At 42.3% G+C, this 130,258-nt stretch overlaps 2 protein-coding genes and 1 pseudogene across 4 annotated transcripts; all 3 read right to left on the bottom strand.

Moving 5' to 3' along the window:
• Nucleotides 1–3,874: 3,874 nt before the first annotated feature.
• On the bottom strand, nt 3,875–21,675 carry LOC106581773 (glutamate decarboxylase 1). Of its 3 annotated transcripts, XM_014164060.2 has the most exons (17): nt 21,229–21,674; nt 19,989–20,069; nt 18,169–18,231; nt 15,216–15,356; nt 14,249–14,491; nt 13,988–14,078; nt 11,353–11,465; nt 11,089–11,204; nt 10,710–10,789; nt 10,571–10,625; nt 9,986–10,102; nt 9,753–9,817; nt 9,586–9,664; nt 7,398–7,547; nt 7,122–7,229; nt 5,825–5,914; nt 3,875–5,719 (listed from the first exon to the last, which is right to left on the bottom strand). In XM_014164060.2, exons 2-17 carry the CDS (start codon nt 20,062–20,064, stop codon nt 5,546–5,548), a joined length of 1,761 nt encoding a protein of 586 aa, XP_014019535.2. In that variant the 5' UTR covers nt 20,065–20,069; nt 21,229–21,674; the 3' UTR covers nt 3,875–5,545. The 3 variants fall into 3 exon arrangements, 2 of the variants coding, with proteins under 2 accessions (XP_014019535.2, XP_014019536.1); XM_014164061.2 differs by lacking the exon at nt 18,169–18,231 and having other exon boundaries at nt 21,229–21,675; XR_006761174.1 differs by lacking the exons at nt 3,875–5,719; nt 5,825–5,914; nt 7,122–7,229; ... (9 more) ...; nt 14,249–14,491; nt 15,216–15,356 and adding an exon at nt 16,778–17,206 and having other exon boundaries at nt 21,229–21,669.
• Nucleotides 21,676–38,129: 16,454 nt separating this feature from the next.
• On the bottom strand, nt 38,130–40,386 carry LOC106581774 (transcription factor Sp5). Its single transcript, XM_014164063.2, has 2 exons — nt 40,065–40,386; nt 38,130–39,668 (listed from the first exon to the last, which is right to left on the bottom strand). Exons 1-2 carry the CDS (start codon nt 40,113–40,115, stop codon nt 38,604–38,606), a joined length of 1,116 nt encoding a protein of 371 aa, XP_014019538.2. The 5' UTR covers nt 40,116–40,386; the 3' UTR covers nt 38,130–38,603.
• A 10,630-nt stretch (nt 40,387–51,016) lies between these two features.
• Nucleotides 51,017–128,894, bottom strand: LOC106581706 (myosin-IIIb-like; annotated as a pseudogene).
• Nucleotides 128,895–130,258: the final 1,364 nt, after the last annotated feature.

Below are 130,258 nucleotides of genomic sequence, written 5' to 3'. Positions count from 1 at the left end.
AGGAAATATAGTATTCTTAGTGTACCTGAAAATCTATTCTTACAGTACAGTAAAATATACTCTGCAACCTCTGGGGAGTTTTCAGGACACAGACCTGGATGTTTTGTAAGAGTCAACATTTTAGTGGTGTATGTTACTGAAGAAAGACCCAAAAAGTTTGGGAATGTCAATACTAGCAAATGCTAAACACAGAAGCCCGTAAAATAAATGAGTATATTTTACTTATGAACTGGCAACAATCTGGGCATGAAAATGTGTGTGTAGATCAGATGACCAATATGTTACGTTACGGTAAGGGTTACAATGCTCTTTAACGCAGAGCAAAAACATTACCTCTCTGGGTTAAATGTGGCAGTCCACATGTTTGATCCTTCAGCGCGCACCACACGGCAAAGAGCTGTCTCTTCTCTGGGCTGCCCACACCAACCGCCGGGCCTGGCCTGTCATGATGGTGAATGGGATCCTCCAGAGCTGTGGTCGCCAGCCATGATCTCCTTCCTGTCTGGCTTTGGCTCTCTGCTTGTGGTCCAGTAGCGAAGCTAATGAGAGCCTTCCAAACGCATTCTGACAGAGCTTAGTGATTGCAGGCATAATCAGACCCAGTGTAAAAAAAAAGAAAAAAAGACTGGAATTGTGCGCTGCAGCGGGTTTGTATTTTAATGTCATAAACTTAATGAATCCTCTGTACCCCGGGGAAGAGAAGACTGTCAAAAATAAAGGGGAGACTGTGGTTCGAGGAGCTGTATCTCACAGACATACTGTGCTGGGATGCAGAGATAAAGTATTTCTCAGAGAGGGGGAGAAAAGCCTGTGTTTAGCTGACGGGTCAGAACAGGTATATACGCTGGTGAAATGTTTATCACACAGTTATCACTGTTTATTGTTTTCACTTCGACCACTGACGCCGTGTTCCCTGCCAGGCCAGTTCATGGCTCATAGTAAGTACCCCGGCAGTGTCAGCCCTCCTCATGTTAGAAACACTGAGCCGTGTTCGAGTGAGGCTGAGCACTGCATCACAGTCCTCTTGTTCCTCTAAAGTACACGCTGGTAATCAGCATACAGGCTGCGGTGTAATTGCTCTCGGCAAGTGTTAATTGCCTTTAGAAACTGTCTAAGAGAGACATTTACTAGCGGCCTTTCAACTTTAACAAGAGCCCCATTAGGGGTTCAGGCACGATAGCCAGAGAAATGAACACGTTGCTGTTGATGCACTATTCATCTTGCACTTATACATTTGCTTTCTGCCAAGACAAATCAAGCCTTGCGCTGGGAGTGAACCGCGAGGTCAATAAGACGCACAAGTCCCATAGGGCGGCGCACAATTGGCCCAGCATTCTCCGGGTTATTAGGGGAGGGTTTGGCCAGGGTTTGGCCAGGGTAGGCCGTCATTGTAAAATACTTTTTTTTTTTTCTTAACTGACTTGCCTAGTTAAATAAAGGTTAAATACTTTTGTTTTTTAGTTGATCAAAACAAACATGTTTAGCAACATTTAAGAAGATATGGTCTATTATTAAAAGGCTATTTATGGAGTGTGTGTGTGTGTGTGTGTGTGTGTGTGTGTGCGTGCGTGCGTGCGTGCGTGCGTGCGTGCGTGAAAGAGGGAGAGTGCAAAAAGGGAGCGGCGTGGCAACGAGCCCCCGTGAATATCATCATCACCATTTCATTACACCAGCCGCGCACAATGGGAATGTCAGTATCTATCAGGGGCATAATGAAGCAGTGATTCCCCAGGGTGGGAGATGGATCTGGCACGTCAGGAACCCAATGACTAGACTGATGGATAGATATGAGAGGAGAGCTCGCCATCTGAGAGGGGATAGGGGAAGAACCCCATGGTGTGCAGACCGCCTGGGACCTCAGTGACCACATGAGGACGCTGGAGATGCAGAGATACCGCTGAGAGAGAGAACTCCCAGTGCTGTGGTTAGGAGGAAGAGGCTGCATCTAAGACCTCTCTAAAGCACAAATCATCATAAATATCAATATCCCACAAAATCGATGGAAAGATTGTACAACAAGCAGATGAAACCAATACCATATCTGGACACATTCTGACAAACTACCACTAAATGATTTATAGCATAATTAAAAACCAGAGGTTCAGCTAGATGAATTCCGAGTGAACCTTGGATTTGTTTCATTTTCAACTTGGCAAGAAAACTAAAGCCTCTTTAGGACAACCATCTCCTCATAGGCTGTGTGTTGGGGACGGAGAAGTTGTAATTGTGGTGTGAAATGGAGGGTGGTCATCCTAGTGACCAGTCAGACAGCAGGCATTTCACAGTCTGGTGTTCATAGACAGTCTACCCCGAGAGACTGAGAAAATAGAGAGGAAATCAGCCATGCTTGTTATTTTCAAAGGCCTGCTTTGGACATGATCAAAGTTTAATAATGCTTGTAATTGGAATTGATGGCCTTACAGATTGTTGGTTAAGGTGATGGAGCAACATGAGAAACAATTCAATATGACTTTTATGCTCCATATCAGAGAGCTGTTCCAAAGCGTTTGTGATTGGTTAACTTTATTCCCCTTACATGTTTCTGTCAAAATTGACATTTTGTTCAAACAATCTTGGTGATGCTAATACAGCTCTGGAGATGATACATTTTGCATTGTGTGGAAGTCCAAGGACTAATATTTATATTCCAGTGTAGGTTGAGAATGTAACTTCCTGTGGGAAGCCATTCGTCTCTGCTGAGTCGCTGGATTGTGACGACTAAAGGAACCAATTATTGGGTGATACAAATGCTGGTTCAGTTAATACAGCTCCTTTGTTTTCATTAACCTTCATTTATTTCAAGAGCCTCAGACACCTGCTTCCAAATTAGCTCTGTAATTATGCATCAGTTCAATTAAGCCCAGACAATATTATCACCATTACTGATGCAAAACAACCTAACTACTTTAGTTATCCCACTTTGATTCAAAGAAAAGAACGGTTTATGATTTCAATTACCCACTTATGAATGTGATTTTCTTTCCCCCAATGCTGTATTTTGTGTTGCTGTTACGAAACATTCAATGGCATCGCGTCCATAATGATCACGGCAGTGACCGGTGAAACCGAGAGGAGTGTCTCGCAGGGGAGCGGGGGGGTTGTAGCTCACCTTGCACCACTGAAACACTCGGTTCCCGTATGACTGGATTGAAATAAAATGCACCCAGGCAGAGCCTTGAAATGGGCTTCTCTGAGAGATAAAAAAAATATGTAAAGGGAGCACAGTGTGATGCTTTTCATGATAAATATCTTCAAAGTGTGATTAATGAGAGGAGCGGAATACACGGCAGGGCCTCGTGAAAGCTCAGCTGTGAGATGATCCGCCAATAAAACTCCCCCTCCAGGGTGATTCATTTGAGGAACGGAGAATGGCAATCACATAGACTCTTTGGAGAATTTGGACAAGGCACTGGAAATACACACACATTTGCTCATAACAGATCTTTGGACTGGGGGAGTGGGGAGAGCTGATCATTTCACTGGCCGCGGTTGAAAAAAAAAAAATCGATACATGAATTGTTCATTTTTACTGCCCATACTGGACTTTGGTACTGTGGAATCGCAACTTCCATTTTTTGGGGGCAATCAGAAATATTCATACTTTGTAAATGTGGAGTATTTGAACATGCATCTGCACCACCGAGATAACCGCAATTCAGTTGGCCTCCGATGACGGATGGATGGTGGGTGGCAAAGGCCGAGTGTCTTCTGAGGTCAATCAGCTCCAAGTTGCTCTCACACCATTGCTGTTCCCCATGGCTGACCATAAAGGCTGGTCTGTCACCTAAAGGCTTTCAGCCACCAAATAACAGGACCCCAGAGGGAACTATAGGACGACCACAGGAGGGGAAGAAAAAACAGCAAGCCATTTCAATCAAGTCGAGCAGACTCACAGCCACAGATTTATTTCAACAGTGCGGATGCGTAGCAGATGATCATTGGACCTCGTTAACAAAGAACAGCCAAAAACATGCCCCCCCCCCCCACGTTCTTTTTTTAAAAGCTGAGATTTTTTTGTTTCTGCTGTAAATAGGACAGCAATGCACTGCACATGGTATGAGGTTAAAGTGCCTGCCTCGACAGGGGACATCCACCCCACTGAGGAATGTATTCAATGTATCTTATCACAGAAACAACAGAATCATCATCACAACTGTGCATTTGGTTTGTTTAAATCAACATCTCAACGACAGACAATTGGTCTTTCACAACACGTCGGTTCTCACAGGATTAAACTGTGCACATGTGGATCATGTAAAGACCCCAACAAATCCATGACATAGTTTATAGATTTGAAAGGTGATTCATTTGAGGAATGGCCCCCCTTCATGAAATGAAATACTTCAAAACAAAGTAAACGCTCTACAATGTGCAACTGTTAAAATAGAAACAATCCTTCGTCCCTAGGGTCAAATATTTCCCCAGATAGCTTAGCATTGTGCTTCTCACAAAATAAAGCACCAGCAAATCTACTGACGGAGCTCAGCTTCCCTCCCACAGCGAGTCGCGTGACTTTATAACATTCGGTCAGTGTGATTCACAAAGACATATTACATTTACACAACATAGAATGCACTAAGGTTAAGGGTGGTGACTGAGTTACATATTACTATATAAATATCTTAATCCATCTATTAGTTATATTAAGGGCTGTATTTACATATATATTTGTAAGCATACCCTTCTTTGGTTCACAAGTACACTAAAATACCTTTAATATCATTATTCAAAACATTTGGGTAATATACAGTACTGTTTCAAAATATAAGTAAGGACACATTACAAATGGAATAGATAACTATTTCACACATATACTTTCTTGATATAAATAAAGTGATTTGTCTATTAATTTTTATAGTCATTGGAACATGTGTTACTGAAAAACTAGGATATATATATTTGCCACAAAAGCAATGTAACAATACTATACACAATCTTCACAAAATTCATTATCTCTAAAAACGCAGCAACAGAATACAGTACCTGTTACAATGACTGTGTAATATTCCCTCTACTTAATATGAAAGGGGAAGAACAGCCAGGATATAATGCAGTGTTTCATATGGTGCATCTGGCCTAATAATTACATGGACAACACACAGCACCAATAGTCAGTACATTATAATATACTGTTTATATCTCGGTATACAGTATATATACAGTATATTACAATACTGTATACATCTATGCCATGAGGTCCTTTGCATTGTGCTCTGTCGCCTACTGAAAAAGATCTCTCAAGGTCACTCAGGATGTGAATATGTATTCTCTTATGTAGGCTACAATACTGTACAATAGTTACAGTTAAATCTAACAATGGCATAGTCACTGCTAAAAGACAGAACAGACAGGAAACACATGAGACGGACCACAGCTTACCTAAAAAAAAGTCCTACAAGCAGCTGAAGTTTCAAAGTCCTACATGATTGGTCAAGAGACAACAGGAATATGAAGCTTGCTGTAGTTCAGGGTCTTTTTCGAGCTAGACATGACAAAGCTGAGACGGAAAGGTCAAAGGGCAACATCCTCCTACTGAGCGTGGCCCTCACAAGTCATGCCCCAGTCTCTCAATCTCATCGGTCAAGAAGTCGATATCTGACCTGGTGGCGGCAGGATTGGAGATGACCATGCGGAAGAAGTTGACCTTGTCTCCCTGAGGCTGGTAGCCCACCATGGTAGTTCCAGACTCCATCATCAACGCTTTGATCTTGGGGGCCACCTGGTTTAGAGACAAGGACAATTCAGAGAAATATACAGTAGGTCAGTGCTGTCTCATGGGAATACAAAATATCGTCTTTATAGACCAAAGCTGACGAGTCCTTACCTTATGCAACCTGTCCCGCCTCTCTTGACCATCGGGCATGTCACGAATGCCTGGCGGAAGGTACCAGAAGCAGACATTTGTGTGCTGGGGCTGTGGAAAGAAAACGGAGACGACATTGTTTGTCAGTGTCTTAACTCAATGGATGGTCTGAAGAAGAAGTACCAACCTCAGTAAGAGGCCAAATAAAGAGCTGAGGCTATGTAAGGTACAGATGTTGTATCTTCATTTGATTAGTCTGTTGTCGCTGATATTCAAATTAGCCTCGTAATTTACATAAATTCACTGAAAACCCACAGTTCTCTTTAAAGTACCAGACAGAATAAATGTCCTACTACTCCAACATCAACAACAGCCATTTTATATATCTTAATAACACAAGATCGGGGGCCTCCCGAGTGGCACAGCGGTCTAAGGCACTGCATCGCAGTGCTTGAGGCTTCACTATAGACCCAGGTTTGATCCCAGGTTGTTTCGCAGCCAGCCATGACTGGGAGACCCATGAGGCAGCGCACAATTGGCCCAGCGTCGTCCGGGTTAGGGGAGAGTTTGGCCGTCCATGTCCCGTCCATGTCTAGCGACTCCTTGTGGCGGGCCGGGTGCATGCACGCTGACTTCGGTAGCCAGTTGTACGGTGTTTCCTCCGACACATTAGTGCGGCTGGCTTCCGGGTTAAGCGAGCAGTGTGTCAAGAAGCAGTGTGGCTTGGCAGGGAGGTGTTTCGGAAGATGCATGGCTCTCGACCTTCGCCTCTCTCTCTCTCGAGTCTGAACGGGAGTTTCAGCGATGGGACAAGACTGTAACTACCAATTGGATATCATGAAATTGTGGAGGAAAAGGGGTAAAAAGTACCCAAGAAATTATAATAAAATTACACAACATCAATATTGGTCTCCATAACGACATACAAGTGTATCCAAAATGGAGCCATAGGCTACACCTAAATTATAGCCTACTGTAGCGAATCAAAACTAATTTCCTGTAACAAATTATCACTTTTCTGAGAATAACCTGCTGCAGGATTATTTTACTCCTCCGACAAAGCCGGTCAAATTTAAGATCCCACATCTGTAAATTCCTAAATCCACAAGGAGTTCAACTGAGGATTCTAAAGCATAGCGCCACCTCAGGCAGGCCTGCCTCACTACATTGTGTTGCTCAGAACCCTTTTGGGCACCTCAGTTAATGACTTCTGACTCATCGGATATCAGATATTTCCAATATCTCTGATGCTCCATTGGAAGATATTACTATCTTTGGAAACAGAACAGAGTAGAAAACGCAGTGCGATCAATCTCACCTCTCCCTCGAACACCATCTGATAGCCCTCACGGTCCCTGATTTTAGTGTAGAGATAATGCGAGAGGTCCAAGCACTTGTCGATGTGGTGTTCAAACCCTACCGTTCCCTGTTGGAGCGGAAATATACATAGATAGAGAAGGAATATCAAACATTACTCTTTTTTTTTGTTAACTGGTCCAAGATCAGCATCCAAGATCAATCCCTATCACATGCTTAACATAATATAGACAGATTTAGTATTAGAACAAAAGCTTGGGGAGATACGTGCACATACCTTTGCTTTCCACATGAGCCAGAATTTGAAGATATCTACGTGTCGTCCACACTGGATGGCCTTATCCCCCGTGTCGTACGATACATCATACTGTTTGTCAGGTTGGAAGAGGTAGCCAGCACACATTGAGTTGCAGCCTGATAAAACTCCCTGTAAAGATCAATGGTGTGGTTAAAGGCGAGAGGCAGATACTTAGAGTGCAATGGTGCCTTCAAACTGGGCTGTATTCATAGGTATAGTATGCCAGATCTCTGACTTGTGACCTAACTTGAGTGTTTCCCGGCATACGCTAGTAGGGCGCATGCCCCGCCCACCTAAGGATCTGCCTATTTCAGACATCTATTTCCTGTGTTCGAGGGGTGCAAAATCCACTTGTCACTTAAATCTGGCTAGATTGATTGTTTTTTTTTACTCCTGCGACTCTTTCATACTCTTGCTTGTGCCTGTCGTTTTTTCCCGTTAACGTTACGGCCGCCAAAATGTTTGTTATGACCTGTCAAACACACGCTGGTAATGGCTGAAATGGGCTCAATGGAATACAGTGCCTTCAGAAAGTATTCAGACCACTTGACTTTTTCCCCCATTTTGTTACTTTACAGCCTTATTCTAAAATGGATTAAATTTAAAAAAATCCTCAGCAATCTACACACAATACCCCATAATGACAAAGCGAAAACAGGTTTTTAGAAGTGTTTGTACATTATTTCCATAAGTATTCAGACCCTTTGCTATGAGACTCGAAGTTGAGCTCAGGTGCATCCTGTTTCCAAAAGCTGAACGTAGCAAAGTACAGAGAGATCCTTGATGAAAACCTGCTCCAGAGCGCTCAGGACCTCAGACTGGGGTGAACGTTCACCTTCCAACAGGACAACGACCCTAAGCACACAACCAAGACAACGCAGGAGTCGCTTTGGGACAAGTCTCTGAATGTCCTTGAGTGGCCCTGCCAGAGCCCTGACTTGAACCCGACGAACATCTCTGGAGAGACCTGAAAATAGCTGTGCAGCAACGCTCCCCATCCAACCTGACAGAGCTTGAGAAGATCTGCAGAGAAGAATGGGAGAAACTCCCCAAATACAGATGTGCCAAGCTTGTAGCATCATACCCAAGAAGACTAGGATTTAATTGCTGCCAAAGGTGCTTCAACAACGTACTAAGTAATGTGATATTTTTATTTTTGTATTTTTATAAATTAGCAAAAATGTCTACAAACCTGTTATTGCTTGGTTATTATGGGGTATTATGTGTAGATTGATGAGGGGAAAAAACTATTGAATCAATTTTAGAATAAGTCTGTAACCTAACAAAATGTGGAAAAAGTCAAGGGGTCTGAATACTTTCCGAAGGCACTGTACATTGGCTTTCCTTTGAATCTATAGCAACGCTGAAGCTTCGTCGGGGATTTAACACACCATCTTGACACTTACATCACTAGAAAGAGAAGCTAGCTAACTTTATTTTGATGGGTGTTCATTTTTTGTGAAATTGAAAACAGTAATCTTTTAATACAGTTTAATAGAAATGAGATGCGCTGAAATGAAAGCAACTTCCATACATGAAAACTCGGATTATATGTCTGATCTCGCAAACAAATGTGAAGTATGTATAGATAGGTGTAATCTAGAGCCAAGCCTGTAGATTTTTTCATCAGAGGGTATCCTGCTATTATAACACTGAATTGTGCAAGAGAACGTGACAATAACAGTAATTAATGAGGCAGTCTAGACAGTGTAGGTGAGTGGCAGTATAGGGTAGACAGAGCAAGTGTTTGGTGGTTCCAGCCCTGTTCCACCCCTTTATGTTAATATATTCATATATGCAAACACACCTGGTGTATTTATGCAAATGAGGCACATAACATTTTCTTTATTTTAACACGAAATAAAAAATAACTGATGCAATAAGAAAATGTATGTATGCGTGCATTCTAAGAAGAAAAAAATGAAATTTCACAATAAATTGAATAGCTTGAATTCCCACCAAAATCCCTGAACTCCATCCATTATTTGTCTGTGCTAGTAAAATGTTTTATGTGCTATAATTCTGCCAATATCTGATGGATTATAGAAATTCAAAAAGTTTGAAGTATCTTTATCCATGGTCCAATTGCTGCATTTATTACAATTTCGATGACCATTGCTAATCATACACCATACGTGAAAACTCATCAGTCAGTAATTGCGCGTACCCTCTCTCTGACCAGAATGGCAGAGCACTGCAGTGGCACACCCATCATCTTGTGAGGGTTCCAGGTGACTGAGTTGGCCCTGTAAACATGGAACACAGGCTGTAAGACAGGCTACAGTCACCAATGTGTGTGTGAGACCATTGTAGGTTGTCAGGGCTGTAGCCTACCTCTCCACGCCACGCAGCTTGTGCCTGTGCTTCCTGGACATCAGTAGGCCTCCTCCCCATGCACCCTGAACAAAAACAACGGTTTGTTTTGAATCCTCAAAAGGATTAGACCTGAAAATGGCTGATATGTTTAAACTAAAGATTAGCCCGCCATGAAAATGTATTGCAATCATCCCTGAAATGATCAATATCACAATAACCTTCCTGTACTTATAGTAGGAAGATGCACTTACATCAACATGTAGCCACATGTTGTATTTCTCGCAGATGTCTGCAATCTCATGGATGGGGTCGAACGCTCCATACACTGTGGAACCAGCTGTAGCATTCACAAACATTGGGACACAACCCTGCAAGCGTAACCCATCAGAATGAATATGGGTTCTTATATTATTGCAGTGAATTGAAATGCTTGCATCCTTCAGTTTCTGTTATCTTTGACTGAAAATAAATTGGTTAGAGCAGAATTCACAGACATTTGACTATTTCTCTTGTCAAGTCTTTGTCACAGCAGAACTGCACACCCATTGCAGAGAGCCTGCTATCACCTCCCTCCTCTCACGGAATTAGCTTCAGGAGACTGTACTTCGGAACTAATAGCAGTCGGTAAGATAATATTTGAGGAGGCATAAGCACTAACTCTAAAATGAAAGGAGACGTATTTTAGTTTTGTAAACAAGTAATGGCCTGACTATTCCGTTAACGACTGGATTCATAAGAATTCCGTTTCAGTGCAGAAACAAACAGAAGTGAATGAATGTCTTCAGGGAGAACGAATCCACAATTTGAAGTTGATTGTCTGACAGTTTGAAACTCACCCGCGCCTTGGCATCGATGACCTTGGCTTCCAAATCAGCAGGAATGACTCTCCCTCTAGAGAAGCAAACAGACAGTCAAAGGGAGGTTTTCATTGGGTTATTTCATACAGTGCAGTGTATTGGACATGCATCCACAAACCTCTCATCTGTGCTCAGCAGGATCAGGTTTTCTGTTCCAAAGCCCAGAGCAGCACAGGCTTTCTTTATAGAGTAGTGGCTCTGTCAAAACACATGACCATGGCATTAGACTACTAGCCTATCAGCTGAGGGCAGAGATACAGTCAGCTGTAGCGTCCAATTGTTTTCATCTGTTTCAATGAGGGCCATTTTGTAGCTTTGAATCAGGCATGCCATGAACTCTTTACACACAATAGACAGGGTCAATCGAGGAGTGACACAATAAGAAACAGTAAGACTTTGTTTTGGTGACATAATACTGTTTCTGACACTGGAGATATATTGTGACGTGAAAATGCATGTTATAATCAGATGTTATGAGGATACTGTATGAGGCTTACATGCTCGGAGGTGAAGAGCACCAGTCTGGGGGCAGCGGTCATGCCTTTGGTCTTGACTTCAGGGAAGAACTTGTAGCGGGCGGTCATCACACTGTACATGTTGGATATCGCTCCACCTGCACAGACGTTGCATACAATCCTTCACTAAACTGCATCCTATTATCTGAAGTTTTGGAAATATTCATCTGTAACAGTGGGTTTATTCTCATCTACGATTCCCAAGGCATGGATGAATTGACAACTGTTGATCCACATTGGCTTCACCTGGTGAGAATATCCCATCGCCCTCTCCATCAGGCCAGCCAATGATCTCCCTCATCTTCTTCAGCGTCAGCTGCTCCATGAGCACAAAGACTGGAGCGATCTCATAGGTGAACCTGAAATAGAGCACCTGTCTCCAGTTACCCACTACCAATTAGAAATCCATTCTATCACTGGCCTTGAACTCTCATATTGCCATTTGCTTCTCATATCTACATTGTCTATATTGACATAAGCAGAATCAATGAAGGCAGGTGGAAAAATCCCAGGCTAATGAATCACCATAGTGATAACAGCCAATAATTGTAGCTCTTTTTTTTTTTTTACATAATTGGTTTTTAGTTTGTTGTGTTCTTGAATTGTCATTACATAAGTTTCTCATAGTGTTATTTGAGCACTGGCACTTTGAAGCCAGAGAAAGCATGGAACGTGCATACTACTTTCAACGCAGCCACGGTTCAATGATAGCTCTGTCACATTGTGTTAGGGATACCATTCGTTGCAGTGGAATGAGAACGAACATGAATGTCACGTCGGTGGAAGTCTATTAAGAGCATGCCACTAAGAGGGAGCTCTTGTCTCGGAGTTAGGAAGAGGCTAGAAATGGGATGTAGCACAATGAGAATGCCGTTATCTTCGTGTCTGAGGGTTGTCTGGAGGCCAGCTTCCACTGAGCTTGTTATGAATGCGTTTTTAATACATACAGTATATTACACTCGAGGCCCGTCTCTCTGAGAGCAATGATGGAAGAATGGTCGTTTCACCTTTACAATAGAAATGATAGGATTACAGTCATGTTTATACAACGCAATCACGATTGCAAAATAAAGGATTGTTTCCATATCATTAGAAGATGTTACAGAATTCCCTCCAGGGTAATGCGATATCAATGTGGAATTAAATGGATGCCCGACCACAGTAGCTCATCTATCTTCACTATGTACTGACCAATGCTCTCCTAATTACACTGCCTGTCTATTCATGCAATGAAAGTCAATGCATTAGAGGGACAATACAGTGTATCGCACCGTGCCATACACACAGCACATATGTTTTACTTCTCTTGCTGGCATATCCAGTAACAACGTTAAAAAAAGAAGGAAAAAAAAGTTATGAGTTATGTCCCAAATTAATTTTCGCTCGCTCACTCATGTAGACTAATCCCGATGATAGCCCTGTGACATGATTGTCAACCAATTAGTGTCAATCAATAAGTGTAATTAATGATGATGTAGTAATTAGCTAATGCAAATAACAAATATGTATGCAGTCAGAGCCCTCTGATTCAATTTGTCTACAGTAGCGTTGCCATGCAGCACACGGGCTAACACTCTCACCAGAACACTCTTCAGCACCACATCAATGAGCTTGACAAACTAAAGACTCTTCAAAACAGTGGGGGAAATCCTTTGGAGATTACAATAAATACAAAGTTAAATCAGGAGAGGGTTCAAACCTTTTATTATGCCAGGGGCCAGGCAAAAAAACGAATGAATCCTTGACATGAAGAGCCTCAGCCTTGGTGGTAAGCTTGTATTTATGTGCTGTTTTTAAATAGGAATAAAAACACCATGACCACACATAAGACTGGTTCTTACCACGCATAAATGCTATGTCTCATCAGTGCTTAGGCGACAACATTTTTCATATAGTGTTTTTGTTTGTTTTGTTATGATGGTTTTACAAATGCCCTGACGGGTTTTAGGCTGACATCATAGACAAATCAACATGTTACAGTAGGTGATACACTCTGGCCAGTGTCTTAAATGACTCGGCAGCCTCAGCTGATAATCTGTGTGTACCGGTCAACAATAGCCAATGTTCAATGAAGCATCAACGTTTTTATCTTGGACAAGTCCCTGGACACCTGGTGTATCATAATGCTGTCTCTTCCAGATTGCCTTTCCCACGGCAAAAAAGCAATATCACTATGTCTGTTGTTCACATTTCTGCAGCAGATCTCAAGGGAGAATCTCATTCTGTTGTGGTACCGTTATCTCTGATCCAAAGAGTGTTACATAAAACAACCGCCCTATGTAAGATTCAATTGCTAATCGATATGCAATTAAATGTTCCTGCGGGGCTGTATTATCTGACTACAGCCACAGTGTTTGTCAACAACAATAATACAGCAACCAACAGATGACTAATTGCCATCTCTCCTCTTCATGCTTGCCATGTCACATTTGACTCGCTTAAGTGGCGGCTTGGAGAGCATCCTCAGGCGCATCGTCCTTCATTTAGAAGCTCATCAAAGGGCCCCAATTATGTCACTTCTACTGATCTTCATCTTCGACCAGAATCTTCCAAGGCCATTTGAAAAATGGTAGGAAATGTCATGTTTCTTCAGTGCCAGACTTACATTCACCCAAAGGAAATCCACTCACTGCGAAATTCGATATATCAACCCCTTATCACAATCCCAGCCTAAACTGAGAGCTATGTTGGGTCACTCTAACTAAGATCATTGGTTTAGGCAAATTGTTCACCTGACATTTTGCACAAAATCAAGAGGACTTTAATAACTGATATACTGTACAGATATTTACAATATTTCAGGATCCTGTGACTTTTGATAATAAACATATTTAAATGTATCATAAATGTGTAATAACTAAGGTAAATAAAGACCACTCACATGTTTGTGTTTGCGGTGGAGGTGAGCCATTCTCCTGCTAACCCAATGATGTCTAAACCAGTGGAGAGCTGATTGAAAAACCTGGGGTGACCTAGGAGGAAGACAACACCATTTGTCGTTAATACATTTCTCATGAAAGTTTCATCATTTAACTATGGGATTATCTGTAATCATTAAACCACATTGTAGACAAATGGGGAGATGTTGATTACGCTGAGGGTTAGCTCTGCTTCCTGCCTCCTCTGTCTTCTCTGTCCTCACCTGTTCTCACGCCATACTTCAGGGTATCCCTGCAGTCCACCAGGATCTGCTCCAGAGACTCAGGCTGGTCGGACAGCTCCAGGTTGAAGCCCTCCATGCCCTCCAGCAGCTGGTGGGGGTGGTGGAAGTCCAGGACCTTGGTGGATCTGTCGAAGGTCTTCCGGACGTAGTTTGTGAGAATATCCACCACCTCCAACAAGAACTGCATGGTTGGCTCCTCTCCATTTTTGGCTGGTAATAAATCTAGCGTGAGAAATTGAAGCATGTCGATATTTTCAGTTTCTCGTTTTCGAGAAACTTAGGTGTGTTTGAAGAGGTCACTTTCATAATATTCTGTAGAATTTGTCATGACTTCATTCTACTTCCCAACTCATAGATAATGTATTTTAGTTTCTTCTCTAAAGCTGGTATAAATTGTATCAATTAGAAAGTCATTTTTTAGCAACAAATGAATTACTATTTTTGCTATTTCTCCAGTGAGTGTCCCTGAGTAACCTAGACTATTTTTTCAGCCACTTACAAATTGACCTAGAAGGTGATTATGGTCAAACAAATGGTGAATATTAATTTTAAATAGACATAGCAATCAATTCAGTTTCAATGACCAACAGCCTAATCATTTCAGTTTTTTGTATTCTTTTTCTCAATATGCGTTTTAAAAATTTCCCCTGAACTGTGATATGTGTATGTTATCTATTGTCCTTAATGTCATGAAATATCACTAAATCGAAAGAAATCACTGAGATTTAGACAGATGATAAAGATTTGGTAAATCAGTATTTTCAAATCAGATCAAATCAGGCTAATCTTCGCATCAGTAAGATAATTAACGTTTTCAAGTTGACTCATTTTCCATTTATTGTAAAACAACTGCACAAAACGAACATTAACAAGATCCCTACACAATTTGGATCATTCTGATTGATAGGCCTATATTTCCCATAATGGAAATAACTCGGCCAATTACCTCTAGCAAACAGATTGGAAAAGTCCGTCTCCGTGCGTCTGAAACGGGAATCCCTGTCGCTGTTATCAAGCAGGTCCTTAGACGATCTTTCCTTGAAGGAACTAATCTTCTCCTCGAGGTTATTGTTCTTCTGCAAAAATCCTAAATTGTTGCAAGGGGCAGAGGATTCAAATGAGGGATTACTATCATCACCCCCAATCCCAAACATTTTGATGACACCCTTTTTTTACACAAAACACATGCCTAAACTACTCTCACTGGTGGAACTGACAATGCTGTGACGGAGGCTAGTTTTGAGGTAGCCTAATTCCCATCCTGTCCATGGAAGCCTATTTGTGGGAGGAACAGTCAGTGGGAGGTTGAGCCCGGTGACATCAGCACGAAAATCCAGCCAAGCAAAAACAAATATCCGTAATTTAGTGTATGTACATTCGTATGAAGTCCCTCGGAGAGATTCCACTTCAGTAAGCAGGGAAGAGCACACAATGAACCGATGTCATTAAAGCCCGAAGGCAGATCTAATAGTTGGACTGGGCTGTGATGATATATTGGGACATTTTATAGCCTATCTGCTCATAGGCCCGTGGAGAACACCACATTAACTCAAATCTTATTTAGCCCTACCAATTTCTCCCAAACCTAATCTGATTTCTAGATTGGCCCTTCTAAAAATAACACATTTTCCAAATCTCCTGCTTAGATTATTAATCATAAAAAAAATCCTTCAATGTGATCTTATTTTACTATAAATAAGGCAATATTTCAGATAATATATCTAGCCCTATAAGATGTGAAACCCATTTCTATGCCATAGCCCACACCCTTTGGAGTAATAAATAAAAGTACATAAAAGTATATCAAAAGATGAAAGTTGGTTTTATTTCATTGTAACTCATTTCATTTCGTTTATATCATGTAATAATATAATGTATTTTATTATTTCACTTTCAAAAAAATGAGATGTTAGACTATAGTCTGAACAAGCTTGCATCTGTCTCACGTGAAGTCATATAAAACCAACATTTCCCTTGGTCAAGCAAAACGGAAAGTTCGTGATGTTTTTAGACCAATATCACTGCACTTTAAAAACAGAGATGAAAAATGGCAATAGGCCTTTAACCGGATAGTGAATCAGATAAAACCAAAACGTAACAATTGCGTCAACATCCGCATTAAAACATCAAACATGATTTGTATTTGCATTCGGCCCATACTCTTGGGCATTGATTGGCCCTGATGGAACAATAACTGACTCAACGCTTGGCCATATCAGATAGGGCTAAGGCATTCTGCTTCCACTTAATCGGTTCGTATTGTGGAGCAGAAGACTGACTTGACAGCGCTATCTCTGTTAAACAGAACCTTGACGAATTACGATTTCAGGCGCGTCTCGTTCATCTTTTCTCTTCAGATGAGCTCTCATGATAAGGACCGATACCAAACCGTTCCACCAAATATACCTTTAATGAATGACACCCGCTCAGTTATAAAACTATAGGCTACTGTTGGTGTTGGAATGAGTAGAAGGGAGAGTCGGTCAAGGACTGATTCGGACAAGGCGCTAAATTATATGACAAGCGATAGTTTATTCAGAGTGAAGATATTTGGTACAGCGTGCACGGACTCGTTCCAGTAGCTCTGAGGGAGCCAGCGGAAGAGAGACCCTAAAACAGTTTGTTTACATGTTTTATACAACACAGAAAGTAGGTTGAGTCTTGAAGTCCCGATCCTCTGGTTGGCTCAGGTCCAGGCGTTGTCACCGTCGATTGGCTCCATCTGTTCATGCGTCTTCCTGCGATCTTGCACAATGTTCTGATGATATTAGGTTTCTATCAAAGCTTCTAAGTCTGGGTGTGAGTGCCTTGGATAAGCTATGGCTTATGTGTGTGTGTGTGTTCCTGTTTTCACAGGGTCGGGCATGCCAGACACTGTTGCTGTTATCACGAGATGGGGCCCCGCAGGCTTGTGGTTGGGCCAGTTCCTATTATGTGCTGCAAGTGGAAACATCAGTTTGCTTGTGTAAGCTGCATTGAGACATAACTAGTTGGTTAGTGGAAAACATGTGTAATAGCTGCAATTCATGGTAATAACGTTTGTTAGCTTGGTGCATGTTAGAGGCACACTAAGTAGAAAATCTTACAAATTCTTACACTACCGAGATACATTAAGACAAAGACAAAGGTATGGCCAAGCAAAAATAAAGACAGTGGCCTACCATACTAGTTGATTAGGTCTACTACAATTCATGTAGTAAAATCCACTGTATATGTTCATGTTTATTCGAAATGAACCCCCAAAATAGAAGGGGGTTGGATAACCTACAGTTAGTCGGCTAACTGTGTATTCCAAGGTCATTACAAATCGGCAAAGGGAGGACTATATTTCTCAAGTATGCCATGGGAGGGCGCAAGAGTACGATTGTATTAGGGCCTACGAATTCAAAAAATGTACTAGCTGGGAAACAAAACAGACACTCATATTGAAAACAAAACATATGCAAGACTAAAGACAGCTCATATTGCATTTTTAGACGCCAACGTAGACCTTTATATTTATTTCTGGACCAATGGCTAGGCCTGTGGTCTCTGCAGGTTTTCAAACTGCTGTTCATATTCATAAAGAAATAGGTTTGTCACTATAAATTCCGTGGTAATAATCATTATGGACATAATCATCCTTTCATCATGAAAACCCACTCATGCGACAAGGGAAAACAGAAAGGGGCAGAAGCCCGTAACCACAGCCACCCAGTCTGCAGTCTTTGTGTTTCAGACCAACGTAGCCCATATTCCTCACATATGAGAATGGTCTGCTTGCCCAGCGTTGAATAACATAAAATATGCAACATAGGCTAACATATGCAGACTATGATCTTTATTTCTCGAGAAAAACTTAGGAACAATATAGCCTAAACATGAACATTAAATACATGACATGAAAATAGCGAACTTACCACATATCTTCATTCCCAATTTTCTAGTACATCCATGGGCAACTCCACACCAAGCGTCATAGCCTAAAATAGTTTTGGAAAACTATTGAGAGGGCCTCTACATTAGGCCTCAAGGGCATTATTTCTGCTAAAATAATTACAAACGCAAAGCGATGGATGGGGAAATGTTGATGAAACAGCAGTCTAGGTCTAGGAATGAAAGAATTTTGTTAGAGGCCAGTGAAAGGGACAAGGGACAGACCAGCTCCACACAGATTCACAGAATTCTGGACCAGAATCTACGCCAAGGTTTCACTCATGAAAGAAAATACAAAGGCAACAGAAAGATCTGAAATATGACGTGTATATTGCCAAATAGCCTAACCGAGCCAATTATGAGCGGAATAGGCTTGAGATGCACGTACGTGATTCGGGTTTTCGCGTCAATCATGCATTGATGTCAATAGAGACACAGACAAAAAGAAAGTTCCACATTTCTGCATGTAATACTGGCATGACACCAGTCTAATGGTTTTGGAAAACCAACAAGCGACAAAGCAGTTTGGCAAGCAAATCCAGCATTGACTAAATCCCTTGAGAAAAACGGAGGGGCAGTTTTTCTATTTGAATACATCTGATCTGACTTCATTTTAAATGGCGTAGCTTAATCGTTTACCTTTGCAAATGCATAATTTACACTGGGGTGTTGTCAATATCAAATCAGAGCTTTATGATTGTGTGTAGGCCTAAGAAAAATATGCCATTTATGGCAAACTTTGCAACAAAATTGGAATGTGCTTGGATGACTAATTGGGCTAATGTGTTTTTCATCAATAACTATTGGATAATGAAGAGTATTGAAGTAGAGCGGTTGCCTGCTTACATCTCTTAGCCTGGGCTACATCCCCCTCAGCTGATGGGGGTTACAATAAGGCGTTTGAACACACGCTATTAGGGACAATTTAAGCCCAGTTTATACCTGGTGCTAACATGAGTCCTTTGTCCTGAACTTGTATACATTCTGATTGTGCCCACATTTCCAGAAACGTGTCTACACATGGAATTAAAATGTGTCCGTAATCTGCCCACTGTGTCTACATTGTAACGAGATTTCCTGGTCCCTACCTTTACGCAAATTATGCAAAATAATGATTTAAATGGTTTCTATGTCCAGATCTGTCTACACTTGTAAGATATTCGGACACAATGCGTGCATGACTACCACCGGAGGTGGGCAGGATTATCTGATCACGATCATATCCCAATGTGTCTTTTCATTGTCTACACCTGTCTAAAAATGTGGGCACAACAATCAGAATGAGAAAAGATCAAGGCAAAGGAAGCAAGTTAGAACCAGGTATAAACGGGGCTTTAGTGTGGCTACAATTAACCCTACTTTGCGCATAATTACCCCCTAAACATCACTCACTCTATCTTTTCAACCAGGGCGGAAGAAATCCACAGAAAAAAATAGAACCTACTTCTTTCTGAAATGCAATAGTACTCTAATAAAAGCTTAATAAATAATAATAGTAATAGGCAAATAACATAATAATAATAATTAAAGTAGGCTGTAATATTATTTTGAAAGATAAAGCTAAATTCTTTGGCGATTTTCGTCTTTATCAATACCGACAGTTCGGGTTTTTAGTTTTGACAGCAAGATTCGTCTATCAAGCATGAAGCCGGGAGGTCCGCTGCGCATGCAATGCTGCGGTGATTTGTTGGGTGGCATTTAGAATGGTAGTGTACAGTTATTTTCCTCCATGGAAATGATTAATGGCATTGCTCACAAAGTAAATAGCACAATTGAAATAGCGTTTTATTTGTGATGGACCTACTTGTGCCTGGTGGTCGTAAATTTGTCGAGTTGGGATCCGGTTCCCCGCCAGAGGAGGAAGGTGCAGACGCCGCCATCACCCCTAAAATACAGTACAAAAGTCCTCACTTCCAAAGCGTCAATTTCTGTGAAACCGCTCTTATTTTATCCAAGATGAAAAGTCACATGAACTGTAAGGAGATGAGAAAGGGTAGCTGTCGGAGACATACAACATAGGCTATAGATAATCACATGCCGAACTATTTGAAATGTATCGATAGGATATTTTAAGATCGATCCGTCATACAAACGCTGACAGAAAACCACAGCTGCGAATAAGCAAGGGTCAGGACACGACAGACGAAACCCCGAAGACAACGTCTGGCAGCCAGGGTAGAATTATTCTCAACCATCAATCAACAGGTTGGTTGAGGCTGAACATATATTATTTTCTCCTGAATCAATACAGATTTGAAAGTCAAAACCTATGGCAAAATAACTTGTTGGCTATAAACACAATGCATTTCATTAGGCTTGATCAAATCAACCATAGCCCATCGACAAAGATGCTAATGAATCCTCACCAATCGATTCCATTTCATAACCTGGACTACAGTCAATGTGGATAATGAGGCACCACAGCAAGTGTCTTTGATTTCAGAGAGGTTGATATTTATCTGCCTTAAATGCATAGGACTTGATGAAAAGTTTAAGCCAAAAAAATTATTCAAACATTGAATTAGCCTTGTTAATTAATGATCAACTAAATGCCATAACAGCTCATCTGGCGACTTATCAAGTTAGGTGAACCGTCAAACCTCCGATAAATAAAGTATTAATTTGGTAAACAATGACCAAAAAGAGTCTACGTCAACAGAATTGATTGACAAACAGGACAGTGACACCTTAATTAAGGCGATGATTTGTAAATAATGACGACCCTGATCCAGGTCAACGTCAATTCAAGAAAAACCCATGCCCATACAATAATAAACCGTCCGTCATAGCTCGATTGTAGTTTATTGTAGTTGAATACAGACACAACAGATTTAATTCAAACCATGAATAACTTCAGCAAACAGACATACATTAACATGAAAAGCATGTATTGTTCTCTGTAGGTACTTTACAAAACCATGTGAAAGAATTGAAAACACCTGTTAGAGCATCTCAAACGTCAATTTATCATAAAGCATTCAATGAACAAATAAGATTTAGCCTGCTCTTGTAAAATAATAATCCCCTGTTAAAAAGCAGCTTACCGTGCTCAGGATGGGTACAGGTGACCCAAGTAGAGTCCAAAAAAGAAACTATGCGAGGACGATCAAATAAAGTCCTTTGGCGACGCAACGTCTGGTGCGCTTTTGACACTAAGAAACACAGGGTTTTGAATATCTATTGTCTACAAAATCCCATCCACGGTGACCTTTTAGGTGAAGTACGTTTGATTTGCTGATATTTAGAGCGTGCACTGCCTATTTATTCGTTACTACGCACGCATGATTCACACCAATACCTCCTCTGGTGCTGCATATTTCCACCCAATATCGAACAGATCCGCTTTGTCTGCAAATTTACACTGAATCGTGTCGCTTTCAGCTATAACGTGACTTTTGGGAAGTGCTTGATTGGCTTTGAAGCTATATACCTCGATTTGGAATCCTGGTCACGAACATGGACTTGGGAAGTTTGATCCTATGAGCAGAGCAACACATTACGCCCATAAGGGATGAAGGGAAGGGGGGGGGGGGTTGTCTTTGCCTTGTTCTTGAGAAATCCGAACAGTAGGTAACCATAATCAAAATAGCCATCTCCTTCTAGGTTATTGTTGATTTCCTTCTGTAACAGGTCAGGGAGCCTAGCGGTTAAGAGCGTTGGGCCAGTAACTGAAAGGTCGCTGGTTCGAAACCCCGAGCCAACTAAGTGAAAAATCTGTTGATATGCCCTTGAGCAAGGAATTTAACCCTAATTGTCTCTTTGGATAAGAGCGTCTTCTAAATGACTGAAACGTTAGGATTAGGATGTTTTATTGAAATCTCAGAATGCAAGGGTTCATCTGTTCCTCTATAGCCCTCAAACTCAACTCTACTTAAAAGCGAGTTCCAGTTTTTTCATTGTTCCTCTCTAGTCAGGGCCTGACTTAGACCTAGGACACCAGGTGTGTGCAATTAATTATCAGGTAGAAGAGAAAACCAGCAGGCTCCGGACCTCGTAGGATAAGAGTTGAATACCCCTGCTCTATAGGCTACAAGCAATATGTTATCAATAATAACATTTACAGACAATGAATGGATTTTCAAGATGACTGCGCAATATTTATCTTTCCTTTTTTAGCAGCAAAATGGAGAAATTCAAAGTCAGTGTGTAAGGATTGTAATGAAATCCACAAGGTGGCAGTAAGGAATCATCAATGATTCCTCCCAGAACTCCACACAAGTGAAGTGTGCAATTCCGTAAATACTTCACGAAGCTAATAATAAACCGAGACATGAATCAGATTTGCTACATCATACCATACCAAAGCTACATGGGTTCAATGGAACAACAATAGGCCCAGCGCCCAAGAATAAGATTCAAGGGAACAAGCTATTCATAGACCAGACCAGCGTTTCCCAAACCCGGTCCCCGGGACCCCAAGGAGTGCACGTTTATTTTTTTCCCCCCCAAACTACACAGCTGATTCAAATGATTAAAGATTGATCAGTAGTTGATTTAGTGAATCAGCTGTGTAGTGCTAGGGAAAAACCCAAAACGTGCACCCCTTGGAGTCCCGGAGACCGAGTTTGGGAAACCCTGGACTAGGCTATAGACAACAGGTTTACTCTTTCAATCAATTAAAATATAGGCCCATGGTCGCCATCCTAAATACCATCCATTTGAATATTAAGCACATTGAAGATAATATTTATCTAGCGAAGGCTAATATATTGCATACTCAATGAGCATTCCATTTGGCTCTAAGATCAACAAATAAATAATAACAAAACCATTTAAAGTCTGACCATTCAACATATCTGAGTGAGACTGTGTAACTAGCATGTAACATAGCTCTTACTTCAGGGCACGTGACCTCAGCGGACCTCGGTAGGAATGCTGTCTTTGACATTTTCAGCACCTTGGACAGCTCCAGCGCGTTACAGTTGAGTGGACGCTGCCAGACCTGTTAATGACGTAGCCCTGCTGTCAGTCAACAGTCGAACGGTTACGTGCAGCATTACGATTTCACAAATAAATGACATATACCTGTTTTCAGAGCAGTGAAGACATTCTTTTTCACTTCATTGACAGGTTTTGGGTGTCTCTTATTCAGATTGTAATAGGCAACACAGGATACTGCGTAGGCTATCATGTTTGTGATGAATCTGTTTTTATAGTTTTATAAAAAGAAAATACCACGTGGCAGCCGTTAAAAATCGGACGTCAGATCGTCATTGCCATCCATAGGAACGTGAAGGATGAAAGTCCTCTTCGTCGCGTTGCAATAGAGTTGAGGAACATCAGTCTCCAGAAGATGGCGCTTCCTCCTACCATTCAAAGCAGACAAACCGTGAAACACTGAAACGACATTATGAGCATGGAGAGATTGCCCACAGAACGCAGAGGGAAACACTATTGTAAACCATCTAAGGTTGAATGTGAGACTTTGAAAAACACATCCAGGGAGTACTGTTCATAAATGAGGTTCTGTTTTTGATAAAGTCATTGCTTTCAAAAGGCTTGACTAATCAGAGAGGAGGCTCAATGTTGTCCAGTTAGAGTGCAGTTGAAGAATTCAAGAGGTCGGATGTCACGTGTTGGACCACCTGAGACAATCTTAGTCGTACAGTCAAAAGACCACAACCTTGCACCTTTTCCATGCGTCGTTCATCTGAAGCAAAGCAGAATCATGCTGGTCTGGGTTAATAGGACTACCATTACCTGGATGAAAGACCAAATGGGAGCTGCTAGAAGTGTTGGTGGAAGGCCTTAGGGGGCACTCTCACAACAGTGCCCTTTGCAAGGGATAGGGTCACTTCCCTGTCAAGTGTGCTGTTTTTCGGTTGAGTTGAGACACACTGAGTCGGAATGGTCACGCAAGACCTCATAGCTAAATCTAGCAGGGATGTCTTAACCCCGTTCTGGCCAAGGCTAATGTGACGCTGTGCCTGTTTGTGATGAGATGCAAGACACATTTACCCGAAAGGGCCACAATAAACAGAATGGAATTGTTTTCCCTACTTGAACCTCATACCATCATGGCCATCTATCCCCTGGTTTATAATTAATATGATGCACTTTTCACCTCTAGCGCAGTCACAGAGACTGTTGGATATGTGGGTCTAGTGGGTTGAAACACTTTGCACCATGCTACCTCTGCCCTCTTGAGTTCTTCCCTATTTCTGAATGTGGAAGTAGGATCCCTCCCACCCTCCCTTTCTTCTTCCTCTGTAGGAGCAGCGGTCAGAGGGTGTGTCACCGGTGTCCCAACAGTATCTGGATCATCTTCACCACAGCAATCATTCATGTCTTCTCCCTGCTAATGTGCATCCTTTGACAAGAGAAGGAGCCATAAACAACTTGGACGTTATACTCCGATGTTGACTTAATGGTATGTCCAAGCATTCACACAACTTTTCAAACCAGTGTCACAAAATGTGTTGTTCTGTGATAGAACCATGATTCTCAAGGTTCTGTTTTAATGGGACTCTGAATGAGCAGGTATTTGTGAAGAACAAAAACAACTGAATCCAACTAGAGGATCACCCAACCGCTGCCAGTCAGCTTGACAAAAAGGATATATACTTTTATCGATATTATGTACCATGAAGTGAATTAATATGTGAGACAATGTCACGTACTGACCAGTTTTCTACTGGCCATCTCTTTTCTCAAAATAGCATAAAATTCTCTCTTTGTCATAATTTTTTTTTTTATATCCTACTAGAATGTTAAAATCCAATTTAAAAATTTTGCACGGTTAAATACCCTGCACCCTTTTTTTGTAAAAGCCAATTAAAATATGCAAAAACACAATCCTTTCATTTTAAAATGTAAATGACTCAAAAAAGCTAGTTAAAATCTGAGGAATTATGATCAAACAATGAAAAATACATCTTCATTTCTTTATTGAGTTCAAAGCAATTGGATAATGGAGTAAATATTGAAACAAGATCCTTATGGGACTAAATAAGGCATTATCATGACACCCATGTGTTAGAACAAAAAGTACCACATGTCCATGGTACTGAAGACATGGTCACTGAACTCTTGTAAAGTAAATGGACTGGTCTAATTCACCGTCATACACTGAGTGTACAAAACATTAAGAACACCTTCCTAATATTGAGTAGCTTTCACCTGGATTCACCTGGTCACTCTATGTCATGGAAAGAGAAGGTATTCTTAATGTTTTGTACACTCAGTATATATTGTATCAATGTCTCATTAGTAATTCACTTGAATTCATGCAGTTGCAACCGTTGATCTCAGATATGCAGTTCTAAACTTGAAGGTTTTCTGTATTTTTGGTATTTGTACACAGCTAGGCTAGATCTACATATTTGTTTTGGAGGGAAACAGTGATAAGATGATTAAATCAGTGGAATTAAATGAATCCCAAGTGGCTTACTGTGGAAGGTGTTTTATAAGACTTTGCTACATTACACCATAATAAGGACTACAATTTCACATTTATAATGTTATTGAACATATCTCTTGATACCTATTGACTTAGCCAGGGACGCCCGCCGGCCGGGCGCAGCCAGGTCGCCCGCCGGCCGGGCGCAGCCATCGCCGCCCGCCCGGCGGGCGCAACCAGGGTCGCCCGCCAGCCGGGCGCAACCATCGCCGGTCGCCAGCCGGGCGCAACCAGGGTCGCCCGCCAGCCGGGCGCAGCCATCGCCGCCCGCCAGCCGGGCGCAGTCAGCGTCGCCCACCAGACCTTCGGCGCGGCCAGGTGCGCCACATAAGAGGGCGACGTCAAGGGTGGAGCAGAGGCCACGTCCCGCACCTGAGCCGCCGCCGTAAGAAGGCCCACCCGGACCCTCCCCTTCAGAGTCAGGTTTTGCGGCCGGAGTCCGCACCTTTGGGGGGGGGGTACTGTAACGCCCTGGCCATAGAGAGGGGTTTTTTGTTCTTTATTTTGGTTAGGCCAGGGTGTTACATTGGGTGGGCGTTCTATGTTCCTTTTTCTATGTTTTGGTATTTCTTTGTTTTGGGCCATGTGTGTGGCTCCCAATCAGGCACAGCTGAAGCTCGTTGCTGCTGATTGGGAGTCACACATAAGGAGCATGTTTTTCCTTTGGGTTTTGTGGGTAATTGTTTCTGTTTAGAGTATTTTCCTAACAGGACTGTTTGCTGTCATTTTTGTTCATTTTGTAGTGTTCTCTTGTTTTTTTTAATAAAAATTCTAATGATGAACACATCCTCTGCTGCACCTTGGTTCCCTCTTACAGACAGCCGTTACAGTTGTGTGGTAAGGTGGTGGTTACTGAAAACGAGCCAAGAGGGGTCATAGGCTTCGTACATGTTCATAGTTACATGTTGAAATATTTGGAAATGAAATGTTGTTTATTTCTACCTTACCCTTGGCTAAACTTTCTGTCACAGAAGACTCATGGTGGGTCCCTGTGCTACAACGTTTTTACAGTATGTCTATATGATAATATGAAAGGGTGTCATTCTCTTCTCTACAAAACAATTGCTCCCAACAGACTCAGAATTGCACATAAGTATTTGGTGTTCCTCTGTTTGATTCTGCTGCTGTCCTAATTAATCAGTCATGAGCTTCAATGTAGCTTAAGTTCAGAAGCAAATACCACATTTAACTCATCCCACTGACAAGTCACTGTCTGTATACACAAAGCATATACAGTGGTGGCTAAAAGTTTTGAGAATGACACAAATATTAATTTTCACAAAGTCTGCTGCCTCAATTTGTATGATGGCAATTTGCATATACTCCAGAATGTTATGAAGCGTGATCAGATGAATTGCAATTAATTGCAAAGTCCCTCTTTGCCATGCAAATGAACTGAATCCCCCCAAAACATTTCCACTGCAATTCAGCCCTGCCACAATAGGACCACCTGACATCATGTCAGTGATTCTCTCGTTAACACAGGTGTGAGTGTTGATGAGGACAAGGCTGGAGATCACTCTGTCATGCTGATTGAGTTCGAATAACAGACTGGAAGCTTCAAAAGGAGGGTGGTGCTTGGAATCATTGTTCTTCCTCTGTCAACCATGGTTACCTGCAAGGAAACATGTGCCATCATGATTGCTTTGCACAAAAAGGGCTGCACAGGCAAGGATATTGCTGCCAGTAAGATTGCACCTAAATCAACAATTTATCGGATCATCAAGAACTTCAAGGAGAGCAGTTCAATTGTTGTGCAGAAGACTTTGGGGCGCCCAAGAAAGTCCAGCAAGCGCCAGGACCATCTCCTAAAGTTGATTCAGCTGCGGGATCGGGGCACCACCAGTCCAGAGCTTGCTCAGGAATGGCAGCAGGCAGGTGTGAGTGCATCTGCACGCACAGTGAGGCAAAGACTTTTGGAGGATGGCCTGGTGTCAAGAAGGGCAGCAAAGAAGCCACTTCTCTCTAGGAAAAACATCAGGGACAGACTGATATTCTGCAAAAGGTACAGGGATTGGACTGCTGAGGACTGGGGTAAAGTCATTTTCTCTGATGAAACCCCTTTCCAATTGTTTGGGGCATCCGGAATAAAGCTTATCCGGAGAACACAAGGTGAGCGCTACCATCAGTCCTGTGTCATGCCAACAGTAAAGCATCCTGAGACCATTCATGTGTGGGGTTGCTTCTCAGCCAAGGGAGTGGGCTCACTCACAATTTTGCCTAAGAACACAGCCATGAATAAAGAATGGTACCAACACATCCTCCGAGAGCAACTTCTCCCAACCATCCAGGAACAGTTTGGTGACGAACAATGCATTTTCCAGCATGATGGAGCACCTTGCCATAAGGCAAAAGTGATAACTAAGTGGCTCGGGGAACCAAACATCAATATTTTGGGTCCATGGCCAGGAAACTCCCCAGACCTTAATCCCATTGAGAACTTGTGGTCAATCCTCAAGAGGCGGGTGGACAAACAAAAACCCACATATTCTGACAAACTCCAAGCATTGATTGTGCAAGAATGGGCTGCCATCAGTCAGGATGTGGCCCAGAAGTTAATTGACAGCATGCCAGGGCGGATTGCAGAGGTCTTGAAAAAGAAGGGTCAACACTGCAAATATTGATTCTTTGCATCAACGTAATGTAATTGTCAATAAAAGCCTTTGACACTTATGAAATGCTTGTAATTATACTTCAGTATTCCATAGTAACATCTGACACGAATATTTAAAGACACTGAAGCAGCAAACTTTGTGGAAATTAATTTTTGTGTCATTCTCAAAACTTTGGGTGGCCAAGACTGTACAGTTGAAGTCGTAAGTTTACATACACTTAGGTTGGCGTCATTAAAACTCGTTTTTCAACCACTCCACACATTTCTTGTTAACAAACTATAATTTTGGCAAGTAGGTTAGGACATCTACTTTGTGCATGACACAAGTAATTTTTCCAACAATTGTTTACAAACAGATTATTTCACTTATAATTCACTGTATCACAATTCCAGTGGGTCAGAAGTTTACATATACTAAGTTGACTGTGCTTTTAAACAGCTTGGAAAATTCCAGAAAATGATGTCATGGCTTTAGAAGCTTCTGATAGGCTAATTTACATTATTTGAGTCAATTGGAGGTGTACCTGTGGATGTATTTCAAGGACTACCTTCAAACTCAGTGCTTCTTTGCTTGACATCATGGGAAAATCAAAAGAAATCAGCCAAGACCTCAGAAAAAAAAGTGTAGACCTCCACAAGTCTGGTTCATCCTTGGGAGCAATTAACAAACGCCTGAAGGTATCACGTTCATCTGTACAAACAATAGTACGCAAGTATAAACACCATGGGACCACGCAGCCGTCGTACCGCTTAGGAAGGAGACGCTTTCTGTCTCCTAGAGATGAACGTACTTTGGTGCGAAAAGTGCAAATCAATCCCAGAACAACAGCAAAGGACCTTGTGAAGTTGCTGGAGGAAACAAGTACAAAACTATCTATATCCACAGTAAAACAAGTCCTATATCGACATAACCTGAAAGGCACTTAGCAAGGAAGAAGTCGCTGCTCCAAAACCGCCATAAAAAAGCCAGACTACGGTTTGCAACTGCACATGGGGACAAAGATCGTACTTTTTGGAGAAATGTCCTCTGGTCTGATGAAACAAAAGTAGAACTGTTTGGCCATAATGACCATCGTTATGTTTGGAGGAAAAAGGGGGAGCCCTGCACCATCCCAACCGTGAAGCACAGGGTTGACAGCATCATGTTGTGGGGGTGCTTTGCTTCAGGAGGAACTGGTGCACTTCACAAAATAGATGGCATCATGAAGGAGGGAAAATTATGTGGATATATTGAAGCAACATCTCAAGACATCAGTCAGGAAGTTAAAGCTTGGTTGCAAATGGGTCTTCCAAATTGACAATGACCCCAAGCATACTTCCAAAGTTGTGGCAAAATGGCTTAAGGACAACAAAGTCAAGGTATTGGAGTGGCCATCACAAAGCCCTGACCTCAATCCCATAGAACATTTGTGGGCAGAACTGAAAAAGAATGTGTGCGAGCAAGGAGGCCTACAAACCTGATTCAGTTACACCAGCTCTGTCAGGAGGAATGGGCCAAAATTCCTCCAACTTATTGTGGGAAGCTTGTGGAAGGCTACACGAAACATTTGACCCAAGTTAAACAATTTAAAGGCAATTCTACCAAATACTAATTGAGTGTATGTAAACGTGTGACCCACTGAGAATATGGAAATAAATCAAATCATACTGTCTAGTATTATTCTGACATTTCACATTCTTAAAATAAAGTGGTGATCCTAACTGACCTAAAACAGGGAATGTTTACTAGGATTAAATGTCAGGAATTGTTTAAATGTACTTGGCTAAGATGTATGTAAACTTCCGACTTCAACTGTATACGTTGACATCTACCTGTCACTCATGTCTTCCTGCCCGCCCCCTTCCCCATAACATCATCTCTCTGTTCTTTAGGTCAAAACAACTGGGAACTCAGTACTCAGAAATCTCTGACTTCCGACTTCAGTGCGTTCAAGACAACGTGGAACTCAGAAAAAAACGAGCTCCGACTGGGAAAAATTGTTTTGAACGATCATCCAACTTGGAATTCCAAGTCGGAAAGTCAGGCATCTTTCTAGAACTGCGACTTTCCGACCTGAAGATCACCGACGTAATGATTTGACCTTGTTTTTTTACGAGTTCCCATTTGTCTTGAAAGCACCAATAGGAGGTATATTGCATCACCAACATGAGGAGACTCCAAGTGTCTACCATGCTCTGAGCTATCCCACCAAGGCCAAAGTTATTACTACCACTGGGACATCAGACACACGCATAGTTACATAGAAAACGTTGGGGTGTTTTGGAGACTCCACCAGTACTTCCTACTTCCCAACCTATCACCAGGAGGCTGGCACAACTGATCCATTCCACCTCTAGCCATATGATGTCTATGGTCAGATCCCCAAAAATGTCACAAGCGGCTTTGCAACGCCTGTCAATTTACACCCCCTATATCTCAGATGCTGTCAATAGATACAGAACATCAATCTGACCAACTGTATTATAACATCAGTACTGGGCATTAATAGCTCTATGGACAACCAGGCACACTCTATGAATAGTCTATTCTAACAATAAAACTGAACTTACTGGAGTAACTAGGCTTTGTATTTACAGCCATGCATGCAACCCCCAACAGTCTCTAAAATTCCACAGTTATTATAATCTTTGAAATGTAAAGCCAATCAGTGGCCAACAAATCCTTTGTCTGCTATTAGAAGCCTCCATGGATGATTTCAACTCATCCCTAGAAGTCATTGCTTCATAAGAGGATGATGAAATTTGAACAAAGACTTAAAGTTCAAATGGTGAAGACTTCTTTCAATGTTATCCCCCAGGGCTGGCCCTGGGCATAATTGACATAGGCATTTGCTTCGGGCCCCTGGCCGCTAGAGGCCCCCCGATCCAAAAGTCCCAAAACAATGTTTTTTTGGGGGGGGACTCAGTCGGGGTCTTAACTTACTGTTGAGCATTATAATAGTAGAATAAACAGGGTGCAATTTATACATTTGGTTGTGCATCAGCAGTTTTCCTCTTGCTATGTCAGTCACTGACGGTCACTCAATTAATGTCAGCTAACATTTTTTAGATTGGTAAGTTAGTATACCCAGCTATCTAAACTTGATGTAATCATGACCGAATTACCGACTGGGCAAGAAGGTCATGTGCCCAGGGCCCTGACCTCCAGGAGGCCCCCGTTTATTTTATTAGTCACTCTCACTCAGATATTATATTAAATGGCATAAGTCATGGAAAAATGTGTAGAATTTAAGGAAAGTAGCTGTAAAACTGCCATTTTTGTCTCTCTGCCCCAAAGCAAAACTTGTAGATTTGCATGAAATTTGTTATAAAATTGCACCATTTTCTCTCGACACCATGGCTAAATGTGTAGATTTGCAGAAAACTAAAAAATGTTCTCTATGCCCAAAATGGCAAAATTTGTAGAATTGCAGGAAATTAACTTTCAAACATACATTTTCTTTTCTCCGCCATCAAGAGGGGACAACTAAAATGTTTGGGGGGGGGGGGGGGGCAACCAGTGGTGTAGTGCCACATTTCTCAATCAAAGTTTGTGGCCTGCATTGTAGAATAGACCTATGCATAAAATGCATCATCCAATTGCAACGTCTGCCTATGTCCACACATATTGTCTCAAGAAATTGTTAGATCTATTTTTTTTATACCCTCAAACACCAAGTTAGGCATACCTAATGAATAATAATTCTTCTCATTTTACCAGAGAAATGTCCAAACTGCATGTCAATCAGTTTCACGGGACTATGCATTTAGATCTTATTGAATGACTGTTTCACGAATGAAAGAAAAATCTTTGACTATTCAGCTTCAGATAAGAAATGACTCAGCTGGTGTTTTTGGTGAAACATATTATAGGCGTACTATGCTACAGCATTTGCTATTATATTTGGTTCTGTTATGTGAAATACTGCTAACTCCTCCTCTTTCTCAATTTTCAAACACAAATGGGGTGTGCCTTTGGTGGTTCATTGATGTGTCATGTGTGCCGCGAACGACATAGCTAGTTCGTTAGCTAAGCTTGCCACTTGTAGCTAGCCAGTAACTCCTCCAGTATGTGTTGACATCAATTCACTAGATTTGGTTTTGGACGGAAGCTGTAGACATTGGTAAGAAATGGCACTTCTCTAGAAAAATATAGTTTTCATCAATTTAGTTTTAGTTTTTAAGCTTTAAATGACCTAGTATGATGGTTCACTGATCCATTACATACAGTTGAAGTCAGAAATGTACATACACCTTAGCCAAATACATTTAAACTCAGTTTTTCACAATTCCTGACATTTAATCCTTGTAAAAATGCCCTGTCTTAGGTCAGTTAGGATCACCACTTTATTTTAAGAATGTGAAATGTCAGAATAATAGTAGAGAGAAGGATTTATTTCAGCTTTTATTTCTTTCATCACATTCCCAGTGGGTCAGAAGTTTATATACACTCAATTAGTATTTGGTAGCATTGCCTTTAAATTGTTTAACTTGGGTCAAACGTTTCGGGTAGCCTTCCACAAGCTTCCCACAATAAGTTGGGGGAATTTTGGCCCATTCCTTGCTTGCACACGCTTTTTCAGTTCTGCCCACACATTTTCTATGGGATTGAGGTCAGGGCATTGTGATGGCCACTCCAATACCTTGACTTTGTTGTCCTTAAGCCATTTTGCCACAACTTTGGAAGTATGCTTGGGGTCATTGTCCATTTGGAAGACCCATTTGCGACCAAGCTTTAACTTCCTGACTGATGTCTTGAGATGTTGCTTCAATATATCCACATCATTTTCCTACATCATGATGCCATCGATTTTGTGAAGTGCACCAGTCCCTCCTGCAGCAAAGCACCCCACAACATGATGCTGCCACCCCCGTCCTTCACGGTTGGGATGGTGTTCTTCGGCTTGCAAGCCTCCCCCTTTTTCCTCCAAACATAACAATGGTCATTATGGCCAAACAGTTCTATTTTTGTTTCATCAGACCAGAAGACATTTCTCCAAAAAGTACGATCTTTGTCCCCCATGTGCAGTTGCAAACCGTTTTTTATGGCGGTTTTGGAGCAGTGGCTTCTTCCTTGCTGATCGGCCTTTCAGGTCATGTCGATATAGGACTCGTTTTACTGTGGATAGATACTTTTGTACCTGTTTCCTCCAGCATCTTTACAAGGTCCTTTGATGTTGTTCTGGGATTGATTTGCACTTTTCGCACCAAAGTACGTTCATCTCTAGGAGACAGAACGCGTCTCCTTCCTAAGTGGTATGGCGGCTGCATGGTCCCATGGTGTGTATACTTGCGTACTATTGTTTGTACAGATGAACATGGTACCTTCAGGCGTTTGGAAATGCTCCCAAGGATGAACCAGACTTGTGGAGGTGTACACTTTTTTTCTGAGGTCTTGGCTGTTTTATTTTGATTTTCCCATGAAGTCAAGCAAAGAGGCACTGTGTTTGAAGGTAGTCCTTGAAATACATCCACAGGTACACCTCCAATTGACTCAAATGATGTCAATTAGCCTATCAGAAGCTTCTAAACCCATGACATCATTTTCTGGAATTTTCCAAGCTGTTTAAAGGCACAGTCAACTTAGTGTATGCAGACTTCTGACCCACTGGAATTGTGATACAGTGAATTATAAGTGAAATAATCTGTCTGTAAATAATTGTTGGAAAAATGACTTGTGTCATGCACACAGTAGATGTCCTAACCGACTTGCCAAAACTATAGTTTGTTAACAAGAAATTTGTGGAGTGGTTGAAAAACGAGTTTTAATGACTCCAACCTAAGTGTATGTAAACTTCTGACTTCAACTGTAGTTTAAAGACGTTATTTGTGTGCTTTTGCCAAAGGTCGACTGTTAAAGTAACTGTCCAGTATTTCCAGATTTCTATGAGATATAGCCGATAATGAACTACAATATCAGTGAAATAGTTTTCCTACCAATGTTTTTTTAATGAAGTATGTTAAAAAGCTGATGCTCTGTGTTGGAATGGTGTGGGCGTACCCCAACAGAATGGTGTGGGTGTATACCACTGATTCACCGTCTCATCCTCGTCAGTTGGATGACAACATCCTCTATGAGGAAATAGCAAGCATTTTTGAAACAATCTGTTTGTGATACAAGTTTCAGGTGGGTTTTGTTTAAGTGTTTTTCAAACCCAGTATAGGAGTATAGGATAAGTCAACACATTTTTGGGGGTATGAGTTAACAGAATATGAACTTTTAGAAGTGAGATTTTCACTAGACAGTTACTTTAAATTGCAACATTTTCTCTAAGCCTCATGGCAAAATGTGTAGAATAGAAGGACTTTAGCTTTAAAACTGCAATATTTTCTATCAGACTTATGACAAAATGTGTAGGATAGCATTATAAAACGGCACATTTTCAAAATACCCCTCCATATACCCCACAAGAGAGGCATAATAAGTAATGTCAAACTGTAGAATTGCAAGAAATGCCAACAAAAAGGTTTTGAGGGAGGACCCCCTAGACCCCCGTCTACTGTTCATTCTCCCCAATATCTATAACACAATCTTGCCCTTGGAGAGAAGTGATAATATTCTATTTGAAATAATAATAGTCAGTGATAAGTACGACTATTAGGCGTATTCAACAGACACAGGGTACGTTTCTGTAAGCTAAGCACTCGGACAGTAGGGCGAGTACAAGTGTATCGTACATGAGCCCCAAGCCCATGACTGTCACGCCTGCTCCCGCTCTTCCCCCCTGGCGCTCGCAGGCTCCCCAGCATTGCGCTCTCCTGCCATCATCATTACGCACACCTGCCTTCCCCCGTCACGCGCATCAGCAATTATTGAACTCACCTAGACTCAATCACCTCTGTCATTAGCTTCCCTATATCTGTCTGGTTCCCTGCTCTGTTCCCTGCTTCTGCATTGATTGTCATATGCCCTTGTTTAGCAGTGTGCTGACGCTGTTCCTGTTACCTGTCTTTTCCTCATTAAATGTTCAACTCCGCCGTACCTGCTTCTCATCTCCAGCATCGGTCCTTACACATAACAAACTGTTTTGAGGACAGCCGTTTTAGCAACCTCTGGCAGAGTTTCTGTCTGTGGCTGTTCTTGTTATGTCGGATTTGGCACGCTCAAAGTGGTCAAGCCTCCGACCAACGGGCCTCTCCACACACCCCTACAGTTATTCATCATTCACGCCACAGCCAGAGAGAGAAAAGACAGGGAAGAAACCACAATGTACCTACCTATAGGCTGCTATAGCCTAGGTTTTTATTTAGTTTGTCATTCATTTTCATGGAATTTTTGTGGTAATTAAATATAATTTATTTCGAATTTTTTTCTAATTAATATTTTTTTATAAGCTCCTTGTATTCGCAAATTGAAAAAAGTGAGGGAGTGCCGGTCCCCCTCGCTACAGCAGCTATACATCCCTGCCCCAAACAAAATCTCGCCTAGGGGCCCCCAAAAGGCTAGGGCCGGCCCTGGTCTCCCTGATGTATTTGGTTCACAATACCCCCACCCCTTCCCTCCTCGCTTTTGTGTGATGAATGTACTGTAGATGACTATTGTTTGTCCGTGGAATGTGGAGAAGTCCTGTGGGAAAACTGGATGAAGTCCTCAAACTCATTAAGTGTTTAGATATGAATTTCCTCAAGTCCTGAGTTCTAAGGGCCCTATTCAGTCCATCACTGGGTTACTAAGTCTCAGGGACAGGCCAAGTTGAAAAGTGCAATCTTCTTGTGTCGCAAAAATAACCATTTGCAATCATGTGCACAAAATATCAATGTTTACAGCATGTTATAAATAGAAACGCATTTAGAGTGCATATTATTTCAAACATGCTCTGTAGCTGCAGGGGAAAAGCTGACGGTTTTGACTGATCCCAAAGCCTGGTCTCTACATTGGTTTTTATAGCAGGTCCTTTTAGTCAGTTCTTATGACAGAGGTCCATTATGGTTCTCTTATGATGTTTCAGGGTTTCATGGCTTGGAGCTGTGCATCACTGTTTTCAGAGGAGTCCTGCAATGGACGGGCGATATCAGCCACTATACAATATTCAAACTACAGTGCGCACACTAGGGAGGGTATTCCTAAACCAATCACAGGTCTCATTTCCTCATCAATATTCAAATAATTTACTGTATATTCAATTATGTTTTTTCCATATGGAGGAGAGTGACTGTGCAGATATTCTGAATTGTGTGGCTAGTTGACCTGTACCATACAGATGTAGGATGTAGACGTTTAAAAGGGCTTTCTAAAGTTTGCAATTTGCACTTTAAAATGACAGACTTTACCCTAATGAAAAATCTATCAACCCCTACAAAAAAAATTCTATGAATTATAATCCACATAGTTAGTTGGTGATAGGGGCCACAAGAACATTTCTAGTGCAATTAGGAGGCAGGTAGCCTAGTGGTTAGAGTGTTGGACTAGTAACCGAAAGGGTTGCTGGATCAAATCCCCGAGCTGACAAGGTCAAAATCTGCCATTTTGCCCCTGAACAAGGCAGTTAACCCACTGTTCCTAGGCCGTCATTGAAAATAAGAATTTGTTCTTATCTGACTTGCCTAGTTAAATAAAGGTTCAATTAAAATGTACGATAGGGGTCGCTCTTGCAAGGAAAACAAGTAACCTGACTGGTGAAAAGTTTAATCTTTTGATGAATAGCTGAGGAGTTCTTTGATGTAGTCACGCATTTTCCTGAATTATAGCGCCGAGGGTAACATAAACGGAACTGAGGAATTTTTGTACAATATATAGCTAGATTTAAATGATGTTAAGACATGTCAGTGAATTGTGATGTTTATTGGTGACTCATTTAAGACTCTTTACTGCTCTTACAGTATGCAATCATTCCTAATTTTGTTCTTAGTTTTTGTGACAATATTCTTGATTGATTGTTTAGTAATACAGTATAATGCATTATTTTAGTTTCAGTTTTGAAAAATATCTATGTGGGACTAGATTTTTTTTCTTTAAAGAAATATACCGCAGAGCAAAAGCCTAAATAATAGTATGGTGCTTTGACAGCTCTATTTTTAAAATCAAAAAATCATTTTCAGATTGTACACTGTAAGATGACCAGTAAGTCATGTTGTTGGTGCACTGCTCTAATATCATGTCTATTGTAGCCTGAGAATATACTGACTCCCATTTACTCTACAGAGTAAAGTCTCTTAACCCAACAGAAAAAACAGTATGTATCTTACATATTCTATATCACACAGTGTTTCTCACATACTGGGTCGAAACCACTGGTGGATCACGATCAACTCCTACTGGGTCACAGGAAAAGCATTGGTATTGGACTCTTTTCATCTCGAGGGTCACAGGAAATGTAAAGATTTATGTTGGGTCACAACAGAAAAAAGTTAGGAAACCCCTCACTTTATATTTCTAACATTATTGGGGCATTTTTTTTTTAATGGACATAATCAGTCGCAAGAAAAAGCTGACTTTCTAAAATTGTTTGTGTGTGCTGAAAGCCATCGATGCAATCGAATACAATTAAGTTGATCATTTCATAACAATTATCCATACGTACACTAGCTTTTCATTGAAGTTGTCATCGGACACCTTATCTGCAGAGATAGTGTGATTGTAGCTGATATGAACCAACATGATCTTGTTTTAGGCTGATGCACCGCACACATCACATACTCAATGTGATGTCTATGACCGGTTTCATTATCAGAAAATCATAACTTTAGGAGAAATATGATGGGTTTTACACGCTCTTTTGACTGCTGGAAATGCTAATCTCGGTTACAGTTATGGCATATAACTTTTCCTGTTATTAATACATTCTCCGTCTGAGCAGCAGAGATGGTCAACTGATGTCAACTGATGTGGATCAAAGTGCAAGTCCTTACACAGGTAACCACATAGAGTGAAAGTTATGTAGGAGTAAAAATTTTTTTTGGGGGGGGGGGGATAATATGTTATTATGTAAAATTAAAGGAGACTAATTCTGACATTGGAAAATGTTCCCTTTTTTATTCTCACACAGTATTTGGGTCATATCAACAATAGCATATCTTTTAAAGAGCATGCTAAAACACCCCACATCGAACAAAAACGGACACTATCATTCAACAAAAGCTATTAAATATTATTTACAAGAAAGTGAAATCTTCCACAAAGAAAATGATCAAAACACAAGCTGAAACTTGTCTTTCTTGATATGGTATAGACAGTGAAACCTGCTCATGGGGTATTATAGTATGTTTTCCAGGATCCCAATTTAACTTTATGAGACAGATGTCATATATACAAAAATGTGCTACACAGAACAGCAAATTTAGAGAAATAATTTTTCTGTATGTAAGAAAAAAGAAGGAAACCAAAAATAAAAGAAATGTCACTTTGTACTTAAACTAAGTAAAGGACTTATATTGCACTAGTATAGGTCTAGCTTGATTACTAATCAACTTGACTCTAATGTAGGCTACTAGATGTTCCTCAAATCTTCCCTTTTAACGTGATGATCAAGTGTCTTCTCATGACACTTAGATTTTTTGTTCTGGTGAGTTTTGACATGTTTTGCCAAATGGTCACTCCTCATGAACCTCTTGCAACAATCCGGACAAACAAAACGCTTCTCCCCAGTATGAGTCCTCAGGTGTCTCTGAAGCTCATCAGACCTGGTGAAACTCTTGCCACAGAAAAGCCAGTTACAAATAAATGGACGCTCTCCCGAGTGCCACCTCAGGTGCGCTTTGAGATGGGAAGTTTTGCCATAAACTTTCCCGCACCCTGGTATGTGACAGATGTGCTGCTTTTTCTTGCCGGGCTCGTCGCTTGAGGTGGAGGACTGACAGTTGGGACACCTGCATCTCCGGCATCTTCGAGCTGTTGCGAGGGGGGACTTGGTGTGAAGGAGGGCAGCGATTTGAGTCTGATACTGCGCAAAGTCTGAATGTCCCATTACCAAGCCCCTCTGCAGTTGGAAACGGTGGTGACCTAGGGATTGTGTGGTGATTGAGTGGTGACTGACGTGATTTCCCTGTTGGAGACTCCACCACGGAATATCCTCCCCTGTGTTAGGGGACAACTGTCTCTGTTGCTGGTGCACAAGGCCAGAGTGTCCGGTAACGAAACCTTGCATGGCAGTTGGCGCTGCATAAGTTACAGCAGGGACGTACGTGGGTGGGCAAGAGGACTGCAAAGACTGCATGGAGCAAGGTAACATCTTCACAGAAGAAAAGTCATAGGGATATGAGGGATCCGCTGGAGGGGTGAGCGGGAGCTCGTGGTGGGAAGTAAATGAGCTTTGGATGTGGAGCTGGGATTTAGATAGTCCAAAAGTAGAATTGCTAGAGAGAGTGCTTTGAGGATTCCCCTCGTTACTCCAAGGATGAAAAATTCGCGACGGTGAGCCTAAAGTAGTCTCATAAGGAACCTGTAGGAAATCTGCCGGACTTGATCCGTGATGTCCGATCCGGTTACAAGTGGCAGCTAACAGCGCCAGTGGAGAGTGTTTGCAGTTCTCTGGAGAAGAGTTCGGAGTACGGTCCTGCATAAGTAAAACAAATAATGATCAATGATGTGTTGACTTGGCTCTAAACTTGACTAAACTAAAGACTACAGAGTCATAACGGTATAGGATCCACGTTGGACGCTCCGTGAACTAAAACGACATTAGCCTAATATTAGTTTCAATACACTCTCATGCCTACAATATAAACACAGAGTTGTAACATAATCATCAAAGCCGTTCATTTCGCCCCATACTGTAAGTAATTCATAGAGCCACATTTCAGTCATTATAGGATATGAATCGGGTATAATGCCCATTACGCGCACACACGCGTATTACGCGCGCTCTAAACAAATATTTTAAACTACCATATACGTACAATAATATTTTGAGGACAAATAAAAACACGGGAGCAAAAACTTTTGAACAAACCTGAAGAAAAGCCTGGAGTGTTTCATTCCGCAGTACAGCCACTGCTGCCATGGTAAACGTCCTCTTCCTTCTTGTTAAAAAACAAATCACAATAAAAACGAATAGAGATCAATGTAAAATCGTAGAAAAATGTCTTGACGTGGTAGTGTTTCACACTCAATACTTCCTCTCCTCGAGATATCCTTGGACTATCTGGAGAGTGAGGGATCACTTCTTAGAATTTGATAAGGACTTTGGTGGGCCGCCAGCCAGTCAGAAATAAGATTTGTTACTTTGAAGTTTGCCGCTGCCCAATCATCAAAGAATAGCGGCTCTTTGAGAGGGGAAAGCAAATCCTTTGAATCCACAAAGCTCCTATGGTGTGTTTGTTGGTCTGGATAAAAGAGCTGATTATTAAGGGGGATGGGAAGGGTGGAGATAAAGGCGGGACAATTAATGAAGTAATCACTATGTGGGAAATGTATATACACAAATAATTGGATTTTCTTGATCAAAGACCCCCATGCCGCCTGGAGACTCCGGTATTGGATGCTGTAGTCATTTGATCCTCTTTTGTAATTAAGGATTTGTAGCAGGACCCTATGTGACAATGTGACATTGTTATCTCTCGAGATCTCCTGGCGAATAGCTATTTGATAACTTCAAGAGGAGTAGCTAATGAGACCAAATCTAGTGACTCAACACAAAGTTCATGTTTCAAAATATAAATAAAATGTTTTTATTATAACAAACAGTTATGGTGTTGATAACTTGTTTCCATGGAACTCAAATACTTTTGATAGTTTATCAAGCAATACATATCGACTGGCGGACCACTGTAAAACATCTCTTTGAACAAGATGACCGTTTATACCCTGGCATGCTTACATGCATTTCAGTGTCATCCCTTCACTTCTTTCATTCTTTCATAGTTAACCCCAGAAGCCCATTGTGCTGTCATTAGCGTTCTAGTGCTGAAAGTTACTTTTACCCACTGGTGGCAAAATGTACTGTCGGATAATGTATTGTTGGGCTCCCGAGTGGGGCAGAGGTCTAAGGCACTGCATTCACCCTGGTTCGATTCCAGGCTGTATCACAACCGGACGTAATTGGAAGTCCCATTTGGCCCGTGTAGGCCGTCATTGTAAATAAGAATTGGTTCTTAACGAACTTGCCTAGTTAAAAATAAGTTGGAAGTGATAGAAGCGGTAGCCTAACAACTATATTTCCAGTAACTAATTGCAACTGTTGTAACACTAAACGACCATAGTATTTCTGCATGATTAACCATAACCTATTTAGATAGCCCTCCATTGATCCAGCTCAAAGTTGGCAGAGAGTATGATGTCTCTATTGTGTGTTTCCTAAAAAATTGTACCAGTGCAGAGAGGCCTGGGAAGGAAGGAGGAGTTTCCATCCCCAAGAAAGTGGAAACAATTTTGCAACTCCCCGCCCGCATCTCCGCCTTGAGCTTGTTGAACATTCATGCAAGTGGCCAAGCACGTAAGACCTCAATGCGATTCAGAATTAACGGGTGTTTATGAATCAGACCTAAATAAAACAAATAAACAAACTAACGTTTAATATGTTGTTATAAAGGCATATATTTTTCTAATAAGAATTATAATCCATATTATACAATATAAACTACCTTTCTGATCATTATAATTTCAAAACGTTTGTTAAAAAACAAACAAAAACCAGTTGTAGCCTAGTCATGTTCAACTGTAAAGCCCTGGAAGTTTTCTGCTATATCAACGCATTCATCTTTATCAGGCTTCCCTGAAGAAACAATCACTGTCCTCTCAAATACTTTGGAGCTGCTGATTTTGAATTAGATCTGTTCCTTTGAAGGGATTAATGTTCCCGGTCCTCTCCCACGGCTCTACACACAGTCATGGGGGAAAGGGGGAGTCCTGCTGGGCCGCGCAACAATCCCGTTTCTCTCCAAAGCAATACATAGGCTGCCTGCTTGCCTGTGCCTTTAATACATATTATTTACAACTATGGTCAATTAATACCAAGTATCACAACCGGTCAATAAGGATCTAATTTCCTATGCGTGTTATTGCTGCATAATAAAAGGTAGTGTATAGCAACCGTTATGCTCCAATAATTTTACCTCTAATCCACTGCGCTCTATGAAATACAAGAGGCGCCGTATATGAGTGGCGCTTGCTAGTATACAGTTAGAACATGGCTTGAGGAATAGCAAGTCATTATTGTTTTTCAGAAACATTCCATTTACAAGATTCATATATATTGAATTAGGACTAGAAACATACATTTGTATAACTTTGAATGCATCTTGTAGATGATGTGTGGTAGTCTAACCGGCAGTTCAAACACCAGTCAAAGCTTTGAGTAATGTTTTTTGATTTATTTTACTCACTTTATTAGAACGTTGTAAAACAATGTTGATACAAATGACGACAGTGAGAACGAGTACATGGTAAAAGCAGCATGCTGCAAGTGCACCAAAAAATACCAACCTGCATGTACTACTGACTACAACTCTGATCTCACATGGGGTGAATGACAATTCTACAATAAATTGCTGTTTGACATTATACTGTTAAGAGTGGAATACATGTTTATAAAAAAATAACAGCAATTCAAGCCTTTCCACCAAAGGTGACTTATAAACCATTTATCATTACTAGTATGATAAGCCATGCTATTTACACTTTTATATACACTGAACAAAAATATAAACACATGTAAAGTGTTGATCCCATGTTTCATGAGCTGAAATAAAAGATCCCAGAAATGTTCCATATATATAAAAAAAAGTATTTCTCCCAAATATCGTGCACAAATGTGTTTACATCCCTATTAGTGAGCATTTCTCCTTTGCCAAGATAATCCATCCACCTGACAGGTGTGGCATATCAAGATGTTTATTCAAAAGCATTATAATTACACAGGTGCACCTTGTGCCGGGGACAATAAAAGGCCACTCTAAAATGTGCAGTTTTGTCACACAACACAATGCCACAGATGTCTTAAGTTTTGAGGGAGTGTGCAATTGACATGCTGACTGCAGGAATGTCCACCAAAGCTGTTGCCACAGAATTGAATGTTCATTTCCCTACCATAAGCCACCTCCAATGTTGTTTTAGAGAATTTGGCAGTATGTCCAACCGGCCTCACAACCGTAGGCCACGTGTAACCACGCCAGCCCAGGACCTCCACATCCGGCTTCTTCACCTGTGACAGCTGATGAAACTGAGGAGTATTTCTGTCTCAAATAAAGCCCTTTTCTGGGGAAAAAAACGAATTCTGATTGGTTGGGCCTGACTCCCCAGTGGGTGGGCCTGGCTCCCAAATGGGTGGGCCTATATAGGCCCACTGATGGCTGCGCCTGTGAAATCCATAGATTTGCACCTAATTTATTTCTTTCAATTGACTGATTTCCTTATATGAACTGTAATTCAGTAAAATATTTGAAATTGTTGCATGGTGCGTTTATATTTTTGTTCAGTATACATTTTATGTTTTTGGATAAGTGGATACGTTTTTGGATATTGATCATAGCCTTCTCAATCACTTTGCTTGGACAAATAATAGAGCTAATCAAAAATAATGAGACGTAAACATGCAATCACTTTAACTCATCTAAAATAAAATATTTTTGATCCACTTACAGGAAACTAAATAATAAACCTGGTCAATAAAACATACAGTACAATTCAAGTCTGACCATCAAAATATACAGTTATTTTTGGTTGAGATCAGAGTCAAAGAAGGCAATCTGTAAAACAAAGAGAGACAAAGTCCATTTATAATATATCATTCATTCCTTTTGTATTACTTCAACATAGTTGACTTCAAGTCCAGAGAATTAAACATTGAAATACAGAGGATAACATGTCTCCAATTCCAGGCACAATGGCTTATTCCATCTATATAAAAAGAATTTGACTATTTACGTGCATTAATATGGCATGTTTCATATTTCAGTATCAATTATTTCCCAGAAAATTGCATATACTGTCTGTGGAGGAAGTGAAAGTGGCGTTGCATCCGGTCTTATAACATTAAATACATTGACAGTGAGAAGTGCAGCTTTGAGGTAGTTGGGGGGGCAACGCAACAACATTAACCCTTTTTTCAACTTTCATATTCTCTGGACAGTTGGAGAGAAAACAGGTTCCACATCTGTCTCACACAAGAGACATGAGAGAGAGGGGGGCTGAGTGAGAGAGGGAGTGGGGGAGCGCGAGAAGAGAGGTGCTCGAGGCTACTGGGTACTTGAGCCGCTATAATGGTGTCTCGTATGAGAAAACATCTGTGAATTTCCTCAGTGATCTACAAGAAAGTATAACTCAGAGCAGTCACTCAGCAGACCTTTGAAGTTGCTCTCTGACAGAAAGCTGCCATTGTTCACAGCCTCCAACATAGAAGAACTCCAACTTTGGTCTCTCTAATTTTCAAGATTTTTCCCTGCAATGCGATAAAACACATTTTTCTCCCCCAACCTATGAAGGAGGGGATCTCTGCATATTCAAGAGAAAAGCCATGGCAATGTGCAGGCTGGCCCAAAGTCAAGGAAGGAGGGAAAAGTCATTTCACATTCTCTCAGCCCACCCTGTGTGTGGTAATTCAGCCTTCCCACAATAATTCTCAGCGTCAAAACCTGCTCTGCCAGGAAAGATGGGAAACGGACATATCATATCAAGTAATTACGCTGTCGGAGAAGCCCGCCAGGGACAAAAGCACCTGTCGCAGACTAACTAACTGCATGTAAAAGTTCTCACTACTCATGTTCTCTTATTTACATATTCTGTGTTATACTTTACACTACATGAGCAAAGGTATGTGGACACCTGCTCGTCGAACATCTCATTTCAAAATCATGGGCATTATTAAGGAGTGGGTTCCCCCTTTACTGCTATAACAGCCTCCACTCTTCTGTGAAGGCTTTTCACTAGATGTTGGAACATTGCTGCGGGGACTTGTTCTATTTAGCCACAAGAGCATTAGTGAGGTTTGGCACTGATGGTGGGCGATTAGGCCTGGCTCGCAGTCAGGGTTCCAATTCATCCCAAAGGTGTTCGATGGGGTTGAAGTCAGGGGTCTGTGCAGGCCAGGCAAATTCTTCCACACCGATCTCGACAAACCATTTCTGTTTGGACTTCGCTTTGTGCACGGGGGCATTGTCATGCTGAAACACGAAAGGGCCTTCCCCAAACTGTTGCCACAAAGTTGAAAGCACAGAATCTGCTGTAGCGTTAAGATTTCCCTTCACTGGAACTAAGGGGCCTAGCCCAAACCATGAAAAACAGCCCCAGACCATTATTCCTCCTCCACCAAAGTTTACATTTGGCAGTATGCAGTGGGGCAGATAGCCCCAATAACAGCACTTACAGTTGACTGGGACAGCTCTAGCAGGGCCGAAATTTGACGAACTGACTTTTTGGAAAGGTGGCTTCCTATGCTGGTGCCACATTGAAAGTCACTGAGCTCTTCAGTAAGGCCATTCTACTGACAATGTTTGTCTATGGAGATTGCATGGCCGTGTGCTCGATTTTATACACCTATCAGCAATGGGTGTGGTTGAAATAGCCAAATCCACTAATATGAAGGGGTGTCCACAGACTTTTGCATATATAGTGTATCTTTTTTCATAAGAAGTATAAATGTATAATTGTCATGGATGCATGTTAGGGGCCTGGGCCCTACAGTAAAGGAGGTTATTTCATGAAGCTCTACGTGATATGATCCTGTTCCTCTTAGCAGTGGCAGAAAGACAGAGAGACAGAGACAGATTTCCCCATTTAGTGTCCCAAACTACAGCAAGGCCACAGTGATTCTCACACTGTTACCCGCCCAGCGTTTATTCTATGGCAGCTGGTCCCACCATCTGGGCGAGCAGTGCCGAGGCAAAACAGAACAGGTTACACCTTTGGCCATGCCCAGTCTGCTAGTGCCCCGTTCATTCCACAAACGGAGAGAGGCTAATCAGAATTTCACGCTCTGATTTGTCAAACCTCATTCCAATACCAGAGGCATTCAAACTTTTTAGCTAAACAAATTTCGTAGGACACAGGATGAGTGTTGTTTCCTTACGCTGTTCTGTATCTAGTCTTTTGCTAGCTTACTATGTTATTGCATGGGTAAGTAACCTGATTGTTGAATGCTCTTTTCTCAAATACAAATCTTTGGAGGAAAACCAGTCATTAGCTACCCAAATTACAGGGGAAAAGTTTCAAGGAAATCCCTTCATGCATACATTTTCTCTGCATGCAAATGTGAGCAACTCAACTGTGCATAGAATGCTCTCAACAAATTGCAGGTGTGAGGAAGCTGAAACAAAAGCCACTAAGTCTAATGGCATCCCTCGTCATTAAAAGGCCTTTGATGTGCATAGTCAACACACTCTTTTATCTCCTTCTTCCTCTATCCCTTTTACTCTCTCTCGCTCTCTCCTCTCTCCCCTGCTCAACCAGTTTCTTTATTAATGCACTTTTTAGGGAATGTTCTTTTGCACAGAACCCTCAACACATCTGACATCTGTTTGACGTTCATGCCTGTCCATTTCTTTGGCATCAATCATTAGCTTGCTAAGAGCATCATGGGGTAAGGCCTGTGAGGACAGTCTACTGAAAGTCTCTGCTGAAATTCTTTAATGCAAAGCTGAACATCTGTATCTCAAAAGGACATAAACTGCATTAAAACAGAGTGTGTCTGCAAATACTGCTCAAGAAACATTGATATTCAAAAACTCTCCCTTTGAACTCAAAGGATATAGAAACAGGACAATGTTGCCCTAATTGTGTTCACTCTTTGAAGTAAGACATCACTATTAGGTGAAAAAAGGTAAATGTGCTCCTGTGGAAAATAAAAGCTTTTCATAATTTGTAAAGGCTGGAGCTCGAGATATCAGAAAGAAAGCGGTGGTATGAAATGTGGTTGATATTAATGTTTTTAGGCTGGCTGTAGGTTTAATGAAAACACAGTGTTTGCAGCAACTAGTTAAAATGGCGAGGATAGCATCAGTGGTGATATTAACCACATTAAAGGAGTCCTCTGTTGCCCCAGATTCAGACAGATTTAATGAGGGAAAAACAAGAGGCAGCTGGGGTTTATGAAGAGGTATTAAACAAAACAGGTGACAGGCCTCAATCCTTTACTTAACAGACACACACTGAGATCTGCTCTGTCTGGTCGGTGTCCACCTGTCCGTCCAACACCACTATGACTACTTTCCCCATCCATACCATTCATACCATCGCAGGCATATTCTAAGCTTAGAACAAACAGTGTAACATTGTTTACCGGATACATAATCAAGTACCCAAGGTTGTTGCATCCACAGGTCACCTCCTCTCATATGCGCAGGCAGGCAGTCAGCCAGGGACTTCATTTGGCAGAGAGAGAGAGAGAAAGAGGGAAAGTAACACCCACTTACAGCACCATATATCACCATAGTCTAACCTTGTTATTAAAACTAAGTAAGCCTATTTCAAATTCCTTTCCATGGTAAAACAGGGCCAAAATAATCAAGGGAGCACGATCACACTTAATTGATTCACTGTACTTTTAAGACGCACTACAGGGTGCTGTGGTGACCTATTTCAGCCGGCTCTTCAGTGGAACGAAATATCCCCAGTAAGGGAGTAATGCACAAGCAGTATTCTAATTACTGCTGGATCCGCCGCTGTACAACCGGAGGTGAACTAACTGCACAATCGCCAACACCATATTATAGGTCCTTTTTTCCCTTGCAATTTCCATATGAATCCCTCTGTGCAGTGTTGAAATGTAAAATACTGCAATAGAATTTACATACATGTCTTAAATAAATATTTGGTGAGGTTCAATAACTAATATCATCTATTCATTTTAATGTCACTGTCTGCTGTAAAATTATATCAGAGATTGAGTCTCTTAGTGCACTCATATTAATTCTCTAAGTTTGACTTTCTTCAGCCAAAGTTTCAATCTCAAAGGGCATTTCATTTATAATCCTCTCTGGTAGAAAAGGTTTACAATTTCAATACAAAAATATGCTTTTAGCTTTGACAGAGGAACTAAACAGATGTTATTGGTCCTTGACATTTGATCTGATTTGGGTATACTCTTTTCTGATGTTGCCCCTAAACAACAGTAGGGCTTTTCCCAATCAAGACTGGATTCTGCCTTATCAACCACCAATAATCTTTCAATTCACTATTTGTATTTATTAAGGATCCCCATTAGCTGTTGCCAAGGCAGCAGCTGCTCTTCCTGGAGTCCAGCAACATTAAGGCAGTTATAAACAATTTAAAATATTACATGACATTACATTTCATAACACTTTACCCATAACACTTTACTATCACATATTACAATACAACATCCATGTGTATGTGTGTAGAGTATGTGTCTTATCATGTATATGTGTGTCTGTGCTTGTGTCTCTTCCCAGTCCTCGCTGTTACATAAGGTGTATTTTTATCTTAAAAAAAAAAAATCTGATTCTATTGCTTGCATCAGTTACCTGATGTGGAATAGAGTTCCATGTAGTCATGACTCTATGTACTACTGTGCACCTCCCATAGTCTGTTCTGGACTTGGGGATTGTGAAGAGACCTTTGGTGGCATTTCTTGTGGGGTATGCATGGGTGTCCGAGTTGTGTGCTGGTAGTTTAAACAGACACCTCGGTGAATTCAGCATGTCAACACTTCTTATAAAAACAAGTAGTGATGAAGTCAATCTCTCCTACACTCTGAGCCATGAGAGATTGACATGTATATTATTAATGTTAGCTCTCCGTGTACATTTAAGGGCCAGCCGTGCTGCCCTGTTCTGAGCCAATTGTCATTTTCTGAGGACTCTCTTTGTGGCACCTGACCACACAACTGAACAGTAGTCCAGGTGCGACAAAACTAGAGCCTGTAGGACCTGCCTTGATGATCATGTTGTTAAAAAGGCATATCAGCACTTTATTAAGGACAGACCTTTCCCCATTTTAGCTACTGTTGTATCAACATGTTTTGACCATGACAGTTTATAATCCAGGATTACTCCAAGCAGTTTAGTCACCTCAACTTGCTCAATTTCCACATAATTTATTACAAGATTTAGTTGAGGTTTAGGGTTTAGTGAATTATTTGTCCCAAATACAATGCTTTTAGTTTATGAAATATTTAGGATGAACTTATTCCTTGCCACCCATTCTGAAACTGACTGCAGCTCTTTGTTAAGTGTTGCAGTAATTTCACTGGCTGTAGTAGCTGATGTGTACAGTATTGAGCCATCTTCATACATAGACACAAAGCCAGTGGCATGTCATTAGTAAAGATTGAAAAAAGTGAGGGGCCTAGACAGCTGCCCTGAGGAATTCTTGATTCTACCTGGATTATGTTGGAGGCTTCTTTCTGTGTTCTGTTAGACAGGTAACTCTTTATCCACAATATAGCAGGGGGTCTAAAGCCATAACACATACGTTTTTCCATCAGCAGACTATGATCGATAATGTCAAAAGCCGCACTGAAGTCTAACAAAACAGCTCCCAAAATCTTTTTATCATCAATTTCTCTCAGCCAATCATCAGTCATTTGTGTAAGTGCTGTGCTTTTTGAATGTCCTTCCCCATAAGCTTTCTGAAAGTCTGTTGTCAATTTGTTTACAGTAAAATAGCATTGTATCTAATCAAACACAATTTTTTCCAAAAGTTTCCAAAAGGTTGGTATCAGGCTGATTGGTCAGCTATTTGAGCCAGTAAAGGGCGCTTTACTATTCTTGGGTAGTGGAATTACTCTTGCTTCACTCCAGGCTTGAGGGCACACACTTTCTAGTAGGCTTAGATCAAAGATATGGCAAATAAAATGTACGCAGGTATGAATAACATTATTAGTATATATTAGTACAGTATGTCTCACAATGTGAAAAAAGCCATACAACATGTTAGCTAACCATTTAAAGTCCCACAAAACCTTAATGCAACTTGACTTAGTCCTGACCCGTATTGTAAGTAGTCTTGCTCTCTGATGGCCACTTAGGGCTTCTGAAAACCCAAAGGAATCAGAGTAGAACCTGGACTGACTGTGGCTGGTCCTGCTATCTAGGCAGAGCTCTAATGTGTTTCTCACTGAGTAAGAATAAGGAGGAAGGGATCTTCAGTCATTTTTATTTATTTTATTTATTTAACCTTTATTTAACTAGTCATACCCCCCTACTCTTCCTATTAAGATCAAAATCTTGGCTTGGGCCCTGGGGTGTCAACAAAAGGAGATGCAGTAAATGATATGCAAATTAAAACCCCCACTACAAATCAACTTGCCAGCCCCGCATTTCCGACACATCTTAAAAGGAAATTCCTATACTTTGGGGGAAATTCAGAGTTACGACTAGCTCTGTGTGAGTGAAAGACAATTTTTTTGGAGATTCTAGTACACAGCATCAAACTATAGATCACTCTTGGTATAATGATAAAAAAATAACATATTACAATCATTATAGAATAATTCACTGCAAGGGGTTGAATAATTAACTGCAAAGGGTTAAATCATAACATTGACTATTCACATTACAGTATACCTCTATGTTCTCAATACAGCTTTTCAGGGAGAAGACTTGATAACAGAATTGTTACACTTCATTTAGTATACGACAGTGAACAGAGAATTGATACACTGACCTTTACACTATTACTCCTTTCGAACGCTAGCCCTGGTCTGCACAGACTGAGGATGATGGGTAAATGTCTAGTTCTCAGAGTCTGGTTCCATGACAGATTTCCACCGGTACTCTCTAAATAGAGCAGTTTTCCTACAGTATCTACTTTGGCTCAAGCTTGCTGTTAGGGGAGTTTTAGTCGGGGTCTATTGTACAATATTCCGTGACAATGAATATTTATAGAAAGAAAAAAAATGTAATTTGTCTTTTCCTCTTCCGCTAAACAGCACTGTGTCATTGTCTTTCCACAAACGTGCATTTGTCATTGACTTTTCATTTATGGATGCAACATCTGTACCATTTGTCATGATTTTGAAAGACAAATATTTATTTTAACATGAGTCTCTTGTGTGAACCAGATTTTTTTCAAAACAAGCCAGAAGAGGAATGAACGACACCATAACTAATCCCTACATTACTGGAGCCTATCTGACTAAATTGAGAGGTGTGTGGGGGAGGTGTCAATGTAGAAGGAACTGCTGATGTAAAACATGGCAGCGGAACTATATTCATGAGAAAAACCTTGATTGTGGAGTTCATGTTCAGCCAAATACACACATACCTGTACATGGGGAGCATCATTAGTCATTCTTAAAAATAATAGACATTTGCTTTGGTCTCTTGTTGTACATCACTGGTACTTGTAATACATGGTGCATTTGGAGGAAATGTTCTTTCAGTGTGTGTCTGGCTAGTGCTCTTTGACTCTTACCAGTTGACAGGGGTTGGTTGTAGCTCAGTTCTGACTGAAGACTGGCCCTCTTGACAGGGTGGGAGGGGCCCCAGTCGAGTAGTCTTCCTCGGGGATTGACTCCACCGTTGACAGTCATTTGTAGTATTCACCCTCTCTGTCCAGCACTTTGATTTGGCCAGTGATGTTCAAGATAGGAAGAATATGAGAGGGAAAATGTTAAGACTGCTCTTTTAAAACATTTCAAACAGAAAATGTAGTTAGTTTTATCCCGTTAATAAAAGCAATGATATCTAACATAGATACGGCAGAGAGGAGTTAAGCCTCTTCTATATGATATTGACTTGGTAGCCTATAAACCTGCTTTACAAATAGTCAAACTGTCAACAATTAAAATTAGCATGCTGACAAAGCCTTAATATGTCGCCCTCTCTAATGACGCAAAGGAGCTCGTAAAAAAACGTGGTTATTTTCAGCTCTCAATTTACATGATAGGAAAACAAAATCCATTCCTGGATTCTACTATTCCACAAAGGGCCTGCTCTGTTTAGAGTTGCTGTAGGAAGGAAAGCAGTTATTTACCCAAGTTTTCTCGGCTTCCTCTTGCTCCCCTGGTAATCCAGATTTCTCTGTGGAAAGGGCCAAGAGCACACAGTCAAAAGATGAGCAGAGAGTCATACATTTTTAATTCAAAGTGATTTTGTGTTGAATGAGAGCAGATGCTGATAGTATCAGAAGTCACAGCATATTATTTTTTTTTGTATCAAAGGGCTCAAGTGAGCCTGATGAAGCATGCATCTTGCTCAGCTTTGATAAACCACATCAATTATTCACCGTGAAGGCAGACATCCTGACATGAAAGCAACAGATAAAGAGCATAAGCACATGTTCAAGACAAGAGGCAGAGAAGCGTGGGGGTGGGGCTCGAGGGTCTGGCACAGGTAGATTTAATTGTATTATCATCTGGAACCAAAGTCAGACAAAGGGCTTTATCGCCACTTTCAACTCACATTTAGCTGGTTGTAATAGAGACTGTCTTCAGGGCTGTTCAGCAGTATGGGCTACTGGCCCCGCCGGGGAGGGCTTCGCTGCTGCAGCTTGAGCACTGGACCTGCAACAGAGACAAATCACTCAGACAAATCACTGAGACACAGCACAGAGACATGGCACCCAGTGGGATCCTCTCACAACAACAACAACCAAAACAAACAACAACAAAATTCCACACTGATACGCAGTGCTGTAACAGCCCCAACGGATAACCACTACACAATGCGATGCATTCAAATTGCAGTGGGCGGCAGGTAGCCTAGTTGTTAGAGAGTTGGACTAGTATCTGAAAGGTTGCAAGATCGAATCCCCGAGCTGACAAGATAGAAATCTGTCGTTCTACCCCTGAACAAGGCAGTTAACCCACTGTTCCTAGGCCGTCATTGAAAATAAGAATTTGTTCTTAACTGACTTGCCTAGTTAAATAAAGGTAAAAAAACCCCACAATGAGGTAATAAAACCTCACAAAAAAAATCATGAAGGCATTAAATGCTGTAAGGGACAGAGTGAAAAGCAAATATTCCCACAGTTATGTCAATGGGGTTTATTCCCCTCTATGGGACCCAAGAGGAAAGCCAAGCTCTCAGCGCTAACTGTGGCAATACGGCACCAGCAGATCAATGACTTAAACTCTGACAGCAGACGTCTGTAGCATTGCCAATTTCATGTTGTTTTCCTTTCATGTTCAAAGCCACATGGTTGTAACTATTCAATATTCATAAACATAATAGATGGAGATACAACACGGTAGGTTTTTGCAATAGATAATGAGCAGGCTTACATGATCACCTGATTAATCAAACATGAGACAATTTAGATCACAGTAGATCTTTTCTAAAACTGTACATCCAAGTTTCAAGATTTAGCAGTTACAAAAATGCCTTTTAAAACTCAAGACACCTTTACAACGAAGCATCTATTTTTTATGCCAGATAGCGTTTCATCTCCTACCCTACGTTTTGGGTGAGACAGGACATTCCTTCATCATCTCCTATTACTTCAGCTTCCCAACCTTGACTTAAGCTGCATTTACTTTTTTGCAGCTTAACACTACTTTGTACTCACTTTGAACAGACCTCATCACATCTCAATCCTATATATCAAAGCTCAAGAGTTTTTTCCTCCCCTCATTTTGCTTTCTTGATGTTATTCAAACCAGCGTAGATTTACTAAATTCACAGAACTTTGAAAATGCCCATGGAGATGCTGTCATTGTTATATGTCTGCACTTCTAACGTGGACATTTTATTTATCAGGAGCAGTCAGAAAGATTTCTTGTCCCAGTGTCAGGGCACACAATGTATTCTATTGTATTCAATGGGAAAAGATGAGTGTCACAGGGTTGACCCTTATGTCAATACATTGTGTTCAATGGGAGAAGATGAGCGTTAACAAATTGAGGTGTATGTCAATACATTGCATTCAATGGGAAAAGATGAGTGTCAAAGGGTTGACACTTATGTCAATACCTCCCAGTCAATGGGAAAAGATGAGCATCAACCAATTAATGCTTATGTCAATACATGGCAGTCAATGGGAAACGATGAGTGTCACAGTGTTGATGTTTATGTCAAAACATTGCATTCAATGGGAAAAGATGTGACTCACATACCCCCCCACCCCCTCTCCCTCTCTCTCTCCCCCCTCCCTCACTCTCCCCCTTCTCTCTCTCACTCCTTCCCCCATTCTCTCTCCCTTCTTCTTATCCTCCCTCCTCCCCTTCTTCTCATTTCTTTCCCTTTCCTTCCTCTCTCCCACCTCCACAGACAATATATTGATATATAAATATGCATCAAGGGCACTGACACAAGTCAATACATTGCATTCAAGGCAAGAAAGTCGGTGATACAGCTACAATGGATAAATTGGTGAAAGACTCAGACAGAGACAGACAGGCAGGCAGACAGGCAGACAGGCAAACAGAAAGACAGACAGACAGACAGACAGACAGACAGTTTCATGTAAATTTATTTTTTCCAACCAATATTCTCTTCAGAATTAATTCTCACAAGCCTCTTAGCTTCTAGAACTGCAACACCATTGTGTCCAATTGAGGACAAAACTGCTTTTGGATCTATTGACTTCCAATTTCATATGCCGGGTCATGATGGACAGTGGGTCACAGATATGTACAATTTGGGAAGATTCAACCTTTATAACTCTTCGAAACAGCCCATATGACCCCCAATTAAGTCACTTTCTGTAATCAAAGGAAGCTGAAATACAATGTACGGCCTCATGGGGACACTATTTAACAATACCCAGAGTTTCAAGTCTTTACGTTAAGAATTTACCATTTTACAGAGGATGAAAGGCAGAGTTTTTGTGTAACTACAGGGAGAGAATGAGGAACCATGTTGAGGATGAATTAATCCCTTTGCACAATAAGCTGAACCTCAACTCAGGGCATCTCTATAAGCTCATGATGGGTTGTGTGGAAGCGCGGTTAGCTAGCTCAATTGCAGTCCACAGATGCGTCATGGTTATGTGAGGGCTATAGGTAATGCTTTTTTATGGAAGAAAGGCCTTGTTCTCTGTGGGACCAAGTTTCAACTAATTTCACATGGTCAGGCGTAGGCTTGCGTTCATCGGGAGCATCTGTTGAACGATCCCATTCCCAAATTTTGTTTCTAGCCCAACCGTTCTGCCGATGTCACTCAAAAGAACTTTAACTCTAGGTCAGGCTTCAAGTGAGGCCTACCTTTCTACCATATAGTGGGAGGTGGGGTTAATTTAATGTTAATTAGGGTTATTTTTAGGGTTAATGGACAGAAGTTAGGGTTATGTCTAGGGTTGAGCCGAGATGTAGAGATGAAGCGAGGGTTAGGATTGAGGCTAGGTTTAGGGTTGAGCCGGATGTGGACATTAATCTGGGTTATGGTTAGGATTAGCGTAAGGGTTGAGCCCGGAGTGGATATGAAGCTAGGGTTAGGTTTGATGTAAACTAACGTAGCAGGCGTCCCCACATCCAACACAAAACATCCCGGGGAAAAGGAAGCTAGGTTGAAGATACTGTATCCCTGAAAACCAGATGTTTCCGTTTTCTTCAAACCCAGAGGAGGGTTGGGCTGAGGTTTAGGGTTGAGCCGGGATGTACACATGAAGCTAGAGTTAGGGTTAGCGTTAGGGTTGGGCCGGAAGTGGATATGAAGCTAGGGTTAGTGTTGAGGCTAGGTTTAGGGTTGAGGCGGGATGTTGACATGATGCTAGAGTTAGGGTTAAGGTTACTACAAGCTCCACTCTGTTGATCTACGTGCGTGCGTGCACGTGGGTGGAGAGGGATTTTTGGAGTAGCGGACCACTTTGGGTAACATAATATCCTTAACTGTCCCCCTCCCATTCATAACAAAGTCTTTTCATTTTAGTCTTTTCATTTTGTGAAAACAAGGAAGAATCGCCTGCCCTTGCTAGTAGTAGCTCGCTGGCAGCCTGGCTAGCTGGCTTTAGCCTTGTTAAAAGGATAGCAAGTAAGCTAGCCTTTTTAGCTTCGGACATCTCCATGTGAAATAATCAGACTTATAATGTAAAAATATGCCTGGCAAATATTTGTATATTTACCAGTGTAACCTAAAACATTATCCCAGGTTGATATGCTGCTTGTGTATTCATTCCCATCTAAAAACAGAACGTCATGTCTTGGTCACAGAGAAAAAAAGCACATGACTAGCTAGTTGGCTACAGCAGGTTCTACCATTTCTCAATAGCCTGTAATCACTAGTTATTACTTGTAAACAAAATAACTTTTGGGGTGGATTATCGGGTTTTCTTGCTGTCTTCTCATTTGTTGGGAAAGCAAAAGAAGAGTCTCTTGTCTTGTCTTCCCTTGCTAGCAAGTTGGCTAAATACTGCCAGCTAGCTAGCCTTTAAGCTTCCCACATCGCCATGTGAAATAGTCAGATTTATAATTAAATAATGCGCCCTGGCAAATATTCTTATACTTGCCAGTGTACTCCCAGTATGACAAACAGGAAGTATCAGTGACAGGCTCAATACAGAAGTGGTCCGATGAAACAAATGCTAAACTACAGGACTGTTTCGATAGCACAGACTGGAATATATTCTGGGACTCATCCGATGGCATTGAGATGTTAACCACATCAGTAACTGGCTTCATTAATAAGTGCATCAATGAAGTCGTCCCCACAGTGACCATACGTATATATTCCAACCAGAAGCCATGGATTACAGGCAACATCTGCACTGAGCTAAAGGCTATAACTGTCGCTTTCAAGAAGCGGGACACTAACCCGGACGCTTATAAGAAATCCCGCTATGCTCTTCGACGAACCATCAAACAGGCAAAGCGACAAATACCGGACTAAGATCGAATCCTACTACACCGGCTCTGACACTTATCTGATGTGGCAGGGCTTGTAAACTATCCCGGATTACAAAGGGAAACCCAGCCGCGAGCAGACCAGTGACGCGAGCCTACCAGACAAGCTAAATGCCTTCTATGCTCGCTTCGCGGCGAGGAACACTGACATGGCTACGGACATCTGATCACGATCTCCATAGCTGATGTGAGTAAGACCTTTAAACAGGCTAACATTCATAAAGCTGCAGGGCCAGACGGATTACAAGGACGTTTACTCAGAGAATGCACTGACCAGCTGGCAAGTGTCCACCGACATTTTCAACCTCTCCCTAGCCCAGTCTGTAATACCTACAGTACATGTTTAATGCTGACCACCATAGTCCCCCATAGTCCCTGTGCCCAAAAACACCAAGGTAACCTGTCTAAATGACTATTGCCCCATAGCACTCACATCGGTAGACATTAAATTCTTTGAAAAGCTGGTCATGGCTCACATTAACAACATCATCACAGACACCCTGGACCCACTTCAATTTGCATACCATCTTAACAGATCCACAGTTGACACAATCTCAATTGCGCTCCACACTGTCCTTTACCACTTGGACAAAAGGAACACCTACGTGAGAATACTGTTCATTGACTACAGCTCAGTGTTCAACACCATAGTGCCCTCCAAGCTCATCACTAAGCTAAGGACCCTGGGACTGAACACCTCCCTCTGCAACTGGATTCTGGACTTTCTGACAGGACGCACCCAGGTGGTGAGGGTAGGCAACAACATATCCGCCATGTTGATCCTCAACATGGGGTGCGTGTTTTGTCCCCTTCTTTACTCCCTGTTCATTCACGATTGCATGACCACGCACGCCTCAAACACCATCATTAAGTTTGCAGACGACACGACGGTGGTAGATCACCAACGACGATGAGACAGCCTATAGGGAGGTGGTCAGAGACCTGGCAGTGTGGTGCCAGGTCAAAAACCTCTTCTGCAACGTCAGCAAGACAAAGGAGCTGATCGTGGACTACTGGAAACTGTTAGGCGGAGCGACACAGGGGAACCCAAGAGCAGACTCAGACGAGGAAACAGGGATGAATGAACCAATATATTTATTGTAACACAGGGAGATATGGAGTGCAGATCCAGGGAAGCTCAGATGAGTTGTAGCGCAGTCATACGGCCGATGAGGCGGCAGAGATGGGGTGTGGTGCTTACTGAATAAAGGAGCTAGAACGTGATACTCCGGATGAACAGAAGACAGGTCTGGGGGTTCTGGGATGGACTGGGGTGCAGACAAGGCAGGTGGAAGGGCAGAATGTAGACAATTGGAATGACTAAATATACTCCAAGTAGTTACCCTCCCGGTGGAGCCTTGACGAAGGGACAGAAGTCGTTTAGCGGCATCCTTTCTACAGACCGGGTGGTCGAAGACCTTCCTCATCTCCTCTGTGAATCTACTGTAGGAGAAGCAGATAGGTGACTGTCTCTCCCACACCGCAGTAGCCCAGGAAAGCGCTGCTCCACGGAGGCAGCCAATCAAAAAATTAAATCTTGGCTTGTTCACTAGCAGAAGAGTAGGGCTGTTGCTCAAATACTAGTGAGCATTGCACAAGAAAGGCTCTGCAAACGCCGAGATTACCATCGTAGCGCTCGGGAGTCGGAACAAAAGGCTCCTGGGGCGGAGAAAAGGAACTTGGGACTGGTTGTGAGCTCTGGGCGGAGGTTCGGACTTGTAGGTCAGACAGGCTCCGTGAAAACTCCTTGATGTTCTCCAGAAGGGCTTTAAGGGCTTGGTCATGTTGCTTGAGCAGGGCGCCTTGACCAATGGGAGTTTGGTGGAGAGTAGTGAGAGACAGAGGGGAACCCAAGAGCAGACTCAGACGAGGAAACAGGGATGAATGAACCAAGATATTTATTGTAACACAGGGAGATATGGACTGCAGATCCGGGGAAGCTTGGATGAGTTGTAGAAAACGAGATGTGAAGACTGAGGTTGGAGTGAACTGGGTAGAACCGGGTAAACAGGTCCGGAGGGGAATCCAAGGTAGTGGTGGTGAGCTAAATCCAGAACAGGGTAGTAGGGTGGTGAGATGTGGAACGGGAGACAGGAGCCAGAGACAGAGCGGTAAATGAGCAGAGATTACGATCTGGCAGAGTGGAAGTGGCAGGATTGAGTATTTGTAGAGGTCTTGATTATGGAACGAGTTGCATCTGGTAGGGATCTGCTCTGACTCCAGCACACCTGTCTCCAACCACACAATCACACAGAGAGGGAGAGGGAGAGAGAGAGAGTGTACTGGGGGAGTAACTGCAGGTCAAGAAGACACCGGATGAACACAAGAGGGCGTAGCAGGAGCAGATGTGACAGAAACGGAGGGCCGAGCACACCCCCATTCACATCGACAGGGCTGAAGTGGAGCGGGTCGACAGCTTTAAGTACCTCAGTGTCCACATCACTAAGGATCTATCATGGTCCACACACCAACACAGTCGTGAAAAGGGTACGACAACGCTTCTGTTCCCCCGAGGAGGCTGAAAAGATTTGGGCCCTCAGATTTTCAAAACGTTATACAGCTGCACCATGGAGAGCATCTTGACTGTTTGCTTCACCACTTCGTATGGCAACTGCTTGGCATTCATCCGCAAGGCACTACAGATGGTAGTGTGTACAGCCCAGCACATCACTGGGGCCGAGCTCCCTGCCATCCAGGACCTCTATACACCAGGCATTGTCAGAGGAAGACACAAAAAATTGTCAAAGACTCCAACTGCCCAAGTCATAGACTATTCTCCCTGCTACCACATGGCAAGGGGTACCGATGCACCAAGTCTGGAACCAAGAGGACCATAGAACAGCTTCTACCCCCAAGCCATAAGACTACTAAATAGTTAACCATAACTACCCGCATTGACCCTCTTTTCACTAACTCTTTTGACTCATCACATACGCTTCTGCTGCTGTTTATTGTCTATCTTTATTCCTAGTTATATGTACATATCTACCTTAATTACCTTGTACCCCTGCACATCAACTCAGTACTGGTACCTCTTGCATATAGCCAAGTTATCCTTACTCATTGTGTATCTATAATTTTTATTTATTACATATTTTTACCCCCTTTTTCTCCCAAATTTCATGATTACAATCTTGTCTCGTCGCTGCAACTTTTCATCGGCTCGGGAGAGGCGAATGTCGAGTCATGCGTCCTTCCGAAACATGACCCGCAAAACTGCATGTCTTAACAACCGCCTGGTATCGAACCCCAGGCTGTAGTGACGCCACAACACTGCGATGCAGTGCCTTAGACCGCTGCACCACTCGGGAGGACGTGTATCTATACTTTTATTATTACGTGCTTCACTTTTCTAATATTTCTCTATTTTCTTTCTCTCAGGCATTGTTGGGAAGGGCCCGTAAGTAAGCATTTCACTGTTAGTTCACACCTGTTGTTTACGAAGCATTTGACAAATAAACATTTATTTTATTTGATATGCTGCTTGAATGTATTCACTCCCATATCAGCTAAAAATAGAATGTCATCATGTTTTGGTTGTAGAGAAAAAGCACACATCTCGCAGCTGTTTTCACCAGTAGCCCGGAATCATTAGTTATTGCTTTAAAACAAAATACATTTTGGGGTGATTCTAATAAGGCTACAATGTTGTTTGGTTTATTGTTTGAACAGTCAATGAGATTATATTAGTTTATCAATGCAAAATAGTCTACTTTGATGCCTAGCCTATAGCTTATAGATCCGATCAAAGAACCAAGCAAGCTTCATTACCTACACAACACTGCCCCCACGGCTACAAAAGTGATGATACGGCATGTTCAAATTTTCAAGTGGCACGGGAGTACATTGAATGTCGGAGAGCACTACAAGGAGCTGCCACTTTTGTGACAAAAAATGACAATGCAACATTGCGCTACGCTCCGTCAGCTCCATTTGCGTATTATGTGTAGACCCCTTTATGGTTAGGGCGCTGGACACCATATGTGAATTGATTGCCTGCCATCTATCTTCAGAGGTCGTGCTGCTAGGCGACCTAAACTGGGACATGCTTAACACCCCGGCCATCCTACAATCTAAGCTTGATGCCCTCAATCTCACATAAATTATCAATGAACCTACCAGGTACAACCCCAAATCCGTAAACATGGGCACCCTCATAGATATCATCCTAACCAACTTGCCCTCCAAATACACCTCTGCTGTCTTCAACCAAGATCTCAGCGATCACTGCCTCATTGCCTGCATCCGTAATGGGTCTGCGGTCAAAGGCTCCCTAAAACACTAAAGCAAGCAGGCTTTTCTAATCGACCTGGCCTGGGTATCCTGGAAGGATATTGACCTCATCCCGTCAGTAGAGGATGCCTGGTTATTCTTTAAAGGTTCCTTCCTTACCATCTTAAATAAGCATGCCCCATTCAAAAAATGTGGAACCAGGAACAGATATAGCCCTTGGTTCACTCCAGACCTGACTGCCCTTGACCAGCACAAAAACATCCTGTGGCGTTCTGCATTAGCATCAAATAGCCCCCGTGATATGCAACTTTTCAGGAAAGTTAGGAACCAATATACACAAGCAGTTAGGAAAGCTAAAGCTAGATTTTTCAAGCAGAAATATGCATCCTGTAGCACAAACTCAAAAAAGTTCTGGGACACTGTAAAGTCCATGGAGAATAAGAGCACCTCCTCCCAGCTGCCCACTGCACTGAGGCTAGGAAACACTGTCACCACCGATAAATCCACGATAATTGAGAATTTCAATAAGCATTTTTCTACGGCTGTCCATGCTTTCCACCTGGCTAACCCTACCCTGGTCAACTGCCCTGCAAACCCCACAGCAACTCGCCCAAGCCTCCCCCATTTCACCTTCACCCAAATCCAGATAGCTGATGTTCTGAAAGAGCTGCAAAATCTGGACCCCTACAAATCAGCCAGGCTAGACAATCTGGACCCTCTATTCATAAAATTATCTGCCCGAAATTGTTGCAACCCCAATTACTAGCCTGTTCAACCTCTCTTTCATATCGTCTGAGATCCCCAAAGATTGGAAAGCTGCCGCGGTCATCCCCCCTCTTCAAAGGGGGAGATACTCTAGACTGCTACAGACCTATATCTATCCTACCCTGCCTTTCTAAGGTCTTTCTAAGGTCTTCGAAAGCCAAGTTAACAAACAGATCACCGACCATTTCGAATCCCACCGTACCTTCTCCGCTATGCAATCTGGCTTCCGAGCTGGTCATGGTTGCACCTCAGCCACGCTCAAGGTCCTAAACGATATCATAACTGCCACCGATAAGAGACAATACTGTGCAGCTGTCTTCATCGACCTGGCCAAGGCGTTCGACTCTGTCAATCACCAGATTCTTATTGGCAGACTCAACAGCCTTGGTTTCTCAAATGACTGCCTCGCCTGGTTCAACAACTACTTCTCAGACAGAGTTCAGTGTGTCAAATCGGAGGGCCTGTTGTCCGGACCTCTGGCAGTCTCTATGGGGGTGCCAGAGGGTTCAATTCTCGGGCCGACTCTCTTCTCTTTATACATCAATGATGTCGCTCTTGCTACTGGTGATTCTCTGATCCACCTCTACGCAGACGACACCATTCTGTATACTTCTGGCCCTTCTTTGGACACGGTGTTAAAAAACATCCAGATGAGCTTCAATGATATAACTCTCCTTCCATGGCCTCCAAATGCTCTTAAATGCAAGTAAAACTAAATGCATGCTCTTCAACCGATCGCTGCCCACACCTGCCTGCCCGTCCAGAGTAGTGATCATCACTACTCTGGACGGTTCTGACCTAGAATATGTGGACAACTACAAATACCTAGGTGTCTGGTTAGACTGTAAACTCTCCTTGCAGACCCACATTAAGCATCTCCAATCCAAAATTAAATCTAGAATCGGCTTTCTATTTCGCAACAAAGCATCCTTCACTCATGCTGCCAAACATACCCTCGTAAAACTGACTATCCTACAAATCCTTGACTTCGGCGATGTCATTTACAAAATAGCCTCCAACACTCTACTCAACAAATTGGATGCAGTCTATCACAGTGACATCCGTTTTGTCACCAAAGCCCCATATACTACCCACCACTGCGACCTGTACGCTCTCGTTGGCTGGCCCTCGCTTCATGCTCATCGCCAAACCCACTGGCTCCAGGTCGTCTACAAGTCTTTGCTAGGTAAATCCCCACCTTATCTCAGTTCACTGGTCACCATAGAAGCACCCACCCGCAGTACGCGCACCAGCAGGTATATTTCACTGGTCACCCCTAAAGCCAATTCCTACTTTGGCCGCCTTTCCTTCCAGTTCTCTGCTGCCAATGACTGGAACGAACTGCAAAAATCGCTGAAGCTGGAGACTTATCTCCCTCACTAACTTCAAGCACCAGCTGCCAGAGCAGCTCACAGATCATTGCACCTGTACATAGCCCATCTGTAAATAGCCCATCCAACTACCTCCTCCCCATACTGTATTTATTTATTTATTTTGCTCCTTTGCACCCCAGTATCTCTACTTGCACATTCATCTTATGCACATCTATCACTCCAGTGTTTAATTGCTATATCGTAATTACTTCACCACTATGGCCTATTTTATTGTCTTACCTCCCTTATCTTACCTCATTTGCACACACTGTATATATTCTTTTTGTTCTTCTACTGTATTATTGACTGTATGTTTGTTTATTCCATGTGTAATTCTTTGTTGTTGTATGTGTCGAAATGCTTTGCTTTATCTTGACCAGGTCGCAGTTGTAAATGAGAACTTGTTCTCAACTAGCCTACCTGGTTAAATAAAGGTGAAATAAAATAAATTTAAAAAAAGGGCCTCAATCCTAGAAATAACCCTAATTAATTCGCCCCACCCACCACTACATTACAGAAAGGTAGACATGACTTGAAGTTGGTATCAGACCTCATGATCAAATACAGTCTGCCCGATGATAAAGGAGTGAACAGCTTTTGAGTGACATTGGCAGAATGGTAGAAACAAAATCCAGGTATGGGAGAGTTCAACAGATGCTCCCGATGAACGCAACCCTACAACCTGACCATGTGAAATGAACTCTTCTCAGTGAAAACTTGGTACCACAGAGAACAAGGCCTTTCTTCCATAGAAAAGCATTACCTATAGCCCTCACATAACCATGACGCGCCCATGGACTCCGCGCTTCCACACAACTCATCGTGGCCTTATAAGGATGCCCTGTGTTGAGGTTCAGCTTACTGTGGCAACATGAAATGGGTTAATTCATCCTCAACATGGGGCTTCATTCTCTCCCTGCAATTATTCAAAAACACTGTCTTCCATCCTCTGTAGAACGGTCCATTCTTAACATAAAGACTTGAAGCTCGGGGCATTGTTAAAGAGTGTCCCCACGAGGCCATACATTGAATTTCTACTTCCTGCAATTACAGGAAGTGACTTAATTGGGAGTCATAGGGGCTGTTTTGAAGGATTTAAAAAGGTTGAATCTTCCCAAATTATATATATTTGTGACCGTGAAACCGTCATGTCCCGGCATATGAAATTGGAAGTCAATCGACCCAAAAGCATTTTTACCTCAATTGGACACAATGGTCTTGCAGTTCTAGAAACTGTCTGTGTGTCTGCCTTCGTCTGCCTGCCTGCCTGTCTTTCTGCGTCAATGTCCTGTCTGTGGAGGTGGGAGAGGAGGGAGAGAGAAGAGGGAGAAGAAGATGAGAAAAGGGGGAGGGGAGGCAAAGAAGGAGGGAGAGAATGGAGGGGGAGGAGGGAGAGAGGGAGGGGGGAGGAGGGAGAGAGAGAATGGGGAGAGTGAGGGAGGGAAGAGAGAAAGGGACAGGGTGAAGGAGAGAGGGAAGGGGGGTAAAGAGTCAACAGACATACAGAGCTGTATATACAACAGTGTATATAGACATACTATGACATTTGAAATGTCTTTATTCTTTTGGAACTTCTGTGAGAGTAATGTTTACTGTTAATTTTTATTGTTTATTTCACTTTTGTTTATTGTCTATTTCACTTGGTTTGGCAATGTTAACATATGTTTCCAATGCCAATAAAGCCCTTGAATTGAATTGAGAGAGATGAGAGGAGGAAGAAGGAGGGCGAGTGAATGGAGGTGGGAGGGAGATAAGGGGAAGATGGTGGGAGGGAGGGGGAGAGAGAAGGTGAAGGAGAGGGAGAGGGGGGAGAGCGATAGAGAGAGGAGGGAGATAGGAGGGAGAAAGAGAGAGGGGGGCGAGAGGGGGAAAGGGTGGAAAGTTGAAAGAAGGGGGAGGAGAGAGAAGAGGTAGAGAGAAAGAGACAGAGAGAGAGGTCTGTCTTTCAGTAAGTCTCACCTTTTCATCTTTTCCCATTGACTAGAATATATTGACATTGGTTGACACTCATTTAAATTTCAGTCATTCAGCAGACTTATCCAGAGTGACTTACAGTTAGTGCATTCATCTTAAGATAGCTAGGTGGGACAACCACATATGACAGTCATAGTAAATACATTTTTCCTCAATAAAGTAGCTATCAGCAAAGTCAGAGCTAGTAATGGGGAAAAAGGTAAAGTGTGAGTATTAGTTTGCGAAAGGCTTATTTAACATAATTGTTTTAATGCAATGTATTGACATAAGCGTCAATTGGTTGACACTAATCTTTTCTTATTGACTGCTATGTATTGACATAAGAACCAATTGGTTGACGCTCATCTTTTCCCAATGGCACCACAAAGCTTGCTGGGAGCATGGCCAATTGACGTAAGCTTCAATCGGTTGAAGGTTTTAACAAAAATATTGTGTGTGGGACATTATTCTGCTAATGACGTTTGAAATGGGTTTGATTAGCAAATTTAAATTCCCCTGAAAACCCGAATCGAAGCACTCAATTAAGAATAATGAATCCTGACGGCCTTGAACAAAGTGTCATAATGTAGTCATACCTCAGTCATACCTCAGAATTTCCTTTAAAACAAAGACACGAAAGACATCATACATGCTTATGGCAAAGGAATGATTAATCATAGCATTAGATGCCTGAATGGAGGATATTTATGTTTGGGGTCTGAGTTGAGATGCTTTCTCTATTCACTTTAGACCCTTCATCCTGAGTGAACAGCTGTAACTTGTATACAGCTGGATCCCTGTGTGAGTGTGCAGTCCAGGAGTCAAAAACTCCCAGTTCCAACATCCCTATTTATCCAGCCTGACCCGCAGTGATTAAAGCATATAGCAGATCAGAGGATGGGTCAGGCTTCCCAGCTCCGCCTCTGTTTGGAAAATCACTGCCATTTGATCCAGGCCAGTCTCAGAGGAATGCTGTTTCTGCAGATACCTTACTGAGGCTGCCAAATTGACTTTTGGCATGAGAGCACTTTGGAACCAGGTAGGTCTGGGAAGAGGTCAGAGAGTGGCTTACACCAGGCCTGTTAAATGATGGTGGGCACCGTCTGATGTTTGGGGTGGGGTGGATCAATGGTCAACAGAGAATACAGAAGCGCTGCAATTCATACAACATTGATTTTCCTTATCAAATGTTTTTTCCCCAGCAGAGTTTGCTGTTCTTTGCAGCATACTTACATATTGTACATGCTTGCATCGACAGATAAAAAGGATGAGAATAATTTTTGAGATAGGTACTTCTTTCATTTTCAAAGAGGTTCTGATCTCTACATACCAGTTGTAAATCCCTTGAAAATCAGAAAACCAACATAAATTAGCTGCTAAAAGGGATTTTAGACGAATAAATTAGGAGATGTATCGATTTACTTCCTGAATCACGTGTTGGGATCACCTGACTTCTCCCAGACCACAGTTAACCACTTGGGCTTTGTTTATTCAGATGGAGGGAGCCGGATCTGCAAAAGGCATGGATTATAAGGAAAAATCATCAGTGGAGTCCTTTGATGTCTAAATGAGTCATGTGTAGCCCAGACCCCTCTCTTTCCCCTGCAAACCCCCTCACACACACATACACACCGTTTATTGCTAACAGAAAGTCCCTGAATAGACAGCTAGCTCTAGTCAAACTTCAAGGGGAGTTCCAGAGCTTTCCAGGACTCCTGTAATTTATTACCAATGTCTTAATTTGGGACATTGTACTTAAATGGTAACCCATGTGCTTTGAATTATAAAGGCACACTAGGAAAATCACAGGGTTCTCTAGATTATGCTCGGAAGGGCAGTTCCTGCATCTGTTTTTCACTAATGCAGGCAGAGGATGTTGTTACTTACAACCAACTTTTCACACTGAAATCAATCATTCTCCACTGACAGCAGATTTGGGGCTTGATTCCTGAAGAAATCTCCATGTGTCTGGATAATCATTTGTCAATCATTTGTCAGACTTCTGTATGATGTATCAGCGCAGCCCTCCAGGTTAAGCAGTGAGCGCATGTTGGTATGTTGCACAGGGGAAGTCGCACAGTCATTGAGAGACCATCCCGCAAAGTGATGAACCAAGTAACTAAAATGTAGTGTGTTGGGTAACACACTTTCTTATAACCATTTCTAAAGGACAACAACTTCAACAATCTGGATCTCCTAAAAGTTCTGATTACAAAAAAACATTCAAAATAACCCAAGCCGCAAAGTTTGAATATAATCTTATACCTTGCTATACTACAGGTACGTTTAAACAGATTATTCTGTAGAAATTGTGATGAGTAGTTTGGAAGTACATCCTGTTAACTACTCTCACTGACATTAAGAAGATTATGCTAGGTAGTGGCAGACAGGAGGAGTTCTTTCTTCCTTCCGTTAAATTGAGCCTTCCTATCCACTCCAAATCTCGGCTACGTGCCTGTAATTTGCCTAAAACTGAAGAAATGTGTTAGGCATCCGGTTCAGCCTCTATGATGTGTGGAGACAGACAGATAAATCAAACGGCTGAGAGACTGTGAGAGGGAGGGAGAGCGTTTGTCTGAGGAACATGGAGAGGGTGGATCATTTGTCTTGCAGATGTATGTTGATATGGCGGTGGTGGTGGTGGTGGTGAGGGTAGGCGCTGGGCTGGGGGAGTGGAGCGTCGTGGTTGCACAGCTAGTGAGAGGACATGTGGTTAGTGGTGTCAAGGGTTGTTGGTAATGGGGTAGTTGAATGCTAGGAAAGTGGGATGGATCAGTGAATGTGGGTTTTAGCACAGCTGGGTAATACCATGGCCTAATACCGGGTTCCCATTGATCACTTAAAGTTGCAGCACAGCTCAGGGTGCCAACCAGATCAATGCACATTGACTAGTACACGCTATATAGTTCAAAGTACAGAACCATAACCAATAAGTAATAGGAAACCTCAAAAGGTACTGAGCCTTCCTCTTTTCCTTGTCATTTTCTTCCCTACTCTTCAAAAGACCAGGTTAAGAGTCTTCCCAGAAGCAGTGGTAATTGGTCTCTGTGTTGTGACTCCTCTTTATCACCGTCTCACTCCTGACATGTATGTTTACCAGGACTATAATCTTCAAAAAGCCTGTTAACATAAGTAGCTCAGCTTTCATAAACCATAAAGTCAGCCTCTGACTGATCCTCGGCACCAGCCTGTTTACCACACTGAGGAGCGTAAACAGCACTCTGATCATATCGCCACGTTACTCGCAGAGCCTTTCGTCTGCGTGACTCGTTTTGAAATATTATTCATGTTGTATTCATCTTCAGGCCGGTGAGACAGGTAGAGAGAAGTTACGTACAGTAAGTGTTCTGTTTACATGACTGCGCCTCGCTGAACTTTCTCGGTGACAAAATGTTGCAAATCAAAGGTTGACACTTCAGACATGCGAGGAAAGGGCTGTGACTGTGGAGTGCTTTAATTCTCTCTTCCCTCCTTCCCTCCATAAAAGACAGCACTGCGGCTATCTGGCTAAAGCTGGGGGATAGTCACTTAGCCCTGTGTTAAACATACACTGAAACAGACATCTCTTAAACTGGGGGTAATCTCCTCCTGTCTTGCTTTCTTTGTTTTGAAGCACAAAGGGGGATGGATGGCCTGGCCCACACAGCAGAGCTGGGCTCAGTCAAATGACTTACTGTAGAAGGGACTTAAGAGTCCATCAAACTCAAGGAGAGGTTCCGGGTTGTGCCAAAGCGGTTTTGGCCAAACGCAAAAGCGGATTTGAATTTCCTGGCCTGATTTTGAACTTTCTCTGTTGGTGTCCTGAAACACTCCAGTTTCACCTCAGAATATAAGCGATCACCAGGGGCGTCAGCAGGATGAGACACAGGAAGAAGCCTGGTCTCCAAACATCTGGCAGGGCCAGGCTTCCATCAATTGCTCAACCTCAGGATTAAAAAAAGGCCTCAGATCTGCAGGGATCAAAGTGTGCCCTGGGTTTCTGAGCCACCGTGGCCTCCCTCAACATATTCAAATATGGTTTCCTGAAAGCAACTGGAGCCACAAGCAGACCTCAGAACACAAACGGGGAGGAAAGGGATAATGGATACCTGGAAGTCTGTGTGTTCTCTGCACACAACAGAAGTAAAGCATTAGGAAAGCCCGTGGCTTATTGAAAAGGAAAAAGTTCTGTCACAGCATTTAGCATTTTGCCCAAAAACTATTCCCCTGCACTTAGGTGAGGGGAATTTCAAACTTCATTAATGAACCTAGCTATTAGTAATGAATATTTTCCCAAACACTGTTCCCAATTCATAATGGCATGACTGCTTAATTATTTTTGCTATAAAGCAGGGAACTACTACTCCTTCCAGCATTTCCCTTTATATTCACATCACATGTCATTAATTCTTAAAAGCAGTCCCTCGTCAGCGGCAGTGATGCTTCAGAGCGGGGGTCACCTGTATCTGGCATTACCGGATTAGCCGCTATCTAACCCAGACCTGCTGTGGCGTGCTGACACTAATCCTGCGCCCGCTGGAGAGCACTGTCTGTGTTATATTATCATGTCTAATCCACGTAATCTCCTGGCCACGCTGCTAAACGGTATTCCACCTCTGTCTCTTACCTCAGACTCCTAATAACATTAATGAAGGGCCGAGCCCCCATTACCCAGACAGGCTAGCGGTGGGCTGGGTGACGGCCGTAATCAGCAACCCCCTGCTCAGCCACCCACTCAGCCTCCCAGGCAGCATGAATTAATGGAATTCAGCGCCTTGGGCAAAAAGGAAACCAAACATATGTTCAACAAATCAGGGTTTGTGTTTTTTTCCTGTCACCATTGCTATGTGGGTCTATTAGAGACATTGATGGGATCTTTAGTGAAGGGCTCGGCGTGTGGGAGAATGAGGCTTTGAAGTGCTCGGTGCTTCTAAAACCCTCGCGATGAGACGTCGTTTATGATGAGCTGACCAAGGTTATTAAAATACCACAGAAATGATTACTCATAATACGCCATCCCTTTGTTGTCAACAAAAAAAATGGCAGGAAGGATTGGTAGGGATGAAAGGTTGAAAGGGGTTCTGTATTAAAAATAGCACTTTATCCATTAAAGCAGGATTTCTCCTGTCTCCTTTTGTAATTACCTGCACCCGCCAGCTGTGTGCTCGGGCTTACCTTGTTTACACTGTGTGTCTCGCAGACTGCCTGTCTCCCTGCAAGGCTTCTCTACTGTGTCTTCTATCGCTTTGTCTCGGCTGTTGTCTCTCACTTGTCTATCATGGTTGTCGGGGGCAACCTTTAAAGAAGAGGCATAAACACAGCCTGAAGAATACTGTCAATGGAAACAGAAAATACATAGACTGACAGACAGACAAGTAAAAGCAGGCTGCCTATTTATTATTGGTTCATAGTCATGTCTTATTGTCATGTCTTATTATTGTTTCTTACTCAGTTACTGGATTCAAATTCATTTATTTGGAATTTACTGTTTTGGCAGACGCATTTACTAGAACCCATGAATGTGTTTTGCAATGTTAATCACATGCTAATGCAATCGCATTGGCCCCTCTATTACCCCCTACCTTCCTGCAAATAGCAGCATACTGACTTAATTGTGAGGGTGAAAATAACAGCACACACAGACGTCCTATCATATTTAATTTTATCTTTAAATAAAAGAGCTATAGGAAAGTATTAATCTGCTTAACATTTCTAAGTACATCCTCCAAAGGATTTTGCTTTTTTAATCTTACATATGCTCAGCAGAGTTACTGGCAAAAACTCTACCTTTTCCTCATTTCATCCTTTCAACATCAAATGGTGAGCAGCAAAAATTGGATCAGACTTCAAAGACTGTGATGTGCTCCAAGTCACGGAGTGGCTCTTCTATTTCACATATTGAATTCGAGCAGGATATCAAAGTGGTACCAAAGAACCTCAGGTCTTTACTAAAAAAGGGCTCTTACATCTGTAGAAAGAGAAGCGCAAAGACAAATCACCTCAGGGAACAGCGAGCATTTATTCTCAGCAGTGAATTTCCAGCCTTTTGATTCTTCCATTCCCGTACCACCCAGTCGCTCCTCTGAGATGGAGTTTGGAGCAAGAGAAGTCTTTTGTCTCAAGGACTCCAAAAAAAAAACTCTCACGAATAATCTATGTTCAAGGGGCTTTGTAGAAGTACAGTATTATGAATACATAGCTGAAGCTAGAGCCGCATGCTAAAATGCTTAATTTCTCTGATATAAACTTACCTTCTCTCTATCATCATTGAAAATGTGTCTGCCATCATATCGACAAAAGGTGAAAAAGATAGTTTAGAGGACTGACCCTAAACCCCCTATCACAATAGATCTAATGTGGTACAGTAGATATAATCAAAATTCAAAGACACACTACACAGGAGCAATAGAACAAAAACATTTGGCAGTATGATGCAATAGAAACCTTAGGAGATGGACACAAACATAGACAGTGTGCACTGAGGGATATAAAAGGGGAAAGTAACAGTGTCTAGGTAAAAGCACGCAGATCTTAAAAGGAGAGCATGTGCCAGATCACGTCACAATAAATCTATATGGAGCGATTCCAACACTGATTAAACAGAATTGTTAAGTTGAGTTTTGAAGTTTTCTCACCAGGGAATATGATTGTAAACATGGAGAAAAATTCCCAGAAGAAAAACTCAGCCCGGGTATACAGCAAGCATAACATTTTCAGATGTAAAAATCTAGTAAGAGTCTGGAGAGATGCATTGCCTTGACCGACAAAGTCAACAAAAGTTGAAATTAATAAAGATTTCATCTCCTCCATCAAAATGGAGGATCTGTGCATCAGTTGGCAATATAGTGCCAAACCCAACCCACTGGGTTCACCACGTCATTTCAACGTGGACATTTGGGTAATATTTGGTTGAGACGTTGATCAATGAGATTTCAACATTTATTCACCCACTCAAAAAGGAAAGACAGAAGTTTGTTGAATTCCTAATGTGTTATCACTATCCCTCGACCATCTAAAAGCACAACTAAATTTCAATGGGAAAACAATGTGTGATTTTTGGTTTATTTGTCATCTAAATGTGTTATCACGGCGCTTTCAACCATTTAATAGCACAACAAAGTTGGAATACAATGTCAGAGATCTTATCACTGTGCTTCGTCTAATAGCACAATCAAATGACCTGGATTGCAGGTAACTGCCTGCCTGCCGGTAACCTAGTGGTTAGAGCGGCTAGCCTAGTGGTTAGAGCGGGTAGCCTAGTGGTTAGAGCGTTGGGCCAGTAACTGAGAGGTTGCTGGATTGAATCCCTGCGCTGACAAGGTAAAAATCTGTTGTTCTGCCCCTGAGCAAGGCAGTTAACCCATTGTTCCCCGGGTGCCATGGATGTCAATTAAGGCAGCCCCCTGTACCTTTCTGATTCAGAGGGGTTGGGTTAAATGTGGAGGACACAATTCAGTTGAATGCATTCAGTTGTACAACTGACTAGGTAGCCCCCTTTCCCCTTAATATTACATTAAAAGGTGCAAGTGGTCAATGCTGTTTGAGATTCTGCACAGATTATTGTAGCAATTGTGAGGATTTCCAAAGTCCTGCAACCTTTGCATGCTATGTTGAACATGCACTCTTTCTATGATTATGTAAGCCATGAATACTGTAGTTATAGTAACCTCAAAATGTGGCCATCTATGTGTTACTCATTTGAAGGTTGAATAAATACTGTTACATTAGTTTGTAAGATAGCCTTAACTTTAGGCTATTTACAGTGTTACAAAAGTAATATTGAATTGTGTTTGGTTGACAATGCAACCAAATATCAACATTTAAAAGAGATGTATCTAATGCTTGGATAGTTCCATTTGAGCCACTGGCTTAATCTTATTTTTTAACTTGTATTTTTCGTTTAGTTGGAGACGTGAATCCAACATACGCGTTAACTTGTCGACAAGTTAATAGGCGATTTACTGTATTCCAAAAGTCCAATGTATTTTCCACTGTTACGTTCCCCAGTAAGAAAACGAAAAATGTGACTCAAACAGAAGGGGGAACTAACAAAGAGTCAGCGACAACAACCAAAACGAAACAGGTGGGGTTTTAGGAGGGGTTCTAAAATCCACTCATGTGGGGTGTCCACTGAAAGTTGTGTTACAACAAAGAACTGGGACCTAAAAAACACCCACCATGAGAGCCCACTAAGAGGCAAACAAAAGAAAAACCCACACCAAACTTTTAAGACAGGAAGCAAACCAGAAAGGTGGAGCAAAACGAAAATCGGGGAAGTCGGATAAAGGATTGTTGAGCTAGAAATCTAAATAGGGAGAGCCAACTAAAGGTGTTAACCCTCCGCATCTATCAAGACAACTGGAGCATAGGGGAAACACCTTCCCACTAACGAGATGACAAGCCAGCACTGGTGTAACACATACTGACTAACGAGGTGACACCAAACGGTGTGCCCTACGTGCTGACGAGCTATACGTGCTAAAGTCCAACCTAAAAACATAAATTGAAAAACAAAAACTTGTAACACCAAGTAGATTCCATATCACAATATGTTGACACATCACGTAGAAACAACATTGATTCAATCAGTTTGTGCCCAGTGGGAAGGATTTTCTATGTATTTACCCTATAAAAATTGCATTTTAAACCTGTCAGTTCAGACCCTTAAAGGCCCAATGCAGTCAAAAACATCCTTTCCCTGTGTTTTATATATATTTCTACACTATGAGGTTGGAATGATCCTGTGAAATTGTGAAAATTATAGTAGGGTAGGCCGTCATTGTAAATAAGAATTTGTTCTTAACTGACTTGCCTAGTAAAATAAAGGTTAAATAAAAAATATATTAAAATAATTGTGTAAGAGCCGTTTGAAAAGACTGCCTGAAAATGCAGTCTGTTTTGGTGGGATGGGGTTTGGGCCTGTCTGGTGGCATCACCAGTAAATCCGTTAATAGACCAGTAACAAAGATAGTTCCAAGCCTCTCTGCCAATAACAGCTAGTTTTCAGTCTTCCCCTCCCCACTCAGACCACTCCCAGACAGTCCTAGCAAAATGATTGCTTGAGAAATTGCTATTTTTGTTCCTTTTTTTACAATTTAAATTGAAAACAATCACAGTAAGGAACTTAACTGTTACCCAGAAATGATTTGATATTGAGATAAAAACAGCTGCATTGGACCTTTAACATTTAAAGATTATGGAATAAACCAATACTATTCTAAATACTAAGGCAAGAGAGAGCAAATAGGGGACTTGAATGAAAGAACAAGTGTTAAAGGAGAGTGTGAGAGTCAGCTAGGTTGGATTTGCGAGCAGCACTGGCCAGACACCATGTATACTGCAGTTCAGCTGCTGCTCTCCTGCTTTGCACATACTTCTTTAATGACTAGTCTGCCATATGCTGAGTAAACACAAACGGCATTCAGCTCTTACATCTGGAGACCAGTTCAGAGCCCAGCCCCGTTAGCGGTCAGACAAGTGCGCTATCTCGGTGGAAAGATATTTAATAGACTTATAAAAAGGAGATGTGGTGCAAGGAGGAGGAGCTTCCTGGTGGTTGAAACAACAATACATTAAAGAGGGGAGGAAATAAATCTGCCCAGTAGAACTCTGGTTGAGTGACTGGTATGCAAACCCCTTTGCCCCATGACTGTGGTCTCTACCGGAGGTCCTTTTGTAAGAACTTGAGAAAGAGCTTGACAGGGGTGCAAACCAGGCTCAGATCGAATGACCTGCAAAGACAGAATATCATCCCCTATTAGGGGCATTGTGGAGGACCCTGCTGTCTGTATGGCTGAACTTTGGAGCATCCTAATCATTAGAGCCTAACGGATACATAAACACAAACAGAGACAGAGATAACTGAAACTGCATGTCCTCGGTGGTGTGGCCTCTTGCCCCTGGGTGAAGATCGACTATGCATGGATAATAAACAGCGAGTAGCAGCAGTGTAAAAACAAGGGGGGGGGGGGGTCAATGTAAGTAGTCCGGGTGGCCATTTGATTAATTGTTCAACACTCTTATGGCTTGGGGGTAGAAGCTGTTAAGGAGCCTTTTGGTCCTAGACTTGGCGCTCAGGTACCACTGCCGTGCGGTAGCAGAGAAAACAGTCTATGACTTGGGTGACTGGAGTCTTTGACAATTTCTGTAAACAAAGACGTTATCCAGTACTAAAAGGAGGGTTTCATTTTCAAAACAATATGTGAATAAAAAGGGGAACCTCAGCTCTTTTGGATGTATCAAATTAGGGCAATACACATTATTCAGTCAAAGGGCTTAGTGTTTTAGTTGTAAAATTTGACACAGTGGAAAACCGTGTTGCAGTACATTGTTAAACAGCTCTATTTTCCATGGTCTAATCTGATCGATGGTTAGCAGCCCCCCCAGGCCCTGTCGAGATCTGAGGAGCCACCAGGCTCATAAATTTGAAAGGCATCTGTTTATTTAAAAAATGCAAATGCAGGCCCATCTCAAAGGCTATAAACTGCAGTCAAACACACAATGTGAGCATGTTGGAGTGTTCCTTCTGGGGGCTGAGGCCCCACTTATGTAAGGTCGGGCCCTTTCCACAGCCCTCCTGCCCACACACAAACACATCAATGTGCACTTCTACAAAGAGATAGCGAGCAAGGGCTGACAGTGGAGCTTTTCTCACACCAAAAAACCTGTTTACCCATTCCACAATGTTATTTACAAGTGTTTTAATGGAGGACAATTACACAAGGTGAGCAGGCGACTGAGATGCTCCGTGTGCCAGATGAGGGCAGCCCTTAGGAGCCACATAAAACAACGCCAAGTCTCCTCCCCCAGCCCTCATCTTCCCTCCTCAACCCTCCCCCTCTTGGCACCCTCCCTTGTCCTCCAGCGAGAGGCTCAAAGGAGTGGGGGAGGCCCGAAAAGGTTAATGTGCTCACTTTGATCTTCGTCAAGGCACACTGAGTAAGAATTAATTTACATTTCAGATGAAAAGGTTGACAGTACAAAAAGGCATCTTGTTTCTGGTATGTGAGAGCAGCGTAATAGACTGGGAATTTGAGAGAGGAAGTTGTGAGGAAACAGAAGGAATAAGCCTCTCTCTTGCCTTTACTGGGAAAGAGATGAAAGGAAAAAAGGATCTCAATATGCACTGTTCTTCTGAAACATGGAGACCAAAATGCTGCCCAAACTTTCAAAAGCATTTCTTTATACATTATTAATGAATGATTACTGTTTCATGGAATGCTTATTGAGATCAATAAGGTATTTTATGAAACCGTACGATTTTCTGTCTTTTATTCATTTCTCTTAAAAATATTGAAAGAAAACCCCCCCAAGCACATAAACTGGACATACATTCCAGAAGTGCCCTACTGAGTGTGTTGAGTACTTCTGAGAACAATACAACAATATCTCCAATGCTTTACCTGATTTTATGCAAACAGCTGCAGCTTCCCACTCCTTTCTGGTTTGCTTGAGATTCTGTCGGGCAGTGTGGCCCCTCCAGGCTACAGAGAGAAAAAAGCTACTGATCAACCTCAGTGAAACAACATAGACAGCACCTACAGCACGAGATCCCACTTCAAAACACACCACAACCAGGTGGCAATGAGCTAGATCCCTTTGAACTCTCAGAGCTCTTATTGTCTACTCTCTGATGCATTGCTCTTTTGGCCCCTATAGTTCACACTGTGGTTATCAAACTAATCTCTTTAACGAAAACTAGTCCAGATTATGCCAGGTGGAGGTATACCTGACTGGATGATGGCTTCGGGGTTTCTCTTCTCCTCCTCTTGTGGGTAGCGCCTCGCCCCCCAGCCAACCCTTGATGTAGGACTGCATCACCACCACCCGTGCTATCACCTCTCTCAGCAGCAGGTTCAGCTGCTCCACATGGTAGTACTTCAGGAACAACTGACACACAGTACACCCAGGGAGCTTAACATTGAAGCACCTCAATCCATGGACAGAGTTGAGATGCCAGCCATAGGTTTGGAAACAAACATTACTATAATGTATCTGGATAATCATCCCCACTTTACCTTCGTCTTCCCTAAGACCCAGTTTTCTAGTTTGGCCCGCTCCAGGATGGCAACGGCATTCTCTTTGCTGGTGTCAGGAACCTGGTGAGCCCGGAAAGCAAGGTAGTAATACCTACGAAAAAGGGGTGAGGGAAAGATATCTGAGCTTTTACTGTCTGACCTTTATCATACACTCCGTGACCAAAAGTATGTGGACACCTGCTCGTCGAACATTTCATTCCAAAATCATGGGCATTAATGTGGAGTTGGTCCCCCCTTTGCTGCTATAACAGCCTCCACTCTTCTGGGAAGGCTTTCCACTAGATGTTGGAACATTGCTGAGGGGACTTGCTTCCATTCAGCCATAAGAGCAATAGTGAAGTCAGACACTGGTGTTGGGTGATTAGTCCTGGTTCGCAGTTTGCATTCCAATTCAAACCCAAAGGTGTTCGATGGGGTTAAGGTCAGGGCTCTGTGCAGGCCAGTGAAGTTATTCTACACTGATCTCGACAAACCATTTCTGTACGGACCTTGCTTTCTGCATGGGGCACCATCAGGCTAAAACAGGAAAGGGCCTTCCCCAAACTGATGCCACAAAGTTGGAAGCACAGAATCATCTAGAATGTCATTGTATGATGTAGCGTTAAGATTTCCCTTCACTGGAACTAAGGGGCTTAGCACGAACCATGAAAAACAGCCTCAGACCATTATTCCTCTTCCACCAAACTTTACAATTGGCACTATGCATTCGGGCAGGTAGCGTTCTCCTGGAATGCGCCAAACCCAGATGGTGAAGCGTGATTCATCACTCCAGAGAACACGTTTCCACTGCCCAGAGTCCAATGGCGGCGAGCTTTACACCACTCCAGCCGGCGTTTGGCATTGCGCATGGTAATCTTAGGCTTGAGTGTGGCTGCTCGGCCATGGAAACCCATTTCATGAAGCTCCAGACGAACAGTTATTGTGCTGACGTTGCTTCCAGAGGCAGTTTCAACTCGGTAGTGAGTGTTGCAACCGAGGACAGACCATTTTTATGCACTATGTGCTTCAGCACTCGCCGGTCCTGTTCTGTGAGCTTGTGTGGCTGAGCCTCGTTGCTTCTATACCTTTCCACTTCACAATAACAGCACTTACAATTGACCGGGGCAACTCAAGCAGGGAAGAAATTTGCCAAACTGACTTTTTGGAAAGGTGGCATCCTATGACAGTGCCACGTTCAAAGTCACTGAGCTCTTCAGTAAGGCCATTCTACTGCCAACGTTTGTCTATGGAGATTACATGGCTGTGTGCTAGATATTATACACCTGTCAGCAACGGGTGTGGCTGAAATAGCAGTATCCACTAATTTGAAGGGCTGTCCACATACTTTTGTATATATAGTGTATATCGTAATCATATGTTTTGCTGTGAATTGATGTTTTCAGACCGTTCAGAGACTCTTCCTTCATACAAGTTTATTTAATTTTAATTTAAATCTAAATTAAATGAATGACCATGCATGGATCTGAGGCATGGGTCCACCCACAGTGCACAAAGAAAACGAGACTCACTGAGCCATGAGCCGCTAACAGAGGCCTACTGTCTGAGCTCTTTTTGAACGGACTACGCTCTCTTATTTCAATCACTACACAGATGATGCCCATCAGGGCCAATCTGTGTAAATCAACTCCATGGAATGCCTCTACTTCATTGTCTAAGGCCTTGACTGTCCTGCCTGTCACAGTTTACAAAACACCTGCACAGGACAGAGCTGATATAACTGTTTGTTCAGGGACATCAAGGCTCCCAAACTGCTGGTTCATTCCTTGTGTTCTGGTGTTGGTCAAAGAAACAATGGAGCTGGAAGAAAAACATATTTGAACACCCCCCACCCCATCCCACAGCCTTTCATTCTAATTCCTGTTGATACCTGTTATTTCTTTGATGGCAAATACAAAGCACACTCCTTGGTAACATCAGACGAGCCTTTGATATGAGAGCACACATTTAAATCAGTTTTCCACTTAAGGTGCAGTTTAACTATTGAGTCTGTCAGTATTATTTCTGCCTGGCTCGGATGGGATGGGGTGGACTCAATCGCAAGGTTGTAGTCCTGAAGGAGGACAGAAAGCCAGGGACATGCTAAGATACGGTCTCCTATACTCCAAACAATAGATAGGTCCATTCCATCCAGTAACACAATAGGACTGCAGCGTTTGAACGTTTGAGAATCTAGCCCCCCTTTACCACACACACACACACACACACACACACACACACACACACACACACACACACACACACACACACACACACACACACACACACACACACACACACACACACACACACACACTCTATTTGAGGGTTAACAGCCCATTGTCAGGTGAACTGTCACCTTTAACACTGTGAAAATAGCCTCACCAACACCGTCCTAGAATTGGGACAGGCAGAAGAACAGCATATGGTCATTGAGGGTTTTCTGCAAGAAATCAGGCTAAATTAAACACACAATCTTTTAAAAGCTCCCCTGGAGCAGCGGAACTAACCAGCCATCTCACTGCTTTTTACATAGGCCACAAGCCCAAGCTAATTACATTTGATATCGTATTAAAGCTCCCCATTGGAGGTGCCTGGAATATTTTTCAAAGGATAATTGATCAAACGTAGGTTTCCTACATTTCCCCAAGGACCGAGTCTGAGTATGTATTTTATTCTTGACAGGATTCAAGAAGGTTTAAATACCTGCTTTTGGATTTTTTGGTGTGGATAAAAATCAAATCTAAGCTTAATATTTTATTAGGCCGTTTCAACGGAAGAAATTCTCATACCTCTCACATTGGCAGATGTTGCCAGACATTGGGAAAACAAATAAAAACCTTATCTAATATCCTGTATCTAATAGAAAAAATTCAGTAACCCAATTTCATCATTCATGATAACCACCCAGGGAATAATGGGCTCCTATACCAGATATAGACTCTGTCCAGGACACGGAGCACAAAAACAAACCCTTCATGAATAGTAAAGAAATCAATTAAAATGTCTATCCTCAGCCTCAGAGTTCCTCTCTGTTTGAATTCTGACCTTATTTCCCAGTTCCGTGAAGTGAACCCACCCAGTTAAGAGATGTAGTCTTATGCTATCACTAACGACTGCCAATTAGTGAGCCGCTTGCTCTGCTCAAGTTTTTAACTCCTTTCCAATTAAGGAAGCCGTGTTTTGTGTGATGTAGCACACGCCGTGCACTTGTTCTGCTCTAACTCTGGGGTTGTGTCAGCACTCAGCGTGAGTGCACAGCTAGCGCCCCGGCGCCCAGTACATCGCGGTTGTTACCTGTTAACAAACTCTTCAAACAGGATGCGGTGGGAGTAGCCCTGGTGGCGGATGTTCACTGTCTCCGGGACTCCAGTGTAACGCAGCTGCACCATCACCCTCCCCTTACAGGAACCCAGCGCCTGTCTGTCATCGTTGGGCTTTATGCAGCGCACAAAGTGGGGCCAACCCACCACCATCTTAGACAGTAGATCCATCAGGGAGTACTGCCAACGCAGTGAGGAGACAAAGCAAGGCGACGGGGGTGGAGCAAACAAGAAAACAGGGATTATTATTTGCATTATGCATTATTTCCTACGGTCATTGTGGAATTCCCAGATATCGTGCTGATGCTGTTTTGTCATTGTGTCAGCAAAACAATCTTCTTACTGACATTCTTATTCACGGGTGGATATAAATCGAATAAAAAAGGAAAACCCTTTTCTATTTCTGTACTGTATTGGAGTTAAATGAAAAACATTGCTGAAATGGAATGATTGGGTATAGTGATGATGATGATGATGGTGAGGGAGATGTCTGTCTCCTCATGTTGGTGGTTTCCTCAGGGTGCCGCATCATTTCCATGGTGTCCACCTAAACACAAGCTGTCACAATAATTCCTTCCCTCACAATGGGATGGAAAACAGTACATTGTTGCTTGTTCAGTGTTGTCTTTGTAGGGCAGCAGCACCATAAGCACTTAAAGCCAACAGTGTAGGGCCATGGGAGAATTGCAGCTAACGCTGCTCTGTATAATGAGGCTTGCCATCCCAAACCAGATAGTCCTTCCAACAACGGGTTAACGAGGACGCAATATAAGCATTTTAACGGTCCTCACATATCATGGCTTCATCAAAATGTATGACTCAATCTTTATTTCATAGTAAGTCTACACAGCAAAGTGCATATCTTAATGCTTTATTTCATCTCAGCACAGGGGGAAAGGTATGTCAAACATTTTCTGAAAAACTTCATGGAGTAATTGGATGTTCTGACAGTTTACTATGTTCAATGCTGTTCAGATAGAAGTACCAGCAATTATCCTCTTTCTGTTCAACTACTTCTGTTCGTGTATTTTAACCAGGGCCGTCCACACGTCTGCACTAGTTCCATCATTTGTTTGCGATGATAACTTTTATGAGCTTCTCATCGATGAACTGTTTCGAACTTTCCACCGACTTTGATTGAGCTAAAGCGAGCATGCATTTTACATCAGTCATGTTTCAGCGTTTGACAAACCGTTAGCAGGTACTTTATTCTCACAGAGCAGGTATAGTGTGGCTGAGTGTTTCCTGTCTCTGTTACTGTACCACCAACTCAATTTTGCTCTAACAGGAGTACCCCTGAAGTACCCCCTCATGTGTATTTTACCAGTAGGCCAATGGTCTCATGAGTCTTCTCAAGTACCCCCTGTGGATACGTCAAGTACCCCCAGGAGCCCTAGTACCCCTGGATGGGAACCACTGCTGTAGCTCATAAGGTGGTTTGATGCCTTTCCAAAGACTGCATTAAAATGTCAGAATGTCAAACCACAGTGTAAGTGAACCCGCCACATGTTACCTTTAGTCTATCATTAGACTCAAGAAAGATGAGGTAGAAGATACAGTGAATTTGGAAAGTATTCAGACCCCTTGACTTGTTCTACATTTTGTTACGTTTCAGCCTTATTCGAAAATTGATTTTAAAAAGAAAACATTGATGATAATGACAAAGCGAAAACAGGTTGTATTTTTTGTGTGCAAATGTATATAAAAAAAAAAAACAGAAGTACCTTATTTACATAAGTATTCAGACCCTTTGCTATGAGACTCGAAATTGAGCTCAGGTGCATCCTGTTTCCATTGACCGTCCTTGAGATGTTTCAACAACTTGATTGGTGTCCACCTGTGGTAAATTCAATTGATTCAACATGATTTGGAAAGGCACACACCTGTCTAAATAAGGTCCCACAGTTGACAGTGCATGTCAGAGCAAAAACCAAGCCATGAGGTTGAAGGAATTATCAGTAGAGCTCCGAGACAGGATTGTGTTGAGGAACAGATCTGGGGAAGGGTACCAAAAAGTGTTTGCAGCATTGAAGGTCCCCAAGAACACAGTGGCCTCAATCATTCTTAAAAGGAACCACGAGATTCTTCCTAGAGCTGGCCGCCCGGTCAAACTGAGCAACCAGAAGAGAAGGACCTTGGTCAGGGAGGTGACCAAGAACCTGATGGTCACAATGAAAGAAGTCCAGAGTTCCTCTGTGGAAATTGGAGAACGTTCCAGAAGGACAACCATCTCTGCAGCACTCCGCCAATCAGGCCTTTATGGCAGAGTGGCCAGACGGAAGCCACTCTTCAGTAAAAGACACATGACAGCCCGCTTAGAGTTTGCCAAAAGGCACCTAAAGGACTCTCAGACCATGAGAAACAAGATTCTCTGGTCTGATGAAACCAAGATTGAACTCTTTGGCCTGAATGCCACGCGTCATGTCTGGAGGAAACCTGGCACCATCCCTACGGTGAAGTATGGTGGTGGCAGCATCATGCTGTGGGGATGTTGTTCAGCAGCAGGGACTGGGAGACTAGTCAGGATTGAGGGAAAGATGAACAAAGCAAAGTACAGAGAGATCCTTGATTAAAACCTGCTCCAGAGGGCTCAGGACATCAGACTGGGGTGAAGGTTCACCTTTCAACAGGACAATGACCCTAAGCACACAGCCAAGACAACGCAGGAGTGGCTTTGGTACAAGTCTCTGAATGTCCTTGTGTGGCCCAGCCAGAGCCCATATTTGAACCAGATCGAACATCTCTGGAGAGACCTGGAAATAGCTGTGAAGCAACGCTCCCCATCCAACCTGACAGAGCTTGAGAGGATCTGCAGAGAAGAATGGGAGAAATTCCCTAAATACAGGTATGCCAAGCTTGTAGAGTCATACCCAAGGAGATGCGAGACTGTAATCGCTGCTAAAGGTGCTTCAACAAAGTACTAAGTAAAGGGTCTGAATATTTTTTTTATTTTTATACATTTGCAAAAAAATGATGAGGTATTGTGTGTAGATTGATGAGATGAGGGTAAAAACAATTTAATCAAGAAGTAAATAATCTGACATTCCCTTTAAGGGGTACAACACCAAAAATCCTAACGTGAGAAGTATTTTCTTAATATACAATATTTGAGAATGGACAAAATCTTAACTAGACATTATGATTTGCTGAATGGTTCTCCTTAAAGGAGGTTAGTTCAGACAGTGAGAGATGAACAGAGCAGCAGAGTATCATTTGTATAAATCGCTGACAATTACTTTTATGGTACACTAAGTGCAACAGTGAGGGGGAATGTGCAAAAGTCAGGTTTACTACACTAGTTTATAGGTGAGGTATAACCCCAGATAGCCTTTTCAGAGGGCTGTAGCAGGATGTAATTGTTTATGGCCTAACTGTGGCCTCACGCTGTCTAGAGGCCTTTAACATCCACCAAACTTCTACAATTCAACATGTTGTTCTTTACAACAGGAATTGTAAGAGCAAGCTGTCTGTATCAGCAATCAGCATTTAAAGCCTCCTTCCTCACCAGCTGTTGACAGAAGGGACCACTGAGATATGCCCCCTTTGACAATTCATCCTTGTAGTGCCAGGGGGAATCGCAGTTAAAGGTAGAGCATGGTGCAAATGGACTCAAATGGTTCTCAATGTTCAAATGATTCAAATCGATCTGCTTTAATGGAAGTCACAAGCGAATGCTATGTTGTGTTTGATTTCTACTGTTTGTTTTTGATGTAATGCCTGTAATCTTATATAAGGAGTGATGTGGTCTCAACTTGGATGAAATAATAGCCACCACCATGATGTTTTTGAGTTGTATAAAGGGTTAAGGGAGAAAGAGCCCACCTTGTGGTGTCCTGAGCTGAGCTGGGGTGACAGTGACCTTGAGGCAGCAGTGACTCTCGCCCTGGAAGTGGCCAGATTACCTGTTCAAACCAACACAGCAAAGCAACACGTCAATACAATACCACATACAGGTAACGGAAACTTGAGTAAATGAGGGACATAAAGTATATTGAAAGTAGGTGCTTCCACACAGGTGTGGTTCCTGAGTTAATTAAGTAAATAACATCCCATCATGCTTAGGGTCATGTATAAAACTGCTGGGAAGGCCATTATTTTGGCTAGCATGGCTATGCCCCTATAGGATGACAATGCCTCCATCCACAGGGCACGAGTGGTCACTGAATGGTTTGATTATCATGAACATCATGTAAACCAAATGCCATGGCCGTCTCAGTAACCAGTCAACCCAATTGAACACTTATGGGAGATTCTGGAGCGGCGCTTGAGACAGAGTTTTCCACCACCATCAACAAAACACAAAATTATGGAATTTCTCGTGGAAGAATGCTGTTCTATCCCTGCAATAGAGTTCCAGACACTTGTATAATCTATGCATTGAAGCTGTTCTGGCTCGTGGTGGCCCAACGCCTTGTGAAGACACTTTATGTTGGGGGTTTCCTTTATTTTGGCAGTTACAGTATACTGTCTATTATACAGAGCAATCCTTTCAATAGAAAAAGTCAACTACTGTACCCAGAGTATTACAGTTGCCATAGAGAGGAAAATCAAGTTAACTCCTGCTTTCAACAAGCATGACTCTGAGAGTAGGCCAGTTCCATTGTGTGGACCAGTGTGTTGGGTAATCCTTCAGGTAGACAGAAAGGGCAGTTTAGGACCAGTCTGAGCTGGATTTTATGGAATCAGCAGCACAGCTGTCTGCACAGCGGTGCTACAGTCCCTCCTGCACATAGACGAGAGGATATGAACCAAGCATATGCAAGACAGTCTGAAACATTTCAAAGTTTCTGCACAAGATGTCCAAATGTTTTCTCTGGCTATATCTTCAGAGGCTAAACTGTGATTAATAGCAGCGAAATAAGCCTTTGAAGCAGGATTGGTGACATCAAAGTCCTAATCCATGGGTGGCAGGATTTTTATAATGAGTGGGAAGTATCTTAACACATTTCAAAGGGTTTACGCCATGAATAAACAATAGCTGCACAGATGTGCCACACACAACCTTTGAAAAATACGGCTCCAGAAACAGGAGGCAGCATTAACCAGGCTGAAGTGCACCCTCCGAGGAAAACCTTTGTTTTTCTTGAAGCAAAAGCTGAATTGACAGACAAAAAAAATCATCCTGGATTTCATAGACCCGTACTTCAATGGACTAAGATGAGGTCATTCCTTTCATGATAATTACAACACTTTAGGTCAGCTCTCAAGGGCTAATAGCTGAGAATGATTCACCTAAAACAACTATGGCATGAAATCACACTTTTCTTGTTCCAACGGACAAACAATCCGTTCATATTCTACAGTATGACTCATACAGTTTTGCATCTCTGGAGAGATACAAATCCATTTGGATTAATTAAAAGTCAGATCAAGTCTAACTTTAGAACAGGAACGTCCTGCTCTTGCCAAAAGGCTCCACTTCGTGCCAAAGGAATGTGTTGTCACATCACACACACAGCTGTAGTCAAGACAGCCCACAACATATGATTTGAAACAGCATATAGTAATTTATTCAACGGTAATAACAATGACATTGTGTTTAGGGTCTGACAGTCACACATTTTGGTCAGAAAGAGTATGACATTGTTGCCACACAAACTCAGCAAAAAAAGAAACGTCCCTTTTTAGGACCCTGTCTTTCAAAGATAATTCGTAAAAATCCAAATAACTCCACAGATCTTCATTGTAAAGGGTTTAAACGCTGTTTCCCATGCTTGTTCAATGAACCATAAACAATTAATGAATATGCAACTGTGGAACGGTCGTTAAGACACTAACAGTTTACAGATGGTAGGCAATTAAGGTCATAGTCATGAAAACGTAGGACACTAAAGAGGCCTTTCTACTGACTCTGAAAAACACCAAAAGAAAGATGCCCAAGGTCCCTGCTCATCTGTGTGAACGTGCCTTAGGTATGCTGCAAGGAGGCATGAGGACTGCAGATGTGGCCAGGGCAATAAATTGCAATGTCCGTACTGTGAGATGCCTAAGACAGCTAGAGGGAGACAAGACGGACAGCTGATCGTCCTCACAGTGGCAGACCACGTGTAAAATCACCAGAGGTGATGGTCGGATTCGTGTTTATTGTCGAAGGAATGAGCATTACACCGAGGCCTGTACTCTGGAGCGGGATCGATTTGGAGGTGGAGGGTCCGTCATGGTCTGGGGCGGTGTGTCACAACATCATCGGACTGAGCTTGTTGTCATTGCAGGCAATCTCAACGCTGTGCGTTACAGGGAAGACATCCTCCACCCTCATGTAGTACCCTTCCTGTAGGCTCATCCTGACATGACCCTCCAGCATGACAATGTCACCAGCCATACTGCTCGTTCTGTGCGTGATTTTCTGCAAGACAGGAATGTCAGTGTTCTGCCATGCCAGCAAAGAGCCTGGATCTCAATCCCATTGAGCACGTCTGGGACCTGTTGGATCGGAGGGTGAGGGCTAGGGCCATCCCCCCCAGAAATGTCTGGGAACTTGCAGGTGCCTTGGTGGAAGAGTGGGGTAACATCTCACAGCAAGAACTGGCAAATCTGGTGCAGTCCATGAGGAGGAGATGCACTGCAGTTCTTAATGCAGCTGGTGGCCACGCCAGATACTGACTGTTACTTTTGATTTTGACCCACCCCTTTGTTCAGGGACACATTATTCCATTTCTATTAGTCACATGTCTGTGGAACATGTTCAGTTTATGTCTCAGTTGTTGAATCTTGTTACGTTCATACACATATTTACACATGTTAAGTTTGCTGAAAATAAACGCAGTTGACAGTGAGAAGACATTTCTTTTTTTGCTGAGTTTAGCTAGCATTGAATGCAAGGGAAGCTAGCGAGCATTTGGTCTCCCTGATCATTTTTTATATATAAAATAATAGCCAATCAGGGTTGAGCTAAACTGAGTGAGCACAGTTGCGAATGGTCCTGTCACACCAAAAAAAAGTGTAAAGGGAAGCCAGGTTGGATTTGGCTTCACACCAATGACATCATCAGAATCCAAAGAAATAAAATGGAATTGTTGCATCTCGTTGTGTTGTTGTCTTCCGGTGGCTAACTAGCTAGCTAAAATTGTCCCATTCCTAAATTAGCCATGGATGGAGATAGGGATTTGGACTTGTGGTTTTACTTAATTCTCTGTACTGGCCAATGATTATAACAACGATTCTGATCCAATCATAAACGTATACATTGTGCCCCAAGCCTGAGAGGATGGATGTTAAACATGTAGCTAGAAGTAGTAGGCTGGTGCATCATTACCCATGAAAGGAAGTTAGGCTAGCAAGCAAGCAAGCATTTTAGCCAGGTAGCCTAGGACAACAAAAAATAAAAGGAAAGGGGGATACCTAGTCAGTTGTACAACTGAATGCATTCAACTGAAATGTGTCTTCCGCATTTAGTGTGTACTGTATGACAGAGTCATAGACAGTTTCATCAAAATGAAAAAGAAGAGGACGGCATTGCTGCCATTCCTCTACAAGTAGGGTGAGTTAACATGTTTTATTCTACTTGCAAGCATGCACACACACACACACACACACACACACACACACACACACACACACACACACACACACACACACACACACACACACACACACACACACACACACACACACACACACACCAGTACCATGGACAGCCACATAATATTTATATAGCTTACGTTGATTGGACTAAATCGTTTTTTGTATCTTTTAGTTGTCACTGTATTAGACTAAGCAGAGGTGATTAGATGATGTTGAAGTTGAAATGGTGCTGGATTAGTAGAGGCATATGAACTAACAGGTTATAGAGCAAACAACACAGTTATCACAACACATAGGTTGTAATATGTATTTTTTCCCCTGGCTTGGCTTCCCCAGTGATTTTACCCACGCACCACTACCGCAAACAAACAGAAAATGTACAGAAGCACAGTATTGCATAAACTATGAAATCATGCAGCAGCATACCACCCTGTATCTCACTGCAGGCTTGCCTCTGAGGCTAAGCAGGGTTGGTCCTGGGTGGGAGACCAGATGCTGCTGAAAGTGGTGTTTTAGGGCCAGTAGGAAGCACTGTTTCCTCTGGTCAAAATATCTATATCCCAATGCCCCAGGGCAGTGATTGGGGACATTGCCCTGTGTAAGGTGTCGTCTTTCGGACGGGACGTTAAACGGGTGTCCTGACTCTCTGTGATCACTAAAGATCCAATGGCACTTATCGTAAGAGTAGGGGCGTTAACCCCGGTGTCCTGGCTTAATTCCCAATCTGGCCATTATACCATCATGGCCACCTAATCATCCCTAGCTTCCAATTGGCTCATTCCTCTCCCCTGTAACTATTCCCCAGGTCGTTGATGTAAATGGGAATGTGTTCTCAGTCAAATTACCTGGTAAAATAAAAAAACGATTTAATTCTCATTGTAAACAGGGCTAAGAAATGGAATGACAGAAATTACAATTTATGTCTGACAAAACACATGAGAGACAGTTTGACATTTACTGGGGGGTTTGGGCTGGTCCTGACTCTGTAAAAAGAAAAAAGCACACCCTCCCCCTTCACATGAACTCAAAATAATGTTTACGGCAGCAAATAACAATAACTGTAGCAACCCTGTGTTTATATATGTGGCTATTGACTTTGTCACTTGTTTTTGTGGCACAGTTGATCTCCCGCAGGGCTATGGGCCAGAAGGTTGAGGGTTCGCCGAACACCAGGAACAAGCTCACTCTCCCTGCCTGTTTCATTTACACTACAGTCAGAGCCGGCTGCAGACAATGATCAGCTAGGGGGAAATCAGATTTTCTACATGTGGATGCCATATTAAAAGTTATATTAAATATGTGCAACACATTTTCCACCAACAGGTCTCTGTGCCAATGCACCACACAACCAAGAAACAAAGCATATCAACATCGGGAGCTTCAATATCATGGTTTGCGTTTTCAACACCACAATAAATAGACTATGTCAATCTCGACAAACAGAAAATACATCGATCCCTACTTTGTAGGCCTACCCAGTATTAAAGGCATGGCTTGACAATCTCTGAACGTCATTCAAATTTTTGGTGTTTTGTTTCACCAAATGGCCGGTGCACAATTTGGATTGATTGATTTATCAGTTAAAAAAACATGTATATATGTATAGGTCACTTAGAAATGTCCTTGTTTTTGAAAGAAAAGCAAATGTTTTTGTCCATTAAAATAACATCTGATCAGAAATACAGTGTAGACATTGTTAATGTTGGAAATTACTTTTGTAGCTGGAAACGGCAGATTTTTTATGGAATATCTACATAGGCGCACAGAGGCCCATTATCAGCAACCATCACTCCTGTGTTCCAATTGTGTTAGCTAAACCAAGTTAATCATTTTAAAAGGCTATGTGATCATTAGAAAACCCTTTTGCAATTATGTTAGCACAGCTGAAAACTGTTGTCCTGATTTAAAGAAGCAATAAAGCTGGCCTTCTTTAGACTAGTTGAGTATCTGGAGCATCAGCATTCATGGGTTCGATTACAGGCTCAAAATGGCCAGAAACAAAGAACTTTCTTCTGAAACTCGTCAGTCTATTCTTGTTCTGAGAAATTAAGGCTATTCCATGTTCTGTTCTGTGAAGGGAGTAGTACACAGATTTGTACGAGATCTTCAGTTTCTTGGCAATTTCTCGCATTGGAATTGTCACGGCTTTCTTCGTCGGAGGACGATATAGCGATATACCCCCCCCCCTTAAAGGTGCTAACCCCGGAAGCACCTTAAAATGTAAAAAAAAAAAAAAAAACAACAAAACAAAAATTCCCCCCTACTAAAAGGGAGGGAAGGGAGGGTGGCTGCCGTCAACGACGGCACTGTGCTACACCCCCCCTCCCCAACCCACCTATATCAGGAGGTGGCTCCGGTTCTGGCCGTTCCAGGCAGTCGGGCCACTCTGGCAGCTCGGGGCAGTCTGGCCAGTCTGGCAGCTCGGGGCAGTCTGGCAGCTCGGGGCAGTCTGGGCAGTCTGGCAGCTCGGGGCAGTCTGGGCAGTCTGGCAGCTCGGGACAGTCTGGGCAGTCTGGCAGCTCGGGACAGTCTGGGCAGCTCGGGACAGTCTGGGCAGTCTGGCAGCTCGGGACAGTCTGGGCAGTCTGGCAGCTCGGGGCAGTCTGGGCAGTCTGGCAGCTCGGGGCAGTCTGGGCAGTCTGGCAGCTCGGGGCAGTCTGGCAGCTCGGGGCAGTCTGGCAGCTCCGGCGGTTCAGGGCAGTCTGGCAGCTCCGGCGGTTCAGGGCAGTCTGGCCACTCCGGCGGTTCAGGGCAGTCTGGCCACTCCGGCGGTTCAGGGCAGTCTGGCCACTCCGGCGGTTCAGGGCAGTCTGGTGACTGTTGACTGGCGGGCAGCTCTGGTGACTATTGACTGGCGGGCAGCTCTGGTGACTGTTGACTGGCGGGCAGCTCTGGTGACTGTTGACTGGCGGGCAGCTCTGGTGACTGTTGACTGGCGGGCAGCTCTGGTGACTGTTGACTGGCGAGGCTGGGTTTACGCACTTGAAGCCTGGTGCGTGGTGCTGGCTGGGCGTACCAGATTGGGAACACGCACCTCCAGGCTAGTGCGGGGAGCGGGAACAGGACGAGTCGGACTGGGTTGACGCACTTCCGGGTCCGCACGAGAGACAGGAGCTGGAAACCCAGGGCTATGGAGGCGCACAGGCGGTCTTGATCTTACCTCCTGCACAACCCGTCCTGGATGAATGGAACTAGTAGCCCTGCACGAGCGGGGTGCTTGTACAGGGCGGACTGGGTTGTGCAGGGGCCTGATGGTAGCCGTGCGTAGAGCGGGAGTTGGGTAGCCTGGTCCTCGGAGGCGTACCGGCGACCAGATGCGCTGCGCAGGCATCCTCCTACCAGGCTGGATGCCCGCTCTAGCACGGCACCTGCGAGGGGCTGGAATAACGCGCACCGGACTGTGCGTGCGTATGGGTGAAATAGTGCGCTCCTCAGCGAAACATGGCGCTCTCCACCTCATACGCTCCTCCATATAACCACGGGTAGCTGGCTTCCGGCTCTTCCTAGGCCTAGCCAAACTACCCGTGTGCCCCCCCAAAAAAAATTATTGGGGGTGCCTCTCGTGCTTATACGCCAGTCGTGTCCCTTGGAAACGTTCCCGGTCCATACCAGCCTTACTCCATGGGCCTTCTCCGGCCATAACCTGCTCCCATGTCCATCTCTCCCGATTGTCCAAATCACAATTCCTCTGCTCCTTCCTCTGCTGCTTGGTCCTGGTTTGGTGGGAGATTCTGTCACGGCTTTCTTCGTCGGAGGACGATATAGCGAAATCGTCGTCCGAAAAGGTGGACCAATATGCAGCAGAGTTGGTGTTCATTTTCTTAATTTATTAACAAGCGTTGAACACAAAAAAACAAGAAAACAATAAGCACGACAAATGACAGTTTTGCAGGCTAACAAAAACACGCAATGCAAAAACAATCTCCCACAAATACAAGACAAACACACCCAACTAATATAGGACTTCCAATCAAAGGCAACACCAAACAGCTGCCTTCAATTGGAAGTCCACCCCAATTAACTCAACATAGAAACACACTCACTAGACTACACATAGAAATACATAAACATAGACCATAACTCAAAACCCGGAAATAATAAATCAAACGCCCTCCTAACTAACACACCACCCTGAACCACATAAAACAAATACCCTCTGCCACGTCCTGACCAAACTACAATAACAATTAACCCTTATACTGGCCAGGACGTGACAGGAATTGCCTTCATTTCTCAAAACAATAATAGACTGACGAGTTTCAGAACAAAGTTGTTTGTTTCTCGCAAGTAAGCATTTCACGGGTAAAGTCTACACTTCTTTTATTTGGAATATGTGACAAATAAAATAAAATTAGAATCCATAACATACTCGTTTCAGGAAACTAAGCATATGTCACAGGAGAAGCATTTGAACGTAAACTGGCTTCTAAAGTCTTCGAAAGCCAAGTTAACAAACAGATCACCGACCATTTTGAATCCCACAGTACCTTCTCTGCTATGCAATCTGGTTTCCGAGCTGGTCATGGGTGCACCTCAGCCACGCTCAAGGTCCTAAACAATATCATAACCACCATCGATAAAAGACAGTACTGTGCAGCCGTCTTCATCGACCTGGCCAAGGCTTTCGACTCAATCACCACATTCTTATCGGCAGACTCAACAGCCTTGGTTTCTCAAATGACTGCCTTGCCTGGTTCACCAACTATTTCTCCGATAGAGTTCAGTGTGTCAAATCGGAGGGCCTGTTGTCCGGACCTCTGGCAGTCTCTATAGGGGTGCCACAGGGTTCAATTCTCGGGCCGACTCTTTTCACTATATATATCAATGATGTCACTCTTGCTGCTGGTGATTCTCTATACAGACAACACCATTCTCTATACTTCTGGCCCTTCTTTGGACAGCGTGTTAAGAAACCTTCAAACGAGCTTCAATGCCATACAACACTCCTTCCGTGGCCTCCAACTGCTCTTAAATGCTAGTAAAACCAAATACATGCTCTTCAACTGATCGCTACCTGCACCCAGCCGCCCGACAAGCATTACTACACTGGACGGTTCTGACTTAGAATATGTGGACAACTACAAATACCTAGGTGTCTGGTTAGACTGTAAACTCTCCTTCCAGACTCACATTAACCATCTCCAATCCAAAATGAAATCTAGAATCGGCTTCCTATTTCGCAACAAATCCTCCTTCACTCATGCTGCTAAACATACCCTCGTAAAACTGACTATCCTACCGATCCTTGACTTCGGCGATGTCATTTACAGAATAACCTCCAACACTCTACTCAATAAATTGGATGTAGTCTATCACAGTGCCATTCGTTTTGTCACCAAAGCCCCATATACTACCCACCACTGTGACCTGTATGCACTCGTTGGCTGGCCCTTGCTTCATATTCGTCGCCAAACCCACTGGCTCTAGGTCATCTATAAGTCTTTGCTAGGTAAAGCCATCCCCAAAGCCGACTCCTCTTTGGCCACCTTTCCTTCCAGTTCTCTGCTAACAATGACTGGAATGAATTGCAAAAATCACTGAAGCTGGAGTCTTATATCTCCCTCACTAACTTTAAGCATAAGCTGTCAGAGCAGTTTACCGATCACTGCACCTGTACACAGCCCATCTGTAAATAGCCCACCCAACTACCTCATCCCCATATTGTTATTTATTTTTGCTCTTTTGCACACCAGTATCTCTACTCGCACATCATCATCTGCAAATCTATCACTCGTGTTAATGCTAAATTGTAATTATTTTGCCACTATGGCCTATTTATTGCCTTACCTCCCTAATCTTACTACATTTGCACACACTGTATACATATTTGTCTATTGTGTTATTGACTCTACATTTGTTTATCCCATGTGTAACTCTGTGTTGTTGTTTTTGTCGCACTGCTTTGCTTTATCTTGGCCAGGTCACAGTTGTAAATGGGAACTTGTTCTCAACTGGCCTACCTGGTTAAATAAAGGTGAAATAAAACATTTAATTAAAAAAACATAACTTTTTTATCAAAATGCTTTTTTTGTCAGAAATGCCTTCTGGAACATGTGAACTTTCATGTGCTTTAATAACAAACTTATTACATCCGTAAATACAAATAAATTGTTAAATTACGAGCCTAGTTGGTTTAGCCACGAAAAAAGCCAGGAACCTTCCCATTAGCCATGATTGGCTGATATAATGGATGGGCTGGACATGCCGGGAGATGAGTTTGGATTGGTCTGCCATCTTGCATGCTTCTGTCTATAATGTGAGCTGCTCAGTATGTGTTGATAGTCCTTTTTTTAATGCACGTTTTTGAAAGATTTGTTAGCCGTTGAGAACTAGAAATGTTTTGCAACTTTTCTAAACATTGATGCCTTGAATTTAGCAGGCGCTATCGACAGATTAGTTGTAAAAAGTGATGGGCTACTTTCTGCACATGCCACGGTCAGTGTGAACCTGAGTGACTTGACAATGCTGGCCAAACAAGATGTAGCTACAAACAAAACTAAGTTAAATGGTTCCAGTCTGCTGTGAAGCGTTCAGCCATGTATATGGGTAAGAGTCTAGAGTACTGTTTGCTAGCTGGAGAACGTTAGGTTGCTGGCTCGCTAGCTAACATTACGTGTATGATCTGTGTAGTAATATTATTCGAATAAGAAAGCCATTTGCATTGCTAGTTATAGCCTAATGTTACCAAGATAACATTGAACCTAGTTGGTTAGCTCTTTAGCTACCTGTAGATTCATACTACAGCTATGGCAATGTTTATATTGGTAGTAGTATGAGTTGGGATTATGCCGGTTCATTGTTTAGCTAGCTAAACATGTCTAAACAAAAGACTCCACTTCACCTGATGATTACATGAGCCATCAAGTCAGCCAGCTGTGTCTGGGGGTGACTACGGTCATCTAGTGTATTTCATGAACATGTGTACATGTCTAGACAATAGTGACCCATCCACTTAGATGTGGCTGGGGGGGGGGGTTATAGCATTTCCTTCACATGACCCATCAATTTAGAGAAGTGCGTCGTGTAAACATCTTCTCATAATTATAAAATATTTTTTATCTTCTCACTTCCCGTTTTTGATATTGCTACTACGCAAGTAACCATTTCACTGTACCATTTATACCTTCTGTATCCTGTGCATGTGACAAATAAACGTAGATTTCATTTGATATAGTGTGTGTTTACCAGAGACGGTAATGTGAAGAACATGACCTGTACCAAAGTCAGATTTGTTACGAACCAGCTCGTAACAAAGAGGGAGACAACACGAAGATACAGAAATGACAAACATATTTATTAAATAACAATGGTGTGTGTGTAGTCAGTAGTGTTGTCACACCCTGATCTGTCCTTGTGATTGTCTCCACCCCCCTCCAGGTGTCACCCATCTTCCGTATTACCCTCAGTGTATTTATATCTGTGTTCTCTGTTTGTCTGTTGCCCGTTCGTCTTGTTTTGTCAAGCTTACCGGCGTGTTTTCCGAGTTTCTGTTTTCCTAGTCTGTTTTTTCTGCTTGCTGCCATGTACCATTTGGACTCCAACTTGGTTTATGAACTTTTGCTTGTCCTCGACCTGCCTCTTGCCTGCCCCTTGTTGTACAATAAATATCAGAGACTCAAACCATCTGCCTCCTGTGTCTGCAAGAGTGAGTGGATGCGTGCATAGATGGTGATAATGAGGGGTGTTGAGAGGTGCCAAAACAAATGAACAAAAAGAGGCCCCAAAATTGCCACAACCAAAAACAACAGTGTGTCTGTGTGGAGAGAGTCTCCTCAATGTATGGGGGAAAGGAATATTTATCCCCGGGACACACCCGAGCTCATGTTTGTCCCATTTTGCTGACGACCCTCCTGGCTCTACCCACCGACATCCTATTAAGGAAAACAAAAGCAAAGAGAAAGAATTCGGCAGACAGAGTGCGAGGGTCGTCACAGATTAGAATATAGGCTAAGGACTAGATAGTGTATTTTTACCTGCCGTTTTTCCTTATTGTATGCTACTACTTTTACCACTTTTAGTCTTGAAATATTTGGTTGTTTACTAAACTACTCACTCTGTTTAGCGCATGGCCTCACTTGTGAATCCTTAAAGAGATGGGTGGGGCTAAGGCTTAAGAGGGTGTGAACGATGCTGAATGGGTGTATACAAAGAAGAGCTCTCCAGTAGGTGTACTAAAACATTCTAGGGCCATTTTCTCAAAAATGAGGTTACAAGTTTATCAACTTTCAAAGCAGAATTACTTTCCCATTGTTCCTCAACTGCAGTGCATGATATACCAGTCTCTACTTTTATCCAATGTAAAAAAAACAATTTCTAATTTTGCTACGTAAGAGGCAGTCAGTCAAATTTGAGAAGAGCTCTTCGGTGGAAAAATAAAAGTGAGACATCTTACAGGCCTCAGCCAAACACACAAAAATGGATCTCTCAAAATGGTGCCCACAGATAAATGGTGTCAGGTAGCTGCTAGGCCAGTGCAGAAGCAGGGACGCGCTCCAATTAGCCCAAAGTAAAGCTGGATGGATTAATTGGAGTCGGTCTCTCCTCTCCCCATTAGTGCTGCTGGGCCAGATCATCTGAGCACATTTGTCATGATGAATTAGCGGCTGAGTGTCGAACGGGCCCATCAAGTGTCGCTGTGCTTTCACGCCTCTCACTTGCATGACACCACCAAGGGGAGATGAAGGGGCTGTGTTTTGATGATGAGGGACGCTATGACAGTTGTACCTAAGCCTCGTAACGGACACTCTCACTTCTTTATACATCTTTATACATATATTCCTCGGCAGCTTTTATTAATTCATTCTCCTTGTGATTCCCTATTCCCTTATGACTACGTGATTAGTGCATGGCTTAACTGTCACTCCGCTCAAAGATTTCCTTTCTTGAAACATACCAGCACCTGAGATGTCCAGCATAAAAGTAAACCTTAAATCATAAGACTGTAATAAAGTTAATGGCAGATTGAGATGAAACAGTCGGTTTCTGTCTGTTGGTAATACTAGTCTAGCATTGACAGTGAGCACATACGGAGTGGGAAGGAGTCACCGCTGCACTTTAAAGGCAATGGAATCTTTCTTTGAGTCAAGTATGTAGGCTCATGCCTTACAACGTGCATGGGCCATCAGCAAAACGTTTTGTCAATCGCTCAGGTAAATCACCTCTCTGACTAAGCCTGCACCTTTCCACTAAATCTTCCTTTTTAAAACCAGATAACATCCTCTTACTGAAAACCCAACCGTGGCTATTCTCAATATTCCGAGTCATCATCACAACTGTACAAAACGGTGTGTATTCACCAGAGGGTTAATCACGAGAAGCTGTAGGGGTGTTGTAAGTGGATAGGAGGAAGTGAGGGGGTCCATCTCCTATCAGGTCATCCTGTCTTAGGGAACAGGCGGTGTTGGAGGATCACACTGATCGTTCTGCTTCATGCGTGTTGCTCTTGGCATGGGGCTGTCACCACAGATACGCAGAGGGAGAAAATGAGAAAAAGCCTTCCCTGGCATCTATGCGTTCACTTTGAAAATTAAGCCCAGCAAGAATCATATAGAAAAAAAGCTCAAGCTGGCAGTTGTATTGGGTTTCTATTGACAAGAATAGTCAATGTACCCGGGATTAAAAAGCAATCCCACGTTCAATATGACACCTCTCTACATTATTTTATGAGTGCCAGTGCGCGCCTTGTCCTTCAGATGCTATGGATCGAGCTGTCGACACAGGGGACAATCAAAGTTGAAAGAGAGCAGCCTCGCAAAGCTGAGTTTGCAGAGGCTTGGTGGATATCTCTCCTGCTCTCCCGCTCTCGTTTTTGAATAAATGTGATCTGGAAACTCAAGTCAGCAACCTAGCAAATGAGATTATGGCAGCCATAACCCCCGCCCCACCATAACCAGCACCATTTACGCCCAGAGACTAATCCAGAGGCAGTTAATGTTAAATGCCATCCACTACTGTCAGAGCAGATCAATCGTCAAAACCATGGAGTAATTGGCTTATAGTGACACAACATAGTGTTGCATTATCAAAGAATATTCTTATGTGACTTGTGGTATCGAAGTAAAGGGGCATCAGAATCTGACTGCTGACTCAAAACATTCCCTGTGATTAGAGAAACTATACAAAAGTATTACTTAAGTTTCTCTGCATGGAGTGCATGCATAGACACATACAGTGCATTCAGAAAGTATTCAGACCCCTTCCTTTTTTTCACATTTTGTTACGTTACAGCCTTATGTAAATAGGGTATTTCTGTTTTTTACAATAAGTATTCAGACCCTTTGCTATGAGACTTGAAATTGAGCTCAGGTGCATCCTGTTTCCATTGATCATCCTTGAGATGTTTCGACAACTTGATTGGAGCCACCTGTGGTAAATTCAATTGATTAGACAGGACTTTGAAAAGGCATACACCTGTCTATATAATGTCCCAGAGTTGACAGTGCATGTCAGAGCAAAAACCAAGCCATGAGGTTGAAGGAATTGTCCGTAGATCTCAGAGACAAGATTGTGTCAAGGCACAGATCGTGGAAAGGGTACCAAAAATGTTCTCCAGCATTGAAGGTCCCCAAGAACACAGTGGCCTCCATCATTCTTAAATGGAAGAAGTTTGGAACCACCAAGACTCTTCCTAGAGCTGGCCGCCCGGCCAAACTGAGCAATTGGGGGAGAAGTTCCTTGGTCAGGGATGTGACCAAGAACACGATGGTCACTCTCCCAGAGCTCGTGTTTCTCTGTGGAGATGGGAGAACCTTCCAGAAGGAAAACCATCTCTGCAGCATTCCACCAATCAGGCCTTTATGGTAGAGTGGCCAGACGGAAAGCCACTCCTTAGTAAAAGGCACATGACAGCCCACTTGGAGATTGCCAAAAGGAACCTAAAGGATTCTCAAACCATGAGAAACAAGATTCTCTGGTCTGATGAAACCAAGATTGCACTCTTTGGCCTGAATGCCAAGCGTCACATCTGGAGGAAACCTGGAACCATCCCTACGGTGAAGCATGGTGGTGGCAGCAGCATCATGCTGTGGGGATGTTTTTCAGCAGCAGGGACTGGGAGACTAGTCAGGATCGAGGGAAAGATGAATGGAACAAAGTACAGAGAGATCCTTGATGGAAACCTGCTCCAGAGCGCTCAGGACCTCAGACTGGGGCGAAAGTTCACCTTCCAGCAGGACAATGACCCTAAGCACACAGCCAAGACAACGCAGGAGTGGCTTCGGGACAAGTCTCTGAATGTCCTTGAGTGGCCCAGCCAGAGCCCGGACTTGAACCCGATCAAACATATCTGGAGAGACCTGAAAATAACTGTGCAGCGACGCTCCCCATCCAACCTGACAGAGCTTGAGAGGATCTACAGAGAAGAATGGGAGAAACTCCTCAAATACAGTTGTGCCAAGCTTGTAGCATCATACCCAAGAAGACTCGAGGTAGTAATCGCTGCCAAAGGTGCTTCAACAAAGTACTGAGTAAAGGTATTGTGTGTAGATTGATGAGTCACATTTTTTAAAATCAATTTTAGAATAAGGCTGTCCCGTAACAAAATAGGGAAAAAGTCAAGGGATCTGAATACTTTCCCGAATGTACGGTAGATGGAGGACTAGGTTGGCACCTTGATGAAGCATAGAGGAATGCAACCCAGTGGGATGAAAGGCAGACTATGAAAAAGAGAACAAAGGGCACGTTGTGTCATCCTGCTGCACGGCTGAAGGAACATGTCAATTCTTAAGAGAATGTCTTAACATGAAGAGAGGAACATCGTCCTGTCTTGGAGTTGTGAAATATGTTGAACCAATATGTAGCATTTCAAACATCCCAGTGGAATTAAGTGAAGAAAACTCTATGGAGTTAAATGTACTGTACTGGTTGATGCAGAGTATGCACTAACTCGGAACATACAGACTTGTATAGTACATAAATAGAAATAATTGTGATGTATTAAAATCAGTCTGTGACCACTTCTTGTATGTTTGAAATGTAAGCTTTTGTATTTACAATGAAAGGTACATAGGCCTACATACAGCATTGGCATTTACTCTGCAGTAAAATAAGGTTGCCACTACAAAGAGATGACTACAAGGACACATGGCTCATACCACAGAACTATAGATAAATGTACAGTATGTTAATAGTGTTTTAATATCCTTGCCGTCTATATAAACTCAGCAAAAAAAGAAAAGTCCCTTTTTCAGGACCCCGTCTTTCAAAGATAATTTGTAAAAATCCAAATAACTTCACAGATCTTCATTGTAAAGGGTTTTGTCACGTTCTGACCAGTAAAGGGGTTATTTGTTATTGTAGTTTGGTCAGGACGTGGCAGGGGGGTATTTGTTTTATGTGTTTCGAGGTGTGTGTTTATGTAGAGGGGTGTTTGGTTAGTGTTTTCGGGCTATGTTCTATGTTAGTATATTTCTATGTTCTAGTCTAGTCTTTTTAGTTCTATGTTTAGTTTATTGCTTTGGCCTTCAATTGGAGGAAGCTGTTCCTCGTTGCGTCTGATTGAAGGTCCTATATAGAGGGGTGTGTTTTGTTTGGGTTTTGTGGGAAGTTGTGATTGCATAGCTGTGTTTAGCCTGAAATCCTGTTCGTTCGTACGGTTTTCTTGTTTTGTTTTCTTAAGTGTTCTAAATAAATATATAATGAGCACTCAACCCGCTGAGCTTTGGTCCAGTATATACGACAAACGTTACAGGTTTAAACACTGTTTCCCATGCTTGTTCAATGAACCATAAACAATTAATGAACATGCACCTGTGGAACGGTCGTTAAGACACTAACAGCTTACAGACTGTAGGCAATTAATTATAAGGTGAATGCACCAATTTGTAAGTCGCTCTGGATAAGAGCGTCTGCTAAATGACTTAAATGTAAATGTAAAAATTAAGGTCACAGTCATGAAAACTTAGGACACTAAAGAGGCCTTTCTACTGACTCTGAAAAACACCAAAAGAAAGACGCCCAGGGTCCCTGCTCATCTGCGTGAACGTGCCTTAGGCATGCTGCAAGGAGGCATGAGGACTGCAGATGTGGCCAGGGCAATAAATTGCAATGTCCGTACTGTGAGACGCCTAAGACAGCGCTACAGGGAGACAGGACAGACAGCTGATCGTCCTTGCAGTGGCAGACCACGTGTAACACCTGCACCGGATCGGTACATCCGAACATCCCCCCTGCGGGACAGGTACAGGATGGCAACAACAACTGCCCTAGTTACACTAGGAACGCACAGTCCCTCCATCAGTGCTCAGACTGTCCGCAATAGGCTGAGAGAGGCTGGACTGAGGGCTTGTAGGCCTGTTGTAAGGCAGGTCCTCACCAGACATCACCGGCAACAACGTCGCCTACGGGCACAAACCCACCGTCACCGGAGCAGAAAGGACTGGCAAAAAGTGCTCTTCACTGACGAGTCGCGGTTTTGTATCACCAGGGGTGATGGTCGGATTCGTGTTTATCATCGAAGGAATGAGCGTTACACCGAGGCCTGTACTCTGGAGTGGAATCGATTTCGAGGTGGAGGGTCCGTCATGGTCTGGGGCGGTGTGTCACAGCATCATCGGACTGAGCTTGTCATCATTGCAGGCAATCTTAACGCTGTGCGTTACAAGGAAGACATCCTCCTCCCTCATGTGGTACCCTTCCTGCAGACTCATCCTGACATGACCCTCCAGCATGACAATGCCACCAGCCATACTGCTCATTCTGTGCGTGATTTCCTGCAAAACAGGAATGTCGGTGTTCTGCCATGTCTAGCGAAGAGCCCGAATCTCAATCCCATTGCGCACGTCTGGGACCTGTTGGATCGGAGGGTGAGGGCTAGGGCCATTCCCCCCAGAAATGTCCGGGAACTTGCAGGTGCCTTGGTGGAAGAGTGGGGTAACATCTCACAGCAAGAACTGGCACATCTGGTGCAGTCCATGAGGAGATGCACAGCAGTACTTAATGCAGCTGGTGGCCACACCAGATACTGACTGATACTTTTGATTTTGACCCCCCTTTGTTCACGGACACATTATTCAATTTCTGTGAGTCACATATTGAATCTTGTTATGTTCATACAAATATTTACACATGTCAAGTTTGCTGAAAATAAACGCAATTGACAATGAGAGGACGTTTCTTTTTTTGCTGAGTTTATCAGATACTAGTCTCCCATCTAATACAAATTTGCAAAATAGACATTATACACCTGAAACCCCACCTCTTTAAGGAATACCTAGGATAGGATAAAGTAATCCTTCTAACCCCCCCCAAAAGGTTTAGATGCACTATTGTAAAGTGGTTGTTCCACTGGATATCATAAGGTGAATGCACCAATTTGTAAGTCGCTCTGGATAAGAGCGTCTGCTAAATGACTTAAATGTAAATGTAAAATGTATGTACATTCATTTGCAAGTGTTTAAGTTAATACACATAAATATTACAAACCCACAACACACCATTTTACTTTTCACCAATAAGCCGAGGATACCTAATAATTCAAAACATACACAACCGATCCTGACACTAGTCGTGTTAGTATTACCTGGTTATTAATGTACATACAACTTGGTTGATGTACGTACATACTAAAAGCCCAGAGAAATACACAACTCATATTAATATAGTGTGGGACCGAAGAAATATACTGATAGCTGAGGAGGTACAGTACATCAAATACAATTTTCTTTGTCACATGCGTCAAATTCAACAGGTGTAGACTTTACCGTGAAATGCTTACTTACAACAACAATACAGAGTTAAAAAGTAAGAACATTTCACAAATAAAAAAAGGAAATAGTAACACAATAAAATAACAATAATGAGGCTATATACACAAGGTACCTAGTCAATGTGCGGGGGTACGATGTAGTTGAGGTAATTGAGATAATATGTACAGTTGAAGTCGGAAGTTTACATACACTTAGGTTGGAGTCATTAAAACTTGTTTTTCAACCACTCCACAAATTTCTTGTTAACAAACTATAGTTTTGGCAAGTCAGTTAGGACATCTACTTTGTGCATGACACAAGTAATTTTTCCAACAATTGTTTACAGACAGATTATTTCACTTATAATTCAAGGTATCACAATTCCAGTGGGTCAGAAGTTTACATACATTAAGTTGACTGTGCCTATAAACAGCTTGGAAAATTCCAGAAAATGATGTCATGGTTTTAGAAGCTTCTGATAGGCTAATTGACATCATTTGAGTCAATTGGAGGTGTACCTGTGGATGTATTTCAAGGCCTACCTTCAAACTAAGTGCTTCTTTGCTTGACAACATGGGAAAATCAAAAGAAATCAGCCAAGACCTTAGAAAAAAAATTGTAGACCTCCACAAGTCTGGTTCATCCTTGGGAGCAATTTCCAAACGCCTGAAGGTACCACATTCATCTGTACAAACAATAGTACTGTCACGTCCTGACCATAGTAAGTTGTTATTTTCTATGGTAGAGTAGGTCAGGGCGTGACAGGGGGTGTTTGTCTGTTTTTGCATTTCTATGTTCAGTTTCTAGTTTTGTAGAGGCAGCTGGTTGTCGTTGTCTCTAATTGGAGGTCATATTTAAGCTGATGTTTGTCCCACCTGTTTTTGTGGGTGATTATCTTTTGAGTAGTGTTTGTTTCTCTCTGCGTCATGGTTTGTTGTTTTGTTATATTCAGTTATTTGTGTATTGCAAATGTTTCACGGATTAAATAAAATGTGGAACTACAACCACGCTGCACTTTGGTCCGCTCTTTTAGACAACCGTGACAAGTACGCAAGTATAAACACCATGGGACCACACAGCCGTCATACCAGTCAGGGAGGAGACGCGTTGTGTCTCCTAGAGATAAATGTACTTTGGTGCGAAAAGTGCAAATAAATCCCAGAACAACAACAAAAGGACCTTGTGAAGATGCTGGAGGAAACAGGTACAAAAGTATTTATATCCACAGTAAAACGAGTCCTATATCGACATAACCTGAAAGGCTGCTCAGCAAGGAAGAAGCCACTGCTCCAAATCCGGCATAAAAAAAGCCAGACTACGGTTTGCAACTGCACAAAGATTGTACTTTTTGGAGAAATGTCCTCTGGTCTGATGAAACAAAATAGAACCGTTTGGCCGTAAGGACCATAGTTATGTTTGGAGGAAAAAGGGGGAGGCTTGCAAGCCGAAGAACACCATCCCAACCGTGAAGCACGGGTTGCAGCATCCTGTTGTGGGGGTGTTTTGCTGCAGGAGGGACTGGTGCACTTCATAAAATAGATAGCATCATGAGGAAGTAAAATTATGTGGATATATTGAAGCAACATCTCAAGACATCAGTCAGGAAGTTAAAGCTTGGTCGAAAATGGGTCTTCCAAATGGACAATGTCCCCAAGCATACTTCCAAAGTTGTGGCAAAATGGCTGAAGGACAACAAAGTCAAGGTATTGGAGTGACCATCACAAAGCACTGACCTCAATCCCATAGAGAATTTGTGGGTAGAACTGAAAAAGCGTGTGCGAGCAAGGAAGCCTACAAACCTGACTCAGTTACACCAGCTCTGTCAGGAGGAATGGGCCGAAATTCACCCAACTTATTGTGAGAAGCTTGTGGAAGGCTACCCGAAACGTTTGACCCAAGTTAAACAATTTAAAGGCAATGCTACCAAATACTCATTGAGCGTATGTAAAGTTCTGACACACTGGGAATGTGATGAAAGAAATAAAAGCTGATAAATAAAATCCTGTCTACTATTCTGACATTTCACATTCTTAAAATAAAGTGGTGATCCTAACTGACCTAAAACAGGGAATTTTTCCTAGGATAAAATTTCGTGAATTGTGAAAAACTGAGTTTTATGTATTTGGCTAAGGTGTATGTAAACTTCCGACTTCAACTGTATGTAGTGTGTGTGTACAGGAGGGGACTAAGCACACATCCCCTAGGACCCCCGTGTTAAGGGTCAGCGTGGCGGATATGTTGCCTACCCTCAACACCTTGGCGCGGCCTGTCAGGAAGTCCAGGATCCAGTTACAGAGGGAGGTGTTCAGTCTCAGGGTCCATAGCTTAGTGATGAGCTTGGAGGGCACTATGGTGTTGAAAACTGAGCTGTAGTCAATGAACAGCATTCTCACGCAGGTGTTCCTTTTGTCCAGGTGGGAAAGAGCAGTGTGGAGTGCAGTAGAGATTGCATCATCTGTGGATCTGTTGGGGCGGTATGCGAATTGGAGTGGGTCCAGGCTGTCTGGGATGATGGTGTTGATGTGAGCCATGACCAGCTTTTCAAAGGATTTCATGTCTACAGATGTGAGTGCTACGGGGAAATAGTCATTTAGACAGGTTACCTTGGTGTTTTTGGGCACAGGGACTATGGTGGTCTGCTTCAAACATGTAGGTATTACAGACTGGGTCAGGCAGAATTTGCCAACTGGTCAGCACATACTCTCAATAAGTGCCCTGGTAATCAGTCTGAATGTTAACCTGTTTAAAGGTCTTACTCACATCGGCTATGGAGAACATGATCACACAGTCGTCTGGAACAGTTAGTGCTCTCATGCATGGTTCAGTATTGCCTCTAAGTGAGCATAGAAGGCATTTAGCCCAGGTTGGCCGGGTTTCCCTTTGTAATCTGTGATAGTTTGCAAGCCCTGCCACCGTCAGAGCCGGTGTAGTAGGATTCGATCTTAGTCCTGTATTGATGCTTTGCCGGTTTGATGGTTCTTTGGAGGGCGTAGCAGGATTTTTTTAAGCATCCGGATTAGTGTCCCACTCATTGAAAGTGGTAGCTGTAGTCTTTAGCTCAGTGCAGATGTTGCCTGTAATCCATGGCTTCTGGTTGAGATATGTACGTACACTCACAGTGGGGATGACGTCATCAATCCACTTATTAATGAAGCCGGTGACCGATATGGTAAACTCCTCAATGCCATCTGATGAATCCTGGAACATATTCCAGTCTGTGCTAGCGAAACAGTCCTGTAGCTTAGCATCCGCATCGTCAGACCACTTCCATATTGGTACTTCCTGTTTGAGTTTTTGCTTGTAAGCAGGAATCCGGAGGATAGAGTTATGGTCAGATTTGCCAAATGGAGGGTGAGAGAGAGTTTTGTATGCTTCTCTGTGTGTTGAGTAAAGGCGATCTAGAGTTTTTGCACCTCTAGTTGCACAGGTGAAATGCTGATGGAAATGAGGTAAAATGGATTTTACTCCATTAAAATCACCGGCCACTAGGAGCACCGTCTCTGGGTGAGCATTTTCTTGTTTGCTTACGGCCCTATACACCTTGTTGAGTGCAGTCTTCGTGTCAGCATCTGCTTGTGGTGGTAAATAGACAGCTACAAAAATATAAATGAAAACTATTAGTAAATAGTATGGTCTACAGCTTATCATGAGGTATTCTAACTCAGGTGAGCGGAGCCTCAAGACTTCCTTAGTATTAGAAAATCGTGCACCAGCTGTTATTAACAAGTTATTAACAAAGAGACACACACCACCCCCCTTGAGCTTACCTGATGCAGCCGATTTATATTTTCCATGTCCTTGTTCAGCCACGCCTCAGAGAAATATAGGATATTACAGTTTTTCAGATCACGTTGACAAGATACTCTCGAACGGAGCTCGTCCAGATTATTCTCCAGTGATTGCAAATTCACCAATAGAACAGAGGGTAGAGGCGGTTTATCCACTCGCCAACGTAGTCTCGTCAGGTTTCCCGCACGCCGGCTTCAATAACGTCGCCTCTTCCTTTTTTGAGTGTCGGGGATTTGGCCTGGCCCGGAATGAGCCGTATGTCCTTCGCCACCAACTCATTGAAATAGAAATCCTTATCCAAATCGAGGTTAGTAATCACTGTTCTAATGTCCAGAAGCTCTATTCGGTCATAGGAAACGATGGCGGAAACATTATGTACTTTTTTTTTAACATTAGCTCCAAAAAACACAAAGTAGCAGAATTGGTCAGGAGCCCATAAAACGGCTGATATTCCCTCCAGCGCCATTCTGCACACATACAGTAAGTGTACTGTAAATCTATATGAGGAGCCATGCACCATAAAAACGGAATTAGACCACTATGCCCTGCAGTCTGCTCTGGCAGAGTGAGGGCTGTCATACGGTGCCATGCCTGTGTGCAGATGTGCTCTGCTGACACTAACCCTAAGGATACATACAACTCCTCTGACCACAGGCCTCCTAGGCCCCACTGGACCATACAGCTCAACCAATTCAAACACTCTGATCTGATGGATCTGGGAAGACCCTGGCTTGGAAGAATTTGTCGATGCAAATACATCCAATTTCCTCTGACAAAACACCACCACATGGCCAAGCCTCAAGGACCCTGCCTGTTGAGATTCTGCTAGACTCAAGTGGTCCCACTATTCAGGTCAGGAAATCTTTTCACTTTCTGGGGCTTTGATGGTTCCCCAAGACACTCTACGTGTAATCATATCTTACTTATCAATATGCAACATTTCAATTTGAACATTTCTAGACCAGTCCATTCCCAATTAGTAATATTTACTGACAGCACTGAAATGTTCCAGGCAGTCAAGTGTTCACAGTATCTTCAATCATTTTGAACCTGAGACATCATTTGAAGAACTAACAGTAAGTGTTACATGCTTTGGTTATTTTAATTTGATATTCACATTTGATGAGACAGATAAATGTATATTCAATGAATCTCTATTTGTTTCGGATCCACCAATGTCCTTTCATCTCAAATGTCAACAAGGCTGACACCTAGTGGTCACAACTAGAGCCATCCGGTTGTTTATTCACAACTCGGCAGCATAAAACTAAACCAACGCGCTTTAGATAGATGTTCATCTGATCCCACAGATAGCAGTAATTTCATAGATAAAACTGAATCTATAATATCAACTAAAATGCAAATGACATTCCTCCAGATTTTACCCTGAAGAATAGAATTAGAATTTTCCTCTGCTATTTGTCACTTAAAAGGGAACTCAAGCTTTTTCCCACTTGATAAGCAGAAGCAGATTGTCTCAGAGCTCTTATCTTACGTGATTATCTAAACTTTCATGAAGTGTCATAAGAAGACAGGACCTCTATATCAGAGGGATTTTGAAGATTGTCCACAGGGTGCCCTCACTCATTCTCAAAACCAGTGAGAACGAGAGACGAGATACAGAGTAAGATTCCATAACTGACACACTAATAACAACAATGACTAGATTACAACTACACAGCAATATAACACTTTTACTGCAGTCAATCATGAAAAAATCTCAACTTGATGCCAATTACCTACTGTGCACTTGACCCAATGACATTGCTGCAAATACACTATATATACAAAAGTATGTGGACACCCCTTCAAATTAGTGGATTCATGGTTTTCAGCCACACCGGTTGCTGACAGGTGTAGAAAATCAAGCACATAGCCATGAAATCTCCATAGCAAAACATTGGCAGTAGAATGGCCTTACTGAAGAGCTCAGTAACTTTTAACGTGGCACTGTCATAGGATGCCACCTTTCCAACAAGTCAGTTAGTCAAATGTCTGCCATGCTAGAGCTGTCCCGGCCAACTGTAAGTGCTGTTATTGTGAAGTGGAAACGTCTAGGAGCAACAACTGCCCCAGCCGCAAAGTGGTAGGCCACACAAGCTCACAGAATGGGATCGTTGAGTGCTGAAGCGCGTTGCGCGTAAAAATCATCTGTCCTCAGTTGCAACACTCACTACTGAGTTCCAAACTGCCTCTGGAAGTAACGCCAGCACAAAAACTGTTAGTCAAGAGCGTCATGAAATGGGTTTCTATTGCCAAGCAGCCACACACAAGCCTAAGATCATCATGTGCAATGCCAAGTGTCGACTGGAGTGGTGTAAAGCTCTCTGGAGCAGTGGAAACGTGTTCTCTGAAATGATGAATCTTGCTTCACCATCTGGCAGTTTGATTGACAAATCTGGGTTTGGTGGATGCCAGGAGAATACTACCTGCCTGAATGCATAGTGCCAACTGTAAAGTTTGATGGAGGAGGAATAATGGTCTGGGGCTGTTTTTCATGGTTCGAACTAGACCCCTTAGTTCCAGTAAAGGGAAATCTTAACGCTACATCATACAATGACATTCTAGATGATTCTGTGCTTCCAACTTTGTGGCAATAGTTTGGGGAAGGCCCTTTCCTGTTTGAGCATGACAATGCCCCCATGCACAAAGCGAGGTACATACTGAAATGGTTTGTTGAGATTGGTGTTGAAAGCCTCCCAAGTGGCACAGTGGTCCAAGGCACCGGTTCTCAATCCTGGTCCTGGGGACCCAAAGGGGTGCACATTTTTGTTTTTGCCCTAGCACTACACAGCTGATTCAAATGATCAACTCATCAAAAGGCTTTGATGATTTGAATCAGGTGTGCAGTGCTAGGGCAAAAACAAAGGTGTTTCCTACGACACATTGTGTCAAGAAGAAGTGTGGCTAGGCTGGCTTGTGTTTCGGAGGACGCACGGCTCTCGACCTTCGTCTCTCCCGAGTCCATACGGGAGTTGCAGCGATGAGACAAGACTGTAACTACCATTTGGATACCATGAAATTGGGGAGAAAAAGGGGTATTTTTTTTTTTTATAATAATAAATAAAATGTAAAAAAACTTGACTGGCCTCTGGCCTCCACAGAGCCCTGACCTCAACTCCATAAAACACCTTTGAGATGAATTGGAACGCAGACTGCGAGCCAGGCCTAATCACCCAACGTCAGTGCCCGACCTCACTAATGCTGTTGTGTCTGAATGGAATCAAGTCCCCGCAGCAATGTTCCAATATCTAGTGGAAAGCCTTCCCAGAAGAGTAGAGGCTGTTATTGCAGCAAAGGGGAGACCAACTTCATATTAATGCCCAGGATTTTGGAATGAGATGTTCGACGAGTAGGTGTCCACATACTTTTGGTTATGTAGTGTATATCCCTTTGTGTTTATGCTGTAGATAAGAAAGCCGTTGGACGAGCTGAACCAAATTAGAGAGGCTTTTAGGCCTAATTGACACCATGTCTGTAGCCATGAATGGTGAACCACATCTCTGCTGTCACTCAATACTTCGGAGTACCAAAGTGCAGTGAATTCTCCACCCATTTACATTATACTGAATTTACTTTTTCATGCTAGTGTATTTTTCGTCAATCAAGTAAAGAGGAGGCTGGCTGTGGGCTCACCTCATGCACTACATCCCAATATAGCCTATAGACATTGCACATGGATTTCTAATGGAGGCTAAACCAAAGTACCCATCGTAAATTGGAGCTGCTCTTAATACGACTATAACTGAAAGCAGTCATTTACAGGTGGCTCAAAAGGAAGCGAAGCACATAATATGGCTTAACTGGAGGAAAGTATGAAGTGCTGTATTTGGTAATTGAACACATCCATTAGCATGCTGGCTCAGACAAGTGACCACGGGCCCCAGCCACGGCTAATGACGAGGATATTACCACCTTTATTTAACTAAACAGAAAAGACCGGGAAGAAGAGTTGCTTATATGATCTCTAAATACCATTTCTTCATCTCCTGGGTATTTGGAAACCTTATCACAAAAATATCCCGCTGCTGCACAATCTGTAGATAGCAGCAAGCAGCATGAAACCAAACGGGGCAGCTTAGTGAAAATAAAAACAGAGCCCTCTGTGGAGAGCTGAGCCTCTCAGGAGATAATGGAGACTGGAGATTTATCCACACACAGTATCACATCGCAGAGAGAGGGGCTTTGAGTGGAGGAGGACCAGGATGCCGCTGTTTCTGGAGAGGCGTCTTAAAAAAATAAAAAAATAAAAAATCTCCTTACCTGAAAGTTTGAGACATGAACAATACTAGAAACAAACACACAATCATACACTGAGTGTCCAAAACATTAGGAACACCTTCCTACTATTGAGTTGAACCACCCTTTTCCCACAGAACAACCTCAATTCGTTGAGGCATGGACTCTGCAAGGTGTCGAAAGCATTCCACAGTGATGCTGGCCCATGTTAACTCCAATGCTTCCCACAATTGTGTCAAGTTGGCTGAATGTCCTTTGGGTGGTGGACCATTCTTGATACACACAGGAAATTGTTGAGCATGAAAAACCCAGCAGCGTTGCAATTCTTGACACTCAAACCGCGTGTGCTTGACACCTACTACCATACCCTGTTCAAAGTACTTAAATATTTTGTTTTACCCATTCACTCTCTGAACGGCACACATACACAATCCATGCCTCAATTGTCTCAAGGCTTAACAATCCTTCTTTAACCTGTCTCCTCCCATTAATCTACACTGATTGAAGTGGATTTAACAGGTGACATCTATAAGGGATCATAGCTTTCACTTGGATTCACCTGGTCAGTCTATGTCATGTCTATACAAGACCATGGTGATTGCCTACGGAGCTGTGAAGGGAACGGCACCTCCATACCTTCAGGCTCTGATCAGGCCCTACACCCAAACAAGGGCACTGCGTTCATTCACCTCTGGCCTGCTGGCCCCCCTACCTCTGAGGAAGCACAGTTCCCGCTCAGCCCAGTCAAAACTGTTCGCTGCTCTGGCACCCCAATGGTGGAACAAGCTCCCTCACGACGTCAGGACAGCGGAGTCAATCACCACCTTCCGGAGACACCTGAAACCCCACCTCTTTAAGGAATACCTAGGATAGGATAAAGTAATCCTTCTAACCCCCCTTAAAAGATTTAGATGCACTATTGTAAAGTGGTTGTTCCACTGGATATCATAAGGTGAATGCACCAATTTGTAAGTCGCTCTGGATAAGAGCGTCTGCTAAATGACTTAAATGTAATGTAATGTAAATGTAATGTCATGGAAAGAGTAGGTGTTCCTAATACATTTCTACCACAGTGTAAACAGAATTAAGATTATTTCGTTGTTTAAACAAAAAGTGAGGTTTCCAACTTCCTGTATGGAATTTGGGGCAGTAGCATAATAATACTCCAAAGGAGTGATAATGAATGATAATGAATTCTTAAACATTTTTATTGAAAGTCTGGCGACCGACCTGTTTTTGTTATTGGACTTGAAAACAGCTGCTGCAGAAGTTCGTTGTCTGATGTTCTCAGAACCACAACAATGTCTGCAGGGGAGAACGTCTCGGTTCTTCTCCAGAAACCCGTTCACGTTTGCTGTCTACATGACAGCAAAGGGTTATATAATCAACTCAAATCACACCTGATAAAAAAACTACCTATCCAACTGTATTTGCGTGCAAACACCAATGATACATTGGATACTAATCCATACATACATAATCCATACATACATAATCCATACATACTGCACTGGGCCTCAATTCCCAGAGCGTTAAGATCATCGTTAGAATGATGGGCAGCAGATAGCCTAGCGGTTAGAGTGTTTATCAGTGTTTTGTTACTTGTCATGTTTGGTGTTTTTTGTGGACCCCAGGAAGAGTAGCTGCTGCTTCTGTAAAAGCTAATGGGGATGCAAATAAATGTGCTTGTTTGGGAAACACTCTTGAAAAGTTGGCTCGTAAATAACGATGCATCTGGTACGATCGTCGTAATGCTTAAGTTACATCACAACTGGGCAACAAGGCCCTGATCTATACCTTGCCAGCATAATGGTGAATCCCAAAGCAGAGCTCAATATGTTTTGGTCTCCAGAAGTACTTGTAGTACAGATTGTCCTCAAATGTATCTGTAGAGAAAAGATATTTGAAGATAACATTGAAAAAAAGACTAATCTTGATTAAACATAGTTGCTTTCAGAGCAGGGTTATTTTAGTACACATGAACTTGACCTTGTCTGCTGGTGAGGCTTTGTCTTACCGACCAGAGCAGGGTTGTTTTAGAGCACATGGACTTGACCTTGTCTGCTTGTGAGGCCTCGTCTTACCCACAAGGGTCTGGTCGGTGGCCTGGGGGAACTGGCTCTCCTCATCCATCAGAGAGAGCAGGCCAATGGGCTTCTGGAGGAACATGTCCAGGATGGGATGGTTGTCCTCATACTGGCATCCACCAACTCGCTCTGGTACTCCATCTAATTAAAACAAAGAGAATATAGAACAGTCCACAGTTAATGATTTCACTAAATAACCCAATTAAACAATCTAGGCTAAATAGGATTTTTGCATGTTTAAAAAAAGTTCTTAATCAACAGCAGCACTCCAGTTCTTCTTCTTCGGCTGAAATGTATAACAAAGTCAGTTGCTGAAATTATACAGAACTGTTCTGAAATAACAAATAAAGCCACTTACTAATTCATAATTTAGTTCCATTAGCAAATAACCCAGAGGCATATCACATTATTGCATCTGCTTAATTTAGATCATAAAGTTATTTTAAATATTTGACCAATAAAGTGGAAGCAACGGATCTAAACCGTCCTCCATGTTTAAATCATTAACTCAGAATAATCCGCTTCTGTGTACCGCTAACCACTAACCCTACATTGAAGTCAACCCTACATTGAAGTGAAAACATATTGTATGTAACATGACAAATCATGCAGGAAAGTTGCCTAGTTATGATCCGGGAATTAAGTATGCCCAGTTAAGCCTTGGTATACAAATGGTTCCAAAAGGACACATCCAGCACATATACTGTAGAATACCGTTTAAGAACACAACCTCATTCTTACACTTCAATTCTTGTCTATTCATTATACTGAATAAAGTGATCACTTCATGAATACCAGCTTTCTCTCTAATTCCCTTGAAAGGAACTGCTAGAGAGCAAACATTGAGACAAAAGGACGATACAGCAAAAAGTGCTCTTGATTCATTTCTATACAGCGTCGTCAGTGAAAACAAAAAACTCCCACACTCCAGGGTAAACAGCTTCATTAAATCAATTAACCTCTCTAGGGTAGGTGGCACCAAATCGTCCCACCTACGTAACAGCCAGTGTAATCCTGTGGCGCGTTATTCAAAAACCTCAAAAATGCAAAAACTTCTATTTTTCAAACATATGACTATTTTACACCATTTTAAAGACAAGACTCTCGTTAATCTAACCACACTGTCCGATTTCAAAAAGGCTTTACAACGAAAGCAAAACATTAGATTATGTCAGCAGAGTACCCAGCCAGAAATAATCAGACACCCATTTTTCAAGCTAGCATATAATGTCACATAAACCCAAACCACAGCTAAATGCAGCACTAACCTTTGATGATCTTCATCAGATGACAACCCTAGGACATTATGTTATACAATACATGCATGTTTTGTTCAATCAAGTTCATATTTATATCAAAAACCAGCTTTTTACATTAGCATGTGACTAGCATGTGACTAGCATTCCCACGAACACTGCCGGTGAATTTACTAAATTACTCACGATAAACGTTCACAAAAAGCATAACAATTATTTTAAGAATTATAGATACAGAACTCCTCTATGCACTCGATATGTCCGATTTCAAAATAGCTTTTCGGTGAAAGCACATTTTGCAATATTCTCAGTAGAAAGCCCGGCATCACAGGGCTAGCTATTTAAACACCCAGCAAGTTTAGCACTCAGCAAAGTCACATTTACTATAAGAAAAATGTTATTACCTTTGCTGTCTTCGTCAGAATGCACTCCCAGGACTTCTACTTCAATAACAAATGTTGGTTTGGTTCAAAATAATCCATAGTTATATCCAAACAGCGGCGTTTTGTTCGTGAGTTCAAGACACTATCCGAAAGGGTAAATAAGGGTGACGAGCATGGCGCAATTCGTGACAAAAAAATTCTAAATATTCCATTACCGTACTTCGAAGCATGTCAACCGCTGTTTAAAATCTATTTTTATGCAATTTTTCTCATAAAAAAGCGATAATATTCCGACCGGGAATCTGCGTTTAGGTAAACAGACGAAAGAAAATAAAGCATTCGGTCGACTCGGGCACGCGCCTAAGTCCATAGTACTCTGATCGGCCACTTGCCAAAAGCGATAATGTGTTTCAGTCAGAGGCTGCCTCGATATCGTTCAGCTTTTTCCCGGGCTCTGAGAGCCTATGGGAGCCGTAGGAAGTGTCACGTTAGAGCAAAGATCCTCAGTCTTCAATAAAAAGAGCCAAGATGAAACACAGCTTGTCAGACAGGCCACTTCCTGCATGGAATCTTCTCAGGTTTTGGCCTGCCATTTGAGTTCTGTTATACTCACAGACACCATTCAAACAGTTTTAGAAACTTTAGGGTGTTTTCTATCCAAAGCCAATAATTATATGCATATTCTAGTTACTGGGCAGGAGTAGTAACCAGATTAAATCGGGTACGTTTTTTATCCGGCAGTGTCAATACTGCCCCCTAGCGAGAATAATATCTAGTAGGTGAGGGAGAAGAAAAATAATAATTTTAACGTCATATAAAGCTATGAAGAAGATAACACTGAATTACAGTGTTTCATTAAGAGACGCTTCTCCTGTGATTGATGAACAAGCTTGCATACTGCATCTGGATATTTAAAGGAAAGGCTCACCCATTTTGAATGTTACATTGTTTTTGTGCATCTCTGAGTGATGTTCTATCGATTCCCTGGGCCATTTCATGTTTTCATGTGTATCTGAGTTATTGGCGTTCAAGCAGGCAGAAATCCGTCAGGTATGACGTAGCACCGTGATAAAGTCTCTCACTACACTGGAAGGTAAAAAGAATACGACTTTTAGATAGCGAAAACGTCTATCATACATGTCCGATTTCAATACTGGCCGATTGTCTTTGGTATTATTGTGTGTAGCTACGTTTGCTAGCTAGATACCTAGCTAGCTAGCCAGCGCATAGAGAGAGCATTGCATTGTGGATTTTGTACTCGACTTGAGCTGCAACAGATTTCCCCAATAATATTCCATGTTGCTACCAACCTTATTATAACGCCAAAATGAAACATTTGTTCACAAAAAATATTGTTCTCACATATTAGTGTTTTTTTAACACTGTAAATTAAAGGAATGTGTGGTTTTGGGTGGATTTTTCCTTTAATATACAAAATGATGCTCAACAAAATGTTGAAATATGTGCTGCAATAAAAGGACATCTTCAGCGTAATCCAGTCTATCTTCATTTGTCACTGTTAATGGACTCTTACTGGAATTGGAGAAGCAATCAATTCAGGCTTTGCCCCAAATGGCATCCTATTCCCTATGACTCTTGTCAAAAGTAGTGCCATTTGTTACGCATACCTCGATTCTAGAACATGAGCCACCCTATCCCGCCAACCCCTCTTTTACGCTACTGCGACTCTCTGTTCATCATATATGCATAGTCACTTTAACCATATCTACATGTACATACTACCTCAATCAGCCTGACTAACCGTTGTCTGTATGTAGCCTCGCTACTTTTACAGCCTCGCTACTGTATATAGCCTGACTTTTTACTGTTGTTTTATTTCTTTACCTACCTATTGTTCACCTAATACCTTTTTTTGCACTATTAGTTAGAGCCTGTAAGTAAGCATTTCACTCTAAGGTCTACTACACCTGTTGTATTCAGCGCACGTGACAAATAAACTTTGATTTGATTTGATTTGAAAAATGTGCTGGTTGAAGTCAAACTGAATCTGCTCATTTGCAAAGTTGATGCAGAGTTGCTCAAAGGAGTTCTTCTTGAAGTTCTCGAATCCAAAGATGACCAGGATTCCCACATTCATGCCACTATCTGCAGCACTTCAAAGGGGAAAAACAGGACAGACGAACAAAATCACTCTAGTGTGGAACTGTCTGAGCAAATCCCAAGCAACCACTGACTTATGAAACTTTAATGATGAACCAAGTTCAGCCCAAATAGAGAATATTTTGATCTGAATGGCCAGTTCTACTGTTATGGGGAAATCATAATCAACCTCTGAACAAAAATTATGAAAGTTCAGAGCTCTCTAACTACAATAAATGAATCATAACATGTTATGGTTAACAAGGGTTGTACAAGAGTCTGTATTTAACCGTGATCTAGACAAGTCTTTAGGTCTACACTAAACACAAATCTTACAGAGTGATTTCACTCCGGTATTGCTACGATGGAGAGACACCATTTCCCATAATCCCTTCAATTACCAAGACATTAGAGGTCACCTTTTGTCTTGGTTAACAGGTTATTAATGGCAATAACAGAGTGTACAGATGATTGAAGTGGAAACAGACCCTGTGGGCCTTCAGCAGCTCAGAGACAGAAGATGACTCCCTGACAGTCCACGCTCACATTTATGAGGGAATTATTTTGGATCAATGAACAACCCTTTACAGTCTCTCTGAAGTTATTTTAATCATCTGAATATTATTTTCTCAGCACGCAACTAAAATGTATTCAACTTCTTTTGCGCCCTTTCTTGTCTCGTGCTGTCCATTCATATTCTACTCTCCGTGTTTGGTTCTCTACCCAGATGTAAGGGTCACTAGAGCTTAATAATATACAGCAACACACACACATCTGAAGCAGAGTGCAACAACCAAAGACAGAGGGACCAGAGAGAGAGAACCAGTGCCTTACACTTACTAGTTATTCATATCAGGCTGCAGGAGGGCATCGATGCGGTTGACTATCCAGCTGAAGAGGCGTCCGTACAGAGCCTTGGACATGGCGTCCCGGACTTCGGTGGCTTTGTCTACAGTATTGGTGCGGATGATGGTCTCTCCCCGGGTCACCACACAGTGGGACGTCAGGGCCTCCATGAGCACCTCAGGGCCGATGCAGAGCAAGGCCGCAGCTGAGGGACAGAGCAGGCCCATGTCACATACAGCAGCAAGGAAGAAACCATTTAGCAATACTGTGTATGCACCAATAAGTTGGAATGTTACCATCTATTATTAAATCAAACTGAGCAAGAAAAAAATAGATTTTGCTAATAATACTGAAGTACTGTTGTCTTACCATTTTCTAAGGCCTCAGCATTAGGCACTTCACTTTTATCTGTCTGGTGTTGGGAAGTAATTGCAGTGAATTCTTAATCTCCAGGTACTTTGCCAAGAGACTGGAATTGTCATTAATGGCCGTACACGTGTTGCCAAATGCCTCCAACAAGGGATTCACCTGGAGGATCTTCTCCTGCAGTGTCCCGATTGTTTGACTGGGATCACAGTAAAAGCAATTGTTTTTACAACTCCCTGCAGAGACTCCCTGCAGAGACAATACAAACGAAATATGTAGGACTAAATATATCAGCGTCTTAATCTGTCCAATGAATAATGAATTCCATTGAGGTGGAAAACTTAGTTCAATATTTGTGAACATGATGTAGTAGAATATGTGAAAAACTGATTCATGGGGTTTTAGCACACAAGCAGTACCTTTCCCAGGCAGGTGAGATGTTGGACAATCAGCCCTCTCTGTCTTTCCAGCTCCACTCTCTCCACTGATGGCGATGTACTGAAACACAGGGACACATCAACAACAACTTTGTCACCGGGGTGTCTCAAACAAATGCATCACTAGATCTCTAAACAAGAAAATGTCACTAAAAAATGCCAATGATAACATTATCCATTTAAAACGGCATATCACTAAATATTACTTCCACACACAAGGTGCCTGGTCTTTGCAGAAGGGCATCATGCCCTGGTATGCTGCATCAGCAGTAGCAAAGATGTGTGGAGGATTGTCTGCTCGCTTCACCCCATGGTACAGCTTGGAGAACTGTGAACAAACACACCATATTAGAATATCAATACCGTTCTGTCTTTTACAGAGGTATTCACAGGAATTATGACACACAATGACCCTGCTGTTATAAACTAACCTGTGGCGAGTAGATGCTTAGAGTTTGAAAAGGATTGAGAGCGATAAGGATGTCTCCAACGTACGTGTATATCTGAAGCTCGTAATATCTTTTCGAGAGGTGTTTGATGAGGGTCTCCTGCAGAGAAGAAGGAGAACACACATTGAGTACTGTGTAAAATATCTACACTACTGTTCAAAAGTTTGGGGTCACTTAGAAATGTCCTTGTTTTTGAAAGAAAAGCACATTTTTTGACAAATTAAAATGACATCAAATTGATCCGAAATACAGTGTAGACATTGTTAATGTTGTAAATGACTATTGTAGCTGGAAACTGAAGATTTTTATGGAATAGCTACATAGGCGTACAGAGGCACATTATCAGCAACCATCACTCCTGTGTTCCAATTGTGTTAGCTAAACCAAGTTTATCATTTTAAAAGGCTAATTGATCATTAGAAAACCCTTTTGCAATTATGTTAGCACAGCTGAAAACTGTTGTCCTGATTAAAGAAGCAATAAAAATGGCCTTCTTTAGACTAGTTGAGTATCAGAGCATCAGCATTTGTGGGTTCGATTACAGGCACAAAATGGCCAGAAACAAACAACTTTAAAAGAAATTATAATAATTTCACCTTTATTTAACCAGGTAGGCCAGTTGAGAACAAGTTCTCCTTTACAACTGCAACCTGGCCAAGATAAAGCAAAGCAGTGCGACAAAAACAACAACAACACAGATGGTATAAACAAACGTACAGTCAATAACACAATAGAAAAATCTATATACAGTGTGTGCAAATGTAGTAAGATTAGGGAGGTAAGGCAATAAATAGGCCATAGTGGCGAAATAATTACAATTTAGCATTGACACTGGAGTGATAGATTTGCAGATGATGATGTGCGAGTAGAGATACTGGGATGCAAAAGAGCAAAAATAAATAACAATATGGGGATGAGGTAGTTGGATGGGCTATTCACAGATGGGCTGTGTACAGGTGCAGTGATCGGTAAGCTGCTCTGACAGCTGATGCTTAAAGTTAGTGAGGGAGATATAAGTCTCCAGCTTCAGTGATTTTTGCAATTCATTCCAGTCATTGGCAGCAGAGAACTGGAAGGAAAGGCAGCCAAACTAGGAGTTGGCTTTGGAGATGACCAGTGAAATATACCTGCTGGAGCGTGTGCTACAGGTGGGTGTTGCTATGGTGACCAGTGAGCTGAGATAAGGCGGGGCTTTACCTAGCAAAGACTTATAGATGACCTAGAGCCAGTGGGTTTGGCGACGAATATGAAGCGAGGGCCAGCCAACGAGTGCATACCGGTCGCAGTGGTGGGTAGTATATGGGACTTTGGTGAGAAAACAGATGGCACTGTGATAGAGTGTTGGAGGCTATTTTGTAAATTACATAGCCGAAGTCAAGGATCGGTAGGATAGTCAGTTTTACGAGGGTATGTTTAGCAGCATGAGTGAAGGAGGCTTTGTTGCGAAATAGGAAGCCGATTCTAGATTTAATTTTGGATTGGAGATGCTTAATGTGAGTCTGGAAGGAGAGTTTACAGTCTAACCAGACACCTAGGTATTTGTAGTTGTCCACATACTCTAAGTCAGAACCGTCCAGAGTAGTGATGCTAGTCGGGCGGGCGGGTGCAGGCAGCGATCGGTTGAAGAGCATGCATTTACTTTTACTAGCATTTAAGAGCAGATGGAGGCCATGGAAGGAGTGTTATATCATTGAAGCTCATCTGGATGTTTTTTAACACAGTGTCCAAAGAAGGGCCAGAAGTATACAGATTGGTGTCGTCTGCGTAGAGGTGGATCAGAGAATCACCAGCAGCAAGAGCAACATCATTGATATATACAGAGAAAAGAGTCTGCCCGAGAATTTATTCTGAAACTTGTCAGTCTATTCTTGTTCTGAGAAATTAAGGCTATTCCATGCGAGAAATTGCCAAGAAACTGAAGATCTCGTATAACGCTGTGTACTGCTCCCTTCACAGAACAGCGCAAACTGGCTCTAACCAAAATAGAAAGAGGAGCGGAAGGCCCCGGTGCACAACTAAGCAAGAGGACAAGTACATTAGAGTGTCTTGTTCGAGAAACAGACGCCTCACAAGTCCTCAACTGGCAGCTCATTAAATAGTACCCGTAAAACACCAGTCTCAATGTCAACAGTGAAGAGGCGACTCCGGGATGCTGTCCTTCTAGACAGAGTTGCAAAGAAAAAGCAATAACTCAGAAAGGCCAATAAAAAGAAAAGATTAAGATGGGCAAAAGAACACAGACACTGAACAGAGGAAGAGATTGGAAAAAAAGTGTTTTGGAGTTTTGAGGTGTTCGGAACACAAAGAAGAACATTCGTGAGACGCAGAAAAAAATGAAAAGATGCTGGAGGAGTGCTTGACGCTATCTGTCAAGCATGGTGGAGGCAATGTGATGGTCTGGGGGTGCTTTGGTGGTGGTAAAGTGGGAGATTTGTACAGGGTAAAAGGGATCTTGAAGAAGGAAGGCTATCGCTCCATTTTGCAACGCCATGCCATAACCTGTGGACGGCGCTTAATTGGAGCCAATTTCCTCCTACAACAGGACAATGACCCAAAGCACAGCTCCAAACTATGTAAGAACTATTTAGGGAAGAAGCAGTCAGATGGTATTCTGTCTATAATGGAGTGGCCAGCACAGTCACCGGATCTCAACCCTATTGAGCTGTTGTGGGAGCAGCTTGACTGTATGGTACGTAAGAAGTGCCCATCAAGCCAATCCAATTTGTGGTAGGTGCATCAGGAAGCATGGGGTGAAATCTCTTCAGATTACCTCAACAAATTGAAAACTAGAATGCCAAAGGTCTGCAAGGCTGTAATTGCTGCAAGGATTCTTTGACGAAAGCAAAGTTTGAAGGACACAATTATTATTTAAATGAAAAATCATTATTTGTAACCTTGTCAACGTCTTGACTATATTTCCTATTCATTTTGCAACTCATTTCATGTATGTTTTCGTGGAAAACAAGGACATTTCTAAGTGACCCCAAACTTTTGAACGGTAGTGTGCATATACCGTCCTCTAGTCCAACAACAATGAAGTCAACATACAGTATCCAATCTTACCTCATCTAAAACCTCCAGGTTCACCAGATCATCATCAGGACTGCTCTCTATTATGACTGTTTTAGGAGTGTTGATTATTTTATGTCTGTTGGAGAAAAGGACAAAATAATGGTGAAGAAAGCATTATAGTGACTAAAGAATACAGCTAAATGACTAATAATCTGTCTGGATATAAAACCCATTCATTTAGATGGGTTGTTGGTGGCCCATAAGGGTGTTCCCCAGGGAGAACTCCACCATTATTACAGGCTGTGATTGCACTTTATCTCTGTTTGACCTTTCACTCTACAATGGGGCCTGTGGGCAAGAGGTCAGCACAGAGGCAGCTGGCGCATTGGGATAATTGGAGGGATGTGCGTGCATGCGTGTGTGTGTGTGCAAATAGACATGTAATCGAGATTAGCGAGATTAATCAGCACTTTTGACAAAAACAACAAGCTCTAAAATAAAATTGTTATCACCACTAAAATATTGCACCCAGAAATTCCACTCAAGTTCAGATACTAAACCTAATATGAACAATGAAATGGGCAAGATCTCATTCACAAAGTGCAGTGTTTCCCTTATATGCATTTAGTGGCCACCACTGCAAAATGTTAACCAAAAATATATAAAAACACATATATATTTTTTTTTGTTGTTCAGGATTGTAAAATGTTTCAGTGTAAACTTAAACGACTGAAACCAGATATAAAGTACGCAGAAAATATAATGGAGGAATATATTTTTTAATAACATAATCTTTGAGATCTAACAATCAGCAAAATAAAAACTAGACAGTCAGGGAGAATCTAAAATTCTAAAAATGCCATGGCATGGGACCAAACATGTGTAGAATTGCAGAAAACTAGAGTGTGTTTTAATAACAACCCCAGCAGTAAGATACATTCAACCAGCACATACTGTACAGTAGAGTAAGTCAGACCTATAGAATTGGCACACTTGTGATTAGTTCTAGTCTACTAACCCTAGTCAGTCTGTGTCCTAAAATAAACTTGATAAGCAGCCAACAGAATAATTTCTCAATCACAATCAACTGTTTTTTTTAATAAAAGCTCACCGTAAGCTAGATATAAATCATTGCATAATTCTTAATTCAGTGATAATGCAAGGTTGAACAGTTAGTATTTTCTACAAGTAAATCAATATGAGACTGAAGTGTTTTATTCCACGGATAATTGGTTTAATCATATGGGTGGAGGAGTGCTCTGTACTAAAAGTTCGTCATCGTCACACTGTTAAAAAAAGATCCATTGGGAGAAAAACGCTTTTATTAATCTAACTTTGAGTCAGCACAATCACTCCTATCAAATTAGTTCCACTCCCCTAACATCTCTTTAATCACATACTTCTCATTACTTTGACTACAGATCATGTCTGTTACACTGGTTTGAAGGGACAGTGAAAGGAAATAAAACTCTGCCACCCACTGGTGAGAAAACACATCTCAGCTCATCAATTCATTAATGAGTTCTGCAGTGGGGATTCTTTTAGATCATTTTTTTGGTCATTTAGCAGATGCTCTAATCCAGAGCGATTTACAGGAGCAATTAGGGTTAAGTGCCTTGCTCAAGGGCACGTCGACAGATTTTTCACCTAGTCGCCTCGGGAATTTTTCAGCTGAAAATGTTAGGATTTCTTTGAGGTGACAATACACTTACCTGGTCTTAAGTTTGGAGCCCAGGTCTTGCTGCTCGCAGATGAGTGTGGACAGCTGTTGACCGAGAGCCTTTGCCATGGGCCTGTTTAATGAATGGGTGTTCCAGAAGGCGGGTCACAGACGGACGAGTCTCAAAATCCTTTATCAGACACCTGTGTAGCGACAGAATGCAATTACAACATCCCAATACATCATAAAGGAGATAGAAAACCAAACCTGGTGCAACCTTTCCCTTGGTTTAAAACAAAACCTCTGATAACTAATTCACCTGGTGGATCTTTACATTTGAGTCGACGTCAACACATGAACAAAAACTAAATAGACAAAGTGACCTGAACATCTTACAAAGCTGATGTCTCTGGATTATCTGACGAGGGTGTTCTCAGTAGGGTGCTTCTATGGAGCTTCTCATCAGTGCTTCTGTGTCTGAACACTGTCCCCTCTGTGAGTACATGGTCTGGTCATCACCATGGCCCCCAGTGCAAACAGGTCTGTTTTTGGCACAGCCATGGATGGCCTCTATCTGCTATGTGCCGTGTTTACTTAGAGCCCACTCTTTGTCATGGTGGTCATATCTATCCCTATACTACTGCCTTCACATCTTTGATGTACGATATAAATATTTTCAATCCAGAGGCAATACAATGTTGTTCAAATTATTGATATATTTTTTTGACACGGGTAAAAAGTCCATGGACATGGTGTGATACCGTTTCAAATGGCGAGGGTATTTAATCCAGCTGCCAAGTACTTTCTTATGAAATGAGCATTTTTTTTGTTATCCTGCTTTTATTCTGAAAAGATGTTACCTATAGCCATCATACCGTATATATCCCTTCCATTCGGAACATCCATCCTTCTTTAATTCATCGAAACACTTAAACGCCTGAATATATTTTATAGTACTGCGACACAACTCTGCAGGCAGACAGCAAAGAGATAAGAGAACAATACCAATCTGACTCCTGCTACCTAATCTGGGCTGCAACTCTGCTTCCTCTTTCTTCCTCTTTCTATCAGTTTTCTATCAGTCTGCTCTGGAAATTCATTCCTCGAATTCATTAGTGTCAGGACATTAAGCAGAGGTTGCAGCCATTAGCCGAGATGCGCAGCCGGGATGCTAAACATCAGGCCACTTTGTTTCAAAAGACAGCTCCTTTGGCTGCACGGGGGACAGACACTGATGATGCATTTATTATCCAGAACAGCGATAGTAGACACTGTTGTTTGTTTACGACGTATGTGGCAAATCAAATTTGATTTGGTCTGGCTGAGAGCTGGAGAGTCCTCACAAACATTGTGCCAGGCCTGATAACATTGTCCACCCTCCACACATTGTAGCCTGGTGGGCTTTGTTTGAAGAGATTATTTCTGATCTGATATCATAGAATCCATTACCTCATACTACTGAGAGAGAGAGAGCACGATTTAAAAAAAACACCCAATAAAATGCATTGCATCTGAATATGCAAAGTGATATAAATGAAACATTACAGTAAGATGTTTTATAAACAGTGTACTGTAAGAATCAAGTAACGGTTGTATGAGTTGTGTTCTCTCGGAACCAGAGAGGATAATTGAGCTTTTTTAAGAGAATCAATAAAGATGTCAGCATTCCCAATAAATGACACAAACGGCATAGAAATCGACTGCTATAGGCTACCTATAACACAACAGCACCATATATTCCTTCCTGTTCACATGGGCCTCGAACCGTCTCTTTCAGCTCTCCAGCTCCACCAAATGAATAAATAACGAGGCACAAAAAAAAGGTGCTTGGTATAACATCATTAAAACAGTGTTTAATGTGCATTATGAATCAAAAAGTCTGTATGATAGGCCTTTTGATAGATGGGTTCAAGCAAAGCCTTACCAATATTTTAAGGCAGTAGTGTAGCACCAACTATAGATCGGACTCAGCTCCAGCTTCTAATCCAACTCTGACAGACCTGGTGCTCTGAGGAATGCATGACTAACACAAATAAATGAGTCTGTTACCACTAATGGTTATGGGTTCACAGCTGTACTGTTTGATGTTTTCATTATTAATAATGAATGAATAACCACTGCCTTTCAATCTATTCCACCAATAACAACACAGAAGGAAGACAAAAATCCCCACCCATAAATAACCCCTGAAGAAATTGAATTTTCTCTCTCATTTACGCCTCGCTCTCTGCTCCAATTTGCACTGCATGCTAGATATTGAGGTTGTTTATTCAGCGAGACTATTATGGGCCAATGTTGACATTATTTGTTTTCCACACTGGAGGGACTGATTACTTATCTCGTCCTAAAGATAAAACTGATAATTCAGTAGAATTCGTTTTTCCTCTGCGACAGATTTATGGAAATGAAAAGTGATGAAATATGAGGAAGATAAAAGGGTTGATACTATCTAGCTTAAAAAAGATCCATTTCAAGTCCTTCCATTTCCAGTGATCAAAGGATGCCCAGAACCAAATGTGGAACCAGTGCATTCTGCTCCTTTGGTCAAATGGGAAAACATTGAAGTCTCGCCATTGAAACCCATTACATTTTTAAAAGTCAGATGTACATGTGTACTCTACTTTTCCATTGTAATAGGCTTGTGTTGGTTAGAAAGTAACACATTCATGTATTTATTTTGTTGTCATCGCCATTAACTAACTGCATTGGGGCCAGTTGGTTAGAAAGTAACAATTCATATATGTTGTTCTTATCACCATTAACTAGCTGCATTGGGGCCAGTTGGTTAGAAAGTAACAATTCATATATGTTGTTCTTATCACCATTAACTAGCTGCATTGGGGCCAGTTGGTTGCTTCAAAGAGTAAATCAAGACAAATAAACATGCACAATAATAAAAAAGTGATCTAAAAAAAGCTGCCAGTAGTAGCTAAATTCTCCCACTGGAATATCCTCCCACTATCGGACCCAGCATCCTCATTACTGTGTAAGAATAGAGGAACACTTTTTAGCAGGAAGCACTCGGCGATGAAGGATACTCACTGGTCAATGAAGTGACTGAAGCTTCTGCACCACTCCTCTCGATTGCGTAATGTAGGGGAAGGGTTTCTGAAACAAACACACACATCACAAAAATCATCATTCCTGGATATGAAGTTATTTTTTAAATATTGAACTGAAATGTTTAAGTTATTGATGTTGTTGTCATTGGCATAAACACGATCGTTCTCATGAGACTGGAGCAGCAGCATGGTTGAGTATAATCTGAGTGCTGATTATAGTCATAGGACCTGAGAGTTACACAATTTGGAGTACAGGCTGGTGGAGCCAGCCAAGCCAGGGCCACTGCAGGCAGCAAGAGAAAAGTGACAAATGATAACAGCTCCTTAACTGTCTGGTAGGAAGCATCTGCCAGCGGGAGCCAAAATTATGGGACCCGGTAATACCTCTGTCAGCAGCATTTAAAGAGACCATCTATAACGAGTACCTCAAGATGAATTCAGTGGTTGATACATGTATCAGAAAGGAGCCAGGGCAGTAAGGCTCAAATACAGGGCATTATCATTTCTACACTATACAAAGTTCACAGCATGCTCACCAAAGAAATTAAAGAAATAATGTAATGGGGAAGATGGTGATTAGTTATGTTTACACGCATATTATAATCAACAATATGATTTCGCTCATGAGTGATAATGTAATATTGGATAGGGTGCATTTATACACTTAAAAGGATCATCCACCCCAAACCACAAATTCCTATGATTAACAGTGTTAAATAACACTAACATGTGAATTATTTATTATTTTTTGGTGAACAAACGTTTCATTTTGTTGTTATAACAAGGTTGGTAGCAACATGTGAAAATCGTTGTGGAAATCTGTTGCAGCTCAAGTCGACCCACAATGCAATGCTCTCTCTGGGCTGGCTGGCTAGCTAGCTAGCTAGCAAACGTAGCAACACACAATAACACCAAAGTCAATGTCATTATGTGAAGTAGCAGGCTAGCTGTGCAATCGCCTAAACAAACGGCACAATCAATTTAGGAGTATATCTCACTGACTTCCAACTTGCAGGTCGTCTCTGTCTCAGAGCGGGTGTTACGAGTATGCTATGAGCCCGTTGCTATGGCAACGACGGCCCTTTCGCACGTTTCCGCGTTTCCAACAGACTTGCAGGGAGCATTGCGAGATTGTACTAGAAGGAGAACTGAAACGTTTGGCACACTGTTTAGAATGAGCACATCTAAGTGAAATATATACTTTGTCATGATGATAGAAATGGACGAATGTGTTGTAGAAAAGTATGCCCATACCATCTATTGGCTGATTTGGTGTGCAGGTAATTGTTTTATTTGTTTTTAATTATGAAATGTGACGATGTGTTATTCCCCATCTCGTGTGACGAGAACCATGTAGCTGTGACGAGTTCCTACACGATTTCCTGATTTCACAGAAGAACCACTTAGAAGTTAAATCGTGGGGATTTTTTTTATTTTACCCACCGATAGAACATAGGCTTTCACCAAATTGACAGGGGTTTCATGATTTGTATTTTGGGGGGTGGATTATCCCTTTAAGCTTTCAAACTTAATCTTCAGTGTATCATCGACTAATTTATTAAATGGAGACAGCGACTCTGAAGAAAAGCGATGTACATTTAAGCCATGAAAAAACAACCAAGAACAAATGGTTCTAATTTCTTTGACAAGAAAACATCATCAAGAACAAAGCTATAGGCTACACATAAATGAGAGCCTATTAAACATCTTTATTTTTCAGAGAAAATGTGTCATTCTTTCCAGCACTAAGTCGCTCGGGTCTGTGATGGAGATTCAGACAGACAGTCCTTTCTGAAGTGCAGATCAAAGCCTACTAACTGACTGCTTCAATACAAACTATAATATGAGCCTGCAGCTATGCTCTTGCCTTGATGTTGTACTGCTGCACTGCTTATATATTACAAAGTCAATACACCAGCACGTTGGTGATAACACTGTCAAGTACCCTCATTGTGCTTAGCAAATTCAGGCATCTTTTTTTCTTCCAGTATTTGTGGGAGCACTGACTCATTCTGTAAACACAATTGGCTTATTTAAATCTAGGCCTGGGCACTCCTCCTGTCAAATGTGTGTCACAGTGGATTGAGGTAAAATCAGTGGTTGTCAGCACCACTTTTAAAGCCTTAAGTCTGCTACTAAGCTCAGAAGAAAGACAAAAAAAAGCATTCCTGTGTCCCACATGAATATTATATATTTTGTATTATTTGGGGGGGGGGATATGATACTTTGTATGCAGAGCTCATAATTCTTCCCATTTTCCTAATAGACATAAAAAACTGGTTGGAAAATGTACATGAATCCTGACAGCCAAAGTCATACAGTAGATAGAGCTATAGAATATAGGAATACACAGTTCATCATTAAACTGTGGAAAAGTAAAGACACTGGGCAGGCAGCCTTTGAACTTCGAGGGGCAACAGCGTGAAAACAAAGCGAGCCTGATGGCCTTTAAACGGGTAAAGTGCAGCAGTATGGGAAAACATAATAAAGACTTCGTCTGTGAGCCACCTGCTCAAACTCCAGCTCCAGCTCATCTATCATCTGAGAGAGCCAACAGTTCTGTTGAGCACACATGAGTGAACAAGGAGAAGTGCTGCGACATTTTTCTCTGCTGTCTTCAGGCTCACCACCAACACAGGGTATTGTAGGATGGACTGGGAGGGAGTATCACAGTGTGCCTGCATAGAATAACTGCATTATAGAAAGATAGAAGCATGATATTCTAAACACGGACTGTTCTGCTCATGATTGGACTGTCACACAACCAATAACCTTCTCCTCAGAGGTTGAAACTGGCAAAATAGCAGATGTGCATTATATGGTCTTAAAAGCTATATGATGGAGAACAAGTTGTTTCTCCATATTTTGTTACGTTACAGCCTTAGTCTAAAATTGATGAAATTGTTTTTTTCCCCTCATCAATCTACACACAATACCCCATAATGACAAAGCAAAAACAGTTTTTTATAAATGTTTGCTAATTTATATAAAAAACTGAAATATTACATTCACATAAGTATTCAGACACTTTACGCAGTACTTTGTTGAAGCACCTTTGGTAATTGATTACAGTATCGAGTCTTCTTGGGTGTGATGCTACAAGCTTGGTACACCTGTATTTGGGGAGTGTCTCCCATTCTTCTCTGCAGATCCTCTCTGCAGATCCTCAAGCTCTGTAAGGTTGGATGGGGAGCGTTGCTGCACAGCTATTTTCAGGACTCTCCAGAGATGTTCAATCGGGTTCAAGTCCGGGCTCTGGCTGGGCCACTCAAGGACATTCAGAGACTTGTCCCGAAGCCACTCCTGCATTATCTTGGCTGTGTGCTTAGGGTCATTGTCCTGTTGGAAGGTGAACCTTCACCCCAGTCTGAGGTCCTGAGCACTCTGGAGCAGATTTTCATCAAGGATCTCTCTGTACATTGCTCCCTTCATCTTTGCCTCAATCTTGACTAGCCTCCCAGTCCCTGCCGCTGAAAAACACCCTCACAGCATGATGCTTCACCATAGGGATGGTGCCAAGGTTTCCTCCAGATGTGACGTTTGGCATTCAAGCCAAATAGTTCAATCTTGGTTTCATCAGACCAGAGAATCTTGTTTCTCATGGTGTTGGAGTCTTTATGTGCCTTTTGGCAAACTCCAAGTGGGCTGTCATGTGCCTTTTACTGAGGAGTGTCTGCAGTCTGGCCACTCTAGCATAAAACCCTGATTGGTGGAGTGCTGCAGAGATGGTTGTCCTCTAGGAAGAGTCTTGGTGGTTTCAAACTTATTCCATTTAAGAATGATGGATGCCACTGTGTTCTTGGGGACCTTCAATGCTGCAGACATTTTTTGGTACCCTTCCTCAGATCTGTGCCTCGACACAATCCCGTCTCGGAGTTCTATGGAAAATTCCTTCGACCTCAAGGCTTGGTTTTTGCTTTGACATGCACTGTCAACTG

This window comes from Salmo salar, chromosome ssa21, assembly GCF_905237065.1.
Source record: "Salmo salar chromosome ssa21, Ssal_v3.1, whole genome shotgun sequence".
Classification (NCBI taxonomy): Eukaryota; Metazoa; Chordata; class Actinopteri; order Salmoniformes; family Salmonidae; genus Salmo; species Salmo salar.
Note: the sequence above shows the minus strand (reverse complement) of the source record. Positions and strands in the feature narration are given on the sequence as shown.

Bases quoted from the DNA above. Each gene is read 5' to 3' on its own strand.
- LOC106581774 (XM_014164063.2), bottom strand. From the start codon at position 40,115: ATGGCAGCAGTGGCTGTACTGCGGAATGAAACACTCCAGGCTTTTCTT. The intron at 39,669-40,064 runs GTTTGTTCAAAA...TTACTTATGCAG, and splicing joins CACTCCAGGCTTTTCTTCAG to GACCGTACTCCGAACTCTTC.
- LOC106581773 (XM_014164060.2), bottom strand. From the start codon at position 20,064: ATGGCGGCGTCTGCACCTTCCTCCTCTGGCGGGGAACCGGATCCCAAC. The intron at 14,079-14,248 runs GTGAGGACAGAG...TCTTCCTCCTAG, and splicing joins GAAGTATGGCGTGAGAACAG to GTCACCCCAGGTTTTTCAAT. The intron at 7,548-9,585 runs GTACGCGCAATT...TGATCTTTACAG, and splicing joins CCATTCTGGTCAGAGAGAGG to GGAGTTTTATCAGGCTGCAA.